General features: G+C 40.4%; 3 protein-coding genes across 6 annotated transcripts; all 3 read right to left on the bottom strand.

Moving 5' to 3' along the window:
- Window positions 1-6,039: 6,039 nt before the first annotated feature.
- Window positions 6,040-11,207, bottom strand: LOC148317050 (uncharacterized). Its single transcript, XM_088285198.1, has 5 exons — window positions 11,174-11,207; window positions 10,982-11,076; window positions 10,216-10,282; window positions 6,467-6,687; window positions 6,040-6,325 (listed from the first exon to the last, which is right to left on the bottom strand). The coding sequence occupies exons 1-5, from the start codon at window positions 11,205-11,207 to the stop codon at window positions 6,131-6,133; spliced, it is 612 nt and encodes a 203-aa protein (XP_088141324.1). The 3' UTR covers window positions 6,040-6,130.
- A 28,517-nt stretch (window positions 11,208-39,724) lies between these two features.
- On the bottom strand, window positions 39,725-42,820 carry cyp26a1 (cytochrome P450, family 26, subfamily A, polypeptide 1). Its single transcript, XM_088284322.1, has 7 exons — window positions 42,476-42,820; window positions 42,149-42,373; window positions 41,240-41,521; window positions 40,991-41,140; window positions 40,770-40,904; window positions 40,538-40,684; window positions 39,725-40,465 (listed from the first exon to the last, which is right to left on the bottom strand). The coding sequence occupies exons 1-7, from the start codon at window positions 42,662-42,664 to the stop codon at window positions 40,127-40,129; spliced, it is 1,467 nt and encodes a 488-aa protein (XP_088140448.1). The 5' UTR covers window positions 42,665-42,820; the 3' UTR covers window positions 39,725-40,126.
- Window positions 42,821-63,582: 20,762 nt separating this feature from the next.
- Window positions 63,583-120,064, bottom strand: exoc6 (exocyst complex component 6). Of its 4 annotated transcripts, XM_088284183.1 has the most exons (24): window positions 119,914-120,064; window positions 114,055-114,226; window positions 111,030-111,077; window positions 108,330-108,420; window positions 107,345-107,390; window positions 102,573-102,626; window positions 100,340-100,490; window positions 100,108-100,263; window positions 99,519-99,587; window positions 99,339-99,422; window positions 96,776-96,822; window positions 96,504-96,624; window positions 94,006-94,077; window positions 93,822-93,919; window positions 92,979-93,084; window positions 92,458-92,567; window positions 92,250-92,361; window positions 92,037-92,171; window positions 91,660-91,839; window positions 90,954-90,983; window positions 81,589-81,730; window positions 80,111-80,184; window positions 69,583-69,695; window positions 63,583-66,790 (listed from the first exon to the last, which is right to left on the bottom strand). In XM_088284183.1, exons 1-24 carry the CDS (start codon window positions 120,009-120,011, stop codon window positions 66,664-66,666), a joined length of 2,436 nt encoding a protein of 811 aa, XP_088140309.1. In that variant the 5' UTR covers window positions 120,012-120,064; the 3' UTR covers window positions 63,583-66,663. The 4 variants fall into 4 exon arrangements, with proteins under 4 accessions (XP_088140309.1, XP_088140310.1, XP_088140311.1 ...); XM_088284184.1 differs by lacking the exon at window positions 90,954-90,983; XM_088284185.1 differs by lacking the exon at window positions 119,914-120,064 and having other exon boundaries at window positions 114,113-114,226.
- Between the last annotated feature and the right edge of the window lie 667 nt (window positions 120,065-120,731).

Below are 120,731 nucleotides of genomic sequence, written 5' to 3'. Positions count from 1 at the left end.
ACGTTTATACTGTGTATATTTGCATGCTTTTTATGAATGTCTGCTGCTAATGTTACACATTAACGGCTACATTACGCCGCCGACTCTGTGTGATCGATATCTTTGCTGTTGTAACACTTCAAATTTCCCCATTGTGGGACTAATAAAGGACATCTTTATCTTTAGTGCCTTGTCCATTAGCCCACTGGGACACAAAATGGCTGTGATGGTTTTGAGACAATTCATCAGTAATAACCCAAGGAAGGGGCAAAGTCATAAACAACAAAGAAATGACTTCATCCCAGATGGGACTTGAACCCATAACCCAAAAAACAGGAGGTCAGTGTCTAGTCCATTCGGCCACATCCATCAGAAATCACCGTGGTTCGGTGCAAAGAGCACAGTAGATGACAACAAGGAAAAGCAGCCTAGCAGAGATTTATACCCACAATCCCAGGTTTAGGAGGCCAGTGCCTTGTACATTAGGCCACTGGGACATAAATTGGCTCAGTATGTTTTCAGAGAATCCATCAGTAATAACCGAGGGAAGGGACTAATGTCCCAGGACGGAAATACAAGGTTTGGCCAACATCCCAGATGGGACTCGAACCCACAATCTGAGGTTTAAGAGGCCAGTGGCTTGTACATTAGGTCATTGGGGTATAACTAAGCTGTGAATGTTTTATGACAATTGATCAGTAATTACGGTGTTAAGGCGCAAACGCCAAATTACTCAACAACAAAGAAACACCAACATCCCAGATGGCGCTTGAACCCACAATGCCTAACTTCGGAGGGCAGTGCCTTGTCCATTAATACACTGGGACACACGATGTCTGCGAATGTTTTAAGACAACCCATCAGTAATTACTCAAGGAAGGAGTATATGGCACAGTCATGAACAGCAAGGAAACGACCAAGACCCAGATGGGACTTGAATCCACGATGACTGGGTTCGGAGGCCAGTGCCTTGGTCCATAAGGCCACTGGGACACAACATGCAGCCAATGTTTTAAGACAATGCATCAGTAATAACCTAAGTAAGGTGCAAAAGAGAAGAGTCATGAACAACAAGGAAATGACGGCATCCCAGATGTGACTTGAACCCACAATGCCTGGTTTAGGAGGCCAGTGCCTTGAACATTGGGCCACTGGGACATAAATTGTCTCAGTATGTTTTAAGACAATCCATCAGTTACAAACGAGGGAAGGAGCAAAGGTTAGTATGAACAACAAGAGAACACCAACATCTCCGATGGGACTTGAACCCACAATCTCTGGTTTAGGAGGCCAGTGCCTTATCCATAAGGCCACCAGGACACATTATGTCGGGGAATGTATTGAGACAATCCATCAGGATTAACCTAAGGAACGCTCAAGGTACCGTCATGAACAACAAGGAAACTATGACAACCCAGACGGGAATTTGGACCAACAGTATCTGCCTTTGGTGGGCAATGGCTTGTCCACCAGGCCACTGCGACATGAATGACCATGGATCATTTTAAGACAATGCATCAGAATTAACCGGGGGAAGAAGCAAAAGCCACAATGAACGATCAGGAAAAGCCAACATGCCACAACCCCTGGCTTAGGAGGCCAGTGCCTCGTCCATTACGCCAGTGGGACAGTAAGGGGCAGCATATATTCTAAGATGATCCATCAGTAATAACTGAGGTTAGGTGCAAATATTACAGCACCGAACAACAAGGAAAAGCCAACATCCGAGGAAAGATTTGTACCAACTATTCTTGATTTCAAAGGAATATAAGAGTTTGAGCTTAACGTAGTTCATTAGATGTTGCTGCATCCTGTGTATGAAAGTGTGAGACTGTAAAGTGCTGAGCGTGTGACTGGTGGAGCGGAACAGGGTATGTGGTGCAAGAATGTGCAAGAATGTAATGTTTTAGAACAGACGGTGCTAACCGCAAGGAGGGGGCGGAGACGAGATGACTCAAGTGGCAGTTGGTGGAAAAACAACTGTCAGGAAACCACAACCAGGAGGAGCCACCACATGATTCTGCAGGGGAAGAAAGACCAATAAGATCAAGCTAAAGTTAACTGCAGTATACACATAGCCAATAGAATCATGCCAGGATGCCTTTGTTGCTGTGCCATTTGCATATTGTGTAGTATGAATCATTACTGGGCAACTCGGATGTAGAGTACGTCTGCTGGTGGCAACAGAGGCGGACAGAGCTGTATTGAGAGAGACCCGAGACCCAGGTGCTTGTATTCTGTGTGTTAGGAATAAATCCACTCGTGTGTGAAAATGCCGGCTTCCTGATACCTTTCTATTGCAGAACGAGCGCGCGTATTGTTGGATGAGTGGCAGTTGGGTAAGGTCACAAATTGGAGTCAGATTACTAACTTGAGTTTATGTTGATTTAGAAATAATTCCAACAATTTCAAAGCCCAGTGACTTGTCCATTAGGTCACTGGTATATAAACTGTCTCAGTATGTTTTAAGACAATCCATCAGTAACGACCGAGGTAAGGTACTAAGGTCACAGTACCAAACTACAAGGACGGGCTAACATCCCAGATGGGACTTGAACCCACAATGCTTGTCTTTGGAGGCCAGCCTTTTGTCCATTAGGCAACTGGGACATTTATGGGGTTCATATATTCTCAGACAATCCATCAGTCATAACCGCGGTTAGGTGCAAATATCCAAGTACCGGACAACAAGGAAAAGCCAAGACCCTAGCAGGGATTTATACCCACAATCCCTGGTTTAAGAGGCCAGTGACTTGTACATGAGGCCACGAGGAGACAACATGCAACAAATGTTTTAAGACACTCCATCAGTAATAACCTAAGGAAGGAACAAAAGGGCAAAGTCATGAACAACAAGGAAATGACTGTATCCCAAATGGGACTTAAACGCACAATACCTGGCTTAGGAGGCCAGTCCATTGTCCATTAGGCACCTGGGACATTAACGACCTACATATATTATCAGACAATCTATCAGTAATAAACGCGGTTAGGGACAAACCGTGTCTGTGAATGTTTTAAGACAATCCATCAGTCATAACCGCGGTTAGGTGCAAATTGCCAAGTACCGGACAACAAGGAAAAGCCAAGACCCTAGCAGGGATTTATAACCACAATCCCTGGTTTAAGAGGCCAGTGACTTGTACATGAGGCCACGAGGAGACAACATGCAACAAATGTTTTAAGACACTCCATCAGTAATAACCTAAGGAAGGCACAAAAGGGCAAAGTCATGAACAACAAGGAAATGACTGTATCCCAAATGGGACTTAAACGCACAATACCTGGCTTAGGAGGCCAGTCCCTTGTCCATTAGGCACCTGGGACATTAACGTCCTACATATATTATCAGACAATCTATCAGTAATAAACGCGGTTAGGGACAAACCGTGTCTGTGAATGTTTTAAGACAATCCATCAGTAATAACCTAAGAAATGGCGCAAAGACCACAGTCATGAACAACAAGGCAAAGACTTCAGTCCAGAAGGGACATTAACCCACAATCCCTGTCTTAGGAGGCCAGTGCCTTGAACATTAGACCACTGGGACATAAATTGGCCGTGTCCAAATTAACAGGCTGCGACCTCCGAAGGCCAGTTCGCAGGCTGGGTCCTCGAAGCCTAAGAAGGCTCCTCCTCAAGTAGCCTTATATGGACCGCATAACCCGTGGTGAATTTGGACAGGCTCGATAGCTACGTACAAATAATTAGGCTGCGTCCTTCGATGTCCAATATGGCGGACAGAAGACGTCACTTCCGGTGCGACAAGAACGCTTACGCCGGTGTCCAAATTCACGCGGCCTCCGAGTACTAGCCTTATAATCTGTCCTCGTTTCCATGGAAACTCCATGGAAACGGGCCCTGAGTGAAGGCTACGAGCATGCAACCTTCGCAGCCTTAAAAGCCTCGCTCTTCTTCTACGCCGTTCTACACTCGCAAGATGCAAACTACCGAAGCCACGTGTTCCGCCTCATCGGAGTGCACTTTCAGATGTAAGTATAAGTTATTTATATGCAATATTAAAACATCACTCATGAGAAATATTGGGCAGCAATGTTTGGATATTTAGCTCCAGATTAAGATAATGTTATTAGTTGCGATATCGGCCAAATATAACTAAGGTAGCTCTAAGAACTATTGCATAGGAGGTACGGCTGAAACATTTGAATTGTCTTATTTCTGCATGTTAGCATTATTTTATTTAATCTTTCCCTTATGTTTTAGGGAGCAAGGAGATGACCGCGCGGCTGATCAAGCTGCGCGGGGAGTACGACAGCCTCTTTACGGGGGCCAAGTTCTCCGCAGCCACAGCATGGAGGTAAAAATAAATTACTATCGGGAAAAATATTTGACGGGTTATTGTCTTATTTCCATCCATTTAAACTCAAAATATCAAAAGGAAAACGCAAAAGAATGGCGAGACCCACTATAGCAATTTTAGTTTCCATTCATCAGCCATTTGTGTTTGAATTAGATTTGCGCTAACACGCAGCTGTTTATCCTAGCACAGAATGTGCCCTGTATAAATTCCATGTACCTCCTGCAATGTGCTCCCCAATTACTGATATTAATGAATAATATACGAATCACCCAACACATTAACATGATAAAACGCACTGAAACGGTCATGAACTAATGTACTGAAGTACATAAATCTGCATGTTACCCATAACACCAGGATTTCTGACTAATATTTGCATCTTTTTTACCCATTTTTTCTTCCTTTATTTTTGCATGCATTTTTATTTATTTAATACAGGACCATCGTGGAAAAGCTCGAGCTGCAGGGCAAAGTGACGCCCCTGCAGGCAAAAAAAAAATGGGATAATTTAAAAATGAAGTATAAAGTATGGAAGTCCACATTTCTTTTTCTTGTGTGTGAAAATGAAGATATAATTGTTTTATCTTTTTGCTTCTTTACATATAAAGGATTGCAAAAACCCAGGCACTGGCGAAGGGGTGGCAGGGAGGGCTACTGCCGATACTTGGCCCTGGTTCGAACTTATGGATGGAGTGCTCGGACAGAGACCGTCCATCACCCCCCCTGTCCTAATTGCCTCCATCCCTGAGGAAAGACCAGGGCCAAGTCAGGCCAGCCCGGAAGAACTCCCAGGGCCAAGTCGGGCCAGGGTGACGCAAGAGGAGGAGGAGGAGGAGGAAGAAGTCGTGGTCGTAGAAGAGGAAGAAGAGCGAGGCCAACAGCCGGAGCAACGACTGAGAGGGAGAAAGCGAAGGAGAGAGGATGAATTGATTGAACTATACAGACGTGATTTAGCAATGCGGAGACAGGAATTGGAGAGACAGAGGTTGGCAGAGGAGGGAAGGGCAATTGAGAGGAGGGAGACTTTTGAAAGGTTTTTTACTTTGATGGAAAAGATGATAGATCAAAATAAAAAATGAGTGAAATATGCTTGGTGTTCAAGACTGAAATTTAGATAACATTCATTAAAAAGTAAACAAAAACCGGGGTACTTTCAAAACAGATGAACTAGTTCGTATCCCACTCACATCTTGAGATCAGCTTCTTCAGACAAAAGTGAAAAAGCCCAGGTTTGTGAAAGACCAAAACATTTACAATAATATGAAGACTCCACCATGTCTGTTTTGCTTACAAACTTAATTTATTGAAAAACTGGTGGACAAACAAGGCATAAATTAAGTACATTATAATTCACAGTAACTATTCACAGAAAATAAAAAAGCATTTCCCAGTTCAGAACTGTTGCAGGATAAACCTGAGTGTGTCAGTGCTGTTTTGCCAATTTTCGCCTGAGCAGGGACTCATTTGGAGCATGGATGGAACCCTTGTTCCAGGACCCATGACATGGATGGGGCTCGAGCAAGAGTCCTGATCTTCCTCTCGTGACTTGAAGTGGGGCATCATACCGGTTGCAGTGTCCACTACATCATCCATTACGTGGGGGTTTGCAGGGATGGTTGGGGCAGTAGATGGCTGCCATGTCACTACAAAAGATGGGATAGATTTATTAACCATTCATTACATTGTATTTGAATCTATTTTTCCATCTTCTGATATTTTGCCATGTTTGTGTGGCTGTGCTGTTTGATGATTCAGTTAAAGATTATTTTGTGGCATATTTGATGGGATGATTGCTCAAATACCATTGTGCAGTTAAAAGTATTTAAATACCTAAATATACTCGTGGTCCTCTGGTACCTCCTCCAGGGCAGACACCTGAGCAGACAGGTGGTCCCTCCACTGCACTCCAGCGACTGTGTCAGCCACCTCTTCCACAGCAGCCTCCTCTTCCCCTTCGTCCTCCGAGGCCATGAGGTCTCCCACCCCAAGGCAGATGTTGTGGAGGACGGCACAGGCAGCGATGACCTAAAAGAAATAAAAAGGAAATGCTGTATATTGGCTATATTTGATAGTTATTGCACTGAACAGGACATAATTTGATCCTGAATAAAGAGCAACATATTGAAAGTATAAGTATCAATTATACATTTTTTTTTATTTACTTACATGTGGTGCAAAGGTGTGGTGCACCTCCAGGGCGTGGAAAAAGATGGCCCGGAATCTCACCTTCATCATTCCAAAGGCACGCTCAATAATTGAGCGTGCCTTGGAATGATGAACGTTGAAGCGCCGGGCCCCCACGCCCTGCACCGGCCGCTTGTAAGGAGTGATGAGGGGGAGTGGTCGCTGGAGGCACGGATACCCTCCATCTGCCAAGATGAAGTGCCCTGGAGGAGGATACAGCCCTCTTTGGTAAAGAGGGCTGTGCCGGAGGACCCTGGAGTCGTGGACTGATCCAGGCCAACCCACGTATATGTCTAGAAAGCGACCCTGATGGTCACACACAGCTTGCATTATTATGCTGCTGAAAAGCTTGCGGTTCTTGTAGTCATGACCATCAGGGCCACTTGGAGGCTTGATTCGGACATGACAACCATCTATTGCTCCAGCAGCTCTTGCAAATGCATGGTGCTTCGCCAGCCCTGCAAATCCCTGGGTCACTGCCTGAAGGTCTCCTGCAGTGTTGGGGAAGTGGATGACTCTGTGGCGAAGAGCCACCACTTCTCCAGTGACCCGGTGGATGATGTAGTGGACAGTGGACCGCGGCATCCCAAATGCTCGTGCCACCACCCGATATGATGCCCCACTCGCCAGCCAGAAGAGAAAGACAAGGACCTCTATCTCGACACCCCATCCATGTCGTCGGTCTTGGTCCAGGAGGTTCAGCAACACTCTGAATGAGTCCCTGCTCAGGCGAAAGTCAGTTTGGAGATCCTCTCCATTGAAAAAACGATCCAACACTGGCACACCCAGGTTTATCCTGCAGTATGGACTTCTTGGCTGTTAATGTTTTGAATAAAAAAAAAAAAAACATGAACGCATTAATTATTGTACTTGTTTCGTTTGCTTGCATCATTCCTACAGTATCACCAACTTAATTTTAATAACTCTGGCCCTAAACTCTCTAGTGGTATTCTGGTGTTTTGCCATATGTACAAACTAATCACGGGGACAATAAAGCCGTCACAAGTATCTAAATTCATAAAAACTCTTTCAGAATGTATATAATTATATCATTTCCATTCGATATTTGTTCTATTATGAAGTTAACACATGTACTACTGAAGTTGTACTACTGATGTTTTTAGTTCATCTGTAACAATCACGTTATAACCCTATTGACCTGTCAATGTTGGTAATAGTGTGAAAATGCTGATAGATGGATTTAGAACTTACTTCATTCCTTCGATAAAGGACAACTCTGCGATGGGAAAGCGTGATCCTCCTCTCCTCAAGAACAAAATGGAAATAAACTAAAAAGTGAAATAAAATGAAGAAAAGTTCGGGTTCCATCGTTTAAAATGAAATAATACAAATGTTTCGCTAAGCCGATGCCTTCGGTCTGGCGCTCGTCGCTGATTATCCATTGATTATCCAAGCCGTTTATAAATCCACCGCAAATACTTATCACCTGCGTCGAACAGAGGAGCAAAGTATATGGGGGCGTAACGTAAATGTTGCGTCAAGCGGCCTTGGCTCCATGGAAACGAAGACCAATTCCAAGGCTGGATTCGAAGGTCGCACGTGACAGCCGTGAATTTGGACACCACGCGCGGTCGTGTCGCGCCGAAAGTGACGTCATGCGGCCGAAAAAGCAGCCTTCGGAGGTCGCAGCCTGTTAATTTGGACACGGCCATTGTCTCAGTATGTTTTAAGACAATCCATCAGTTCCAAACGAGGGTAGGAGCAAAGGTCAGCGTATGAAGAACAAGAGAACGCCAACATCCCAGATGGGACTTGAACCTAGAATCTCTCGCTTAGGCGGCCAGTGCCTTATCCATTAGGCCACCAGGACATCAGATATGGGAATGTATTAAGAAAATCCATCATTATTTACCTAAGGCACCGTCATGAACAACAAGGAAACTATTCCAACCCAGAAGGGAATTTGGACCAACAGTATCCTTTGATGGGCAATCCCTTGAATGACCATGGAAGGTTTTCAGACAATGCATCAGAAATAACCGAGCGAAGAAGCAAAAGCAACAATGAACGATCAGGAAAAGCCAATATTCCAGATGGGACTTGAAGCCATAAACCTTGGTTTAGGAGGCCAGTGCCTGGTCCATTAGGCCACGGGGACAGTCATAGGCTGCGGAGATTCTTACACAATCCATCAGTAATAACCTCGATTCGGCGTAAATTCCACAGTAATGAACAACAAGGAAGAGCCAAAATCCTTGCACGAATTCCACACATCATTCTTGGTTTCGGATTACAGTGCCTTGTACATTAGGCCACTGGGACATTAATTCGGTCAGTATGTTGTAAGACAATCCATCAGTTCCAACCGAGGGAAGGCGCAAAGGCCACAGTACCGAACAACAAGGAAAAGCCAACATCCCAGGTGGGACTGGAACCCACAATTCCTGGCTTAAGAGGGTAGTGCCTTGTCCATTAGCCCACTGGGACACAAAATGGCTGTGATGGTTTTGAGACAATTCATCAGTAATAACCCAAGGAAGGGGCAAAGTCATTAACAACAAAGAAATGACTACATCCAGATGGGACTTGAACCCATAACCCAAAAGTCAGGAGGTCAGTGTCTTGTCCATTCGGCCGCATCCATCAGAAGTCACCGTGGTTCGGTGCAAAGAGCACAGTAGATGACAACAAGGAAAAGCAGCCTAGCAGAGATTTATACACACAATCCCAGGTTTAGGAGGCCAGTTCCTTGTACATTAGGCCACTGGGACATAAATTGGCTCAGTATGTTTTCAGAGAATCCATCAGTCATAACCGAGGGAAGGTGGAAAGGTCAGAGTACTGAACAACAAGAGAAAGCCAACATAACAGATGGGACTTGAAGCCACAATCCCTGTCTTAGGAGGACAGTGCCTTATCCATTAGGCCACCGGCACAGATGATGTCTAGGAGCGTTTTGAGACAATCCATCAGTATTAACCGCGGTGAGGTGCAAATTGCGACGTACCAGACAACAAGGAAAAGCCAACACCCTAGCAGGGATTTATACCCAGAATTCCTGGTTTAGGAGGCCAGTGCCTTGTCCATTAGGCCAATGGGGCACAACATGTGTGCAAATATTTTAAGACAATCCATCAGCAATAACCTAAGGAAGGCGCAAAAGGGCAAAGTAATGAACAACAACAAGGAAATGACTACATCCCAGTTGGGACTATATCGCATAGTCAGGTATACAAATACTTAAATGTATGGTTTTAAAGTAGAATTAAAGTAAATAAAGTAGAATAATAAGCTAATTTTACATAGAAACCTAAAAATAACTATCGTTTTCTTTATATACATGTTTTGAAGCTAGATAAGTAGACGTGCATACGATTGAATATTAAGGTCTCATAAAAATCATAAAATGAATTTGACCATTGCACATTAGTGTATTTAAGTACAGTGACTGCTGTAAATCAGCCACAATACCACAGTGGACTTTGTATAATGGGTGATGCAAAAACAAGCCACGCACCCTTCTCGGCGGTTTAAAATTTTTATGCGCATCTGTGCCATGTGAGCGCATTTTTCTCAAAACGTGAAGTTGTCAGTCAAAAAAACCCAAAAAACATCTAAATCCAAAGACTGTGGAAAAGTAATATTTTTAAATAAACATTTTTGAAATACATACACTTTCCGCGGTCACTGATGGTGTAGTGGTACACTCGCCCGAGTTGTGTCCAGGCAGCGTGGGTTCAGTTCCCACTTAGTAACGTGTCTATGTCTACCCTGTGACTGGCTGCCGACCATTCCCCCGGAGTCAGCTGCGCTAGGCTCTAGCACCCTCCCGCAAATCTGTACAAGATAAGCGGTGTGGATAATGACATGACATGACATATACTTCTTCTGTGCCATAGTTTTTGTTAATTTATGTATGGAGAAATCAATATCCTTTAGTGTGTGAACATATGAGTCGTGGTTTCATAGCATAACTTTGTTTCACACTTTTGTTTAGTTAAGACGTCGGGAAAAAATAATGAAATGACATTAACATTACTTAGCTGGACATTAAACAAGGTATGGGGATTTTTTATTGACTCAATAACAGCCACAATACACAAAAACATATTCCTTAGTATAGAGAACTAGGTATCCAATTATTGTTTCCGTGTGTGTATAGAGACTAAGGTTTTACTGCCTAAAAGCCTCTTTAGTATATGACTGCAGTTCTAGATTTTCTCCACCAGATGTCATTATCACTAAAGCTTTGAAGCTTTAAACCATTTTGAACCGATTGCTTCAAATGGTTCAGCGCTTTATAAAAGCTTCATTTGCCCATCACTACGGTTAGGTGCAAATGGCACAGTACCGGACAACAAGGAATAGCCAAGACCCTAGCAGGGATTTATACCCACAATCCCTGGTTTAGGAGGCCTGTGACTTGTTCATTAGGCCACTGGGACACAACATGTCTGCCAATGTTTTAAGACCATCCATCAGTAATAAACTAAGGATGGTGCAAATGGGCAAAGTCATGAAGAACAAGGAATTGACTCCATCCCAGATGGGACTTGATCCCTCAATCTGTGGCTTAGGAAGCCCGCGCCTTATCCATAAGGCCACTGGGACAGCAATGGACTGCATAGATTCTAAGACAAGCCATCAGTAATAACCGTGGTTAGGTACAAATGCCACAGTAACGAACAACAAGGAAAAGCCAATATTTTAGCAGAGATATGTACCCACCATTCTTGATTTCAGAGGCCAGTGCCTTGTACATTAGGCCACTGAGACATAAATTGGCTCCGTATGTTTTAAGACAATCCATCAGTAATAATGAGGGCGGGTACTAAGGTCACAGTACCAAACAACAAGGAAAGGCCAAGATCCCAGATTTAACCCACAATCCATGGATTAGGAGGCTAGTGCCTTGTCCATTAGGCCAACTGGACGATAATGGTCTTAATGTATTTTCAGACAATGCATCAGTAATAACCTAAGGAAGGCGCAAAGGCCACAGTAATGAACAACAAGGAAACAACTCCACCCCAGATGGGACTTCAGCCCATTACCCCTGGCTTAGATTGTCAGTGCCTTGTCCAGTACGCCACTGGGACATCAACAGCCTGTCTATATTTCAAGACAATCCAGCAGTAATAACATGGTTACCACAGTGCAGAACAAGTAGAAGCCAATACCTTAGCAGCGATTTGTAACCACCATTCTTGGTTTCAGAGGGCAGTGCCTTGTCCATTAGGCCACAGGGACATAAATTGGCTTTGTACGTTTTAAGAGTAATAACCGAGGAAAGGCACTCAGGCCACTGTACCGAACAATAAGGTAAGGCGAAGATCCCAGGTCGGACTTGAACATACAATCCCTGGTTTAGAAGGCCAGTGCCTTGTCCATTAGGCCTCCGGGACAATAATGGGTTCTATATATTTTAAGACAATGCATCAGTATTAACCGCCCTTAGGCGCAAATTTCACAGTTCCCACCAACAAGGAAAAGCCAACAACCTAACATGGATTTGTACCCACAATCCATGGATTAGGAGGCCAGAACCTTGTCAACCAGGGTACTGGGAAATTAATTGACTATGCATGTTGTAGGACAATCCATCAGTAATAACCTAAGGAAGGTGTAAATGCCACAATCTTGAACAACAAGGAAAGGACGACATCCCATATGGGACTTGAAGCCACATTCCTGGACTTTGGTGGGCAGTGCCTGGTCCATTAGGCCACTGCGACATATATTATCATGGAACCCTTTTAAGACAATAATCAGTAATACCCGAGAGAAGGCGCGAAACCCACAATACTGAACAACACGGAAAAGCCAAAATCCCAGATGGGACTTGAATCCACAGTTCCTGGCATAGGCGGCCAGTGCCTTGTCCATTAGACCACTGGGACATAAATTGGCTGCATATGTTTTAAGGCAATCCATCAGTAATAACCTAGTGAAGGTGCAAAGGCCACAGTTGCGAACAACAAGGAACAACCAACATCCCTGATGGGACTTGAACCCACAATTTGAAGCATTGTTGGCCAGTGCCTTGTACATTAGGCCACAGCTGCCTTGCCATCTTTTCCAAATTCGCATTTAGATTTGTTCATTCAACTTCCATGCATGTCTGGAATGTGGGAGGAAACCGGAGTACCCAGAGCAAACCCACGCAGCTATGGTGAGAACATGCAAACTCCACACTGAAAGGATGGAGCCGGAATCAAACCCTGCACCTCTGCACTGTGAGGCGATTGTGCTAACCAGTTGTCCACTTTTCTCAAAATGCGCAAACACAGATTTTAAATTTAATATATGTTTGACATTGAGCTTTTCATCAGATCATCCATTTATGTGTTCTGGCCTGTGAGTGTCTGCTAAAATCATAATGTAGCCATTGTATTATTTTATGACTACATACATATTGACTGAAATACAAAAATTTCTGTCCATGGCTTCTGGCTCTCTACCCTAACCCAGATCTTGTCAAACATCTTTCAAAAGTCAAGTGAACATTGAAGCACTTGTTTTGGGTCTTTCATGACTGTGCATTTCGCTTTAGCAATTAGCACGCTTTGTGCCTCCTCGTTCCCCTCTGCATCACGTAACTTGTTGCTGCTGCTGTGCACAAACTCACAAATTTTTAAATAAAGTCCATGCTGCTAAGGCGGGAGTTATCTTCAGCTGGGCATTCAAGTAGTCGCAAATACTTCTGGGAGTACATATGACTTGAACCACCAACTTCATCCATCAATCCATTTTCAAAACCACTTGTCCTCATTCAATTAAGGTCAAAGGTGAGCTATCCCAGCTGACTAGCTAAGAGTTGGTTCCTCCCAGAAGTGGTCATCAGCCTTTTGAAGGTCACATATAGACAACACATTCATTCGCACTCACATTCACAATCATGAAAGTGCTTGTTTTTCAAGTGTGGGAGGAAACCGAAGTGACTTCATAAAAGTATGGAGTGATTTGAGGCTAAATAAAATCCCAGAACCTCTCCACTGTGTGGTAGACTATGAAAGTGAGAGGAAACTGGAGTACGCAGAAAAAACACACACAGGAAGGCCGGAGCCAGGAATCGAACCCACAACCTCTGCACTGTGAGGTCGTCATGTCACCACCATTTTACGTACATTCGTCAAATACAATTTATTTATTTATTTTTATTATCTGTAGCCCGCCGCTGCCTGGTTCAAAGTGGCCTGCGGTCCAGAAGGTTGGAGAACACTGTCCTCTGGTAAAAAAAAAAAAAAAAAGCTGTTTTGAAATCCGTGTCAAACGTTCACCATTGTCAACAGATTGCGTTTGACCTAAGAGTTGCCACTCTACTTATAACTTGTGATCTACTAAATTAAAACACAAGTTGCAGGCCATATGCAATTCCCAAGTGAGGCGGTGTGTGTGTACGTGCAGGGGCGTGGGGGTTTGTGTGTGTGTGTATGTGCGTGTGAGAGAGAGAGAGAGAGAGAGAGAGAGCGAGAGAAGAGAAAGAGGTGTCATTATTTTAGGGATGTGCAATTAGCCAGGAGTCGCGGTGTCTAGTTGCCTTTGTTTCCTCATTTACAGTCATCACTGACCACATGTGATGAATACTTTATCTGCAGAAGAAACTGTTTCACGTAACACTAATAATAGACTCACAAGCCTAGGAAATATCAACTCTATTCTCTGGGTATAATGCATATAAGCAACTGCCAAAGATTTTGAAAATACAGTAAAACAAATATCCTGTGTAAAATATCATTCAAAACAATTGGTGGACTACCAAATATGAATAAAAAACAGTTTTTAAGGAATGTGCTCTGTTGCAAATATTGTAACATTGTGTTGTGATGGGTAATGTTGTTTAAGTTTAAGTCCGTATTTTGCAGTGGTGGGCGGTCAAGGACTTCTAAGATAGATATATATATATATATATATATATACACATGTATTAAAGAAATTCAGTGCCAGTGGCTATTTATGATCATTTCTGTGTGTCAGGGTTCGCCAGTAGGCAAGGTGGGGAAGGACCCAAGGTGCGAGGAAGCCGGGAAAAGGGCAACTTAAAGGGAATTTATTAAATGAATCAAACAAGGACAAACAACGTGGCAGGGTGCAAAGTAACAAGGGCAAACAAAACGTGACTAATAGAACTAAACTTGACGGGGAAAGAAAGACAGCGACAAACTAACATGAACGAGAACGAGCAATCGGGACAAGCGCATATGGGGGGGTGTAGCGGGAGCGAGAGCGAGAGCGAGAGCGAGAGCGAGAGCGAGAACCAGAACCAGAACCAGAACCAGAACCAGAACCAGAACGAGAACGAGAACGAGAACGAGAACGAGAACGAGAACGAGAACGAGATCAGGGAGCGGCCGTGACAGTCCCAGATTAGAGCAGTGCACCGACACTGAGTTGTCGGCACGGGGTGTTTAAATAGTCCAGTCATTAGGGGAGCAGATGGGAATCAGGTGTGTGACGGTTAACGGGGAACAGGTGCGTGGCTGGTGGGGCCGAGTGCTGAGGGGAACGCCCCACTCAGCTGACCCAACAAACAAAACAAGGACATGGCATGGAAGGTGACAAAATAACAAAAACCTGACATGACCGACACGGGTCATGACACTATGTGTCTTTTGAACTACAAACAATCCCAGACAACCACTGTATCTATAAAAAAATATATATATTTCAACAAGAACACAAGAAATATGTTTTTGAAAATCATGGCTGTGTCACCAACTGTGAATGAACAGTTGAATAACTTCTGGATCAATTCACCTGGAACATCTCAAAAATCCTGAGTGCTTGTTGCTCCAATTAAAACTTAGAAAAAATACCCTTAAAACCTAAAAAATATGCGCATTCTATTTGCTGTGTTTGACAAACTCGCAAATAACCAAATCAAATTGTGCCAGAACAACTCTCAACAGATACATGCAATGAATTTGTCTGCTACTTTAAGGTAAAAGTACAATCCATCATGTCAAACACCGTCACAGACCAGAAAAATTACATACAGCACTTAAAATCCCTCAGGAATAAATAAATTACGACGACAGAGTTGATAGACACTTAAACAGATTTGGTTCATTGGTTGAAAGCATCAATTAGCAGTCCTGACTCAATACCATCTGATTTTTTTCAAGATTATTGTGATATCTGTTCAAACCGAGTTACAGCAAATAATCAACTGCTCACTTCAGTCAGGCAAGCTCCCTCAACCCCTGAAAGTAGCCTCTGTCAAGCCTCTTCTAACAAAGTGAATGCTGGATGTGTTAGACCGATCTCAAACTCAGCTACTTTTTTTTTACCTAAGCAAAATTTTTTATGAATTCCAATCAGGTTTTCGACTTTATCACAGCAGAGAAGAACCTCTTATTAAAATACTAAATGATAGAAGATTGAACACTGACACAAGATGTTGGTGATAAGTGTTTCTTTCTTTGATACATCCATCCATTATCTGTACCGCTTCTGTTCTCAAGGGTCGCGGGGCGTGCTGGAGCCTATCCCAGTAATTTTCGGGCAGTTGGCAGGGGATACCCTGAAGTGGTTGCCAACCAATCGCAGATTTGATACAATTGGTCCGTTGCACCGGTTGGAAACTTTGGTTGGATTAAATGGAACAGTCCTACAATGGTTCAGGTCCTACTTGGAGGAAAGGAGGTACGTTGCGGTCGTTGGAAGTTCTGAATTGGATTGAATGGTCATGGCATGAGTGGTCCCTCAAGGGTCAGACCTTGAACCATTTTGTTCCCTCCATATTTCTTACCTTTGAGTCAAATGCTTTTGAACGTCAATGTTGGGAATCATGGTTTGGCAGATGACACGCATATTTATCAATGAGCCCAAATGACAGCAGTTCAATTAACGTATTGTGTTACTCTCTAGAGCAGGCGTGGGCAAACTACGGCCCGGGGGCCACATCCGGCCCGGCCCGTTAAATGCTTTAATCCGGCCCGCTGAACTTGAAAAAAAAAAAATGAATAAACCTTGTTCATGTTTTATTTTCTAAATACTATGGTTTTTCAAAGAGATGTATATTGTAATGCTTTTGTTCACTTTCATTTGAAATTAAATGCATTTTTTTTATCCGATGAGGTGAGGTTACCAAAACATTCCATCCATCTGCTCCTGGTCCGGCCCCTCTGTCAAATTTTAGAACCTATTGTGGCCCGCCAATCAAAATGTTTGCCCACCCCTGCTCTAGAGCAAATTGACAAGTGGATGAACCAAAATTAACTTCAGCTAAATCACAAAAAAATGGAGATAATTGTTTTCCACTATAAATAAAAGAAGGATTGCTGTTAGAAAAGACCTGGAGTCACAGTCTTTAGGAACCAAAGACCAAGTCCGGAATCTTGGGTTGCTGATAGACTCAGACCTAACTTGAAGAAATCATATTAAATCAAATAAAACAGCCTTTTTCCAGCTGAAAAACATATCCACGCTGACGGGTTGCATGCTCCAAGCATACCAGGAGAAACCTATTCATGCTTTTGTGTGCAGTGGACTTTTTTATTGTAACGATTTCTGACTGGACTCCCTCATAAGAGCATCAAACAGTTGCAGTTTATTCAAAATGCTATATCTTGGACTCTGACCTGAGCAAAGAGATAAGAACATATTACTCTAGTCCTAAATGGTTTACACCGGCTCACAATCAGCTGTAGAATATATTTTAAAATTCTGCTAATGGTCTATAAGTCACTGAATGGTTTGGGTCCATAACAGAAATTCTGAATGAACATAAAACCAGTAGGGCTCTGAGATCTACATACTTGTTTCAATTAGAGGAGCCCATTTTTGTCTGATGTCTTTATTTTCATCAGCACCAATTATTTGTTCAGCACAAATGTCAGCCACATTACAAATTTCCTGTTATATTAAGTGGCTCTTTTTTTTTGGATTCAGTGCAAAATTTCACTCGCCCTTTACAGAGCCCTCAACGGTCAAGCTCCTCCCTACTTGTTGGATCTGATGTCATTTTATTGTCCTGTTAGGTCACTGCGGCCTGCTGATTGCCTTTGACTTACAGTCCCTCACACAAGATTTATGAACAAAAGGCATAGAGTCTAGCAGTCAGTTTGCTGTCAAGTTAAAATGCACTTCCATTTGAGCTGACTTTTGCTTCCGTGGACATTTTTAAAAAGTAGTTAAAAAACACATTTGTCAATTTCGCACATGATTTTATAACTTAAGGTATCAAGACTAGCAGCTCATTTGCCCTCAAACTCATCCAGCCATTCATGCATCCGTTTTCTGAGCTGCTTCTCCTCACAAGTCTCGTGGGGGTGTTGGAGCCTATCCCAGCTAACTTTGGGTAGTAGACGGGTACACCCTGAACTGGGTGCCAGCCAATCGCAGGCCTCACATAGATTAACAACCATCTGCACTCACACTCACACCTAGGGGCAATTCAGAGCGTCAAATCAACCTACCACGCATGTTTTTGGAATCTGGGAGGAAACCGGAGTACCCGGAGAAAACCCATGCCAAACCCTGCACCTCTTTACTGTGAGATGGACTAACCAGTCGTGCACTGTGCCGCCCTGCCCTCAGATTGTGGAATGCAATTCTATTTGAGCTAAGATCTTCAGCGGTAAATATTTTTGAAAAGCAGTTAAAATCTTTTGGGGAGACATTCCAGTAGGATACACACAATCACATGCACACACAAACATGCACATGCATGGACACACACTCACCTACACACAGGTGGAATGGTGCCCAACTGCATGGTTAGGATCTGCTTCACAGTTCTGTTGTCATCGGTTCAAATATAGGCTCAGTTCTTGTGTGGGGTTTGTCAATGTGCTGTGAAAAAGAATTATGCCCATTTTTAATTTTCATTTTGACTTTAATGGGGATTCTGCGTTACAGACATACCATTCTCATGAATTCTTTTTAACAAATGACACAAATGGACATATGTGGTTTTCACAGGACAGCGACAATATTCTCCTTGTGACTGGGTGGATTTTCTCCAGGTATTCCGGTTTAATACCACATTTTAAAAATATGTAGGGTAGGAAAACGCCAACATCCGACAGACCCCGGTGCAGAATTTTTGCATTCTTGAGTCCATTACTGGGGAACTGGGTCCTGGACTTGTTGATGAACTGACCACTGTCAGAATTTACAACACCGTCTCCTCCACTTTCAGGGCTGTCTGTTGAGGCCCCCCTATGTTCACACTACTAATCTACAAAATTCACAAGCTGTCATCTGGTGAAGTTTGAGGACAACACAGCAGTGGAAGTGGCCTGTGGTTACGACTTGACGTCCACCTTTCCGAGAACTTCACCTGGAGATGAGACATTTTCTGTCTTCCGTCCGCTTAAGAAGGCTCATAAATGTCTGTACTTCCTTCGGCGACTGTGTCACTCAAGATTTGACTGATATGTGTGTCAGCAGCCTTCATACAGCCATTGACATCTTCACGAGCAGAGGCAGAAAAGGGATATCTGCATTCTCAAGGACCCAACCCACCCACCACACATCCTCTTCCATCCTCTAACCCTAGGCAGGATGCTGCAGAGCATCCAGAGCAGCACGACCTGTCAGTTTCCTGTGTTCTGGGGGTGACTGTGGTATTTTTCCAGTCCCGAGCCTGGTGGGTTGGCGAAGCCTCGTGGCTCTTTGCTTGTTTCTGCTAATTCGATTGAGTCCCTGTTCCTATACCAACCTGGCTAAGATTCAGTTTGTCCTCTCATGTGTAGTCAGTACTTATTTCGGTTTATTTTACTCACTCGTCTTTCTCCCAAATGGGCTGACTTATTTTGTTAGTTTCTTATTGCACTTCACTTCCGTTACATTGTTTGGTAATTGTGTTCCTTATTCTGGCATCAAGCTTCCATTGTGCTCCGCCCATACACTAGTGTTGATCCTGTTTTCACGTCTGGCTTATGCTGATGTAATTGTTTGTTTGTTTTTTTGTGTTTATCATTGTTCATGTTCTCTTGTATAAGTTTTGTGTTTTGCTCTGCTTTGGGGTTTGAAGTTTTGGACATGCTATAGAGACATCACCAGACTGAGGAAAAGATTCTTGTACATTTTAATAACATGTTTAAAAACTTCAATGTGTGATGAGTACATTTTTTAATCATTTAAAGTACTTGGCCTTTTGTATAGTTCAAGACAATATCAGTGGCAATCAAATCTAAATGAGAGTTGAAGTAAAAATCAAATGACTGGGAAAATGTGGTTGCAAAAGTGTGCACACCCACTTGTAACTGGTGAAGTGACTGTGTTTAGAATTAACCATCACATTCAAACTCATGTTGAATGGGAATCTGCACACACCTGCCAAAATTTACTGTGCCTGTGTGTCAAGTAGCCTTTTCCTGACATGCATTCCAACAGATAAATGTTTTTTTTTTCATCCCAACTTTATTAGTTTATTAGTGGGTAAACTCCTTAGCTAATGTCAGCTAGTAAAGTGCTGTAAACATTTGCTTGGTGGAACTGGGACAACTGCTTTTCTTATTTAAAGGTTGGACATTCTCACTTTCCTCGAATTTATTTTTTTCTTCACCCTGTTTGATAACTCAATTTTGTTGCACTGTGGATGCGCAGTAATTCCAACAAGCCTCTTAGAAGGTGGCCCCCTTAGGGGGTTCTTAGAATCTCATTTGTCAGCTTTAAGCTAAATAAGACATGTCCAACTTTAATTTTTAGGTACTGCTTCACATCAGAGTTTTTGAGAGGTCTCATTGCCTCACTGTCTGGATTGACAGAATACAGAAAGTGACTAAAAATGCAACTGTACTTAGGTTGAGTACTGATGCCACTGATTACTACATCTGTCACTCCCTTTACGGACTGTCACGGCCACTCTCATTCTCGCCCTCGCCCTCGCCCATGCCCACGATCCCCAGTGTTTGTCACGGTCCTCGTTACTTGTCATTTTCGTTCTGTTTAGTCACGTTTAGTTTGTCTTTGTCATTTCGCACCCTGCCACGTTTGTTTGTCCACGCCACGTTGTTTGTCCTCGTTTGATTAATTTAATAAATTCCCTTTAGCTTACCCTTTTCCCTGCTTCCTCGCATTCTGGGTCCACCTCCTCCTCGCCCACCAGCAATCGATCCTGACAGAATGTCCCGACCAACTACGGATCCAGCGGGAAGCTCTCGGCGACGTCATCAATTTTTCGTTCCCCGTCTGTTTCCTCCCCCGCGTCTCACGGCATTGAAATCGACGGCCTACCCGTCATACCCCCTCACCTGATTATAGATTCCGATTCTGACGACGATTTTGAGCACCAAGCCTTTTCACCCCCTCACGATTCAAGTAAGTCCGGTTACGAGTATGATTTTGAGCACCTTGCCCCTCACATTTTTGTCGAATCGGATCACGAATATGATTTCGAATATATTTCCGCTCTCCTAGACGCTCAGCGCAACACAGTCTTGTTAAGGACCAGTCACTTTCCTCCCCCCGAACAATTTCCGTTACCATTTTCTTTTGACCGTTTTGAGACCACCTCCCACGTTACCTCGTGTCGTTCACCTCGCCCCAAATCACGAAAGTCACGGTCACGTCGCACACCTCGTCCCCCATTGGTTTCAGCACCTGGTCACGTCCCCCTTGCGTCTCATAGCTCACGTTCACCAGCACCCCTAGTCTCGGCCCCTCGTGTCTCTCGTTCCCCTGAATCCCTATGGCGGCAGGCTGATTGGGATCAGGTTCCCCGTCTCGGCTGCGCCCGGCCCGCCGCAGCTTCCACGTCAGCTGCACCAACCCATGCCGCCTCCACGTCAGCGGCACAGACCATGCCGCCTCCACGTCAGCTGCAGCAATCCTCGTCGCCTCCACGTCAGCTGCTGCAACCCACGCCGCCTCCACGTCAGCTGCTGCAGACCATGCCGCCTCCACGGCAGCTGCTGCAGACCATGCCGCCTCCACGGCAGCTGCTACAGACCATGCCGCCTCCACGGCATCTGCTACAGACCATGCCGCCTCCACGTCAACTGCAGCAACCCACGCCGCCTCCACGTCAGCTGCAGCAACCCACGCCGCCTCCACGTTAGCTGCAGCAACCCACGCCGCCTCCACGTCAGCTGCAGCAACCCACGCCGCCTCCACGTCAGCTGCAGCAACCCACGCCGCCTCCACGTCAGCTGCAGCAACCCACGCCGCCTCCATGTCAGCTGCAGCAACCCACGCCGCCTCCACGTCAGCTGCAGCAACCCACGCCGCCTCCACGTCAGCTGCAGCAACCCACGCCGGCCCCTCGTCGGCTGCAGCCTCCAGTGCCGGCCCCTCGTCGGCTGCAGCCTCCAGTGCCGGCGCCTCGTTGGCTGCAGCCTCCAGTGCCGGCCCCTCGTCGGCTGCAGCCTCCAGTGCCGGCCCCTCGTCGGCTGCAGCCTCCAGTGCCGGCCCCTCGTCGGCTGCAGCCTCCAGTGCCGGCCCCTCGACGGCTGCAGCCTCCAGAGTCCCACTCCGGCTCCCCGCCAGCTGCTGAGCCCCGTCCCGGCTCCCCGCCAGCTGCTGAGCCCCGTCCCGGCTCCCCGCCAGCTGCTGAGCCCTGTCCCGGCTCCCCGTCCCGGCTCCCCGCCACCTGCTGAGCCCCGTCCCGGCTCCCCGCCACCTGCTGAGCCCCGTCCCGGCTCCCCGCCAGCTGCGGAGCCCCGTCCCGGCTCCCCGCCAACTGCTGAGCCCCGTCCCAGCTCCCCGCCAGCTGCTGAGCCCCGTCCCGGCTCCCCGCCAGCTGCTGAGCCCCGTCCCGGCTCCCCGCCAGCTGCTGAGGCCCGTTCCGGCGCCTCGCCAGCGCCTCAAGTCCATGTTCCGGCGGAGCACGCCCTGCGTCCGCCCCAAGTTTACGTTCCGGCGGAGCACGCCTTGCGTCCGTCCCAAGTTCACGTCCCGGCGGAGCACGTCCCGCGTCCGCCTCAAGCTCACGTCCCGGCGGAGCACATCCCGCGTCCGCCCCAAGTCCATGTTGCGGCGGAGCACTTCCCGCGTCCACCCCAAGTCCATGTTGCTGCGGTGCACGTCTTGCGCCCGCCACAAGTTCACGTTCCGGCGGAGCACGCCTTGCGTCCGTCCCAAGTTCACGTCCCGGCGGAGCACGTCCCGCGTCCGCCCCAAGTGCATGTTCCGGCGGTGCATGTCCCGCGTCCGCCTCAAACTCATGTCCCGGCGGAGCACGTCCCGCGTCCGCCCCAAGTCCATGTTCCGGCGGTGCACGTCATGCGTCCGCCCCAAGTCCATGTTGCTGCGGTGCACGTCATGCGTCCGCCCCAAGTCCATGTTGCTGCGGTGCACGTCTTGCTTCCGCCCCAAGTCCATGTTCCGGCGGAGCAATTCCCGCGTCCGCCTCAAGCTCATGTCCCGGCGGAGCACGTCCCGCGTCCGCCCCAAGTCCATGTTCCGGTGGTGCACGTCTTGCGTCCGCCCCTAGTCCACGTTCCGGCGGAGCACGCCTTGCGTCCGCCCCAAGCTCACGTTCCGGCGGAGCACGCCTTGCGTCCGCCCCAAGCTCACGTTCCGGCGGAGCCCGTCCCGCGTCCGCCTCCGGTCCAGGATCCGACGGCGCCTGTCCTGCGCCCGTCGCAAGTTCCTGCCTCGACGGCGGATGACAATTCCCCGCCGTCCCAAGCCACGTTCGCGACGGCGTGCGACGAAGCGCCGCCGCCCCCGGTTCCGGTGCCCGCGATGGACGACGGTCCGCCGCCGCGTCACGCCTCAGCCTCGGCGACGCACGACAACCCACCATCGCGCCCCGCTCTTGCCTCGGCAGCACCTGACGACCCGTCGCCACTGCTCGCCTTGGTCCCGGCAGTGCTCGACGACCCACGGTCGCTCCTGGTTCCTGCCTCGGCAGTGGACGACGACCAGTCGCCGCTCCACGTTCCGGTCTCGGCTGCATCTGGTTCGTCACCGCTCCACGTTCCCGTCTCGGCGGGGTTCGACAACCAGCCGCCGCTCCACGTCCCTGACTCGGCGACGCTCGATGACCAGCCGCCGCTCCACGTTCCTGTCTCGGTGGGGTACGACGACCAGCCGCCGCTCCACATTCCTGTCTCGGTGGGGTTCGACGACCAGCCGCCGCTCCACGTTCCTGTCTCTGCTCACTTAATGACTGGACTATTTGAACACCTCATCCCGACAGCTCAGCGTCGGGACATTACTCCCTTTACGGACTGTCACGGCCACTCTCATTCTCGCTCTCATTCTTGCCCTCGCCCTCGCCCCCGCTCATGCCCATGCTCATGCCCACGATCCCCAGTGTTTGTCACGGTCCTCGTTACTTGTCATTTTTGTTCTGTTTAGTCAAGTTTAGTTTGTCTTTGTCATTTCGCACCCTGCCACGTTTGTTTGTCCACGCCACGTTGTTTGTCCTCGTTTGATTAATTTAATAAATTCCCTTTAGCTTACCCTTTTCCCTGCTTCCTCGCATTCTGGGTCCACCTCCTCCTCGCCCACCGGCACTCGATCCTGACAACATCAGGAGAAAAACACACCGTCACTTTACTTATCTTTTGCTTCAGCATTCAAGCACCACCAATGAACTGAGGTAGAAAAAAAACCCACTATCAATGAATTAAACACAGTTAAAACAACAAGTATGTAAACATTGTGGACATTCTAACATAAAGATAAAGATGTCCTTTAATAGTCCCACAGTGGGGAAATTTGCAGTGTTACAGCAGCAAAGGTATAGATCACACAGAGGCGGCGGCATAATGTAGACGTTTTGTATAACATTAGCAGCAGACATTCATAAAAAGCATGCAAACATACACAGTATATACGTATATACACAACAGACAACATGGATCAATATCAGCAACTGCTGATAATGCGTTGGTTCCTGACAGTGATATGTGTTCTTTACAGTGACCTTGAAGTGCTTTATGACTGATGTGCACAAATGTCAGCTGTTTGCCATTGTCCCCTTCATCTTGGTGCACTAGGGACTTGCTTGGCTTGCCTGCTCTGTTGCGGCGCACACATACGCACACCCACACACTTGCAACCACCTTAAAGGTAAGATGAACTAAGTTCAAGTGCAGGCCAACTAATCGAAGCAATAGAGTGAGGTGACAGTGTCTGCTTCGTGTTCATGTCAGAATTAACATTTCCGCACAAATTTCAATGATCGGCCAGTGGGACAGCTCACCAATGACTCTGAAAAGGATAAGCAGTTTCAAATGAATAAATGGACAAACATGCTCCTTGCTGGAAGCTCGTACTCCACTGTGTGTCATTTAGTTTTAACTATAATTTCTATATTATCACAATACGACACACAATCCTGAGCTTGAGTCGGAAGCAGTGAAGTCAGCGGCAACAAGCATGAAGGCAGATATATTTGTTGTTTTGATCAGGTCAGGTTTAATAACATGTACATGATTAATGTAACTGCATTGTAAATATTAATATTTTTACTAATGGCCGTGGTTATTGCAAGCAGTTTGTACTAGTTGCAGCAATGGTTCTTCGGAGAATGCATTCCATATGAAAGTAAAATTGGGATTGGCTGAAATCCTTGATTGAATCGAAAATCAATCAAAATGAATTGTGAATGGAAATTCTAATTGAATCGGGCCCTTGTGTATCGAATCGCATCGATTGATTCCCACCCATAGTTCTGAGTTCTGTTCAGCTCTGCCCTCTTATGGGGTTCCACAGGGTTGAATTTTAGGGCTGCTGCTGTTTTCTTTGTATTTACTGCCTCTGGGTTCCTTCTTGAGAAAGCATGGCAATTCTTTTCATTGCTAAAATGATGCTCGTCAGATTTATGTTCACTAAAGTAGAAAGATGTCTTTTCCTTAAATCCCACCCTCTTCTACAGCCACGAGCGCTGGGTTGTGTCCAAAAGAACAGGATCCCTGATACAAATGGGCAAAATGAGTGTGCTCCGCAGGGTGTCCAGGTTCTCCCTGAGAGATAGGTGAGAAGCTCGGTCATCCGGGAGGCGCTAAGAGTAGCACACTGAGAAGAAGCCAGAGGTTGCCTCCAGGTTAGGTATCCCACTTGGCTTGTCCCAGTGGGAGAAGGCCCCGTTTAAAAGCCAGGACACACTGGAAAAACTATATCTTCCAGCTGGCCTGGGAACACCTCACCAACAGCTGGACCAAGTGGCCTTTCTACACAGCATGAAACTTTGGCCCTTATGTTTTTTGTCAAATTCGTCTTTTAACTTTGTTGCTGTTTTATTTGATTAAATTATCAAATATTTAAATTGTCTTTTTTTTCACTTTGTTTCAGCTGTGGTTGTTTTTAAAGTGCTCTTTCAATAAAATTGAGCTAAATTGAGCTGAGCTGCGATATCATGAGAAGTAATTTGTATCCAAAGTGTCCTGAGTTCTTATCAAACATTAAATTATGAAATTAACGAACCAAAAGTAAATATTTTTTTTCAAACTTTTAATGAAAATGTGTGAGCAATCTATTCTGAATTTCTGTTGAGCTGTTAGATAATTTTTTTAAAATAACATTCTCCGAAATGCTTTCTTCACTCATGACCCTAAAGGTCACTTAGCTTGTTGAAGATCTGGCTCATTCAAGTCACACTGTCTGACACGCAGTCAGGGTAAGCACAGATGTGCTACTTTTGATAAGCAACACATAGATGTTTTCTGTGTGCTGTTATCGACGCCGTGGCGATGTTGTCTGCAAGCACAACATATACAGATCCACATGCTAATTGACAAATGTAATTCAACGCCTTGGTGATAAAGTGCTGACTCACATGCGCTCCATTGTTCGTAGTCACTTTTTTGGATTCAAGTGGACCTGCAGCATGCAGCCACCGAGCATCTCCTGTTGCCATCACAAAAATTACAGCTATACTTTATTATCGACCTAATTTTAACTTTAATGGTCCAAATCTCTGGAATTCCTTGACTCACATGTCATTGTAGCCAAGTTATCAATCAACAGGCTGTCAGTGCTAACCTTAAATAAATCTCACTTATCTCATTCCGCAAAGATCTGGGTTAGTGTGTGTGTGCGTGTGTTTGGGGGTGTTGCAATTTGAGAGTTGATCAGGTCATCTCAATGTTAGACTTAAACTTTATGAAGACAAGCAGAAAATGCAAACTGAGATACTGGCCACAAAGACTGGATCATGACACGTGACTTTGATGATGACAGTGACAAGCACAATTTTGTAAATATGATTAATCATGGGAATACACTAAGTCAACAGATGAAAAATGTGTTTACACAAATGGGAATTTTTCTAAGTGGGTGGGTGGTTTTGCATGCACATGTGACTTTGTGCGAGTGCACATGTGTGTGCGTGTGTGTGTGTGTGTATGCGTGTGGAACTATGACTAAGCCAGTCACACCTGTAACCAGAATGTGTCTCCACCGAATGCTAGTGGTTGGGGTTCACTTCCTCCGCTGTTGGAGAGTGTGAGGGGGCGGTCCCACCATGGGTAATATTTTGGCGGGTGCAAAGGAAGAAAACATTTTGTGCCAGCACTGGAAATGTCCAATGTCTGGACCACAAATTTGTATTTTTCCCTTTCAGTCTGACATTTGTATGAAAGTGTATTGCTGAGTCACCAGGAAAAAAAAAACAGTATCACACTGAAACGAGTTCACCCTTTTACGTGATGCATTCCACATTATAATGTAATAAATTCAGGATCAATTTCACTTTAGCTTTCTCTTTAAAATCTATTATATATATATATATATATATATATATATATTAGGGCTGTCAAAATTAAAGCGTTAACTCAGGTGATTAATCCCAAAATTTTTATCTCAGTTAAATATTTTAACTCAATTAATTCCGTTTGATTTACTTAAAAAAATAATTTCCATACTTAGCAAATATTGTGCCATATTAGCTGTCTTTAGCACGTCTCAGAACAAAACTCTGTGTTCAAGTTACTATTGGGCCTTGCAAACCAACACTGCTGGAGTGTGGCGCTTGTGGGCAGTTTTGAGAAATGTTTCGAAGAAAAATGCCTGTCAAGATATATATATATATATATATATATGTCATGTCATGTCATGATCCGGTGTACACCGCTTATCCTGTACAGGGTCGCGGAAGGGTGCTGGAGCCTATCTCAGTTGACTATGGGCGAAAGGCGCACTACACCCTGAACTGGTCACCAGCCAGTCACAGTGCAGACATAGACACTGAGTGGGAACTGAACCCACGCTGCCCGCACACAACTCGGGCGAGTGCACCACTACACCATCAGTGACTTCCTCTATATCTATCTATATATATATATATATATATATATATATATATATATATATATATATATATTATATATATATATATATATATATATATTATTATTCACAAAAAATTCCATGATTAATCACGATTAATCACATTCTTTTCAACAACTATTTTTTGCAAAGCATAATTATCGTTATTATATATGCAACGCAAAAATACGGTTGAAAAAATAAGGCCAAGTGTTTAAAAAGAATTAAGATTTAAAAAAAAAAAAGGCATGCATACCTACATGGACTTTGACTTTGTTTTGTTTTGCCAAATGCAGGAGTCCAACTTATCATGTTTTAACATGTCCTGTTAAAATATGACATTTATCACATAAGCCATGACATTTTTCACATTATAACATGATACTGAACTTTTTTTGTGGTGTGACGCTGCACATTTGTGTTATGTTTGTGTGTTATTTGTTATATGTTGTTCTTATATCTTGTTACATTTGCTGCGACAACCTAAACCTTGTGTTTCGCACAGTTATGCATTGCCAAAAACAAACAAGAACCGCTGTGGCCCAAAAAGGTCAAAAGGCTCAATATTGGACTGATGGATCCAGAGAGCATTCTTGTCCATTGGTCAGAAGGACTCAAAACTGCATCTCACTTGCTCCCTCATTACTGTTTTTATTATGATGTATTTGCAAATACTACTTACAACACCATGCAGTAAAAGACAGCAATTTGACAGACTGTCAGGGGCAGACAGTTGCAGTGCACTGCGTCCTTCATTTCGCTGCACCTTTTCTGAACTGTAAACTTACACCAGAAATGTTTTCCAGCTTCGTGTTTGTAACCAGCCTGCCCTTCCATCTTGAGCAGTGAGTTTTAGTCGTGGGTAACCTCAAAATGCATTCCAGGCCTTGGCATTCTTTCACGCCTACTCTGTGTTTTCTCACATACTTTGTGCTTTCAACCTTTGGTTCATTATTGGTTCATCCTCCATCTTCTTACTGGTTTGCTGTCCTATGTGTGAGGTACTAATGGGGAGAAGAGAGAGATTGAAGTCAAACCACAAACTTTCAGCCATACAAGGTACTATCAAAGGCAAAAGAAAAGCCCAAATCGGCCAGTGGGTAACGAACAATTTGAAAGTTTAGCACCAGAGACTAATCTCATCGTGTTTATTTTTTAACAATAGCTACCTTTCTTCACGCTGCCGCATCCATCCATCCATCCATCCAAGGTAGCAGCCTAAACCAGAGCTTCTAAATTATTTTTTGTTACGCAACACCCCCTAGCAAGAAGAAAACAATTTGCGCCCCCACACCACCACCCACGCTTCGCCGCAAATATAAATAGTAACATTTTCGTTGCAAAACAAACCTACACCGTAGAGTTAATACTCGCTGCGCACAATGGGCGCAATGCAGCACTGCCAGCTACTGGAGTGAATGTGCAAATACACTTTATTGTAGTACGGCGGAAGAAAAGCATTGTACTCCAGGGTCACACGCGCCTTCCTCAGCATCACACAACGCCCCCCACCAGGGGGCCCGCCCCACTATTTGAGAAGCACTGGCCTAAACACAGAAGCACCAATTTCCCTCTCCCCAGCCACTTCATCCAGCTATTTGAGGGGAGACCAATGTGGCCTGGATTGTCCCCAGGGCCTCTTCTTGGCAGAACATGCTTGGAACACCTTACCAGGGATAAGGCACCTCATCCCCACCTCATTGTTTCACCCTACCTCTAAGCAAAGGCCAAGACACCTAGTGGAGGAAAATCATTTCAGGTGCTTGTGTCTATGATCTTGTTCTTTGAGTCACAACCCACAGCTTGTAACCATATGTGAACATAGAAACACAGATCGTCCGGTAAATGGAGAGCTTTGTGCTTGAGTGTCCCACTTAAGGTTAAGCCAGGATACTGAATGAATGAAGAACGAGCGTGCATTATTTTTATATTTCTATTTTTAAACATCCAACCACTAATAACGTTTAAATTCTCAATGAAATTAAATGTTTTTACTGATTGTAATGTACAAAAAAAAAATGTTTTTTTAAAATGTGTTGTCTAAATTTGGTATCTGTTAAAAGCTGAGATAAAAACGCGACTCATGGCTTGCCTTACTCTATGCTTCACTTTCAAAGGTGCATGTTTGTATTGTATGCTGTAATAATGTAGTGGAACACAGGCCGTTCTTGGAAGTATTTCAAGATCCGTCTAACACTGTAACCACTGTCCCATGGAAAAAAAAACACACTTATTGCATGTACAGTTCACTACCTGCAAGATTTCCACCAAAGTGGACTTAATGGAGGAGGACGAAGGAGGACACCATAGTTGTCATGATCCGTGTCGGTCATGGCAGGGCTTTGTTGTCATTTTTCACGTCCCATGCCTTGTCCTTGTTTTTGTTTCCCCCTGTCAGCTGAGTAGGGGCGTTTCCCCTCAGCACTCCGTCCCCACCAGCCACGCACCTGTTCCCCGTTAGCCCCGCACACCTGACTCCCATCTGCTCCCCTAATCAATGGACTTAACCACCCCGTGCCGACAGCTCAGGGTCGGTGCATTGCCCCATTTGCGGACAGCACTGCCATTGCTTTGCCCTTCCCTCCCGACATCACTGCCCTCGCTGTTTGCGAGCCTTCATTCCACTGCTACTCTCGCTCCCGTTCATGTCCCCAGCTCATGTTCTCGTTTACTATCCCGTCTCATAGCCTCGTTAAGTTTATCCCTAGTGTTTGTCACGGTCCTCTTTGCTTATCATTTTTGTTCGGTTTGGTCACGTTTAGTTTGTCATTGTTATTTTGCACCCTGCCACGTTTGTTTGTCCACGCCATGTTGTTTGTCCTCGTCTGAGTAATTTAATAAATTCCCTTTATGTTACACCATTCCCTGCTTCCTCGCCTTTTGGGTCCACCTCCTTCTCGCCGTCCGGCGCACCCTGACAATAGTTAAAACAAATAATACCACACAAATAAATTTTCCAAGCTTCATGTTGACAAGCCACAAAGCGTTTGGGTTTATGCCCTACAGCGAGATGAGACCAAATTGGAACTTTCTGTCAAGACACATCAGCAGACGGAAAAATGAGTCATACCAAGAAAAGAACACTAACGTTACTGGGAAACATTCTTGAGCTGCTTTTCTGCATCTGGCATAGGATGCCTTGAATATGTGCAAGCTATAATGAAATGTTAAGACTACCAAGGTATTCTAGAGAGAAATGTGCTGCCCGATGTCAGAAAGATTGTTCTTCGTTAAAGGTCATGGGTCTTGCAACAGGATAATAACCTAAGATACACAGCTAAAAACAACTAAGAATGGCAAAGCTCAAACATTGGACTACACCTGAAGTCGCTTTCCATGAGTCATGATCATGAATGATTTTGATTCGGTATCGCAACTTCTTTGTGTTAGGCTCTTAAGGGATGAAGCAAAACTTTTTTAGTTGTCGCTTAAATGATGTCGGTGACAAAATCCAGTGTGATTTGGATGCAGTTTGTCAGCACCTCATCAACAAGCAGCTGTAAATAAAGACTGACAAATGCTTTGCTGTGCGTTATGGTTACACTAATACAAGATGGGACTTTCAGGTAGTGGGCATAAAAGTCACATAATAATGTAGTTCATGACTTGGGGCTAGACTTGACCAAAATGTAAATTTTTCTCAACATTGTTTGACTACACCAGTGCTTCTCAATTATTTTTTGTTACACCCCCCCAGCGAGAAGAAAACAATTTGCGCCCCCACCCCACCACCTACTCTCCATCGTAACTATGAATAATATAATTTTAATTGCAAAACAAACCTACACCGTAGAGTTAATACTCGCTGTGCACAATGGGCAATGAGAGCGGCACTGCCAACTACTGGAGTGGATGAGCAATTGCACGATACTGTCGTACAGTGGAAAAAAAGCATGTTCCCCAGGGTCACGCGCGCTCCCTCAGCATCGCACCGCGACCAACCCGTGGGGCCCCGCCCCACTAATTGAGAAGCACTGGACTACAGGAAAGAGAGGCTTCTTGAGCGTTTATATTTGTCATGGCAATTTGAATGAAAAAGAAATGCAAGACTGCTTCTTGGGATTATATCGACCAAACCAGACCTTCTGAATCAGGTGGCCCAACCAGTGACAGCCGACACGACCCAACCAGACTGTTACAAATCGTAGCCATTGCTCACTCGCTCGTGTGTTGAGTAAGAATGCACATATCTCCGTGAACTCATTCTAGGCCACATTGATCATCAAGCCTTCAAACGCACCTTGTGTCCCGGGGGAATCCAAGAGTGAGAATAGGTATTTGAAAAATAGCAAGTTATCATTATCGTACGGCAGGTAGTAAATTGCACCACAATATGCAACATCATAAAGCCAGTCACCGTCATCTATACATCTATTTTCTATGCTATTTATCCTCAATAGGGTCTCAGGTTAGCTGGAATCTATCCCTGCTGACTTTGGGCCAGAGGTGAGGACACCCTGGACTGGTCGCCGTCCAATCGGTCAGTTATATCGCTCAGCTGTACCTTGCAATGTGGTTTAACTCATTCGAAACCTCAGCGAATGGCTATAAGACTGAAAGCGTGTATTGATTATTTTTCTTTTGTCAGTCGCTCAGGCTGATGGACTGTTAAATTGGGGTGAGCTCTGAGACAAAGGCCTTTTTTCCCTTTCTTTTGCCAGCATCAAAGCATTGAAATGTGACGTGGACATGTTAGATCCTCTGTCCTCTCAGTGGCCTCGCAGCACACCATTAGGTAATATACAGTTAGAATAAGTTGATGAATGTGTACAAACTGTTACACAAAAAAACGTAACAAGTTGGACAAGGAAATAATAGCGCATGATAATAGACTCTTGGTTGACCGTTATGGGCATGAGCTTTTAAGTGGTGCTGAGTTGACTTAATAAGACATCAGAGTGTCGATACTGACCTATCAGTGTTTATGAGGCAGAGGATGGCATTTGGATGTAAATGACGTCGAGGAGACGTTAACAGCAGCAATTGTTGTCTGTGTCTTTTTCGTTTTATTGTCTTTTAGATGATTGACGGTGCCTGCCAAGGCACAATAATTTGGGGAAACCTTGTCAACGTTCAGTGACATGACCTCTATGACCTTATCACCTGCTAAGACAAGTCTTTTATTAGCCAAGATTACATTTTGAATACGGTTGGTTTGTGAAACACTGACTTCATATTTGTTTGGTTGGGACTTATGTTGCTCTGTATAATTCTCTTTGTGAACTCATGAGAGGAAATACATTCTGAAACCAGCAGTGTAACTAATTTAAAATTACATTAAAAAACAGCGACTAATGAAAGATATTTGGAAGATTGTTTCATCCGAGACAAAAAGCAGTTGATGTGATTGTACGTGAACTTTCCTAACGGAGTGCCATCCATTGCCCACTACTGGCCTGGCATGCATTAACTACATTTTCAGTGATTTCCATACATCCTTGTGAACGTAGATCATTTTGACACATTGGCAGCGTCCAAATTCATCGACTGACGACGGGCGCATTTTCAGCCAGATGACGTCCATTCCTGCGCGACTTGACCGCATGCGGAGTCCAAATTCATATTAATCCTGTACAACAACCACTGTGTATTTGGAGGCTAGCTGATGAGGTGAAGCCGTTGAAGGCATTGAAAAACTCAGCCTGCAAATTGTCGTTCTAGAATTCGGAAACCAGCAGTAGAAAAATGCGGCCGAAAATTAAGCTTTTGGAGGATGTGGCCTAAGAATTTGGACACAGCTGTTGTCATCGACTTTCCAAATAGCATGAGAGAAACTTTATTTAATTTATAATCAGTTGTTGCTGATGTGATGTCTAGTATGGTAAACATGACCTAATTCTGCGAGAATGTTTTTAGGATTGACCCCTCACATTTTGTTAAACATTTGGATTAAGGTGCCAATCAAGTTTAACCCAAAACATATTTTTAATTTGGTAGAAAGAGTGTTGATGATTTTTTTTTTAGTCTTTACTTTCTCTGAGTGCATAAAACCCAGACACAATTTAAACACTCTGGTCAATATTTGTGTTCTGAAAACACATTGATTGTACTAAAATTGTATTTTATTTTATTTTTTTACATTGGCTTTACTTTCTCAGAGAACAGTGCATAAAATCCAAAGACACAATTAAAACACTGTCTACAGTATTTTATTTGTGTTCCGAGAACACAAGAGAAATGTGTCATGCACTTTGCACGTGTGTTTGCGGAGTATGACCCTCGTTTATTGCACTTGTTCAGCGTGCGTGAGTGTTTTTCATTGCCTCCCTGATGACCTCTTTATCAGCTCATTTATATTACCCTCACCATGATCTCAGTCTGAACTACTGCTATTTTCCAAGAATAGTCTATAGGCCTACAGAGCTTGCTTCAAGTCACACTGACACGAGTTCAGGTTTGTTCTGAACTTTTGAACTTGGCAGAGTATGTTTGAGGGCAATAGTCAGGCAGTCAGGAAAAGCTGCACCCTGTAATCCCTGTTGACTCTGACAGCAGTGACCAAGAGGATTTCACCAGTCGGGACCAAGACAACTGCCATTGTTACATCAAGCCCCCGGTACAATATGGTGTAAATGTGTGAATGCTGCCTGCTCAAACTATGTGACCAACTTTGGGAAAGAAAAAATGTTTACAGTGAGATCAAAATGTATTAGGGCAATAAAATAATTAAGATGTGCCTCAATGGTGGACTTTTGGACATTTTTAGTTATTTATTTTTTATTATGTATTTTGTTGCAAAATACGGCATTCACAATTTCAAGAATTACAGCAAGTTCAACAAGGTGGCATGATTGTGCTAAAATATGATATTAAATGATAAATAATAAATTTATACCATATATATTTTTCAGTATTTGGTTCTCATGTGCGAACTTGATTACAATGATGACAAAAGGCCTATGTTTAAAAAAAGTGAGAAAATCTAAAGATCTGAGCACTATGCCAAATGCTAACAAAGATAAATTCAAAATCAACGTTACAATACCACTATAAATTTCAAGTTGAAAAGTAGAGGCCAGTGTCAAAAAAGTGGAGGCTTGCCTTCAGCGCAGTCAGATGTGGGACAGGTTAATTATCTAATTGGTAATACAGTAATGAGCTTGAAAAAAGAAGTGCCAGAAAGAAGTGTAAAGTTGTGGAACGACTACTGAGGAGATGCAAATAAGGGTCATGGGTGTTCCGCAGAGCTGACAAAAGTACTCACACTCAATAAAGTCGAAGTCTAAAAGTTAAAAAAAAAAAGAAAAGAAAAAGAAGGTAAAAGTAGATGTAGTGATTCAACTTCTGTACTTAAAAAAGTAAAAACTAAAAAAAAATACAAACCCAAATGTACTTGAGTACCAAATTAAAATTAAAATTTTAAATTACGATGAAATTAAATCCATGCAATTTGATAACGAAGCACAATGAAAAAAAATCAACTTTGCACATGAAATAGTCTAATAATAATAATAATAATAACTTTACATCATGCTCAAAGAAAAAAACATTAAATGTTGTATTAGAGGTGACCACCCCCCTTTTGAAAATAAATCATAAAAAAGCTAGACTGGAATTTGTGAGACCGCATGCTGACAAGCCACAATGCTTCTGAGAGAATGTCCTACGGACAGATAAAACATAACTAGAACTATTTGGCAAGGCACGTCACCTCTGTGTTCACAGTCGCATGCCAATGACAATGAAGCATACCAGGAAAAGAACACTGTCCCTACTGTGAAACATGGACGAGGCTCTGTTATGTTCTGGGGCTGCTTTGCTGCATCGGACACAGGATGTGTAGAAACTGTGCACGGTACAATGAAATTTCAAGCCCATCAATGTATTGGAGAAGGAAATGCACTGCGCAATGTCAGAAAATCGCAGGACATGGGTCTTGCATGATCTAAATTATACGCTGGACTATTCAAAATTGGTCTTCTATGGGTATATGTTCTGACTAATCAATATGTTACTCATTATTAGAATGCAGAAGAGCAGATCATAGACTTTCACCAAGGATGGACAATCCTTATCTGGATGAGCTGAAATTGATTTATACATTTCCTCACCATGCACATGTCTGACTCATTTAAAATGTGGAAAATGCAGAAATTAAGCAAAACGTTTATTATTAATGTAGGATGATTTGCTTGAGTACCAAATTGACCTGTTTCAGTCACCCCCTACTCAAAGCATTGAGTCTTTAAATGTAGACAATGTACTGTGGATGGTTAGAATCTGGCATCTTGATTAAAAGCAATCGTATGATATGAATATAATATTCACTGTATGATAATTTCGTGAAAGATATGATAAAGAAGTGTTGTTTTAAGTCCCCCCTCCAGGGTGCTGTCCTCCAGCTGACCCAGTGAACTTGTCAACAGACAACTATCAACTCTTTAATTATGAATAATCACAGCGAGACACTAACAACCATGCTAACGACTCCATTAGCATCTCTTATCGAGCACTCATATTAGTCCACAGCAGGGACCAGTGAGCCAGCAAACACCATGTTAATGTGGTTTTCGGAATTGACACTCCAATTGAATTACAATGGCTTCCCCATTACAGAATGCTATAAGTCGATTGTCTCTCAGTGTCCTTGCTCATGTGATCAGATACTGTACCTTTTACATTCACTTAGGTTGATCATCGTTGAGACAGATGAAGTGGCATCACCATTGAGACAGAAAACATTTACTTCAGGAGATTTTTCCCAATGTTCTACTGACTGATTATTATTGCAAACAGATATGCTTTGTAAAATATGACCATTAAAACAGTTCAACCCAAAAATATTAATTGCCTGGCCAACTATAGATGTTTGTGTTAATTTATTTGGTTTATTGGTAATTCAATTTTCAAAACAAAGAAGAAAGTCGCATTAGAATACGAGTGAAAAATATTTTACCTTCATAGCGTTATTCATATTCCAAATCTTAATGGACACTTTGATGGAATCATATACAGTAATCCCTTGTTTATCGCGGGGGATATGTTCCAAAAATAACCCGCAATAGATGAAATCCGCGAAGTAGTCAGCTTCATTTTTTTACTGTTATTTTACAATGGGACGCTGTACTGCAGAATGAAACACAAAACAAAAAAACATTTTTCAGGCCCAAAATGTGTTTAAGAAATAGAAATATTAACGTTTTCCTACAAATAACTAATTTTTTTTACTTCGAGACAACATAACGCCAATAAGGATTTACTAAAAAAAAAAGCACTGTAAAAAAATCCGTGCAGCAGCGTAGCCGCGATAGGTGAAGCGCGATATAGCGAGGGATTACTGTATTTTAACTAAAAGATCCTGATAAAGTCAACCCTAATCATGAGAATTCTGCCGTCTATTAAAAGAGCACAGGATATGAGAATTTTGGAAGAGGATTTTTTGGGGAGGGGGTAATGGTTAAAAAAAAATCTGTCTCCCCCTCTCAAATTTTTAGGAATATAATTTGAAACATCACAGAGTCTTTTGATGCTTTCTTGCCTCATTTCCATCAACTACATCAAAACTGGCCACAGGATGAGTATTTTTAAACATTAATTCTTAAGTGTACCTACTACCTATTCGAACTAGATTAAACTTAAAAGGTTTTGTTTTTTTTGCACCCTAAATGATTAGAATAAATCCAATAGTTGGAGACGTTGTGCTCCAAATAAACATGTCTCAGCGTATACATTTTGTTAGTTAGTCTTTAAACAATGCCATTGAAAAACATGTAAACAAGTATGTATCAATCTGAGAACGTTTTTATGTTACTTTTTTTTGCATTGCTTTCTCCTGTTGTTGTTCTCCTGCTGTCCATAGTAACTGAGTGGTTCTCCATAAAAATGCATGGTGTATAGTAAGAATAAAAAAAACTCCTTTACCTGCACTATATTTACAATGATTTACTGTGGACCATGTCCACGCCTTATGACCTAATTCAAAGAGAGATACTCTTAATGGTCTTTCACACTATGTTGTAAATTCATGACAAAAGTCACAAATTTTGGCAAAAATGGTCAAGCCTTGCAAATTTTTGTCTTCACCGAGTGATAGGGAACAATGGAAGGAAAGTGATGTGCTTTAGAGTGAAAATTAGAGGCAAAGTTCAGAAAAGTTCACTCACATCGTTCAAGGGCCGGACCTCCGGGGATAGGTTAGCAGGACATAAAGGTGTCAGCTGCAATTTACTGTCACAATTTTGGCATTAAGCTGAAACTCGGATCCAGAATGACTTGCAAAAGTACAAGAGTTCAACACTGGTGGATCCAATAATTGCAAGAAGCACAGTAATAAACATGGCCATGGACAAGGGTACAATGCTAGGTAGTCGTCATGGAGTGGAAGGAGGCTGGTGGTAAATTTAGAATGGCACCAGAAAGAAAAAACAACTTGAGAATAAGGCCAAAGCACATCTTCAAGTGAGGATGCCTTTGGTGTGCTGGGTTATATTGCCAACAAAAAGAGAAAATGGAGAAAATAATTTATACTTTTGAAATGAAATGTAATAAAATATTCATAATTTGAAGATTTACATCCAGGAGACATCTCTAAGTCATGAAAGTGTCTGCTGAAATTGTATATGGCTTCCCAGGTCAAATATTTCAGTCCAGTAATATATTTTTTTTCTTTTTTTTCTCATTTGGGGCTGGAAAACACTCATTTTAGTGATGGACAGCTATGAGTTTGGGCTTTCTTATTTCAACTTTCTGGGAAACAAAAACAGCAACAAGAAGTAGAAACAGCGTCTCTGTAGTTTGCAGTTTGGATCTTATCGTGACTTTAAGTAAACATTGCAACATTTTGTCTGATCAAATCACTGTATGACACCGCTGTATTGAATTTGTTGTCCTTGAAGTGATACAGTTTTATGCCTAACCTTGCAGGACACAGAGAGTGCTGTACATCCATGCTGCTGTTCCACTGGAGGTCTGTATTGGTTCAGTGGCCTGAAACTGAACTGATCAGTCTGAACTCTGTTTCACCCTCGGTCTGATCATCTGCCAGGGTCATCAGCCCCTCTGCTTTTCTTTGTCTTCTTCTATGGATTCCAGAATTCTCCCCTATTTTCTTTCTCCTCTCAATGTATTAATAATGGAATATATGGTGTGTGGGATGTGCACACAGGTTAAATAAATATAGTGTGCCCTATTTTGGTAGACGGGCGGGTGGCATTAAAAATGGGCGTAACTTCCTTTTCGTGCTTGCGCAAGTCTAGTTTATCATGTTTGAGGCCGCGCTACGCCTCTTTGGGGTTTCAGTGCATGGAGTTGCCTCACTCCTTAGTCATCCGATAATTTACTAACAGAAAGTAGTCTATGTTTGATGTGAAAATGGTCGCAGCATTTTTGTGCCGGGCACTAAGCACGGCGTACTCTGGCTCAGAACATCCTGATTTTGACGCAAATGAGATATGCTACAAGGACTGGCCGGATAACGACTACTTCCATACCACAAGATCGCACAGAGGCGCAAATGTTACGCCAAATTCTACCTTTGCAAACTTTGGCAAAATACCAAAACAAAGAAAACTCCACCCATGTGCACAGTTAGTCTGTGCTTTGCGCTAGACTTGTGCTCAGCACAAAAAATAAGGCCCTTTATGTCGAAAGTTGAGTTTATCAAATCTCTGAACTAGATGTTGAAAATCGGACTTAAACGATGCCTACTTCTGATATACTATACATGTACTTTGATTTTGTCAGATTTGATTAAAAAAAAAGCTTCTTATTCACTTCGTTTTTCACATTCTGCATTAAATCTGGAGTTTGTATGATTTATCAAAACATGAATAATTATGTTTACTTTTCTTCTCAGATTGGCTTTATTAGTGTGGTGTGTGGTTCGCATTTTGGATTTTGAGACTACCAAATACACTCACGGTACTTGCTTTATGTATAAACCATAGAGACAGTGCTGAGAATCTCCTAGACGAAGGAAACATTTTGTGTTTACAATACTCTCACAATATAAAATATATATAGTAAATGGGCCTTTTACTTATATAGCATTTTTCCACCAGCACAAAGATCACGGACTGAACCCACAACCTCTGGATTGGGATATGATCACTCCACCAATGAGTCAGGCCACCTCATATTGTGTTGACGTTTGATTTGGAACATCACAAATTATCCACAAGGTTTTTATTAAATAAAAAGCCAATACAATATATCATCACATAAATAAACTGACGTTAAGATACAAAAGTTATATAACAAACTCTACAGTATGTACATAATCCTAAAGATACACCACTGAGTTGATTAAAGTGTTTCAATGTGTAAATAGTGCCTCGTTTAGTTTTATCTCATCTTAAAAATATACACACACACACACACGCACAAATCCACACCATCAGAATATAAAATGTTTTCCGAATATTTACAGTATTTACAGGCCACTGAAAAAAATAATCATAGGGATGACTTCAAAAACTCATTCCTTGAAAAAAAAAAAAATAATTTGTTTTCCAGTAAAAATGATTGGTGACTACTGAGAATATTTGAAACTACACTCTTTTAAAAACATGATTAATTTTGAACATAGTGTGTAAACTTGGTTGGCAGATTGTCCACAGGATAAACAGTAGGTCCCGTTTTCATCATGGGTGGCCCATTTAATAGAGTACAGTGACACTTTGTGACCACTTCCACCAGAAAGATCTTCAACAGGACCTTGGCGAACTCCTTTCCAACACACATCCTCGAGCCCCCACCAAAAGGAATGTACTGGAACCTCGTGGAGTCTGTCAAAGGTTTTGTCATGAAGCGCTCTGGCTGGAAATCTTCTTTGTTGGGGAAAATATCTGCCACATCATGGGTGTCGCAGATACTGTAGATGACATTCCAACCTTTGGGAATTTGATATCCCTGAAAAGGGAAGGTGGACTTGTGAGCGAAAGACAGAATAGAGATAGTGAGCGTGGATGATCTTGAACTTACATTGAGTTCAAATGTCTTCAGTGCCACTCGAAAGCCTCCAGGGACAGGAGGGTTAATCCTCAGTGTCTCTTTAATCACACAACCAGTATACTTCAAGTGCTCCAAAGATTCAATGTTCAAACTCTGCAGTTGCATTCCTTGCTCCTCCTGAACACAAAGGAGATGGGAGCAGTGAGTTATTAGGAATTGGACATGACAGGAATTTAATTAGTTTAAAATAACACAATGTTACCTTGTCAATCAGTTCCTGCCTCAGTTTTTCCACCACTTCAGGGTTGAGGCCCAAGAACATAATCAGAGAGGTGGCTGTGCTGGCAGTGGTTTCATGCCCCCCAAAGAGTAGTTCTGTAGCTGACTCCTTAATAGCCTGTAAGAAGAAAGTTTTTTTTTTGTTGTTTTTTTTAAACGCCAAACATGACATAACGACAGGTCGCAAGTGTTGCGTTGTGTTACCTGCATGCTAAATGTCTCCCCATTCTTACTGCTGCTGTCTATGAGTTGCTGCAGAGCATCTCCATGTTTGGACTCTTTCTGTGACTCTTGTATCTTCTTCTTGATGTTCTCCTCTATCTTGGAATGGATGAAATTCCGAGCTTTAAGACCCTGAATAATAAGACACAGGACAGAATAAGAGTCTAAAATAGTACAACTGCATGCGTACATTAAGGGCTGAGGGCAAGAAGCAAAACTCAGTTATCTTACCCTGTACAATCCACTGAATGGAACGTCAATGGGCAGAGAAAAGAGATTCTTGATCATCTCCTCAAATGCCTCCACCAGCTGCCGCTCGTCGGTCCTAATCTGCTCCGGCTCGAAGCCCAGAAGGATTCTCATGGCGATGCGGAACATCAGATGCTTCATTTCCGGGTACACCAGCACACAAGAATCTCTCTCCAGCCACTCTTTCACCGCAGCTCGAATCTCCTCCTGGATGACTGGGATGTAAAGCTCCAATGCCTCCCTGGAGAACGCCCGCATTATGGCCTGGAGAGGAGATAGGATTTTTGGAGTTTCCTTTAAATTTGTGATTGATTTTATTGTAAACTGTACAAATGAAATAAGCCTTTTCCTTACTTCTATTTTTATTTGTCCTTTTATTCAGTACATTTCTGATTGTCAACAGAATATTTTATGTCCCATTTATTCAGATAACAATCCAAAGCCATTAGACACTGAAATATTTCGATAAAATATGAATTCAGTTCACTTAAATCAGATTCATTTACTCATTTTTTCTTACCCCCAAACTCTTGGGCATTACCCAACTTCATAGACTTAAACTATTTTGTTCTCCTGGCATTTGGTTTATCTTGACTTTACTTCAAATAAATCAAATCTTGGTAGAAAACATAGCGTATGTCTCATTAATCCATATTTGTAATTACATTACTGTAATGTTGGAATTGTTGACAATATGACATGTTTAACAGAAAAATTACAGGCTTTTAGTTATTCATAAGGTTTGCACAGAATATAGCTTTTATTTTTATTATATATATATGTTTTGCTTACCAATGTGTTTCTGAAGTAAAACGCAACTCCGGGTGTAAAGTATTTTAATAGTTTATCAAGCTACTGAAAATGTGTTTGTCAAATGAGCTCAAGTCTTACCTTTTTCTTGGTTTTGTGCTGGGTTCCATGCACGTTTGACAGCGTGTCCGAGCCCAAGATAGTGCGCACGGACGCGGGCCACTGGACGGACACAAGCTTGTGTTCCCCCAGAAGAATCTGCCTCACGTTATCGCCCCCAGTCACGCGCACCGTGGGATTCCCGAATAGGTGAGTCCGGTAGATGTAGCCGTATTTCTGCCGCTTCATGCGCAGAAACTTTCTTCTCTGGAGAACACCACGAATAATAATTTTCAAAAAATGTGCGCAATTAATCAGCACCATGGCGAACGTTTCGTTTTGACGCAAACAGCATGGGAGGTTGCTTACCTGCAGGATGAGCTGCAGCGTCTCCCCAAAGAAAGGCAAACCCATTGAGCCAGGAGGCAGGGGGCTGCTGCAGCTCGGATCTCTGCCTCGGGTCATGTAAACTTCCCACAGCTTGACAGCCACTAGAAAAAGCAGAATGGGAAGCACGATGGTGCACAGGAAGGTAGCCAGCAGTGTGCTCAGAGCCATGTCGGTCGAGGTAGCGCTCCGCTCCGCTCCGCTCAGGTGAATGTCGGTCGACCAAGTGAGGCTCCCGTCTGCTCCTTCGGCGCCTTTTATAGGCTAACCGGGAAGTCCGCGCAGCCTGTCACCTTCTCCTCCCGCAGATAAATTAGTTCACTCAAAGTTCATCTTTAATTGTGGGTGTCGCTTGGCCCCGCCCCCTGGCCCGTCCTGGCTGGCTTGCTTGCCTCACCATTTGTTCCGAGGGCCAGCACACATCTTTTAATCCTTACCTCCTGTTGCACGCAGACAATCCTTGGCAGATTTCACTGAGAAAAGGTGATGATTCCCCGCGAGACAAAAGAAGCGCGTCCCCAAGACGCCTTTGTTGGCAATAAGGCAACTAGTTTACACACTCATTAGGTTGGGTTTAAGCCGTGCTTGTGGGATCAGCAATCACGCCTGCGGGGCGAGCTACATTCAAGAGTAAAGTACATTTTCAGCTGCTTCACAAAATAGAAAAGCGGCTAGGTTGAAGAATGTTTTAATCCTCCTCCTTGGGTGTCAGTCATAGCCAAGAACTTTTTTTGGGGCCTTCCTTTATGTTAATATTTTGTCCATAATTAATTCGACAATTTCATTTTTTTTCATGCACATTTAATAACTAAAAAAGACTAACAAAAATGACATAGCTGGACATTGAAGACCTCGAAAATCTTTAAGGTTGAAAGAATGAAGCCATATGGTTCTCAGTAATCCAAGTGAGATTCCACTTTTTGGTGTGAAAAAATGCAGTGCTGCATGGTCCCTTGATGGCCCAAACTATACTTAGGAGAACGAGTGGACCAGAAAGCGCAGACATGCATGGTGCTTGCTGCAAGCAACACAAGCATAGACGATGGTGGAAATAATATTGCCTCCTAGCTTCAGAATCAGTATCAGAATGCCCTTTATTGTCTCGTGAAGCTCATTGAGTGACTTAATAGGTGGAATACCACTACATAAATGAAAGACCAAAGACCATTTACTTATGCATTGAAGATATTGCCACAAAAGTGAAATATATCAATATTGAGGTGTGTTTTTCAGCTCTTATGTGTTTTTCCAGGCTAAACTAATTATTACCTATCAAGCCACTCATGTAGAATTAATTAAGCTTTCCTTTAAACATTCTGCACTCTCATTTATCCACTTGTTTTATTTCCCTCTTCATCATGTGAACTACAACTAGAAGGCACCATTTGATTGGCTGAGATTGAGTGACGGGAGCTATAATGGTAAATATGGACATTTCTAAAAGGTTACCCCCAATTAGTCATATATAAAGTTAAGTCAAACTTGGTTCAGCAATAAAACCAATAATAAGTGTTATTAATGTGTGAATTGGAATGTGAATGGTTGTTCGTGTATATCTGTCCTGTAATTTGCTGGCAAGCATTCCAGCAGAGATGGGCATCCTGTCCTAGGGACGGAGGGACGGGAACAGTCTGACTGTCCTGGACGGATGATCATTTAGGGGATGGGGGATGAGAATTCTTTGAAAAAGGACGGACTATGCAAGGACTGAAGTGGACTTTTATCCCTCCCTGTAATCGTCCCTAACCGGGTCAACTAGGTATAGAAATAAATATACATATACATTTAATAGCCTAACATGAGGATGACGAAATGGTGGCAATATTAATATTGCAATATCATAATCCAACTGCTCTTCTTAAATTCCTTCTCCGCCTCCAACATCATCATCCCAGAGACCCTGATGCGAGCTGGGTCAATCACTGTCCAACTGGTTGCTGGACTTCCTGACTGACAGGATCCCGAACACCGTCTCCTCCTCCTTTACTCTAAGCACTGGTGCCCCCACGGCTGTGTGCTGTGCACCCTCCTGTTCACACAACTGACCTATGACTGCTCTGTGAAATTCCTGAGCTGTCATATAGTGAAATTTGCGAACCGCTCAGCGCTAGTGGAAACCACCATGAACAACAATGAGTCCGAGTACAGAGACGAGGTAGAACTGGTGGACTGGTGCAAAGGTAACAATCTTTGCCTTAATGTGTGGATGGTCAAGTAGATGGTGGGGGTCCTCAGGAAAGACAGACACCGCCTCACTCGAATTCCATGCTGAACTCTCACACACACACACACACAACCACCCTCACCTTGCAGAGCAGCGACGTAATGTGTTTTTATTTATCCAATTTTGTATAATTTTCTTTTTCATTATTTATTCTTAAATTAATCTAATTTATATATTAAATTAAATTATTGTTGTATTGCTCTGGAGAGGGGAGGTAATCTCGTTGCACACTGTACAATGACAATAAAGGGATTTCTGATTCTGATTCTAAATGCAGATGAGAGGAGCAGCGGTGGGCGTGGTCTCCAGCTACAAGTATCGTGTGGTCCACCTTTTTGAGGCCTTTACATTGATCTAAAACACTTCCTGCCTGCTGAGGAGGGATCACCATCATCGCTCCTTCCTCCAGAAGCTGTGACATGCTGGACTGGGGATCTGTGTCTTGGTGAGCTTCTACACAGTAAATTTTGTAGAGTACATTTTATTCTAAAAAGATTATCTTTGGTCACAGTCTAAATAGAAAGTGAAATATTCACATTAAATTTTTCTCAAGGTAGTAAAATGAACTTTTATTTGATGTGAATACTGTTACTCACCCACACTCATGAGAACCTCGTGATTCATTCTGAAGATTTACTCCTGCTCTCATGCATTGAAAAAAATATTGAGTGATATTTACTTTAAAAAAACTAGAGATTTTTTTTTCATTCAGAAATTTGAAGTGAATTTTACTCACAGAATATTTAAGTAATTTGTACTTGCATAGTATTATCCATCCATCATCCAAGCCGCTTCGCATCACGAGGGTCATGGAGGTGCTGGAGCCTATCCTAGTTGTCATTGGGAAGTAGGCGGGGTACACCCTGAACTGGTTGCCAGTCAATCGCAGGGCACACAAAGATGAACGACCATGCGCACAAACGCTCAAAATTTTGAGTTTCCAATCAACCTGCATTGTATGTTTTTGGAATGTGGGAGGAAACCAGAGTACCCGGGGAAAACCCAGGCAGGCACGGGGAGAACATGCAAACTCCAACAGGAAGGCCTGGGCCAAAATCGATCACAACCTTCGCACTGTGAGGCTATCGTGCTAACCAATCGTCCACCGTGCCGCCCTGCAGAGTATTAGTTTATTTAAAAAAAAAACAACCCCTGAACCTTCAGGTTGGGAGAGGGCCATGCTATCACCTGAGCCATGTCGCTCCAACTGTAAGTAAGCAACTTGCTGATGTCAGGCGGAATACTGGTAACTCCAAAAGAAGACCCAAGTACTACTCGGACTGGTGCTGAAGCGGGTGACAATGACACAGGACGACAAACAGTAACATTAGCGCATCTAAATCACTGGTTGCGATTCAACCACAATGGCACAGAACAAGATTGGCCAGACTGCTGGTCAAACGACCAAATAACGTATTAGGTTTTTATATATTTATATATTGCCCGGGCGGCACAGTGGCCCGACTGGTTAGCACGATGGGCTCACAGTGAGAGCCAGCAGCGCTCGTGGGTTCGGCCATCCTGTGTGGAGTTTGCATGTTCTCCCTGTGCCTGCGTGGGTTTCCAACGGGTACTCCGGTTTCCTCCCACATTCCAAAAACATGCATGGCAGGTCCATTGGACACTCTAAATTGCCCCTAGCAATGAGTGTGAGCGTGCATGGTTGTTCGTCTCTGTGTGCCCTGCGATTTGTTGGCAACCAATTCAGTCCCTTGCCTACTGCCTGAAGACAGCTGGGATAGGCTCCAGCACCCCCCCCCCCCCCCCCCGTGACCCTCGTGAGGAGAAGCGGCAAAGATAATGGATATATATATATACATATATATATATATATATGGGCGACATATATTCTTTTTTTAATTGAGTTGTGCAACTTCCATACAAATCACATTATTGATTACCTTGCGCAATATATTTATATACGTGTGTGGGGGGGGGGGGGGAGGTGCGTGTGTGTGTGTGTGTGTGTGAAAGATACGAGTGTATCGACTTGAACCGAATTAAATAGAAAATTAATTGAATATCTTTCATAATTCCAAATTACATAAAGTTTAACACTTCCCGGAAAACTGTGTTGCCCTTAGCTTGACTCCCACTTTTTATTAGTCTACTATCAACAGTGAACTTCTTCCTAATCTCCAAGAAGAGTTTAACCTGCTCTCACTCTTAACCATCACCACCTCTCTTCCTTTTCGTTCTCCCTCGCGTGTTCACGTTATAAAAATGATAACCGCGTGTGTGCGAGGGTTCAACTTTAGGTCAGCGGCTACAGACGGATGCACCAGCGCACGGGTGCACAGTCATGCACGCAGGGTGCCCCAGGGCTACAGCGCCACTTGGAAGTAAACAAGGGTGCGCTCACTCTGCATTTGGAGTCAATATTTGTGTCCTGCAATAGCTTCATGTCCGTCAAGTGTGTCAGTAAAGTTAAGCGTGCGGCAGTGCGTGTGTTGGGGTGGAGTGGTGGGCGGTCCGGGTGCGTTCGCGCGTGTTTACGTGTGCGCGCCAGGGCCAATCTGTCAGTGGTGAGACAGTCTGGCTGCTGCTTTTACAATGACTCATTACACGCATGGATCTGTCTATTCTGGCACACTGCGTGTTTTCATTTAAGAGGTCAACCCGGTGTGAAGGAGCTGCAGCAACTGAAACAGTCATTCAGCTGGAGTGGATTGATTGTATATTTGGGCTACACAGTAGAGCTTGAAAAATTCAAAACTACCCATCGTAGAATGCTGGGAGCATTTTTCTTTTGCTATGCAGTAATATGAAAAGTGAAAAATAATAAAATAGCCATCTTCTAAAGCAGTGGTTCTCAAATGGGGGTACGCATACCCCTGGGGGCACTTGAAGGAACTTCAGGGGGTACGTGAAATTTGAAATAAAATAAATAAACATGCAAAAATTCTTTCAAAATAATTATTGAATTAATTAAATCTTTCAGGAAAATATTTTCAGTAGCGTATTCAATTTCATTATTAAAAAAAAAAACAGATTCTCCCCCAAATGAGAATGATTCGACCCAAATTGTCACATGCCACCTCTGTTACCTGTCAATCGCTTGAATACGCAAACAAGTCGTGGAGTCGTGGTTGAAGCGCAAGTCTTACGAACAAAACGGAGGCACAAGTGTAAAAGAAGGCCAAACCAGAGTCAGATAAATTCCGATTGTATGTTGAAGATTACATTTTATTTGGATTTAAACCCACAAGTTGCAACAAACCCACTGTGGCATTGTTTTTTTTTCTGTGGGGAGAAACTTGTTAACAGTTGCATGAAGCCAGCGCATCTACAGTGCCATCTTAAGACAAAAAATTTATGTCACGTTGGTAACAAGAGGAAACTCTGAATTCAGATCATCTCAAGATGTGGAAGCTTCTTATGTGGTGTCTTAGCGCAAGGCTAGAGCCAAGAAGTTATTCACTATCCAAAGGAGGACACTTTGTTTCTAAAGTTTAATAAATCAGACACTAGATGTTTAAAGACTATTTTATTTATATATTTTTAACCCAAAAATGTTTTGCGGTGATTCAGGGGTACTTGCCTGAAAAAAATATTTCACAGGGGGTACATCACTGAAAAAAGGTTGAGAACCACTATTCTAAAGCACTTAACCTTATGATTTTCACAGATGATTTTGAGCCTCTGCCCGCCAAATTTGCGTGAGGGGTGCAGCAAACTCTGGACTAGTCAGCAGCCAATCACAGGGCACATATAGACGACTCACATTCACACGTTTAGAGCAGAATGGGATATTTATTTTACAAATGGCCATGTGAAAAACTCGAATGCTTGCCGAGGGCCAAGCCAACATGCTAATCTGAACTTTATCTATATATCTATATTATTTTTAATGGAACCTTAAGTTACGAGTGACCCTTTTTATGAACTATTAAAGTCACGCACAAAATCTCTGTAGAAAATCTGCCGCTAGTGTTTTGATATGTGAACCGCCTCTGTAGGGATGAGCTGACGGAACAATGCTGTGCTTTTCGCGCTTTAACCATCATTGGGCTTAAGCAAAACTCTTTGTGAGTGTTGTGGTTTTTTTTAACTCTTAATTAGACCAGTATGACTTCCAGGTTACCAGGTTACTGTTGGATGTAAACGGACCAAAAATTTCCGCATAAAACTGGGGCGGCATGGCACAATGGTAGCATGGTTGTCTCACCACCTAGAGGTTGCGGATTCAAACCCCAGCCATGCCGAAGTGTCCTTGAGGCAAGATAATGAAACCTCAGTCGCTCCCAATGCCGCATCATCAGTGTGAACGACAAGTCCGTGTCAAAAGAGTTTGCTTGCTTTTTACCATTGTGGTAGGTCTTGCATTAAGCAAGCTAAGCATCTTCACTTCTTTGGAATAATTGTCCTAAATTAAACAGTAGAAAGTCATGTAGCTGAAGTGAAGTCTGGAGTGAACTTTAAATGTAAAGGTGTTCCATTTGTTGAAGCTAGAGTCATAAGAAAGCCATAAAAAATGATGCAGAATCTACACTTTGAGTTAAATACCTAAAAAACATATATATATATAGATATATATATATATCTATATATATATATAAAATATATATTTTCTATGTCATTCCTCACAAAGCTGGCACGCTTCTGATGTGCTGGTTTGAACGCAGGGGTCAATGTGCGTTCATGGCCTAGATTTCCTGGTTGAAGAGTTCAGCTCAGGGAAATTTGATGTACTCACTTAGAGGAAGAATCTTGGCTCATTAGCTCTGCACCTGTACTACCCAACATTCTTCTTGTCTCAAAGTTGGCTTCTCTTTAGATGGGAGTGTAACACACCCTACAAAAATCATCCCTCGAGGGTGATATCTGTCATTTTGCTGTCCCTCATAATAGTTTCTTGAATGGCAAGTTGCTGTATTTTTTTTCAAACAACACGCATCAGCAAATCTGTTATGCTCTCACTGATGGCAATTATTTTTAACCAGTCTGTACATTTTAATAACCGATGGACTAAAAACAACCATAAACAAAATCCTTCATGACATTCCTGTGCTGCATGTGCTTGTTCAAGCAACGTGCACCAATGTTCATGTTGGAATTATTGAGGGCCAAAGGTCCATGAGGTGGAGTGGGTTTCCACCTGCTTGTGTTGTATGCCCAGATTTTCTCAACACAATGCGAACGTGTGAAACAGGATTCTGCAGTTAAGGTGCGATACAGAAGGAGAGCAAAGGAGGGGTGAAGGGAAGTTCAAGTTGGGAAAGAGAATAAATTATGTTGTGTTTACAGCTTCACATTTCAACATGCCACTTTGCAAACTAACGCTGATATATAGAGCTGACCCACACCTGAAGAAACCTCGGAAAGTAACAAAACGATCACCCAAATATTATGGACACTAAGCCGTTTCTCTATCGTGAGTCATGTTATGTCATGTTAAAAAATAATGCCAATTTCATTTTGATGAGCGAAAAATACACAATGTGTTTGTGAAAAATGGACCATCTTAAAATCACACACATGCTACATTCCAAAAACCGTAACTTAATTACTACTACTGTTACTGTCATCACAAGTACTTTATATTAATATATAGTTAATAGTTTGCACAATAGAGTGGTGAGGTTTCATTTTTAACATTTGAGATCTGCACAATACATGTTCCCCAAATCACATTATATCTTATTATACTATTTTTAAAACTCAATTCAGCTTTTTTTTTTTTTTTTTTTAATAAAAACAACAACATACAAAAAAAAACTACTTGTAATGCAAGGGTGCCCAATTCCCGTCCTCGAGAGCCCTTATCCAGCCTGTTTTATACGTTCTCCCCCTTTCCATCACGCCTGATTGAAATGATCAGGATCGTTATCAGGCATCTTAGAGCTTACGAATGAGCTGATCAATGGAATTAGGTGTGTTGGAAGAGGGAGACGTCAAGAATAGGCAGGATAGGGGCCCCCGAGGATAGGTTTGGGTTAAAGAAAGAAAAAGAAAAATATGCAGAAAATATTCATGTTGTTTGGAGTCTTTTGATGGTGCATGCTTATGATTCAAGCTGAAATTCAAATGTTCCTGATAAGATCAACATGATCCTGAAAAAAATATACAGAATGTTATTGAGAGGTGTCACCTTTGGTAACAGTTGGCACCTTTGGTTATGTTACACAGAAATGTTATGTCTGTTTTAACCACAAAACCAAATTATTATTATCTTTTTAAATAATTAGTTTGGAAATTAAAAAGCTGATTTTATTGGGAGCATAATGATGACCACATCTGCAACTACAGTATAATGAATTATTGGTTCACACTGTTCAGTCTTGTTAATAATAAAGTTACCGCATTAGTTCAACACATTGATACTGTGGTAATAACGTGATTATCCAAACGCTATCGCACAGTGCAAACATGCAGGGAATTGATAGTCCACCTATTTCATGCCAAGTAATGTGGAACGCATTTATCTCACGTATTAGTTTGTAGTGGCTGAGATTCAAACAACAGTTAACATGCCCGGGTGGCGGAAAACTGTCCTGAACTGAAACGATGACATAAATGTGTTGTATTTGTACAACCTACACACACCTACTACAATATACCAAAAAAGTACTGGCAGAGGGACTGTAGATTTTGTGTGATTGGTGGCTTATCTACAATAGCCAACCACGTCCAGTAAGTAAAGATGTCAACAAATCTGGGGAAGAACAAAGGTTCGTTTCTTACATCACACGTTTAGTCCCTGCCACAATCACTCTATGGCAAGCGAGGATAGACATATGACGAGCGTCAAAGAGCCATTTTAACCTGTTTCAAAAAAGGAACAAGGTGAGCAACAAACCCTTTGGGTATTTAAAATAAAAATTTATTTTCCTTTTCTTATTTGCTTTTGCATAGAAGGGCTTTCTCAGGACACTGAATTGATCACATTAACTGCTCTTATTGTCCTAGAAGACATTTCGCCTCTTATCTAAGCAGGCTTCACAAGTACATGCACAAAGGTGAGATAAAAACAACTCTATCATGGGTGTTTATATAGAAAGCCAAGTATTTATCCTCTAAATTAGTGGCACTCCCCAAACAGGAATAGTTTCATCCTCTTGTAATGCAGAGCAACAGTCAATAATATAAACTGCAAAGACATTTCCCATCTTACGAGTGAACAGACAATCGCATAGGTCGAGGGAGGCCCCAAAAAACAGGCATTACCGCAGCTGGTCATTTGTAAAAAGTACATCTTGTTCGAAAAGGAACAATAGCAAGGATGAATGAAGAAAAGAGTAATTGATATAACAACACTGTCATTTCATATGCATCAGGGCTACTGTATTTGAGAAACTCACACAGAAGGATAAACATCAAACCTGGAATCACCCTGAGACAAAGGCCAGTACACCACAAAGACCGGACACACCATACTCAGAAAATCAATCAGGTGGATGCTGTCCAGTGCAGTGAGGAATGCATTTCTGTATATATGAGGGAAACCAAGAGGCTGCAGAACAGGCGTGTGTCACAGAATTGACAGGATAACTCTTCATGTCAAGACTCAGCTGCCTACCTGCACCTGAAAGAGAATAAGCACTCTTTTGGAAACAGTAACGGGAACGCATTAATGAAAGAAAGATTAAATAACGAGACAATTAACAGAAGTCATTCTTAAGATACAATTAAATTGCTACAGGTGTTTGGCATGTAACAAACCTGCTCTGCCTTACAAAGTAATTGGTGACAGGTTTGCGAAAGAGATAACCAAGCCATTAGAACAGCTTTGGCACGTGAAGAACAAACAACCAACATTAAAAGACAAAGCTTTTGGAATTTATAAAGTGGGGGAAAAAACGGAACAAGAACTACAGAAGCAATTACTGATGCCCATCAAATCAACAAATACCAGTGCACGGAGCGCATCATACTTGGTGGCTCACCACATTGTCAAGGCTTGTTCAAAAGAAACAAGTGGACTGCTGATATACTGCTCATCTAACACACTACATCAGGCAGGATCGGCCCTAGCCAATGTGGCTCCTTAGGCGAGATTTTTGGGTGCCCCCCTCCATCGACAATTTACATACGGTACACTTACAAGAGACGTTTACTTACGTTAATAAGATAACATAACATGATTTCAAATATTAAACATTTTCTTCATTTCATGGCAGTTTTGTGACTTGCGAGTGACTTGCTGCTGTGACTTGTAACTGCACAAACCAAAAGGAGCAACAACCTCAATTTTCTTTCTTCCAATTTTCCTGCTCTCTTTTCCTTCCCTGTGCTCTGAATAGCTTTGGTAATTTTGACATGTTCAAAAAGTTCTCTGGGGTCAAGTTGATAAATTTGCTCGGTTTACCATTGAGGACAATGAATAAATCATCCAGGCTAAATATGCCATGCTGAAATGTCACTGTACTTAAAATATATAATAATATTAGTTATTCCTTCAAATACCACAGCCGTAACACCTCTTCTCATTTTATTTGCCAGTGGGTTGGCATAGCAGCTAGGCGGCAGCATTGAATTTTGAGCAAAGCTGCGGGTCACCATGGTCTAAAAAGAATTGTATACAGTTGATGAGGCAATAGATTCAATACGTTCAATATATTGATGAGCGTGTGTCTGAGGATGATTGATCTGACGGCGAAGAGGATCCATGTAATCTGTATGTAAACAGATGACTTAAATGTAAAATTGGGAGACTAGTTATTGGGAAGCATGTGGGAGATAGGGTTGAAATTCATGAGTCTCCTATGAAGATTGGAAAAGTTGGCAAGTATGACAATTTTTTTTTTTTTATATATGTATAAAGCCTTTTGGCGCCCTCGCCAGCATGGTTTGCCTCTGCTCAGGGCCATCCCTGACGACAGGCATGTTCTACTTCAGTCCTCGAGGGCCCCTATCCAGCACGTTTTAGATGTCTCCCTTTTCAAAAATGTTTTCATAGTACATGAAAAATAATGAATTTATCAAATTCTGGACAAAATATCAACTTTTTACTGCTGCAAATGGCAAACATATGTGATGCATCTCTTAACCATTTTCAGAATTTCATTTGTAGCAAAGGATGAACGAGGGAAGTTTGTGGTAAAAGCTTTCTTGAGTTCCATGCTCGTTGCTGGGTCTACTCAAATTAATAAGAGCTCTCATTCACTCAGCCGTCGCACTGAGTTACTGCCACCGACGGCTCATAATAATCACTCTCTGGCATCTGAAGCTCTCCAGCGGCTGCCCCAAGCCACCACCCCCGAGGCAATGGTCACGACCGCTTTTTTACAGGGTTGAGAGGGGTAGCAGCTGCCATCTTTACCAAATGCCTTTACACCACATGTGCTACCCCTGTTGGCAATGAATCTAAATTCAAAATCCTTAAATTGTATAACACTCCCACTCCGAACACCATCTTCTTCCAAGAAGAAATGGTTGAGTCCTACCAGAAACCACAAATTAAGGAAAAAAATCAAATGCATTTTAACTAGACCATTGCTGGCAGACCACAAACAGTCAGGTAAGCAATATTTTAAAGTTGTGGTTGCTCTAGTCTACAGGTGTCAAGCGGTTGGTCGCCAAGGGCTACCATTCTCTGTTTTATATGTTTCCCTTCTCCAACACTGATTCGAACTATCAGCCCCCCAGCAAGCTCTGCAGGAGCCTGATAACAATCATGATCATGGACATTGAATATAAAAAGTCCATACACCCCTTGTCAAATGCCAGGTTTATGTAAAATAAAAAAGGAGACCAAGATAAATAATTAAAAAAAAATCCCATCATGAATGTGACCTACTCGCTGTAACAACTCAATTAAGGGATCAGTATGAGGGTGTGCACACTTGTGCCACCACATCATCAAAGTATCGTATGCATTTCCCATCTGTCAAATAAATATACGAATATATAAATATATACATCTATAATTTTTATTTATTAATTTTCAATTGAGTTATGCAACTTCCATATAAGTCACATTGGTGGAAAAAGTTTTGAAATGATATACCTTGCTCAAAATATCACAAAAACCTGGCGATTTCAAAAGAGGTGTTGAATTTTTGTATTAACTGCAGCAGTTTTGCAGAATGACTAAAATATATAATTGCATAATTAATTGGGTTGGATGTATTAATCCATCCATCCATTTTGATGAAATCAGCACTTGGAGGAAAAGGTTTAGAAAACAGAAATAAATACCATAAAGATTTATTTTGTGGAGATTTTTATATCACACTATGACATATCCACATTTTACACAGCTCTATCAAACACCAGAAGAGTGGAAATTTGTGGTGACAGAGGAGCCTGGTTTTAGTTACTTCTTTAGATTATTAACTAAGTGATGAACAGCAGGATCATGTTGTTGATCTTTTTATTGACTTGCATGTCGACTGTCGCGACTTGGGGTGGTCCACAGTCACATAACTCTGACACTGAATTTGATAATATTCACCCATTGTCCCACAAAACATTGAAGTGTTAAGATCAAGTGAGGACTCCATCTGACAGATGACACAAGATCCTTTCACATTGTTTTACTGTCAAATTGGTGCATCAGCGGCGCAACGATAGAGCCCGCATTAATTCGCTTGTGCGTTTCCGACAACACTCTCTGAAGTGGAAAATTCACAGGTCGACTCAACCGGTAATCCTTTACCACCGCTAGCGGACCAACCATGCATTAAAGCACACACAGGCAGTAACAATCACACCAATCGACTGCAGTGTAAGCAGGCATGTTTGTAGCTTGTATCAACAACCCCCTCCCACTCCCAGCTTCTGTGCTGCTGACCTGCTAGTGACCCTGACACTTCAGTGAACTCTCAACCAAGTTCATCCTCTCTCCCTCTGAGCAGCACAAACTCCTCAGACCAGTGATACAGCTGCATGGTCTGCTCACTGTTCTCGGATTGTATGGAGAATTCCGCCCTCTGCATCAGTGTGTACAAAATTGTGGTAATGAAATAAAAATCTGATGAACAAACTATCTTATACTACTTCTACAATATTCAATTTAGATGGATGTTAAAGCTAAAATTCTATTCACCCTGATTAGTGCATCAGATCATTTATACAATCTTTCAATTGTGATTGCTTTTGAAAAAGCACGCAGGCCAACTGAAATTCAAGATAGCTCTCCACTTCTTAGAACCTGACATCGTAGGACATGTATGTGGGATTTTTAAAAACAGAAGCTCACCACATTAATCAATTTAAATCATCTTGATGTCTCAATGAGGGCTTTGACTATCGGAAAGCTACATTTCAACAACAATAAACGATTTCCAATAGTTTCTTTCCACCATTGTTCGCAAAAGATGATGAAAAATATACTGCAGATAGACCAAGACAAAAAGTTCGAAATGTAGATTTTTTTTTTTTGAATGAAGAGTTCAAAGAGTCAAACACAATGCTCACTAATGCATTGTTCCAGCTTGAGTCATCACTGGCAGCAACAGTGAGTTGGTTCCATTTGTCGTTTAATTCAATAGCTCCATGACAACGTTGGCCTTCTTGTCGTTTTGATTAATTTTAGATTGCCCTAAACCTCACAAAATTTCAGTGGCAGATTTTGTTGCAGGTAAGACTGAACTGTTAGTATTTGCACCTGCCATGCCATTACGACTTGGTGACAATGTGCTGCAATAGGTGGAAGTGTTGCCAGAAGACTTTCACTGGGTTCTATTTTCATGCCCAGTGCAAATCTAGTGCGAAGCTCTGATATTTTTGTCGTTAGAAAGGGGCGATTGCAACGTTTTGGGAGTGAACACGGCTGACTTACTTACCGCATAATGGAAGCTGCTCCTCTCATTCCCTTTAAAGTATAGAGGAGTACAGTCTTCGATATTACGGAACCAGAAATAGACTCACTGAGTCCATGCATAAGATCGAAGTGCACCAAGTACGTTTATAAGGAACTGCAAGCAGAACACCACGGGTGGATGATGTGAAGTTGGCCAGGGCGATCACAGATCACTGCTGTGGAGTGGGCACGTAAAGAGCATCTTATAACCTAATCGGCCGTGTCTGTATGTGACAACATCCCCAATGCTAAGTCCATGTTCATGAATTATTTTCACTAGTGACTACTTGCTCATCTTGATGAAGGCTGTAATGACAATCCCATGAAGATGGAGGAAGGGGTTTCCCAATCTTTGGAATGTCAATGAGTTCATGCTCCACTCTTGGGTTTTATGATTTGATGTTAGTCCCATGTTCAATCATGCCCACGAATTGAGGAAGGCTGGGTGGAATGGTCTTTTCAAAACATCTCTCACGGAAGGTTCACGCAAAGGAAATGAGTCTCTCAAGATCTTTGCTGCTTTGTCAAGAATCACAGCATCACTGTACAGAGGCGCAGCTTACACCAGCTGTGTGTGATGTACAAGTTTATAGCTTGAGGTGCAAATCAGAGGTACATTCCCAAGATGAGGTCAAGGGGAGTGTGAAGCTGCTGGTTCAACATGAGGTCGCGTCCTGTTTTTCTACTAAACATTTATACTGAGAAGTTTACCGTAAAATAGATCCAACCACAACGATGGCCAATTTGTTTGAAAAAGAAATATCCGTCATAGCAAGATCAACTTAAAAATGTTCCACAAGAACTATAGCCTCTTCCAGATGAAACGGGATGAGAAAATTAATAAAACTAAGACAAATGTTTTTTTTTTTTTTTTGTATTTCTTAAAATTAGTTATTGTTTTGTCTTTTGTCTTTGTCTGACAGGAATCAAAGGCTGAGCATTAGATGGTCCAGGACCAGGTCAGGGATGGGCAACTGGTGATGCAGCCCATGCCCATGCTCATTGTAGCTGTCAATGAAAATTAAAATAAAATTATAAAAAAAAAATAAAGTTTACTATAGCAGAGCAGTTTTAAGTTGTAGTAACAGTGTTCACCACCAGATGGCAGAAATTGCTTAAGGATGCACCCAATCCCAAGACTGTACTTTTCCACCAGTGAAGAAGAGAGAGCGGGTCTGGCAAGAAGCCGGACCAAATTAGGTCAAGAAAATTATGTCTTTAAATTAAAATAGGAAGAAGTTTTTATGTTCACCAAATTGAAACACAAACCCATCTGCCGCGCTCGTATAAGGACATTATCAGCCTCGAAAGATTTCAAAGTCGACACTACAACACTGTTGTAAAACTTACACAAACCTTTTTTTTTCTTACACAAGTACTGTTGACAGTTCATCTGAAGTGCATGAGGAGTTACGGAATTTGAGTTCTTCAAATCAATGACATGCTCAATGCTTAATGGCGTTTCAAATGAGTATGCCGGCTAAATTTGCACGCGGCTGTTGTGACGATGACTGGCGCACTTGCAATTCAGAGACAAACGTTACTGTCCCTATACTGCAGTGTGTTACACTGGTGAGTTAGTCAGCCTATTAATTTGCACATTTTGATTGATACACAAGACAAATATACAGTAGTGTAATTAAAAACTTTGGGTGAGTTGATTCTGTCAAAACGTGCACAAAAAGTATTCTTGTACTATTAATTATAATGAAAGTTATTTTTGTTTTCTGCAAACCAACCAGCAAAATAAAGAGGTCATAACTTCCCTCTCCCCTCATTTACTTTAAGATCTCAAATAGCGTGCGCCAGATTGCATGTTCAATCTAACAGATTGCAAAAGACTGTTAGTGGGCATTTTGCCTGTAATTCATTGAGATTGCAGTCTTTTTCCAAGATCTCAAATAGCGGCCGCTAAATAGCAGGTTCACTCACTCTAACAGATTGACGCACTGTTGACAACAGGTGTGAAAGAAGTGGAGTCCGCCGTTGTGGAAAGGTTTTGTGATTTAGGTGACTCCGAAGGTTTTCTGCATGGAAAATTAGGGAGGGAACCGCAAGAGTAAAATGAAGTTTTAAGTAAGCAAACTCCACGTGGAGGAAGACAATTACAGAATCGAAAACTATTCCTCTGACAATTATGGAGATGCCAGAAACCACATAAAAACTGTTTTCCCCCAATCTGTGTAACATTGCTGTTAAAACTCCAGACAGCACAACAAAAAAAAAACTGTTCTGGGAGAAGGCTGCACCAACATATGGTGTAATATAAATTAGCAGTAAATTAGAATACAAATTAAAACACATAAATAATAAATACCAACAATGATTTAACAACGTATGAAACAGGCAAATATCAATGTGCAATAATTTATTTCAATAACTCTCTCAATAACTGTTTCCATTTTGAAATGATACTTCTACAACATCCGGAGAAGTATTCAGAATAACCCATCAGTGATGAGCTTTTTTTTGTTGTTTTTTTTTTTTTTTTTTTAGAACTGTCACATGGGCTACTCTCGTGGTCTTTTCTTGGATCATTTAGTTGTTCAGACGATATATCGCCTCTTCCCAGAGCCCTCACCTTATTGCGGTGTAGGGGTTAATTGTCAGAAGAATTATGGAACTGAAATGATTGGACTTCATTTTCTTTCACCTGCCACAGTTCACAGGGTTCCCCCCTCATGGATGAATGAATGAATGAATAAATGTGAAAATGTAAACGCAAAATTTCTCCCCGTTGCCACTCATTTTACCAGCACTGCTGTGTGTCGATTTGCACTTGCTTTTCAGATGGAGTATATAAAGACAGAATCAGCCAATTTGTCAGATTTCATAAATGCTTTCATACAAATTCGTGTATTTACATAAACTCCTCCCAAAAAGTGCAAAATGAACTGCACAGCAATTTTGCCCAGCTGTTGATCAGTTTCTCCATCCATTTGGTTGAGCAATAAATATTGTGCTGTTTTTTTTTTTTTTGCATGTACAAATGTTGAGTAAATAAAGTCCACAGTCTCTCAATTAAGTTGTGTCTTCCAAGGGGTCTCCACCAGATGAGACATAGGAGGCATACCAACCGGATGGCCAAGACACCTCGTGTGGCTCTTCTTAATGTGGAAGAAAAGCTTCTCTACTCTGAGCACATTGTTGGATGACAAAACCTCTGACGTCGCTCTATTTCACAACATTTTTTTGTTTAGTCTGTTTTTAGCATACTATCAAATAGACAGAAATTAATTGCTTTAGTGTGACAAAGGCAAAGGTCTCACATGATGTCATGCATGATGATAGTAGTTTTGTGCAACTTCAGAAACATGTCACTGTTGGATTACCACACAATTTGTTTTCAAATCCAAATAATGTATGTTAACATTCTTAATCAACTATAACATATTTACTAAGAAGTTACTTAAGATTGGACTCCTGACTGGATATAAATATGAGGTATCAGTGTTCCAATTTTGAATCTGGATGACATACAATGTGGTTCAGCCAGAAAAGGAAGCAATTTTGGAGCCAAGACCGTCCTCAAGACCCGTCTGTCTATTGTATTGGAGTGACTGTGCAACCTTTTACTGCCTTGTTAAAGTGTTTGATCCCTCCACTAAAACATTTGTCACCCTTGTTAACACTCAGGAAGGAGTCATTGGCCAACTACTCTCCCTGCATTTGACACAGGAAGATAACTTTTGTGAGGTGATGTCTGGGGTTGATGTTTTGTATATCAGTAAATCAGCTCATAAATTTGTTTTAACGTGGTTGAATTTCAAACAAGAGGTGGGGCACAACATGGACTGGTTGCGAGTCAATCACAGAGTACATATAAATAACCATTCCTCACATTCACACATCCGGACAATTTAGAGTCTTCAATTAAACAACGAAGAAAGTTTTCAATGAAAGTAGGAGGAAACCAGAGTCCCCAGAGAAAATCAAGAACCACAGGGTGAACATGCCAATGGAGATCCAAACCCAGATCTCCTGTGAGACAGACATGCGTCCACTGTGCTATCCTTTTTATAACTAAACTATTTGCCTACTAAACCTGCACCAAACAAACATTTGTATTAAAATGAGCAGTGGTTGCTGGTGAGGTGCCAGTTTTCTTACTAAAAACCGTCCTTGAACAAGGCACACAACCCCTAACTATAGCCTCCTCACTGAATGTGACTGATCTGTGCACCCAACAACACTACAGCTTGCTTATCTTTGACTTTGAGAAAATCATATGATCTGACATAACATTATCTGTTCCAAGCTGCCGTTGGTTGTACACCCTTGAGGGCTGGGCAGGCACAAATGTGTATCCTGTAAAGATTACATCAGTTTATTTAAATTTATGTCTGAGGGGTAAGCAACTCAACATTAATATTTCATAACACAAAAGTAGCTACTATAATGAACTTAAATAATGATTAAAAAAAGGTTTATTTTTAGAAATCCGCACCTCAAGCATCTTGGTGTTTGTGTCCTGTCCCCTATGACCGTTGCATCGTGATGTATCACAATTGGTCTGAAGTAGTTTATTGGTGGATTACACATGCAAGAGAGGCTGGACGTGTGTCTGTCAGTGAAATGAGCGTCCGTGGATGCTTATTAAAGTGACGGACGAAAAAACACGTCCGTCCTTGCTTAGTCCATCCTTTTAACTAAACTTCTTGTCCTCCGGCCTGTGTCCACGTGCATGCTCAACTGTAAGGAATATCAGTCTTAGTAGTGCAGTGCTTATATGCACGGTGTTAGGCGCGCAACCCACCGGTAATACACAAGTAGTGAGAAATAAAACATGGCAAAAGATAGAGCAAGCATGACACAACAGGAGGAACAAAGGAAGGAAGCAGATGAACAAGCAAATGTATAATTGCGTCATGACATTGTCCGTTTGTTGCCGTTTCAATCGGGTGATTTAAATGTGTGTGGTAACTCTTGCCGCTCATGCCATGTAAACAGTTATTCCGAATGACTCAGAAATTGACAACATGTAAACGTAGTCACTGTGGACCTATTGGATGGCAATGTGCATTTAAGGTTGTATCTGATTGGTCAAGGTCAGATAAGAGCATACAATTCCACTACTCTTTGCGATATGCATATTGCCGGGTCCGTATTGAGTTGACAATATTGTTCCATGTATTGAGCATCCTGTAACATACAAGCAAAAAAAACACCTATGCAGTAACACTAGTTACCCACACAGACCAATTATAACTACACAATGGGAATAAATCTATTCAATAATCACATCAGTCAAACTTTAAAATCTATTAAGAAAAAAAAAAATCTGAACAAAAACATTCTCACACTCCTTTTCATAAACTAGCACTTGTTGGGTGTATTTCATCTGGCAATACACTTTGGAATGGTTGCCAGTCAATCAAAGGGCACAGATACAGTACTGTAGCAACAAGCAGCCAATCCCATTCAAACCTTCACTGAATGGTAAACAAACATACGTTGCCTGCACGCAATTCAGGCAAGTGAACCTCACCACCATCAGTGACTACTGTACAATGAAGGAGGGGAAAAATGTGGTATTAAGGCAGATCACCCTGACCGGAGATGGACTGGTATATTACTATTATTAAAACATAAAAACAGTTGAATTGACATGGTAGCAGCATGATAACCCTCAGAGGAAAACAAACATGTTTCTTTGTGTGTGAGTGCTGGCAGGGTGGCTGCTGGACACTCATAATGGAACACTCCAAATGTTTCTCGCCTCATTACATCTGCGGCGACAGGGATCCTCACATTCAGACATTGACCCGGGCTAAAGTTCACTTGCTGTTTCCCAGTGTTTGTGGAGGCTTGGTGGGGGTGTTGATATGCCAGGCACAAGCACAAAACCGAAAAATGACAGGAAACAGCCGCAGTTTTTCATAGCTGTGGGAGTTTGAAAAATTAAACTTGTAATTGCTAAGGGTTGATGAGGAGGAGTTTCTCCAGTTGCCACGTAATACAGCGAGCCGTTATCAATGGTGCAATGAAATTTTGCAGTTTTAGGGCTTAACAGTAGTATTTCAACAAAGGCATACTAATGGATTTTGATGTTAGCAAATAGTTTATTTGAATACTAAATTCCAGTGGAGTAGCAAGAAAATAGATGAATCGGGGAAAAGTATGCAGTTATACAATTAGTTCACACAACAAATGTCCATAACCAAGAATGGCTCGATACGCTACCATAGCACACAAAAAAGAGTAGTTACACATCTTAAATTTATATGTTTTTTTTTTTTTTCTATTAAGATTATAAGGAGCGATAGTGGACAGAAAAGCAAGGATGTGCCAATAAATTGGCATTCCGGTCATATTTTTATACAATCACTCTGCAAACATCCTCTTTAGCGTATGGAGATGCCATTTGGACCGGCTAACAGTTTTGGTGCATCCCAAAGAAAGTGGTCAACATGTGGAACAAGGATCCAAAAAAAAACAAAAAAAAAAACAAAAAAAAAACTAAAAAACTGAGATGGGAGAAAAAATCCTTTCACAAAAAGGTAAATGAAAACAACTAAACAAGGAACGTTTGAAAGAAAGTAGTATTCATTAAAGGCCAATGTTTACGGTTAACAAAAGTAATCTGGAATGCTGGCATATCACACCTACCCATGCTGCTGTAGAGGTATTTTGTATTCAGAATCATTTATTTATTTTTAGCAGTTGGAGTGTCCAAGGGTTATATAAACATAAGAGAAATAAAAAGTCTACATAATTCAGAAAAAACAATGCATTGATAAGTACCTTTGTGTAACTGTTTTCAAAACTTTTCTAACCATCATGAAAAGCTGATACAGTAGATTTGCGGCTAGACGAATGTACATGTGAAGACTGGCAAAACATGAAAACAATTCAATGAGTGGTACTTAACTTAGCATCTGGCTCGCAGCTCTGATGTTTAGGTTTTGAACCTTTGGTCAAGCCTTTCTGTGCATTTTTCATGTTTTTGTGGGTTTCTCTGTATACTCTGTGGCTTCCACCCACATTGCAAAAACATATTCTGTGAGAAATAAAAGAAACCTTTGGAAGAAATGACAAAGCTTTGGTAGTTTTGTTGCTGCCATTTCATCCTAGAAATCTTTTAGACATGAAGCAAATTAATAATGACACATTGACCAGTTTAGTTTTCCTGTAAATTTCACTTTTATTTCACTGAACTTTTAAATGTCCTTATCGACACACCAGCATTTGTATTGAACAAAAATGAAAATTTACCAAGGAATTAAAATTTTGTACATCACACGAAATATATAAAAAAAATCTTTTTGAGGGCGTCTAAAAGAGCAGAATGAGACTTGTCAGGAATTGTACATTAACTTCTATAGAATGTATATCCCATCATAGCATTCCCAGTTAAACCATGCAAATGAGTTGAGGGTGAATTCATAATTTTACTCCTCGCTTTGTTCTCAATTCCTTCACATAACAAAAATCAAACAAAGAAAAAACAGTTGAGGTCAGCATTAGGCTCCAAATGTTTAAAAAGTTGTAAAACTGCTTTCCAAATGTATAGTACGCACTACAGAATCAGTCACACTCACCTCAAAAGGTATTGGAACAATGTAGCCAATATTTTTGCTGTTGACTAAAACATATTTCGCACCAATGTGAAAAAAGACCACAATCTTAAATTTTATTTACATACATTTACACATCTTGAGCAGACAAATAATTGATATTACATTATAGATTATTTATAAAAGACGCTAATTCATAGATTAGCACAAGTATCAATGAAAAGAACATAAGTTACTCACATGTTCCAATACTTTAAATCACCTAAAAGATAGTTCTGTTCAAACAAAAAAAAATCTGAAAGATTACCTGCAAATAAGATCTGAAATTTTGATTATATTGATCTTTTGACCCAAAGGTTTTCAGGCAAAGTGAAATATTTGGCCACACTGCTCCATTCATTTTAGGGGGAGTGCACAGTACAAAGAACCATAGAATATGCAAAACAAAATTCTAAAAAAAAAAGCCAAATGCTACTGTAAAAATATTCTGAGAGCACAGAATAACGGTAGATACATGGCATTACAAAAATGGTAATCATCAGCAGGCAGGATTCAGCATTAAACCTGCCAGCAAGGCTGTAAAGAAGCCAAGTCATTATTGCTGTGCTTTATGAAAAAAGCCTCATTTCACCCTGAGGAACAAAAATAGAGAATTCAAAATGTAAAATTTTAAAGTACTTGAACTGTTAAATATACAAGTATACATCATTTATCATAACATTACAGGACCCAAAACACACCTTGGAACTTCATTCTTGTACATTAGGTCATTTGAAAGGACTACTTATATTGGACAAAAACGATATGTAACTTCATGTGGATAATATTCTTATTTTTTAAATTTATACCTCTCGTTGAGCATTATGGGCCAGGTTTGTTCCGCAGCAGTTAACTGAATCAAAACGAGCAATATGAGGTGTCACCTTCACGGGGCGCTAGACTTAGTACAGAATGAAGAAAAGGCAAAGTGCTTCAGTCTACAATTACAAACTTTTCTTCAAGTCTGTGATTTTCATTGATTTTATTGACTTGTTAGGTCTCATATGTATTTAGCATATCTGCTATTTTATTAAAGCCATAATTCTAAATCTGCAGCCTTCATCACATTTCCCGACTCATTATAAGTAGCCACCTTGTTGAGTTCTTTGGATTCCTGGCAGCCTTTTTGGGAAAACCCCGTTTTGTTTTCCTCCCTATCAATAAATATGCAGTTGACAATAAAAATAAAAACAAAACTGAATATGCAATAAAGTAAAAATCCCTTTTAATACATCGGTCATCCATTTCAACAAGCTCACAGGAGGGGGTGTACTGGTTGATAAAGCCCCATTTACGATCAAACTTAAAAAAAATAATTTGGCAGTGAACTTAAAATATGAGCAGAAATATATATATAAATAATTAAGAAGAGAGGCAAATTTTCTTTTTTGAATGAACATCAGTCCCTCAAGACATCATCGCCCATTTTTTGTACATAATGGACATATAAGACCGAACATTCTTCTAATCACCTTCTGCAGCAGTGTGTCAGGAGAAAAAAACACGTTTATGAGCTTTGGAGCAACGAGTCAACATGTAATTTTTTGATTCAGTTGTCTCAAATGAAAATACAATACAGTTCCTTCTATCGAACAAAGACTGAGATACACTTCCCCATAGATTTCAAAGATCTGAATTATAAATTCACATTTCCATGGATCTGTGATGATTCGCCTCGCAATGTCAATATCCCAGTACTTTTTTATTTAACTTTTTCTGCAGTTCAAATAATTGCACCCTTGAAAATCTTAAAAATAAACTTGTTCATTATTATTATAGCAATAAAAAATTACTGCTGATCCCAGTAATCTGTCATGGTTATGTATTCTGTTTTAGGTGGCCTATTAAGTCATGTCGTATTATTTTTACAGTATCAGGAGTCACAGCACATTTTGTACGGTGCCTATTGCTCTGTTTCTTGTGTGTACAGTCGCATGTGTCAAATCACTCTAAGGGCCAGATTGACAAAGAGCCGTAATAGTGGACACCAAATTGCATGATCACTCACCTCAAACAGATTGCGCGCAATATAGGCAACAGGTGTAAAAGTGGTTGGGAGCAATACACTTTAAAAAAAGGGTTTTGCACATTTCAGTTCAGGGTTGATAAATCACAGGCGCATGCTAAATTAATCTATTTGCCTATCCAAGGCGAAGGGCTGAACCCCTGTACTTCCAAAATCATTACTTTTTTAGGAGACTCCAAAAACGGGATGCTTGTTTAACCATTAACATTGCATCATCAAAGACAGCAAGTCATTTTCAACACTTCACTTTGGTCAAAAAATTACAAAAATAACACCCACACATGACGACTGATTTACCAAATTGTAACATAAGAGGCTTCGTCCCAATGCCAGTCATATGCTCCTCCCAGAACACGCAAAATTAACTGTGTTGAAGTTTTGTTTGTTTAGCAGACACAATGTGGGTGCGCTTGGTTCGTAGATGAACTTGCACTTCTGTTTGTGCGAGCAATCAAGTGTGTGGCGATTCATGGGCTCGCAAATCTTTCGTAAATCAGACCCTGTGTGTTCAAGTTATAAGCTTTGATATTCCTGCAAGTGGGTCACTTCATTCACTGGTTGAAAACGTTGGCCTGACAGGGTGTGTACTTGTATGTTGAGTGAGTGACACACATGACCTTAGGAGGACATGCCATTGACCAGGCTCCTTAGCTGTTTGACCACAGTCTCTATCAGCTTCTGTTTGTCTCTGTCGTTCTTCCTGAACTGAGAAAAGATATTGTTCTTCTTACTGGTGTCCTTCATCCTTGGGAAAAAAGGAGAAATAGAAGGAAATGCAATTACTTCACAGTGACTTTTTCATTTATTACTGTGTGATGCAACAAACTGAGAAAAAATTTAATCTTTTTTGCCAGGTTCTTGGGTTAACTTTAAATTCAAGTACAAATACCCATGACAGAACATGTGAACATTTTTTAACTACATTCTAAATAAATATATATGTATTGAAATCAAAAGAAAATCTGCACCTACCCTCTGTAAACTCTGACGGCACAACAGCAAGAGAGAAGAGATTTAGATCATTTCAAACACACAATACTTGGGATTATACTAATCTTGTTACACACACACACACACACGCACCCCCCCCACACACACACTGACATATATAGGGATAAGAAAATGTAAAAAAAAAATGTATTGAAGCTTGATAAAATGCCAATATGCGTTTGGAATATTAACAAAAACCAATAAAGCAACCTGAGTAGATCAAGTCGTAAGGATTGGTTAAGAATTTACATCCTCTTGGGCACGCGCAATTTACAAGAGGCGAACTTACACATTTTTCGATGTACTTTTCTTTTTTGCATTGATTCATGAGCAATAACTGAGATAGGATTGAGCTTCAGGCTGTCCACCATGCCACTAAAGTGAAAGGAAAATTGAGCAATTAAGGTAAAAACGCTTAGTGGAATTTCAGTTCACGAACTACCGTATTTTCGCAGCCATAAGGCGCACTTTAAAGTCCTGAAACTCGTCCAAAAAAGCCAGGGCGCCTTTTGAGGCAGAGCGCCCATTATGTGGACCAAGTGCACCAAGTGCACCGCTGGGCTGACTGCGAACATTAACTGCCTGCACACTGCTTATATAGAGAGAAGGCGGGCGCGGCTAACGACAGTAGGCGGACGTGAGAGGGGAGATGGTCGTGAATGAAAACGCAAAGGCACGCCCCCAGTGCAAAGCAGCCCCCAATACCCCTATATGGGCAAACGTGTCTGCTAGCTCTGTTGTTAGGGCTTTCGTAAAAGCCGGCATCATGAGGAGCCGCACGCAGCAGCGACACGGGGAATCTGACAATGACGAGAGGGAACCTGGCGTGTTTGTGGGAGAACTTGCCCAGCTATTTATTTCTGATACAGAAGACGATTTTGATGGATTTGTGGAGGATGACTGATTAATAATAATAATGTGAGTACATTGTTAAATAGTTCAATAAAATACAACCAAACTCAGTTTTGCTCCTGTTGCCTTTTTAAAAGCAGATAGCCACGCTAGCCATGCTATCTTCTGTTTTAGTGTGCATGCATTTGAACTAAGGTATTGTATGGTAGGCTGAATTTTGCTGGGCCTACACTCTTATGCTATTCAGTTGATTTGGTGTGATATTTTTAGTTTTGATGTAACACCGTGACCGCACATCGTTTGTTGATTAGTGACTTGCTCACACCGGCATTGTGTTGGCATCCCATCTGAGGGGCTGCGCGGCAACGAGACGGCGAGGCAGACTGATAATGACTCTCGTGTTTGGTGGAGAACGTGTCCAGCTGTTTATCTTGGATACAGAAGACAAGGTCTTGGTGCATTTCTGGATGAGGACAACTTCAGCACGTTGTTAAAAGCTCAAATAAAGTACCACAGAACTCCCGCTGCCAGTTTAAAAACACGCTACGTGCGTTCTATCTATGTATCAAATACAGAAATAGCACCCTCAACTGGTACTGCGCCCTTTGATACGGCGCGTCTTTTGGCCGTAAAAATACGGTAATCAGTTTACAGGCAAATTATTTGGATAAATATTGCTTGGGTTCACAATTGCTTCACGACACCTCAGGCTCGCTTGGGAATTTCTGCAAAAACCATCTCTCACACTTTTTGATCTGTGCATCATGTCTATTATGTAACTTGTTTTTTGTTTAAATTAGTAAATGAGTTTGCTGATCTCGCTATAGCTGAGCTAGGTGCATGTCGTCATGTACTGTCCAGCCATTGTTTCTCTATACCAATTATCCTAACCTAGGTCACATGTGTGCTGGAGCCTAGCCCCACTGACTTTGGGCGAGAGGCTGGGTGAGGTAGTCAGCCAATCACATTCATACCTACAGACAAGTCATAATCTTTAATTAATAATAATAATAATGCCTTTATTAGTCCCACAATGGGGAAATTCGAGATTCAAACCCAGGCCTCCTGGGGAGACTGGGTCCTGAACGCGGCGCCTTAGACCACTCGGCCATCCTGGCAGCCACGAGATTCGAACCCAGGCCTCCTGGGGAGACTGGGTCCGGAACGCGGCGCCTTAGACCACTCGGCCAACCTATCATGCATGTTTTTGGAATATGGGAGGATGCCAGTCATGGGTTCAAATCTGTGTTCCGACACATACTGGATTTATTCAATTGTTTCTTATAAAGAGATGTAAACTGCTTTGCAAGAAGGAAGGAGTACAGTAGCAAAGACTGTTTGAGGTGTTCGGGCTGAAACAGATAAATGGCATTTCTATTCGTATCAACGACCACCCGTACCTTGCAGAACAGCAACGTGATGTGTTTTTATATACCCTATTCAGTATTGTTTTCCATTGCACTAACTATTCTCTTATTTATCTAATTTATATATTTTATTATTGTTGTATTGCACTGGAGAGGGGAGCTCTCTAATCTCGTTGCACACTTGAGTACAATGACAATAAAGGGATTTCTGATTCTGAATGTTGATTTGGGTATTAATGCTTTGAGTTATGAGCATGGTGCTGGCATGAATTAAACTCCAAAATCAAGGCACCACTAAGTGAGTGAAAATTCAGTTGGATGCACTCACTTCTCCAGTAAAGTCAGGGCTGCGGCTGGGTTTACTCGAAGGTACTTGGAGGTCGGCTGGCCATAGTCTGCGAGGTAAGTTGACCAGTCCCACACCATGAACAAGTCGAGGAGCTGTAAACCACAAATGAACGCACACAGATAAACAAAAACAAGAATAGAACTTGAAATCACAAACTCCTCCTGAAAGGACTAACAGAACACAAAACACTGGAAGATTGCTTGAGATGAGCTAGGGTAAAGGTTGAGAAGAAACCATAATGGCTTTTCAAAGGAGAATTAAAAACAAAACAAAACAAGACAATGTTAAGCCGTAAAACCCTTGGATATACAATTTCCATCCATCCATCCAATAGAAGAGACAATTTGTTTAGGATAAAATTCAACCAAAGGGGCTAATGTTCAATTCTGTAGTTATGCTTAAGGATGCATGTGTGGGCCATAAAAAGAACTACCGCACATTCCATCACTAATATTGGTTTGACACTAAAACTGGAGTGGCTGTGTGATTAGGATCAATGCCACTCTTCAGAGGAATCCTGGTTCAAGTCACCAAGCAATCAACCACAGCAATATTGTTCTTTAGTCTTACTGCATACAAAACTACCAATGTCAGGGTCATAAATAAAGCTTTCTGTAGTGTTAGCGCTTGAGCACATGTCAAAATCTTTATTATTCATCAATTTAGTACATGTAAATCAGTTTCTGAAGACACTGTCTTCGTCCAGGTAAATTGTGTAATGTGGAGACGCCAAGAAAAGATTTTGAGAGAAAAGTGGGAACCGAGAAGGAGTTCTTATTATATATGTTGAGATTTTACACCATTCAAAATGATCCCTCAAATGACCCCTAGTTAACCTGCTGGACTTCACCCCCTCCCCTTCTGCACCCACACACAGTGTATGCTAATGTCATAGGGTGAAGCAGTTGGGTGTTTAGCTCATGCTGAAAGAGCAGTGAAAGAGCAGCTTAGGGATAACATGATTATTCAGCTGACTAAGTGAAGCTCTACAACAATGGTATTATTCTCACCTGAAGCTTAATGATGAGCCACAAGCCAATTCGCAGAGGAGGCCGCATATTACACTAAAGCTCTCGATATGCTCATTCCTAACAGTAGCCTATGAGTAATTTATGTGATACGTGACTGATGGGTTATTGCAACTGTGGATGCCGGAGGAGCCGAGGACCTGTTGTCAAAAGCTGGTGTTCAGCTCCTTTTGAGAGTGTGGACTAGTTCAGGTCCTGCAGGGATGATGTGGCTGGCTTTTCTAAAACTCGAAAAATCTTTCACTAGCTATGAGCTGGGGCCTGGCAGACTCATCTTGCTAGCCGTTACCAGCGCTCGCAGTGTGATTCAAATGCACTCTAGATATGCGACAGGCCCGTATTGACCATCATGACTCTAAAACAAGTTCAGAAGGAGATAGAGGGTTTGAAAATGTTAGTGGACACAATGAACACTGGAATGGTGACTCAGCAGGCTACCATAACTGGTCTGTTTGCAAACGGCTGTAAGATAAGCTGAAGATCATAATAACCTCAAGTAACCTTATATAATCAGTTTGTGTATTTCTAATCATGTTTTTATACACTACTTGTATTAATAAATGCACACGCACACACACCTACATTTTTGCTCTCGAGTTAAGTTTTGTTTTGAGTCTGTCTAATCTAACCTTCGTTGTGAGTTAAGTTTCTGTTTCCTTAAGTTTCGTTATGAGTCTGCTTCAAGCTCTAATAAAAGCAGAGGCGGCAGGGCGGGAAGATAGGGAGTCCTACAGAGCTGTGAGCAGGTCAACTGCTCGCTCTCTGTCCCTCCCTCCCTGCCGGCCGGTAAAAATGAACAACCTAGCCTGGTTCATTCTGGTCTTGGTCATTTCAGTAAACTCTCCCAAATGGCGTCAGGGCATTTAAACCTGACAACGGCTCAGGACCAAGCATGTGAACGCATGTGAAAATAAAATGATCTTTCTGAAAAAGGAGTCTGACTTGTAACAACAGTACTTGCAGATAAAAGAAGTGATTGCCTCCGGAATGAAAAGGAGTAGGGATTGAGAACAGTGATGGACATGAACAAACAATGGAGGAACAGGTTCTTAACTTTGAAATAAAAATGGTGACATAAAAAAAGCATGGAAGCCTGTCATACAGTTCCAGTTGAGAAGATGACTTATGATGGGTTTTCTACAACTCCTGTCCTTCAAATTCCTTTTGCAAATAGGAAGCAAAAAGTCTACGCAAGGGAGGCGAGCTGAGAGCTGAGAATGAGTATATAATTAAGCACCTCACCAAGAGAAATGATGATGCTGCTTGGAAAAAAAGGTTGCTCAATCCGCAAATTCAGTCCAATTTGATACTCCTCTGTGAGGGTGCATCTTTTATGTGGCCTGCTTATCCAACGAATAAAGCAATTTAATGAGTATGATTACAGCCGGCCAGAGATTTTCCAAATAAAATCTAGAGTGGTTCGCTTGAAGGGATTACTTAAGACAAAGGTATGGACCTCCAAATGTTTTGATTTGAGTGGCTGACCTGTCAAAGTACATGAAAACGACAAATTTACTTTTTGTATTTATTTGTGCTTTTGTGAAAACATTTTGTTAAAAAAAACAAAACAAGACAATCTCTCTGTACCATAAAAGTTACCATTTTAATTCCACAAGCACAACAACAATTAACATAAATAAATTCATTGCCCAAACCGCAATATATAAAAAGTGCTTTTTACACACGCATCGAAACCCCTAAAACAATGAACATTTGACAATTATTCAACGATTCAGCAAACTGGCACAAACCCCGTCAGGCCTACATTTCACTATCAATTGTATTTAATGCCTGCACCGTCAAAAAATAAGGACACCCTTGTAAATTGAGACTATGCAGGAGTGGAAGAGCTGCCGATTTTCTATGGCACACCTGTGCACCTAAACATTCACACATGCTCAGAACATTTCTGGGTTTTAAGGGGGCAAAACTCAGCCGACCGTATAGAGTACATATAAAGCGGCATACGTTTGACATTATGGAGGAGCTTCACGAGTGGACTAAGGCTGGAGTTGGTGCATTGAGAGCCCTCTTTTCAAATGAAAGTAAATTTTGCATTTTATTTGGAAATCAAGGTCCCAGCGCGTGGATGATGAATAGAGAAGCACAGAATCCACGATGTTTGAAGTCCAGTGTGACTTTTCCACTCTCAGTGCCATGTCATCTGCTGGTGTTGTCCCACTGTATTTTATCAAGTCCACATTGAATACCAGGAAATTCAAGAGCACTTTATACTTCCATCTGCCGACAAGCTGTATAGAGATGCTGATTTTATTGCACAGCAGGACTTGGTGCCTGCCCACACTGCCAAAGGAAGCTTCTAAAACACAACAGAAGTATAGACCTGCATTTGTATTCGCGCAGGTCGTCTGTGAGACATAACTGCCTTGATTATCTGAAATATTTAAGTTTGATAAATGGGTAAAATTCAGGAAACGGAAAGGGGGCAAATACTTTACTGTACACATATTGCTGAAAGCGTGTTGTTGTTTATTTCAAGTTTGGTGAATTATTAATGGTGAAGTAAAGGTAAAAAAAACAAATACAAATTTACAGTGATTTAATTTAGCTCAATACCGGAAATAATTGCAGTAAAAAGGATTATAATAGAATAAATACTGCACAACAGGGTGTTTAAAAAGTCACTTTGAACTTATATACCTTGTATTTATTATCATACATGTTTCAATATAGAATAAATGAGGTACATTATGTATTTTATTTTCAGACATTTCTGCCAAACTTATATCAGTCGGCCAACAGATCTCCATAATGCTGAGCGTTATCAAACATAACTTACAGAATATATAATTGATTCTTTCCTTACAGTCTTACGTGTGTCATACTAAGAACCATTTCTCAACAGATACCCTGACCCCAAGTTATCTGTTAGACAGCCCCAAAAGCAATGAATTCAGAGTAATTTTGAGGGATTTTGTCGGGCGAGCTGAGTCATGAAGTCATAAACACTTGTGCTTTTGAGTGAGAGAGAGAAGTTTTGTTTGTGTAGTCACCAGCTGTCACTGGAGGGCATTGGATTTGTATACATTCTGCTACTGCGGTCATCAACACTTTGTATAGCTACCTCTCTTGGACTTGAGAGCCAAGATTGGGTAAAACTTGACTACGGACTGAATTCACCATTGATTTACAGCTTAGTTTAGTTTACATTGCTGTGGTAGGGTTAGGAATAGTGAAACATTTTCTGGCTTTGCTTCACAAAATGGTGTCTGTAATGAGTGAGGTGACAGCGACATTAAAAGAATTACACAATAAACTCACCAATATGAACGGGATTAATATGGCGCAGTAAATAAAGGGTAAAAATGGAGACCATTTCTTTTTTAGTTTTTCCTTCTTAACATCGTGCCAGACAGCTCCATGTCAAGCGCCAGCCTCTACGACTACGTTCTGTTCCGTTGAAGCTGGTATAAAGGTTGCTAAAAAGTGGTCCAGATGAGTTTAGTATGGTAAATGCAAAAAACACTGCTACTAAACTATACTATAAAAGAATAGTAAAACCAGATTGCGAACACAGAGGTAAAATGCCACTGGAGTAAAAAAAAAAATTTATAATAAATTGGCGTAAACCAAAATCTTGCAGTGCAAAGCAAAACTATCACAATATTTCATATTTCCACGCACAAGCAACTTCAGCATATTTCATGAAACACAACTTAGTGAGATTCACTAAAAGGTGAGTTTGCCGTTCAGGAACACTTTTTGTGTTAATGTATTTTAAAACTATATGATCAGAGAGTAGAAATGATCCATTGAAAAATCATCCCTCTCTGGACCCATATTTTTCTCTAATTTTATTTTAATTATTTAAAACTGACCAGGTCCACGGAGAACTGACATATCAGAGACAGGAGATACAGAAGGCATGATTGAGGGGCGTATCAATCATTTGCTATGAACAAGAGCAAACGACAACCAGCAGCCTCGGGTTCCCATTGTACAGTTGGAAAAAAAAAACATTAAACCTTTAGTGTTTTGCATGTTAGTGAGGGGCTTCATGAGAGATGTGAGGGGGGAGTTAAGTTAAGTTAGTATTAAAACTTGGGTGCGGTTTCAAAACTGCAAACTCCACAAATTGTTCAAATTTATAAAAAGGCTGGATCTGAATGGAATTTCATTCAGATTCACAGGGGTGGTATATTTCTTGTGTTAATCCGATCAGACATTGTGTATATGGTACAGTCGTAATAGTCAGGCGGTGTCCGGTCTGCACTTCCTGTCTTGACGTACTGACATGCGCTGTGATGTCTATGTTTCTGCAATTAGAAATGTCTTCTTTCAAACACAGCTGGTCTGCAAAAGTAGAGCTCGTTTTAAACTACTTCTAACTTGTTTTTAATCAAGGTTTTGCTTTCATTAAAGTTTAAGAACAATTGCAACTACTGCGCTTAATAGTTGACTGACCATCTTGATAAATCCTTTGGCTTACATCAACCTACATAGGTCATATAGCTGTAAAACGGCTATTCTGATTAAATATAGCGGCACATGTAAACGCTAGATCAGAATAGATCACGTCCAATGTAAACAGTTGACCAAGGATCTTCAATCAGAATGACAAAACAGGACTCCATGACCAGCTAGTGATATCAAAGATGAGCAAAGTGTAATGATGACCACTGATCCAGAAATGGAACATGGTGCATCTTGCAAAAATGGTACTCGTCTCTATGGCCTGTCTGTTTAGTAAATAAATTGTCTTAAGATACAATATTTTGACAACAGCAAAAGACTGGAATACTCATCTCCCAGGTGCATACAGTAAGTCTCTCTGCATATTTGCCACAATATCACACATGGAACTTGGAATTTGAAGAATGTTAAAGGGCAGGATATTTAGGAGACAATCTGGAATATCCATCCATCCATCATCTGTACCGCTTCTCCTCACTAGGGTCGCGGGGGGTGCTGGAGCCTATCCCAGCTATCTTCGGGCAGTAGGCGGGGGACACCCTGAACTGGTTGCCAGCCAATTGCAGGGCACAACAATCTGGAATAAGCGCTGAGATATGTAAAGCTTCAAAAAGTGAAATATGCCCAAGGACTTATCTTAAAGGAAAGAATTGTGAAACACAGGCCTGTTTGTGGGCCATTCAAGATAATGATCTTGATAATGTTTTTCAATCATAGTGCACATTTCAAGTAAAGGGAAATCATTTAGCCAATGTAGATGTCTCTGAAACTTTTCGAAAGTGCAATTTCATTACTTACCAAAGAAAAGCTTCATAAAACTTTTGACAATTACAAATGAGAAGCAGGTCTCACCCAAAGCAAGTACTTCAAATTTTACCTTAGTACAATTTCAAATATTATAGTCAGCACTAAAAAGAAAAACATTTCATCAGAATATCAACAGAAGTAAGATAAAGGGAAAGCAAATGGATGGCCTTAGTGTAACCTCAGTCTAAGGATGGCTCCAAAATCCCTGCACCTAAGGCAAGGATTAACATGTCAAGCAAGCAGATGTATAAAAGGGTGCGCACGAACTCATCCATCAATCCATCAATTTTCTTCCGCTTATCCGGGTCAGGTTGCAGGGGCAGCAGCCTGAGCAAAGAAGCCCAGACTTCCTTCTCCCAAGTGACTTTGTCTAGGTTTGTGGGGTCATAATGAGATGTTCCCAGGGAGAGGGTTTTCGCCGACTTGACCTGGGAGGTCTCTAGTTCCTCCTCCTCGTGGGACATGCCCGAAACATATCACCAAGCAGATGTCCAGGAGGCATGCTAACCTATGTGCCCAAGACACCTCATCTGGCTCCTCTCGATGGGGAGATAATGTGGGCCTACTTCGAACTGCCAGCTGACAGACCCTTACCTTATCACTAAGGAATTTTGGATGCTTATAACTGGTCAACCCATAGCTCATATGAGAGTGGGAATAGCTAGGCCAGTAAATTGAAAGCTACGCCAGAAGGTGCAGCTCCCGCTTCACTGTGAAATATCGATGCAGAGACTGCATCACTGGATATGTTGCACAGATCAGGCTGCCGATTTCCAGCCCCATTCTTCTCCCGCTGTTGAACAAGAGCATAAAATACTACAACTCCTCCATTTGGGGTTTTAATCGCCACCCTTTTAGCACCCTTTTCTGACTGAGGTCAACGGTCTCAGACTTCGGTGTGCTGATTCTCATCCCAAACGCTAAACACTCATCTATAAATCATTGAAGATAAAGGCTTGATGAAGCCAACAGAACACTCTCTGGAAAAAGCAAAAACCCAATCCTGTGGTCACCAAACCATATCTCTTCAATGGCTTGGCCACACCTGGAAATTCGGTCCTTTCAAGGTTAGGAACAGAATTGATAAAGGGCAGTCATGGGAGAGTCCATGTCTTCCGCTGCGTTTCCACTGCAGACCAAGCACACTACCGACTACCTTGCAATTTGATTGAGGGTGTTCATTTGTTCATTCCCGCCACTCGTGTCCCTGATGAGGCAAAGCATTACCTGTTGGCGGAAGGAATCATGTAACCAGAACGACTTTCTTAATTTTGCAAGCATCCACTAATGACATGGCAACAGCCGCTGCTGTTGTTGTGGAAGGCCCACAATATACGGGACTATCAGGAGCACACAGCCTGATGAATTTTGCCGCATTCTCCAGGAGCTACATCTGGATCACTGCGACCTCTAGCGCTACATTAGATCAGTTCTTGTATTTCCAGAATTGGACACCAACTATAGGTATTTCACCGCAGGTTCAGATGACCCATCCCTTTGTCTCAGGTAAATGACTTTCAATTTGTTAATTGGTTCATCATAATTAATAAATGTTAACTGCATCTACAGTCACACATTGGCAGGACATGCGAAATATCAGCACATTTTAATGTGCTGTAGTACCAAAATAAATGTCAAAATATTGTTGTGTCACTGCACAGTGCATACTCTTATGCAGTGTCTGCCATGACATTTCACGAGTGGACGTTGGCCATTGGTTTTGCGGCGATTCAAAATATGAATTACCGTTTCATGATGTGGTGATGACCCAGCTCATCAAATGCAGAGCTTTCATTTTGAGATGAAAAATTGCTGGGTTTCAAAGAACCATAACATAATAAATGATGCAAAATACAACCACTGAACTTTACTATTAAAACACATTCTTACACAAATAAAGTTGAATTGTATAGAAATATAGTGTATAATTTATTTTGAGATAAAATATATGTTTGCAAAATAATTTGATACACAGCAAACGCCCTATTTTTGCGTGCACAATGTCTTCTGGAATGACGACTTTATATGGTTGCGGCCCCATTGCTAACCTCTGCCACTACTATTAGCAATGGAAAAAAGATATTAATATATCAAACTGCACAGCTTTTGGATGCAATTCTTTTCAAACAAATGTCAATAATGAAAGTGAGGTAAGCTTCTGTAGCTTTCCTAATGAAAGTTTAGGAAACAGTGGAAGGATGCGGTTGAAGCGTCCACCTGCCCAAAGACCGATCATTTCAGCCCAGTCGCATTTGAGGCCTTTCAGCTTCCTCAGCTCGTGAGAGAGCTCACTGGTGTGTCTGGCTATAAGCAATGGTTGAAACCAAATTCATTGTCTACCATATTTGAACACAAAGAGTCGAAACGCCTACGAGTGACAAATGAATACAGTGTTAAAAGAAGAAAAAGACAGGCGTTGGACACATACCTGGACCATGACTCTAATTCAGTAGTTGCAGCTACGGACAACCCCGGACTACCAAATTCGCAACGGAGAAAATGAACAATGCTATATTAACTATGACTAACTAACTATGAATTAATAAATGCTTGTCTTATAAGTATTAATAAAAACAGTTACAGAGAAATGAACCCAAAAGTAACGTTTTAATTATGGCATCTTGATCTTGATCACTTATACATAATTAATTGACAAGAGGGCCGAAAAGAAACAAGTTCACTCAGAGTTACATAATCACTGTATCAGCTGTGAGAAGTTACTTATCTACTCTAATTCAGTGATTATTAGAAAAAAAATACATCAACTGCAGTTTATGCAGCACACTATGTCTCAGAAAGGTTGTGACCTGAACTGAATGAACAGCCAAGCCTGCACCTCAGGCCCAGATTAACAGGTCAACTTAGACCGAAGTTAATGAGACCCAGCAACACTTTACATACCACTGCTGTTTACAAAAAAAATCAAGTTGGAGAGATCAAGTCTGGAAAATGGAGAGTAGTTGTTTTCTTGAGCAGGTGAAAAAAAGGCCAGAGAAAAGTTTAAAAGGTTATACAAAGCACACCATTGGAATAGAAATAATATAGGACAACTAAAATAAGAACAGAGCACAATTTAATTTACATTATGATTTGTAACTAAAGACACGTAAACCATAATGTCAATGAAAATAACGTTTTATGTTAAAAGTTGGACATTTTCAAGATTAACTATGAGCATCATGAGCAATAGTTGCGCTGTTAAATTTACTATAGTAACTTTTTACATTAACATTAAAGAGAAATTTGAAGACAAGGGTCGTCCTGGACCTTTAGGCAATAATTATATTTTTGTGGTAAATTGTACGGGTAAGACATAATTCAGTTCCATATTATTGAAAGACATCTTGTCGCTCAGGACAGAGGCAAACCTTTGCTTTTCATCATCAATTGTCAGAAAAGTTGACAAAGTTGACATTTGCTACCTGCGCAACCTTTCGCCGCTCATTGAGATTCCACCTTAAGGAATAATGTAGTTAAGAAAATAAATCACAGTGGAAAATGAGTCAAATTTGCAGTGTAAGAATTGCAAGAAAAAAATCTTATGTAGCGGCTCCATAAACAACTTGTGCAGACATCCATTCCATACATTTGGATGAATAAAGACAAACATTTGAAACTGACATTAATGCAGGTGCCAATGTGTATAATGTAATAATTGCTGTTGACAGTGAATGGAGACTTTACATGGTGGCAACTTCTGTCCCTCCTGAGAGAAGCTTCACTGAAACAGGAAAGACAATTTCCAGACAGACAGACAAAGTTGAGGCCCTTGGTGATTCTCAATACCAATCTTCACAAGTGAGCCAGATTCAGTTTTTTGTTTTGTTTTTGTTTTACATATATTATGTTGTGTGTTTTTGGAATGACTCTGTGAATGACTTGTTTACCTTTAAATGTGTTTAGTAGAAAAAAAGTTAAACGTTTCAAGTGTTAAAATTATATTGTAGATTGTTCAGTTTGAGTTTGTAAATTTCTTTTCAGCACTTAAGGAAAGAAAAGAAAAATATGTTAGTAATAAATGTTACAATAATAATTGATTCCCAGGCATCTGCACATGTGAAAGGTCCCATCGCTAGTAACAACACAACGCCACAGGGCAGAGAACAAATCCTAACGTACATAAGCATGGTTAACCTTGACACATACTGTACATTTAATACAGTTCAGTGAGACACCATACCAGTCCAACCATTTACCCATTTATTTATTTATTTTTTTGATCGTTATGCACACCTTACCTGTCTTAAGTCGATAAAAGCCAGTTGCAGAGTATCTCCTTGGAAGCCTGGAACTGGCTCGGAGCTGGCAAACACTGAGAACAGCAAAGTCACACTTAAACATACCATACCAAAATATCTGTAACAACATATTGCAAACATAAACTCTTGTCTCAAAATAGAGATAGAGTGTTGTGACCACATATGGCTCAAATGTTAACAACAGACTAAAACTCATTGTCATTGTTAAAATAAACCTCGCACTGGAGGTGTGATTATCTGCAGCTTGAAATGATAATCTGACAAACTCTTCATTGAGTTAAAGGAATTCACTTGCATCTCCGAATGGTGTCTGACCCAAACTAAGCTCACTTTCACATACTTTTACAGTCATTGTCAAAAGGCCAATGAGGAACATGTCAACACGATAAGAAAAATAACAATGGTGACTAAACACGTCAACAATGTCCTCTTTCCGTCATTTTTATGTTGCTGCCTGCGCTAGTAATGTTTGTGCGCGAGTAACGAACGGGTGAGTACGTAAATACAGAGGAAATCCCATGTCTCATGCTTGTGCACGACACAAACTCGTCACACAAGCTTAACATTTCAGACTCAAATGGGCTTCACTGCACAGATCGCCTATTGTGAGTGCACACCCAGAAGCGCACCTACCACCTTGCACAATTTAATCAGATTGCTTACATACAGTACTTTGCTTTTGGCTGTCGTTAATTTATTTCTGATTTCCGGTTCTGTTTAAAGAGTGGACTTTCTCTTCAGAGTCCAGACATGTTGCTGTTGTATGTTGTCCGCTTTAATGCAGTTCCAGCCAGACATCCATGGAAAGCACTTTGTTTCAGCTCCAGCAGTTGTGAAATGAGTTATATAAATAAAATTGAATTGTACTGTATCAATGAAAAGTGTACTCGATCACCCAATGATGTCAATATTTATTTCCGGTGACTCATGATTACGTCAATCTAAGTTTAGCGGAGTATTTAGAATTGCTTCCTCATGCTTCCTTGTCATCCCTTCTTGAGAACGATTCTTGTTAGACGTGTTGCCACATGCTAAGTAGCGATGAAACTACTTTGGACTCGTTTAGTGGTTGTGATTCAACAAAAGAAAAGACTTGTTTTTATTTAGTATTTGACAAACGATGTTCATTATGTCAAATTGTTGTGTAGGTACATTCTTAGTTGGCTAATTACATTTTGATTAAACAGATGTACAACTGTACTTCTTCAGACTTACTTATTATACAGTAGAACTAAAACTGATTGTAGGACAACTTTAATTCGGCATGGCAGGGATACAAAGCAGTTAGTTACAGTGCGATGCTTTAAGGCAATCTCCATTATTTGTTTCAGGATATATCATGAGAAAATCCAGGGTCCTTAAGTACATTGTAGTGTAATTCTCTCTCATTGTCTCACAAAAAACATGCAATCCAATGGTAAGAAAATCAGTATTGCAATACATTTTCTTGTACTCACATTCACACTGAATGACATCTAAGTTGAATTGCTGAATGGCTCCCATGCTGATCTGTTTCAGTTCTGTGTCCAGCAGCATCTGCATCAGTGACGTGGACAGATGCTTGCAGGCTGACATACAAGCTGTCTGGGCCACTTTACCCTACAGAGAAAACAACAGTGGAAGGGAGAGAGAAGATGAAGCAATGACAAAGAAAAAAGAGGATTGTGTATACAAGAAGTGTTCGGGGGGACAGTAAATAAGGAAAAAGTGGAGGATGAAAGGTAGTATGATAATTTATGAAGACAAGAGGCAAGACACAAATGCAATAATCGATAAGGCATACAACTATTAATACGGGAGAATTATGTCCAAAGATCATTCAGGATTTGTTTAAAATTGTATCATGCCAATGGTGTGTGTGAGCTGCTAAAATGTTTACTTTCACTCAATTGTTATAAGAAGTTTTAAGATCTCTGGTACAAATCAATTGATGAGTTTGTATCGTAATGCCCGTGTACATGGTAATGCTGCTCTGTTCTCTGATTGGTACCTAATATAAACCGGAAGACGGTATGTTGCATTAACGAGGCAGTAGACAAGCAGCAAAAATTGAGAGAAAATGGGACAACATTTTGTAGGACACTGAATAAAATAATATTTCAAGTTAATCGTTATTCAACTAACTCTTTTGGTTAGCAGACTGAAGACCTATTCCTTGGCTAATTATATACGCAACAATCCAGAATATGCAGAAAAAAATTAAACCATAAGAAAATGTGAACCTGAAAAACACCATTTGTATAGCAGTTGTATTAAGCGTAGGTTGATTGGTCATGCCTGCACGCCACACTGTAGCAGTGATGACGATGACGAAAATATTTCGTTAACGTCTCTTTTTTTCATGACGACAACGAGACGATGACGAGCTAAGCGAGGTTATTTGATGACGAAAACATGACGTGATGTATATGAAATTTTCGTTGACTAGATGAGACTGGATGAAATTGTTAGCGTGTGGTTCGTCAGACGCTCAAAATTTATGACATCCCTTCCCTTCTGGCTTTCAAAACATTGCTATGAAGTGCAACCTATCTTTCGTTTAGGCACGCCCACCACCGGGACAGCAAGCAGGGTGCATGCGCCGCGCATGCACCGTCACACTTACTGGTGTCGCACGAACACGTCTGCGGTCATTTGTCTCGGCTCGCAACACTGACACGCATTTCTTTGACGGACCATGGCGACTGTGACACTCGCAAAGCTACTTCGCTCTGATAACCGCAAGCTGGTGCAAGTAAACAAGACATATGTTTGATAGAGTTTGTATTGTGCTCCTGTACTAGAGGACACATTTACTACAAGTCTATGTTTTTATTTTATGTTGCTTTAAGTGAAATAAAGCCAGTTACCAAATACAACGTTTTGGTTCCCGGCTTATTTTGGAGCAATGAACATTGATTCCACTGTTACGTTATCTGTTTGTAAAGCATAATCCTTAATAGTCCAACAAAAAGTCTTTGCTATTGGGTGGAAACCTTGTATGGCTATTTTTAACAAAAACGGACTAAAACCTTTTTGAGTTTTGGTCTAATAAGTTTGCAAAAACTAGACAAACTTTTTCTTTTGCGTTTCCGTCGACTAAAATCAACTAAAACCTTTTTGAGTTTTGGTCGACTAGAACCGACTAAAACCATTTTGAGTTTTCGTCGACTAAAACTAGACTAAAACTATCACGAATAGGAATGATTAAATCTGATGAAAACTAATAAGCATTTTCGTCCAAATGGCTAAGACTAAATCTAAAATGCCTGCCAAAAATAACACTGCACTGTAGGCATTCAATGCATGCTTAATTCAACTGTTATAATTGCTTTGCCACTCAAATGTGCATGACAAGGCACAATGTAACAGTGTCGTAATTAAGTGACCAAACCACACATCATTGCCAACAGAACATGCTGAAAATCTTTAGCAAAACATGATCCCACTGCACAGGTTGTGGGTGTGTGCATGCGTGTTTTATCTTAAGTGGCATGGTAGGCATGTCCAAAATCCATTCTTGACACTTGTTGTTTCACTGGTGATATCATTTTGAGTCGGTTGACTGTTGCGTGTCCAGCAGGTGTTTTATTACAATATGAACACTGGAGAAGCTTGGGGTTTTTTTTGTGAAAACTTGCACAAAATTGAGTTGTTGCATTTAGCCCTTTGCGCAGGAAAAAGAAGAGTAGTAAGCCTATGGTTATTTCTTTGTTACCGTCAAAGGCTTTGTAGTTGAGGAAAGAACCTTTAAATGTACATTGGTATGTTGCATTTTTTTCATAGATCTGGTTAGGAAGTGTGCAGTCCTATTTGCCCCCACACCCATCAACATCAAACATCGAAGATGCCCATTCCTGCTGCATAGTCATGCTGACACAAGCCAAGACGGACTGCACTTTGTCTTCAGTTTGACAGTAAGTGAACTCATGTTATGAGATGTGCTCGTTTGTCAGCTGTGAGAATAATAGGCATGAAATGGAATTGACCAGTGCAGACCATGGTTCAAAACAGGATTTGGAGGTGAAGCGAAATAATTCAGCTGAGGAGTAATCTTTATTTTCTTATATATATAGGTTGGGTGTTGTGCATTATGTCTTGTATAGTAACAAAACTTTACATTAGCGCAAAGCCAATGTTAATAACAATAAGATAATCCTTTAAAAAGTTACTGAATTTTAACATCACTAAAGGTGAGTTTCTCCAAATTTCCTCCAATACATTGATTCGGTGGTTTTGATCCACATTGGCTGGATGAATTTAAAAAGAAAGGCACACACACTGTGAAAAATATTGGACTGTGAGAGCAAAAAAAATTATATATATGGAATAAGCTTCCATTAAATGTTAGTCAAGCCCTCTCTCTGTCCACTTTTAAAACTCATTTGAAGAAATTTTTATTCTTTAGCTTTCGACTCAACATAAGACTTTTGCTGTTCTGCTGTTCTACTGGTTTCTGCTGTTCTACTGGTATCTATTGTTTATGTTATTCAATCTGTGTGCTAATTTCCCGCTAATAAATTTTACACCATTTGGAAAGTGCTTTGCTACAGCTGCAGCTGTCGTGAAATGCACAATATAAATAAAGTTGTATTGCATTGTATTGTATTTTTAAAAAGTGAACAAAATAAAAAAGCTCCATCATCTAAGGTGCATATCCTTACAAGGGTCGCGGGCGTGCTGGAGCCAATCAAAACCGTCTTAGGGCAGTAGGTTCACTCTAAACTGGTTGCCAGCCAATTGCAGGGCACACATGACAATTAACAATTCACACTCACAAATACAATTAAATAAAAATAGAAATACTGTCTTAATTACATTTGTAAATTTTCATAAAAGACAAATACTTGTATTATTTTGCAAGTGCACCACAAGAGGCCATACAAGAAGGCACTGTAATATAAGAAAAAAACTTTTGCCTCTGGATGAAAATTGTATAAATGAAATGCACTAAAAAAATTACACTTGTTTTTGTTGTGTATTATTTAATTTAATATTGAACAAGGTACCTGCATTTTTATTTGACTAAAACACAATTTAAGAAAAAACATTTTAGAGCAATAAAATATATATAAACAGAAGAAGTGTTTGTTTGGGCTGTGGGGCTGGCATACACTCCAGTGCACCCCAAAAACGTTAAAAGCCCATGCGAAGCCAAGAACCAAACAGGAGGGAAAATGTACATTTTCTGAGAAGAAAAGTGAAGATGAAGCTCAGACGTGTGTGAACAAATTAAGGGGCCAAACATGTTTGTTGTTTACAGTATGCCAATGACACATCTAAAGACATGATCCCCTTCTCAAGGGCTCCGCATTCTTTAAAAAACAGGCCGATGATAAGTATTACGAAAATAGGCTGTTTTGGTTAGCAAAGTTAGAGGTCATGCCTTGCTCAGCAAGCATACCCATAGAGATCTTAATATGTGAACTATATGAAAGAAATTGGCTTAGCAGCATGTCTTCTTAGAAAAAAAATATGAAGCATGCAACATAGGACTTTTAATACAAAATTACTAATACATTGGGACCTTGATTTCCGAGTAGGGGTGAACGATTTCTCATTTTGGGATTGAAATAGTTATGTGATCTCAGACAACACGATCTCGTGGTCAGCAAAGCTGTTTTTTTTTCTTGTTTTTTTTTTTTAATTAATCCTATTATGAATTGTAAAGTAACCAAATGGACCACTGATTGTAACTGAGTACAATAGCAAAGTGGTTTCATGATCATTATTCTTCTTGATACACTATATTTGAGCTTTTATTTATTGGCAGAAATCTCCACATTGTTTAGATATTTGTAGTTATTAACATTTAACACATTGATGGAGTTTTTTTTTCTGTGTGAGTTTGAATAGACCTACTGCATTTGAATGCACCTCGCCGCTAGGGCTGGGGAGTGATGTCAATGTTTACTCGAGTTATGATCCTCTCTGTTTTATATATGAACCAAAACGTTGAGTACATTACATACAATGGGACAAATATTTAGGTGCAAGCATAAATCCCTTTGCTTTAAGAAAACAGCTAAAACATCTGGCGATTGTTTTGCAAACATTCGCAACCTTGAACGAACACTGACGAGAATACTACATTCGCTGCCTTCGAAAACACTGCGGGATAAGGGGCTTTAAGTGTACACTTTTCACAGAAGCTCAGCTAGAACTGCGTAAGAGTCTGGCACAACTAGGTATGAACAGCAAATTAGTTAATTATTTTATTTAAGTAACTAGAGATAAAAGAGAACAACAGCTACTTAGTAAGTATATGCTTGAAAACAGGAACTGAATCGGTTATTGATTGAATGTCAACAATGACAAGGGCTTATAAGGTCAAAAGTATATTAAATATTTCTAATATCAGCAGTGTTATTTGCACTATTTTACAGCACATAGTAGTGTGTTTACGTATATAAAAAAGGTAACATCTACTGTATGTACAACGAACTTGTAGATTATCACAACATTAAAAAAACATTTTTGATTTAACAGAAAACTTGAAAAAGGAGTGCCTCCTTCACACAGCCTCCCTCGTCTTCAAATCTCTAAATGGCCTCGCTCCGGCGTACCTCTCTGAGCTCCTCCACCCCTACGCACCTGCCCGCTGCCTCAGGTCTGCGGACCAAATGCTGCTGGAGGCGCCGAGGACTAAGCGCTGCCTCGGGGGGGATTACGCCTTTTCTGTTGCCGGTCCTTCCCTATGGGAAGCCTACTCTCTGTCCACTATTAAAACTCGTTTGAAGACACATTTTGATTCTTTAGCCTTCAACTCAACATGAGACTGTTGCTGTTCTACTTCTGGTATCAATTGTTTATATATTCGGTGTTCTAATTTCCCGCTAATTTATATTACACCAAATGAAAAGACCTTTGTTACAGCTCCAGCTTTTGTGAAATGGGCTATAAAAATAAAGTTGTATTGTATTGTATAGTGTCCATGCATTATTAGTTATAGCTTGTAATATTGTGGCGGAATGGTTTTCTGTCCTGTTTGTAAAGGTTACTGTACATAGTGAATATTGCACTAAAGCTTGATTTGAAGAAAATTATGACTTGAATCGAAATCCCAATATCTGTCGAAAAAAAAAATCATAATTAAATTTTTCCCTAAAATGATTCAGCCCTAATTTCGAGCAACTTAAAGTTTTTCATGTTCTTAGCTGTTGCTTGGTTAAATTTTTGCTTTTGTGTTACAAGCGAGCTTCAAACAAACCGCTGCTCGGTTAAGGTACTGGAGTGCCCTCGCATGTGGGCAAGGAGTACAACAGTGGCCGATGCATGTTTAGTGAATGGTTCCAATCAAACAAAAGGAGAACACTCACAAAAAGCAGCTGTAGGCTGCCAACTCATGCCCAGACGCTTACAAGCCGACTAACCGACTCCAGCTCTTAATGGCACTCACTAGGCCAAGCCCCTTCAAGGCAAACACCCACCACACAAACAATACAGTACATACAGTAATTACACTTTAAAAATATAAATATATATTTCTTCTCATTCTCAATTTTTTTTTATACAGCACAATGCTATTTTTCTTTATTAAAAAAATATTTTTTCCACTTGTCATTTGGGTCACAAATTTGAGCATCGGCCGAATTAAACATGTAAATTAAGGTACCACAAACTGCATTAATTACAAAATATTCCAGTTAAAAATAACATAATGGAGATTAATATTGGAATAAATACTACTGGAAAATATACCAAATGTCAGTATTTGGGGTGGTTTATCCATGCCTACCTCACATTTCTCTTCAAACAAAAATACTGATGACATGAAAAAACTTATGTAGTTACGTTTGGGAATGTCAGATGACATCTCACTGATACCATTTTTTCTATTATTGCCGTAAAAGGGAACAAAGTGCTTAGCAGTAATTAAAACTAATTTTACAATATCCCTTTCCCACATTCCGTGCACTCATAGACCAAGAAGAAAAGACAACAATCATTCTAACGAATCCTAAATTAGTAAGGCATGCAAGAGAATGCACGGCGACCATGAGTGCGATGTAATGAAACATGAGTTTGGTAAGGTAACTGGAAAATTATTCATGGTAGTACATAACTTGGGACTATATTGCCAAAAGTATTTGCTCACCTGGAGTCACATATGAATTTAAATGACCGCCCATTTGTAATCCATTAGTTTCAATACGACATTGTTCCACCCTTTGCAGTAAAAACAACTTCTTTCTGGGAACGTTGACCACAAGGTTTAAGAGTGTGTTTATAAATGTATGTGAAATTGACCATTCTTCCAGAAGAGCAATTTTGAAGTCACAGATTCTCTGCTGTAATTCATCCCAAAGGTGTTCTTTCGGGATGAGGTCTGGACTCTGTGGAGGTCAGTCAAGTTCATCCACACGAGACTCTGTCAACGATGCCTTTCTGGTCCTTGTTTTGTGCATTGGTGCATGTTGGAAGAGGAAGGGGCCAGCTTCCCACAAAGTTGGGAGCATGAAATTGTCCAAAATCTCTTGGTATGCTGAAGCATTCAGAGTTCCTTTCACTAGAACTAAGTGGTACTGCTCTTGAGCTAATCTGAAGGTCACACAATTTTTCAAAGGTTTGTAGTGATTGACTCACACCACTGTATGCGCCTCAGCATCTGCTGACTCAATTTACGTGGTCTACCACTTTGCGACTGAGTTGCTGTCGTTCACGTTTAGGAGCATACCCCTGTGGCCATGGAAGTGATTGGAACACCTGATTAGGGATGGGCGATATATTACGCCAGCAATATTATCGTGAACGTATTAATACCATGTCATAAGAACACAAATAGCTCTCTTGAATTGCTAAAAGTAAGCCAAGTAATGCAAATAAAACAAAGGAGGAGGAAGTAATAAGTCTTCATTTTGCAACATAACCGGCAGGATTCAGTCATGTGACTTTGTGGCTTGGCTGGCGAAAAACAGCATCGTTTCAAATTTAGGAAATGGAGGCGTCTCCTGTCAGCCTGGAAATGATTTGTGGGCGACAAGACTGATGCAGTTCAAAATAATGTAAGATGTGCCCAAAATGTTCGTTGTGAGCCCAATTCCCAGACAAACCTGTTCCACCATGAACCACATGAAGGATTACGAGAAAAACTTTGACTCCACAACCACGGCTACCACTTCAGAAAAGGTTTTTCGAAAGATTAGTAACACTGAAAATCACACACATGACACCCTCGCCAAGATGAGCAAACACACTGTAGTAATGACAAAGCAAGTAAACGTTACACGAGACATAACACGACCATCACATCCATTACTTTATGCGAGTGGGTAAAAGTTTCCCGGATGTTCGATATTCACTTCACATTCGGTTCTTACAAGCAGGGCAGGCCAAAGCCAATGTGGCGCCAGAGGCGAGATTTTATTTGCCGCCCCGCTCCATCAATGATTAATACACAAGAGAAGTTGAATTTTTAACATTGCCGTTAATAACATATCACAGAAGAACCACAACAACAAAAATTATTGCACAACTCAAAAGGAGCAACAACTTCACCTCTCTTTCTTCCATTTTCCCTAAACTCTTTTTTTCCCCCTGCCCTTTTAACAGAGTTCTCTGGGGTCTCTGGGCATCGCGTTAAATTTTAATCAATGTAAGCTTTTTCATGCTCACTATTGGTTAAGTTATTGTAAATAGGTTCAGCTTCTCCACTTGAAAGAGATTGATTAACCCAAATGTTTTTTTTCTAGATTTTACTCAATGATCAAGCAATGTTTTTCTTTTGTCTTGTCACATTGGCATTGCATTACATTTAGGACTAGGAGAAAAACCTACAAAAATAACATGACAAAATGAAGTAAAAACATAATACATTAATTTTTAATTTCCGTAAGCGCATTAGTTGTACTCATGTTTCACTTTTCTCCATAACAGTTTTTTTTTTTTTTTTTTTAGTTTAACATTAAATGTTCTTAATGCTGTTTTTTAGAAAATATTTGTTGACCAAAAATGTGATTATTTAAAATGTCATAACTCAATCACGGAATCATTTTCATTTTCAAATACTGTACAACTTAAAGTGCAACTACAGGAATAATACATTTAGAAATGTACAGAAACACACCCGGTCAGTCAAGAGTTAATTCAAAGCAGGTAACGCACAGTGTGTAAACCTTCGCTCAACCTGGGCAGGAAGGCTTATTTCAAAATAATTCACCTTGCTCCTCTTCACTTATTTAATTATTTATATTTATTTTAATTTACTCAGCCTTCTTTTTTACTTGAAATTAAGAGTTAATAGTAATAATTTCATTGAATATAATTACACAGTATATTGAGGGTGAATTTTCTCGAGAGTTTTTAAGTGCGATATCACCTAATTGATGAGCCTTACATTTTGGCTACCTTACATTCTCATACGCCAAACCATAGCTACATTTGCAACTACGTCATGCGCAATAAGTTTAGGAACATTTCAGAAATTATCTGTCACAAGATCATGGCTGGATTTGTTCTTGAATAGGTGAGCAAATACTTTGGGCAATATTGTATAACTGGAGCATGCTATGTATGAAAACATCAAAGCCTGAGAATAAATTTCCATTTGAGTAAAAGAAAAAAGAGGAACTCTGATCAAGATTACAATTCGTATTGTGCTTCGCATATTGGCAAACACCCGAGTCATTTGATGCCATATTTTGTTTTTATATTGAGCACGACACATCTGAAAGCAAAAGTCTTCAGGGAAAGACACATCTTGAAACAGTTTGAAACAAGTGCCAATAGAACCCAAACATATCTGAAGCAGTGGCACTTCAAAGTGAAAATGCAAGCATGCGTTTCATCACTCCCCCACAAGTGAAACAGCAGTACAGTGCAACAACCAGATAGCAATACTCACCGACATCGATGCATGGTCATTGTTGTTATTCTGAGCAGACCCCAAACCAACCAAAAATGGACAAAGGGTGGGGAAAAAGGGAAAGGACAGGAAAAGAAATGCGGCAAGAATAAATGGACAGGAGGAAAATATCAAGTAACGCGATATTGCGTGCTTCACAAAAGGCAGATTATTCAAGGAATAAAACAGGTGGGGAAATATTAGAAAAAGCACATTTGAGGGGACATGGATATGGCGACAGTACATAGTCTAAATAAATAAAAATAAAACAACTGGAACAAGGCAGAAAATTAGATGGGGGTTTGGAGGAAAGGGCTTAGTAAAAGGGAGCAAAACAGGATGTAATTATACAAAGCAATTCTTGACCAATACCTTGGCACTATGCTAACATAAGCAAACTATGCTAAAATGGCATAGTAAGGGAGGTATTGCCATGCATACATCAAATCAGCAAATCAACATAACGCAGTTCAAATGCTCCCATTACATCCAGACATTCATGCAGAAAAAAAATACTTCGACGATAAGATATGTGAAGAACTTGTTGAATAACTTGATGTATAAACATTAAGAAGAGTCTGCTATCAACATAAAGGCAATCTCCTTTGAAACACAATATTTTAAACGAGTCATAACATTTTCTTAAGGGAATGGCTGTGCAGTCAAAACAAATATGTTCACAGGTTAAAAAGTGGGGTCAACTCACCGGGAGGTGTGTGAAGACTTGAAATGTGGATCGTAGGAAATTTATCAAGTCCATGAGATAACCTGAGGCCCGGCCGTCAGACTCAGACATATTCCATTCATAATCTGCCAGCTGGATAAACTCATCAATTTTCTGGTTCAGTTTGGTATAGATTTCTCCTTCTGCAGCATGACGGGCATCCTGGAAATGTAATTTTTTTAATAAATAAAAAATGTGCGTGTATGAAGAAGGAAGGGTTGCGATAGCATTTATTACAAAAATTATATTTCTACCATGTCAACACAAAGTGCAATTAAAATGTTGCAAAATATGTACAGTGCGTTTAAAGCACGCAAACACAAAATTTTACCGACTGGGAAATGATGACCAGGACTTACCTTGAAAGTAGACAGGCCATAAAGTCTTGTAGTATGCACTGTTTCTGGGGACACGTTGGTGATATTTGTTATAAATTCCTCAAGATACCTGCAGGCCTGCTCTAGGTGGGTGGTATTGATGATGATCTGCACTAACTTTAGACAGAAAACATATTCACATTCACTCAACATGAAGTTAAGAAATGACATTTAGTGGCAGTGTATTGTTTGTACCTCAGTCAGTCCAATATGCGGCTTTTTGATGAGGTTTTGCAGACAACTGCTGAGTGTTCTTGTCAGCAACAGGTTAGTTGATTTCCGCAACATATCATCAATCTCTGTTGAACTGGATAAAAAAAAGTATTATATTGTTATCTTAAAGAAGAAAAATGCATGGTAAAAGTATCCTAGGTTTTTTTTATCAGAGTTTATTGAAATGTACCTGCGGTGAAGTGATTCAGAGAACTTGAGGCTGGCATAAATGAACTCCTTTACTTGCATATATATCTGTGGCACAGACTGGGACATTGGCAGCTTCTTGGGAAAATCCTGCTACTCACAGAAAAAAATAACACAAAAAGACATTTTTAACAATAGAATCATCTTCATCTGTTCGGTGCAAATGTTTTCTTTCATATTTGCATAAAATGTTTCAGGGATAACAATGTTTTGTCTTTCTTCAAATGTGGTCAAATAAAAAATGAATAAATCGATAAACTTCTATTGCAGATGTCAAGTTCCAACATCTATCTAACATCTTCCTGATTTTAATTTTCTGCCTTGTGAGGAGCAGCTGCTTGGAGGGGGTGTTTTGTAATTATTAGGAAACGTACATATTTAATTACCATTATAGTGCACACTTTTGTAAAGGTTTCTGAGCATTTTATGTTTTGATCAACTTTCTGCCACTTGTTTGAATGTAGCAGTAAGTCAGCTCAATTATTACATGGAATTCATATTTACCTTCTCTATCTCTGCATCGTGAAATGGGAAGCGACTGACAACCAGTTTATACTCTTCATCTGTTTCCACTGGTATGGGACTGTAGTTGTCTAATTCGAAGATCTCCCTGCAGAAAAAATACAGTTAATCAATTCTACAGTATAATGCAAGTCAATCATTTGAAAAAAAAAAAAGTACACCTATTTCAGATAGTTAATGGCTACAACTTGTGCAATCCTTATGCTGACTTGCAGTTATACTCACTCTCCAGACATATTTAGCAACACAATGGTTGGACTGGTGATATAGTGAAACCATTATCTCAGATATTCTTTTATTATAATTATTACTATTCAATTTTTTTTTAAATTGTTGCTGAATTGCTACTTTTATGGCGACAGACATCTCACGGTTCACTCCAGATACCCACCAGACAACTTTTACAATTTACACAATTACTGTACTGTACTGTAATGTAATTTGAAAATTTCCAGCGCGTCATAATGTGTCCAAGCTGTAAGAGTTTTTTAGATTTTGTTCATCCCCTTTAGGGGGAATCCGCAGACGAAAACAACAGAAAATGATTACCAAAAGTTGAACAACACAAGCTCTAGTGCCGCACAACATGGACAGCTTGTAGAATGGATGGCAAATTTAATTAAAATTTGCCACTCCTTCTAAACACATTAATATGAGAAATAAAACACCAGAGACTAAATTTGGGAAACTAAATTTAAATTATATATTTAAAAAAAACACACACAAACAATAGTGCATAAAATTTCATATTTGGTGTACCTGCCTTACATCAACAATACAAGGATAAAAACAAGTGCCTGAAACAGAAACACTGTTAACACCCACCTGAATACTAGCGCCCACTTCTTCAGTAGAGTCTCATTGTACTGGTCTCGAACCTCAAACAGCAGGTCAAACAGTCGATTCACAGAGAAACCAAAACCCTTTTCGTGTGCGTGCAAACAAAAAAAAAAAAATCAATCATATAATGAAGTTATGCACTCGAATGAGGTGGACACAAAATAATTACCTGTAGTGTGTCAGCAAATATGACAATAAGGTTCTTGAGCTCCAAGACCAGGTCTGGGTCCTCACAATATGACTGGGAGGAAAAAGACAGGATTGTTACCGGTATATTATATAGATAGTCTGAATGATGGAAGGATTTTTATAAATATATGAATATAGCGTCAATTAAAAACTAACATTTTATGAGGATTCCGTTTAGTGAGTCAAATTTTAATGGTAATTTCTGGATATTTATTCATTTATTCAACGTTTATTTACTTCACTTTACACGTATTTTGTCATTGTAATAACGATCCAACATAGTTAACATCAACCAATGACTGCCAAATTTCAATACAATGAAACTTGCAAATCAAATTTAAAAAATATAAACCCGACTCAATATAGTAAACCAAGTCAACCAACTAATGAAAGCTACACATATTAAAATTTGCAAAAGCGTCAACCAGAAGCATATATTCCACTATTCTCGTTAAAAAATGACGCTTTAGTATACTAAAATTTAAAAAGTAGCATAAGAAATATATTGCATGGAAGATTTAGAAAAGGATAGAATCCCTCCATTTTTCTACAGTTCAGAGTGATTTACAAGCGTTAAAGTAGCACCACTGAGTTACTTAATCCTGATACAAGGAACCTGTCGAACGGGAGTTTGTAAATCAAAGAGTCGAATGAACAAAGCCTGAGATTTGACATGAAGCACCACTTGAATGACATTTGTTCACTCAGACAAACATGGACACCAAAACGTTCGAGTACGGTAGTTTATTTGCTAAGACCCACAATAGTTTTCTCAGCCAGTAGTTCACCAGTACATTGTGATAGCTAAAAGGCGACAGAAAATGTATTTCCTGAGTCTTGCGTCACATAGATGTGACAGTCAAACTCCATCTAGAGATTAGGGAAATACTTCTGGGTTTACCATGTAATAATTGCAAATGTGAAGCTGCCTGTGTCTCTCCAGAAAAAGGGCAGCCAGTAGGGGAGTGACCCCGGCTTTTGTCAAACTCACCTCACGCTGTGTGGCCTATTCTCTAGCCTGTTAGCATAATCCTCCTGGTAATTTACAAGTGACTGGAGCTCAGTGGTCAGGAATATACCATCTTGAACTGCTGTTATTGTTGTAATCTGTCTCTCATTAAGGCTTCAATGACCTACTCTTTAGGTACTTTTGCCATTAGCCCCGCTCCACACCGTGACAGCCTAGCTTGGCCCCAGATGTTCGCTTTCCCATTAGACTTTTTTCGGTTGCTAGGCAGCAACAATGGAACCGCTTTTCAGAACCATTTCGTGGGTGGTTCTAAAACGTCAGCCACCGTTGGCTGTGTCATCACTATTATCTGATTGGCTGACAGTGATGCAGCAAGGAACTCCGCTGCACATGCCCATTTTCTGCTTTTACACGAGCGACACAGACCTGCCCACCAGCCATTGGAAGAATCCTAAAAGTACAGTATATGAAATAAACATAGTGTTTTATAACAACGGTGAACCATATTGACTGTCGTATGTCATATGTACTAATGGATGAAGCTTGGGTAAAAATTTACACGATCGTGCAAACTGCTCCCCAGGTCCCATTCAATTAAAAGAGAGGTCACCAGCCGAAGGAAGAGCATCACCGCCCCCCTAGCCCGACAGTCGTGACCTTCGCCTTGGGGATAGCGTCTTGGAGCGATCGCCGGAAAGCTTCAAAACCTGGGAAGTGAGGGTGACAAGCTGCTGATTCTGAGAGGCGTCCAAATGAATGAGACTGAGCTCGCCATCGAACGAATGAGCGCTAATGGCGAGCGCTGGTGGGGGGCTTTGATTGCGAAATCATTAGCGCACCATTTCATCCATGGTACATGGATGCAATTGTATACTTGCTTCAATGTTGATATAAAACACAAAATATGTGTAAAAGTATACACTGAATTTTTGTGCTGATGGTGGGTGGGCAGCGGGCAGTTGTGTTAAACGCAGAAATAGATTTCTCATTTGTAAAAGCTTCTGCGCACTTGATGGGCTACTTTGCGAAGTCACTGCATAATGCAACACCAATTCATATTTTGAATCGACACAAAATCGGTGGCCAAGACTGGCCACATGTAAAATGTTACGCCAGAATCCCACTCACTTCGAGAGGCTGGCACAATTCAGTTTATGTTGCCCCAACCTGTCCAGCGACTGATGAAATGGAAAAGCAAAGGCGGTGGTATGGTGCCCGGCCAAGTGGAGTGGTGTGGTGTGGAGCTTTTTGGGGCTAATGAAGAGTTTGTCTTTTATTCCTTTTCTCAAAAGTGACAGTGTGTTTGTGGGTGTGCCTCTGCAGTGTTCTTTTTTATTTTGTCAGTGTACAAGAAAAAGGCTTGTGGAAAAAAAAAGCTTCTTCAGGATTAATGGGATCCACAGCAAACTGTTATCTGTATTAACATGAAATCAGTTCTGTGTTTGTGCGTGAGTGCATGCGCGCATACATGCAAGTCCGTGTTCATGCAAGTGTGTGTGAAAGCCTACCGAGTGCGTGCGGAGCACAGCGATGATCTTGGACAGGGCCATATTCCATAGTTCATCAGTGAAAGCTTTGGTCACCAACCCTTGAGTGGCATGGAGGATATGGTCCTCAACAACAAAAAACCTGTTGATGTATACACATAAAGGTCCTCAAAGGTCATGCTAATTACTTTTAAAATTATCAATATGGCATCTGGTTGTTCATATAGAGCTCTTACAGACCATCAAATGTCGAAAATATGTAATTTTTAAGGGGGAAAAAAAATTCAATTTACCCTACAATCTGATTGAAGTATCTTCTGTAGCCCTCCACCGTTCCATGCTAGACACACAGAAACAAAGTTAGGTCAATGAACAATTATTAGTTCCAAAAAATTATATACATCCATACACCAGTGCTTCTCAATTATTTTCTGTTATGCCCCCCCTAACAAGAAGAAAACAATTCGCGCCCCCACCTAGGGCTGGGCGATAAACCGAAAATTTACCGTGACCGAAATGTATTACAGTGACCAACATAATTTTGCCCTTGTCGGTAAATTCGGTGTCTAAAAAAAAAAAGAAAAAGAAAAGTCTTTTCTGTCTGCGGCGATGTTCATGCCTCTTTAAGACGGCTACAGCGCATCTAGTCACGTGACTCATGCGCTGGAGAAGAATGTAAACAGAAGACGCATTCGTTGCTGGCGATTCAAATCCTGAAGCGGCTGACACGGCTGCAGACGAAGTAACGTTAGTTGAAATTGTTCCTGTCGCGCTTGTCCCGAAAAGAAATTCGACATCTGTCGTTTGGAAATGTTTTGGGTTCCATAAAGACGATGTTTGAGCAAAAGAACATGAACTACAAAGTGCGTCGTAAGCACCTGAAACAGCGCGTCCAACCATTTCTTTTTCACCACCCACAACACAACCATGCTGTTGACTTGGAGCAAGTGCTAAAAGTTCAAAGTGAGAAGCAAGGTTCGACAAGTGACAACAGCCCATAACGGAGGTGACACCATACGAGAGAGGGTCTCAGAGGTGGACGCGATAGCCTAGCACATAGCTGAAGATATAGCTCCTCTAGTTACAGTGGAGCGCACAGGATTTAAACGCCTCATGAACGTAGCCGACAAGAGGTACGAAAATATTTGTCGCAAACAGCACTTCCCGATATCGACAACATCGGGACGGGAGCGGAGACATGCCAAGCATTTTGCATCCACATCAGACTTTTGGTCGAGTCGCAACATGGATCCCTGTTTGAGCCCGAATGTGCAGTACATAGACGACAAGTGGCGACCGCGCACCAGAGTACTCGAGACTGCACATTTTCCTGATGAAGCACACTTCTTTATTTGGCATTGGCATTCCATTGACATTTTTTTCATTTTATTTAGCATTTTGTTTACAGGCGACTAGCTCCTTTGCACATGGCATTATTTATATTGTTTACAAGATACCTTTACACAAATCTCGGCCTTTGCAAATGGCATTACAGCATCTCAGCACAATATATTTGCCGAAAAAGATTTTGTCAGAGGTACCCTTTTTCTCCTGTTCTTTGTGACATTGTTCAAGTCATGCAAAGCAAGCTATTTTGAATGTTTATTCAAATGATTGTTGTACTTTTATTTTTCATTGAAAGTAATGTGTACCAGTTGGTCAATAAAAAAAAACAGTTAATATGCATTTCCTGCATTTATTTTGATTTTGGTCCGCAGGGGGAATTTATCGCGCATTTATCGTTATCGAGGTAAAAGTGCCCAATTTATCGCGATATTGATTTTATGTCATATCGCCCAACCCTAACCCCACCCCACCACTCACTCTCCACCACAACTATAAATAATAGCATTTGTCTATCAAATAATTATAGCTACACCTCTGCATTACATTGTATACTTGTTCATAAAGAAAACAAAAATAATGCTTTTAGCTGACTTTCTTTTGACTCACTATCTCAGTTTCTCTCCGCCTTTATTTTCATTTACGTTAAAAATTTCTTAATGTTGTCTAAGGGTTTGTTTACCGCTCTTCACACCGCCAGTTCATTGCACAACAAACTTACACCGTAGAGTAAATATTCGCTACACACGATGGGCAATGAGATCGCCACAGCCAACTACAAGAGTGGATGTGCAATTACACTTTATTGAAGTATGGTGGGGGAAAAAAAGCATGTTCCCCAGGGTCACACGCGCCTTTCTCAGCATCAGAACCCCCCCACAAGGGGGGCCCACCACACTTTTTGAGAAGCACTTGGATATACACATGTACATACATATACACACAGGTATGACCCATGATTGGTTGTTACCGGATGTCATTTTCAATTGACATCAAGGGGTAAAATGGCTGCCCCGAGATGGACAGAAACGGGTGAATTTTGCTGCTTAATTCAGATTCTACGAAGGCAATATTAATCAGAATGCCGTCTTTGGACTAGGGAAGCAGTAAAGAAAAATATCATAAAAAACTTTTTGGGGTTGAATTCATTAAAGGAGGATTGGCAATAGCTGGATAGTGCTGGGGTTTTTGGTATGGGTTTTGATCGCAATTTTAACAGCTGTGTTCGTTAGGGTGGGTACGTTACAGCTACAGCTGTTGGGCAAGCGCTATGTAAATATAGATGTATCATAATGGTATTGTATAAATTTGTGACGATGCATCCTAGAAGTGCATGTACAATATAATTCAGGTGAGTATTCATTAAATTATGTTAAGTAGTTTGATGATGCATCCACTTTAATTATTAAAAACTATTGGTTGTGGTGATATATGGCTCTGTATTTACTTGGCAAAGGTTGAAAGCAAATCTTGCATTATCGAACACAATTAACTTTTACATGTGTTACTCACCATGTTAGCCTGTGGCTGCAGAACTAGCCTGGCTTGCTTTTTCCTCTGTTTCCTGTAGTAATTCTCAAACGTTTCTCTGTCTCCCTGCAGAAATATAAATGTCAAGGATTATATCATATCAAAACTTAATTTGGCACTCTAAAATAAAAGTGAATTGTAATTTGCTGTTGGGTAACATACCAGTACAGTGTAAATGTGTAAACACCTGTAAACAGGTGAGAAGTCCACAAGATCCTGAGCAGTAAGAATCTGTTAAGATAAAACACAAATCAGTTTTAATATTAACTATACAAATGTTTTCACCCCTCCCCCCACAAAGCAGTGTTTGCTTTAAATATGAAAGCTGATAATTTTTGGTGTTTTGGAGTGATTCGGTTTTGTTTCACTTTAAATGTAGTTTAGCAGAAAAAACATTTGTATTGAAAATAGTACCTTTTCTTGTACTTTAAACTTTTTGTAGCTCTACATAGAGCAAATAAATAAGGGAATTAGTTTTAAATAAATTTTTATACATTTTCCTTTATAATATTACATTACACCAGAGTTTTCTAATCAATTTATCTTCACGTCTAGACAAGGAAATAGCGTTTACTGCTATACACAATGTGAATTAAAGAAACAAAAACTACAAAAAAGAAAACCGATTGTTCATTCATTATTTTGTCATGTTTATTGTATAATAAAACTCAAGCTTCAGTTTCCTACGATCAACCGGAAAAAAATGGCTACAGAAGGTTAGAAAGTTGCATAAAAAGTGCAGTTTCATTACCTCCTCATCAGCATCATCCGCCTCTTCTGCGTCATCGTCCATCATGAGACTGTTGTTCGTGTGTGTTTGACCATTGAAAGAATACAAAGGCTTAGTGTAGTGGCCCACACTGGCCTGCTTTGCAACTGCACTGTTAAAGGTTCTGTGTTGTTGTGCCTGGAGGGACAAACATATATCATATTAGTGACAAAGACAAATTTTGCGGCATGATTGAGAGTACAAATGCAAAAACCTGTCTCATGGCAGTCTCTCCAACTTTGTCTGAGTGTTTTCTGATGCTCTCCAGGAAGTCCTTTAGGTCAGACATAGAGATCTCCTTTATCTCCTCCCTCAGTCTGGGCAGGTTTTCAGCCATGATCTGACAGAACCTATATTGGCTAACTCTGCATGAGACACAGGACAACTACTGCTTAAAAAAGGCATATTCGTAGTGCAATTGAGACTCTCTAATCGAAGAGAACTGAACACTTACAGATCAAGGCCATGTCAATAATAATATAAGACACATTACACGGAAGTCTGACAGCACTGACGAAGGCTTAAGTGACGGCCGAAACTGTCAGCAAGAGTTTTTTGTCTCCACCAGAATTTTTTTTATGGCTGAAAAAAAGAAAACTTGAAACCTATTGTAAAAACCACAATATGAACGCTAACAATAAGCTATGCAGAAAAACCATGACCAACATACTTAGTGCAAGTTTCAGAATAAATGCCAGGCATTTAACAGATCATCATACAATAGTTGTATGTTTTACAAGTGGAGCAATCATTCATTTCTAAGGGGTGGCAGGAGCATAACTTGGTGTAAATGATCAAAGAACCTGTAGCATTAATAATAAAAACTTTGGGAAACGATTTGTAGCTTCTGCATACTTCATCAATGATTGCAATTTGAAAAGATGAGGCTCCAGATGCACGCAAGACCAATAAAGGCATTGTTTTAAAAAAGTACATTGATGTTTGCGCTTGTATGAGGAGTCTATGTTTTGGAGTGAAAATATTTATTATAAATGGTAAAATGAAGCTTAAAATTTGCTTCATGAACCAGTTTTGTGTATTTTTTTACTCCTCTATATGGCATTCTCTATTCATTGTTGGGCTGAAAGTACACTGACTTACTATTTTTTAAACCCCTTTAATTAGACCAACACTGACAACAAGAGAATTAAAAAAAAAAAATTGGTTCATGAAACATATTTTAAGCTTCATTTTCCTTTCACAATCATTTACTAATTGCTTGTCAACATTTCACTCCAAAAGTAGTGGTACATCCAATTCACTTAGATTGAACCTCAGCTATTTATGGAGGAATGCCAAAGTGCCCCACCACAAATGGCAACAACGTGCAAATAATTAATGCGCCCATTAAAAGGGGTTTGTTACTTGGTATTACACAGGACGGTGACAAAGCACTTACTTACAAATAGCATCATAAAGCACAAACAACAAGCATTAAAACAAGCACACACACGTGAACCCATATTACACAAATGACTGTATTCAGTAGTCAAATGATTCCAAACAAATAAACCACCATAACAGCAAGAATACTAGACTAAATAGAACGCTAGCGCAAACCGATGTGGCATCACATATAGAAAAAACATTAGCACTTAACACAAACGTATTAAGCAATTAAACACATATTTTGTGATTTAAATGCAATTGTAAATTGTAGCATAGTGGAGGACTACACCGACTATTTGTAGCTGCATCAGAAGAGAAGCAGAAAAATATTTTCTGTTTCATTTGCAATTGTCCAACATTACTTTCAGGCAAAACCAAAATGAAAGAATGTGAATTACAAATCACAAGACTGACAGTAAAGATATATTATTCCGTCAAGATGCGCTAAAGGGCAACTAAAAGGGAATGACCTTTATGCAAATGAAGACCACGATATGTATTGCATATAATTAATTTCTGTCCTGTCAATTGTAATGTCATCACATGAGAAACATTGCCGATAAAAAAAAAAAAAAGGAACTGTGTTATGAAGACAAGGACTAGAAAAGGGTTTGAGAATTCATGTAAAGAAAAAAAAAGTTATATAAATGATTTATAAAGTTAAGGGCAAACAATGTTGAAATAAAGTACAGAACATGTAAAAATACATTTTAAGATTAATTAAGAACCACCATTTTGCACATTACAGGAGCACAAAATAAAATTTGGAAAGAACGGCTGAAAAAAATGGAATATCCAAAGTACTTCACAAAAGATAAAGATGTTATTGAAAAGAAATTTTTATATAGCTAATGGATGTAATTATTTATTTGTCCATATTGCTTATATGAGCAGGTGGGTTTTGAGGGGAGATTTGAATTCATAAAGTTAGTGTTTTAAATCCACCTTATGGGCTGAAAAATACAATATTTCAAAGCAACCTATTCAGCATCATTGTTTGCAGACAGTTTTACTGGAGATTTCTTGCCAGCGCCATGGATATATCGTGAATTTCTCACCGAGGGATGTAGACCTTCTCCAGTTGTTCCATAGTCTTCAGTGCAGCGTAGTATCTAAGCAGATAAATTGTAAATAGTAAGGAGTAAAATTACTGTTAAATCGTCTTCCACAATTTACGTGGAAAACACATATAAAATCAATAAAAACAACGTTTAGAAAAATATTAACCAGTTTAAGGACCCAAGATCCCATCGCATACAGTGGTCTATAGCATGTATTAGTGGTGTAGTACATGAGACTTACCCAAACAGCATATGAATTTCGTGTGAGGATAGTGATATAAATTAGATTAGTTCCCCTGATTCTCATCAAGGACCCGTTTTCCATGGGTGACCTTGCTAGGGGCATAAAGCCCATGGTACAGTGGATGACTGGCTAGCACGTCGGCCTAACAGTTCAGAGGTGCGGGATTTGATTCAAGGCTCCAGCCTTCCTGTGTGAAATTTCCATGTTCTCCCCGTGCCTGTGTGAGTTTCTCCGGGTACCCCAGTTTCCTCCCACGTTCCAAAAACACGCACGGTACTTTGATTGAAAACTCTATATAGTCCCTGTGTGAGCCAATGCGATTGGCTGTAGCGTTTTAAATGAGGAGGCGAACGAGGTGTCGCAAAGCGAGCTAATTGCTTAAGTAAAATACAGCATCGGGAAGGACCCAAAATAATTGCTTAGGCGTACAGTAAACTTAACAGAAGTCTAGCTCGATCCACGTTGGGGCGGAGAGCTAGCAGTTGTGACTAGAAATGTTGTATTTCAATCAATGTGTATCTCGACAAAAAATTAAACGACTGCTACATTAGCAATTAAGCAGACGCTCTCAGACTGGAACACGTAAACGGCTGACGTCATTGTGACGAAGGGGTTCAATGTCAAACGTATATTAAATATTTATCTTCGCATCAATAATATTTCCATTATTTTGCGCCACAGAGTAATGTGTTTTGAGAGCAACACAATAATAGGTCTCAAAATGTTATATTTTAATCAATTTAGCTTTGCTAAGGGACAATCATTTTATTGACATATAATCTGACATTTATGTACAATGAAAATGTACATTAGTAGGAAATGTAAAACATTTTGCAGTTTAAAAAAATGCATTTTTATATACACAGTTACACATAAATACAAATTAGACCTGACAGAAAGTAGTTTTTAAAAACTTGAGAAAGAACTGCCCCCCCTCACAAAACCTCTTTAGTGTCTCTGCATTACAACAGCTTTTATTGTTTTTAATGGTATGATGGCATCTTCTGTCATGTCGGTAAAGGTCACTGCTCAATGCGAAGAAAATTGCAAATTAAATCAAAATCGCAATATCTGTCAGAAAAATCGCAATATGATGGATCGATGGATGGATGGATGGATGGATGGATTTATCATCACTCCAATGAATGTTCGGACTGAGCAAATTTCTATGACTAGGTTAATGACTTATCTGAAACAATAATTTCACTCAACTTGCTTGAAATTTAGTGGGGACATCGCTCAACTCTTGTTTAATTTTTCCCATAGTAACTTTGAACTTGCTGCAAACTTAGTGTCATGGTCCGTTTCCGTCATGTCTTGTTTACGTTTGCTCAACTGGCGTGGGGGCGTTTTCTTCCAGCGCGTGTCCTGTCGTGTCGTTTTGGCTGGAGAGACGCGGCCACCAGCCACGCACCTGTTACTCGTTGACTCCTTGAGTACCTCGCTGCTGGAGAGATGCGCCCACCAGCCACGCACCTGTTACTCGTTGACTCCTTGATTACGTCGCTACTTAAACACCAGGCGCTGACTACTCGGCGTTGGTGCATTGCCCTTTATTGGATGTCACTGTTGCCCTTGTTCATCGTCCATGCTCATTGTTCTTTTTTCATTGTCACGGTCGCTTATCCCTGGTTCCTGTCCCTGTGTCCTAGTCCAGTTTAGTTCTGCCCAGCCGCGTTTTGTTAGTCATAGTTGTTTTGCACTTTGTTACGTTTGTTTGTTCCTAGTACCTTGTTTGCCTATTATTTCGTTAATTAAATTCCCTTTAAGTTACCCTTGCCTGCAATGTTCCCTCTAATTTTTCATGTGTCTGAGCAGACACACAAGCTCCCTGAGCAACATCAGATGTGCATGCTGTGGCCACACACCAGTATCACGCCTGCAAATGAATTACATGTAGTGGAAACCCTGCCCATAAATTATCTAATAGTAACAGCATTTAATGATTAATATATGTCACTAGAATATGCACAAATCTGATTTAAATTTTACCTTATTGTCCCCGTCTGTCCTTCTTGCTTTTGCTACTTTGGCTTCGCAACATGTTTTGCAGAGTAAACCTTTCTCACTCGAAAAGGAAAAAAATCTCACTCAGTTTCACCGCTTGTTCTTCTATTTTCACATACTCTGACAGCCATTCCATCTTAAAAGAACCACATTTCTTTTTTACTTTGGCTTGATGAGTGGATGCGTCACTGACCGTTCGTTTCGCCATGATAAGGGGTTAGCATCTGCGTCTCTTAACTCCGCTGCACTGTTGTTAGCTAGCTAACCTGCACGGCGCATATGGGCAGGGCACATTCGCGACGTTCTGCTCCGATTGGCTGCGTAGCCGTACACGAACTGTACGGCATTATTGGCTGGACACCTGTCACTCATTAAGTTACATTGCAAAATGGTACAATATATATATATATATAACTGGTCTAATTAACTAGAATATATCAGTTCTAAAATTAGATATTAAGTAATGCGTTTCTGTTTTATTTTATTTTGTGCGCTGCATAGACGTTCTTGTGCGCTGAGTGTGTGCAAGCAGTGCGCGATTGCGCACGCGCGCAGTTTAGAGGGAACATTGCTTGCCTGGCGTCCCTGCATTTTGGGTCCTCCTCTACCCCCACCCGTCGACCTTAACACTTAGTTGTGACTTGTTTGACGTACCCCCAACTCTGCTAATTAGTGTATCCCGCTTGACTGATGTATTTAATGTGGTTTCAAACTAGTGACTCCAGAGCAGTTTCCTGCAATGACTATGGGAGTCGTCTTTTGTGGCAGATAAATGAACCCCCACAAACTGAAGCGGGTCGAGCCAATTACATCCGTGGAAAACTGAGGTACAGTGTAGTGGAAAAGGGGGATTTAAAGACATTGCCGTCTTTGGAAGTGAGCACAAATCAAAGGGGGTTCACCATCAGTTCAGTGTGCTGAACTCCCATCATTAGGCTGATAGGCAGGCTGCGAGAGATCTAATTGGTCGGTCAGTGAGTGTAAAATGTGTTGTACACACATGAACAGAAGACAGCCTCATAAACTGTACAGTGAAAAGGTCTGTCAGAGTGCAGCACACCAGGAACGACAGCACAAAGGCAAGAAGTGGCAGGACTGTGACCTGCCCAGCAAATTCATTCAGTACAGATAATGATAAGTATTTGAGAGATACATGCTCTTCTTAAAGAAACAACAGAAAAGCCATGTCATTAGTGCTGAAAGTAGAACTCCCTCCCCAAACACATACATATAGCCCACACAGTGGTCAACATGGTCTAATTGCCTAAGATTGGCAGTGGGCCTTGACAGGACTGCAACGAGGGGGCCTTTTCGCAAACAAGGGCACACTGAGGGTCAATTGTCTTGCCAGTGAATGGCCTGTTCGTTTGGTACACGGTAATGAACAAAAAAAGGGTCATTATTTTTCTGTCAGCAAAGTTCATGGGGTAAAAATGAAGTTCAAGCAAACCCATAAAGTGGAGCTTACTTAGTGAATTTTATTATTGAACAGAAATGTAAATTGAGAATATAATGAACGTCCTCATTCTCAATCATTTATATTTTCAACAAGTCAATAATAATCATTGACAGTACAAAAAGAAAAACATTGAGTTAAGTGTTTGCTTTCCTACTGCGTTTAAATGTCGTGGTTTCTTTATTACACACTGCTGCAAGATTAAAAGAAGATTAAAAACGTCAAATTTAGGACCTTCAGTTTAGCGGCAGATAATCAGTGTTGTTTTGCATGGTTGTAAATGATGATGTGTCAAGCAACTTGTGAATTTTCTCCTGCAATCAAATATACAAGTTGATTCAAGCACGAACCGTTGTGTAGTCGTTCCTCCTGTTGGGAAATTGATACATTACAGTTCAGGACAGGCTACGATAATTTGTGTGTCAAAGAGAGGAAATTACAGCAGTACATGGTAGAGGATCAATCCATCCTTCCATCCATCCATCCAGTGAATGGCTGTAGGTATGCTGGAGCCTAGCCCAACAGATTTCAGACAAGAGGAAGGGTACACCCTGACTCAAATGGACTACAGCCAAATCGTATGTGAAAATTCAAAGTCTTCAATGAACCTATCATACATATTTTTGTAATGTGAGAGGAAAACGTACCAGGACAAAACCAAAAACAAGCACGGGGAGAACATGGAAAGTCCACAAAGGAAGGCCGGAGCCTGGATTCGACCTCTGAACTTTGAGGCGGTTATGCTAACCAGTCTTGTGCTTCCACGTGATAAAACACAGATAAATGTTATCGTTGAAATTTTTTTAAAAATCTAGAAAATAATTTAATAAAGAATGTGATACACGAATATTATCTGCAAGATAAAGTGACAGTGTGTTTGAAATTGTATTGAGTCTTTGAATAACATGTTTCTTGAATGACGTTGATGCTCAGAATGGTTTTATCCTTGACAGAGTAGGCCTTAATTTTGTAAAAAGCTCTATTAAAGGTATCAAATAAAAGTTGAACCACCACTTTAAAAAAATCCCACAAAACTTTTACTTCGATCTGCAAAATTGATACCTTTTGGACTCCAGCTGCTCCTTAAGTTTGCTGTACATTTCGAGCACTGCGAGAGAGAATGAAAGCAGAAGAAAAAATTAATCAACATATTTTTAGGTTCTCACAAAACAAACCATTACAAATTCAAAACCCAAATGTAATGTAAACCAGTACTGGTCGAGCAGATTTGTCATTGGTACAATCTTACAAGAACCCTTTTTTCAAAAAATCTACAAGAGTTGTCCCAGCTGTATTTCAGCTAACAATGAAAACAAGCCATTGGATTCTGTCATAATTGTATCCTGAGGACTGAGATATGTTTACCTTGTTTATTAATCATGGCTCAGCTTCAGAAAACAGGTGAGCCGTGATTGATTGTTAACTGAGCCCAGTGTCACTGCAATATGATTTTCAGTCGACATAAAGTGACAAAATGGCTGCCCCCTTGAAATGGCTAAAAACTAGTGGATTTTTCTGCTTAACTCATATTCCAGAAAAGCAATATTAATCATCATGCCAAGTATAGACTAGTGAAGGCACATAGAACATTTTATTGCAGATAATTTTTCGAGGTTGACTTCCGACATTGACAAGGTCATGAATGGATTGGAGCCTACAGCCTAACACCTTCACTTTAGCAGCGTTACACCTCTGAAATAACCAATACACACAAACAACCTTTAATTATTTGTGGTCATGTGCGATATGACTAATAGTCAATTATATTGATCTTTGTGAAGACTCTGATCATGTTCATGTTTTCTCACAACCACCAACAAAAAAATAAGGTAGGAAACAAATAAATATCGGCATGTGACAAGTTTTCTGAATACATATGCAAGTATTTATATTTTCAAATGATCATGTCCACAGCATTACAACAAAATCATGACGTCACATCACTGGGGAGCTATTTTTAGAACAGCCTTGCAACTCATGTGGTCTCTGGGTGCTACCTGGTGCCTGCGTTCACCATGTTAGTGATTCCTGTGTGATAATGTGCTACCTGGTATACAGAGCTGGAGTTTCTCCACAGTTGTGGCCATGTTCCTCTGCTGGATCCGACAGCGAATCACCTCCCCAGTTTGAGCCGTCACCTGAGTTGAAGAAAAGAGCACTAAAATATAACTTGGAAGATGGCATTTTCAGGAAATATAGGGAAAGAATCAACATGCAAACAGCTCAAAAAACAGTAGTGAAATTAAAAACTGAACACACACACACGCACACGCACACACACACGCACACACCCACACGCACACACACAGAAAGCTTTTCTTTAAAATAAATGAATGATAAAAAATGGGAAATGGGGGGGAATAAAAATAAAGAGGAAAGATCATTTTAAAAAATAAAAAAACCTCCCTCCCCAAAAAATCTGTGTCGAACTGCCAAAATACAGGCATCCATTGTATTCTCCTTAGTTGCTAGTTCAGATAAATGAGGCTGTTCCACGTCTGGGTGTTGACCAGAAGACTAATTGAAGCCAGACTCGCCGAGAATATGGTAATAAATTCACTGAGACATATTTAAGATTGTCTCCTTTACTGCATTTCTTAGAATAAAATTGCATGTGCATGTGTGTGTTTATCAGAAAAAGAATGACCAAGTACAGATTGAGTAAAACCAAATGTTGGATAAATAACAATATCAAATGAGCACACTTCTTTTTTTTTTTAATGAGGCATAAACTTTTTGACTTCTATATCCGTCAATGGCAGTGAATGAGTTAATTTCTATGATAATGATTTTGGTTCTTAAATCGGAAAATGCAAAAATTTGTTTGTTTGTCCGATGGGGGTGCCGTAGCTTGACGTCATTGGCCACTTTCGGCTTGGAGGCTGACCATTTGCATTTTGATCATGAACAGGTAATCAAAATAACCACTATTTTCCATACTGCAATTGATGAAACAAAATTCATTAAATTCACATCCAAAAAGCATAATTATTCAATTCTTCGCAATTTATTCCCTGCTTTTTCCTTGGGTTTATTACTGCTAGTATTTTGAGTATGTTTTGCATTTTACTTCACGAAACCATGACTGTAATTGGTGTGACAAACGATTACTTCACAGCCATTAAGGAGGCTGATGATTGTGTAAATGCAAACAAAACTCAAGAAAGAGCTCAAACAGACATGTTTCTCTCATTACAATCGGAGGGAGCCAAGGGAGTCCAAGTATGACCATTGCTTCACTTTGTAGCTAATCTAGGAAGAGAGGTGGTAAGCTGCACTACTTTGACTAAAAACCGTTAGGGTACCGAAATATGTAATGCATTACTAGACTCAGTAACTGTAATAATATTACAAAAAAATGAGAATAACTCGTTATATTACTTGGTCACCGAAAATATAATATTATTGTAACGCCTTAGCTTTGTAGCGCATTACCCCCAAAATTGCATTTCAGACAGTACTTCCTGGATATGGTCTTCTTCTGAGAGACAAAGTGCACTATTTCCAATGGCAGGTTGCCACTGACTTGGTGATAGATACAAATTAACAGGCCTGAAGTACTCACGAGGACTCAACATGTTTTTTTTTTTTTGGGGGGGGGGGGTTGTCTTCTTGGATTTGACTCTGAATCCATGGCATTTGATTTTGACTTGTCTCAAACTTGGCCGTTGGACTGACAATATATTTTTTATTTCTGAAAAACAACGTCCTCTTTCATAAGAAAGTTGAAATCAAGTTTTTCAGAATACCAAAATAGCCATCTGATTGGTTAACCTGATCGTGACTGTCAAAGCACACATTTTTTTTTTTAAATTATGTCTGCCAAAAGCGGGATAATAAAATTAGTTTTTCACCAAAACTCATTCACTACCCTCTGAGTAAAAAAATGGATCAATGACATCTTTAGCCGTCAATGGCAGTAAATGAGTTAAAAACTGGCATTTGGCCTAACGTCTTAACATAAAAATAAATAAATAAAAACAACATCAAGCATCCTGCAAGTGCTGTAAGAAGACAACTTTGGAGACATACGGCACCACGATGAACTTAGATCGACACTTGCAGAGGGATCACATATAGAGGACATTGTTTTTGTTGTTTATCTGCACAAACTATTAATGAAGCAAAGGTTGATATGCCATCTAAAAGAGTGCTGAGCATAATTGAATGTATCTTATGTATTCAAGAAAATATAATTTTTTTCGGTCTTGAGTTTTACACTTGAGCTCATCTGGACTTGGACCAGGTATTGCGATTTCGATTTAATTTGCGATTTTCTTCGCAATGAGCAGGTATCAAGTTCTGCCCCAAATAGAACAGACACTCAGCAAAACATATATATCCAAACTAAAATAATCAGGAAATGACACAAACATAGATTAGAACTATTTCATTTGAAATCCTGCGTCATTGATGTTCCTGCTGGTGCACACCTGTTTTAATACATCACCATTAAGGAGCGACAGGAGTTCATTTTCTTCTGCTAAAATGAGTTCTTAGTGTTTATTTTCTATCAGCGTGTTATATAAATTTCACCAGCAGAGTGCTTACAACCATACATACGAGAGCAGAGGCTGACCACCATCGAAGAAGAAGAGTTAGTTTGTGATGTGCACCGACGACGCTGTGTAACTGGTATTATTATGCGTTGATGTGCATAAAGGTGCTGAAGAATATGTTGCACGGCAGAGGAGTTGGCTCATCATTTTTGTCAGTGTAAGACAGACATAAAGCACAATGGCCTTACCTCTCTCCCAGCTTCTTGTAGTCTCTGATTAGTGTCTGTCACTTGGCCCTGGAAAACACACGTTAAACTTCAGTCAAAATGAACAAATTATTTTGGTAGGCAGCATACATCCCGAAATGATTCACAGTGAATTTTGGTATGCAGCACACATCCTGAAATTATTTATAGTGCATCACTTTTTCCACATTTAAATTGTAAAAATTATTTTTTCCCCTCTGTTTTTTAATTGACACTAAGCAATCAGATGATCAATCAAGGTTTTTCCATTATTCTGTAAATGAACTTAATATGAAGCCACACCTATTCATTTCCTTATATCCTGTTGATTCTGACATTCTGATCTTTTTGAAAGTTGAATAGCACGATCAAGATTCTGACCCTTTGACATATTCAACAAGTTCTTAGGTACACACAATCAATTTGTCTTCTCTGCATCACCACCCCCACCCCTTCATGCCCTCTCTTTTCCCTCTCCAACGCTCTTCCTGCAGCTGCTCAACCTTGTAATCAGCTCATTGTCCATGAAGGGCCAAGGACAAAGGCAGGCAAATTCAGATTAACCAGGCAGCAGGGACCTGAACCCATCATCGGTCCACTGGGCCTTTCATGGAGTTTAATGGCTTGTGACAGGCTCTTTCTCACAGATTCAGTGACAAACTTCTCGATTCTGGATGGGGATTTTTGAACTATCTGCTCCTGCCACACGGCTGAGAGCCATGACCCAATTGACCAGTCGGCTTTTTATGCAATCCTTTCAACAAGGAAGTTTCCTGACTAGCATGGCAAACTATATGAATCACATTTTTTTCAAGGCACTGCAAAAGACTCCACAAATGGTTAGAGAGGTGGTCATGAATGACAATTACGGAAACTGCACATCCGTTACACTTTTATTTCAGTGAGTTTTAGAGATTCCTGGGAAAGCGCAGTAGATATTAAAACTCCTCTCTTCAAAAGCAAGGGCTTTATAATAAAAAAAGTCAAGATCAAAATGAATAATTTCAAAACTCTTTCAGTCTTTAATGTTACCCATAACCAATACAACTAAATTGCAACTAATTGAACAATTTTAAAGGGGAAAAAACAAAACTAAAAACAAACATACAATAACTAAATAAATGCAGTGGTCCCCCACTGTTTGCAGGGGAGAGAGACGGCCCACGAATAGCAAAAAATCACCAATAATGTGGAGCTGCTAATATGGAATAATGCTTTTTGACAGAAAATATGTGCAAATGTACCATATTTTCACGACCACAAGGTGAAATATTATTATACACACACACAAACACATGCCATATTTTCCGGCCTATAAGGCGCGCCTGTATATAAGCTGCAAAAAGCTGAAAAAAAGAAATGATATACAAGCCACACCAGGATATAAACCGCAGTGTTCTATTTTGAAATAAAATTGTTTACTGCATGTACAGAACGATTTTGTACTGTCTTTGCACATAAAGGTATATAAACAGATTGTTAAAATAGTGCCTTTTAACACGACAACAACTTTGCTAATTAAAACAGAACAGACCCCAGAGGAAAAAAAAAAAAAAAATCAAGATTTATTTAGCGTATTGTCTGAACTATAGAGAGCCACTACTGGTGAAAGAAAAATTCACAGAAAAGTTGCACAATTAACTATTAGCCGCATGGTTCAAAATCTAGGAAAAAAGTAGCTGTTTATAGTCCGGAAAATACGCTATATAAATATTATATATATTAAATATTATATGTATGAAAAGGTGCGGTCTCAATTACATATGCCATTTCTGTATTTAACACATAAATAAGGTTCACCGTATTGGACGTAGGCATAGTAAAACATATGCCAACTTAAAACGTACGGAAGTGATTGCATGCTAGCATATGTTATTAAAAAGGCAACAGGAGCAGAACTGAGTTTGGTTGTACTTTTTTAAAGTATTTAACACGACAGGTCCCTTCTCGTCAGTGTCAGTCAGTCAAGTTGCCTTTCAGCTAATCAGGAATTTTTGCGAAAGGTTGAACAGTGAAAGCAGACACTTTAGCAGCTTGTGTTGCTAACGGTTAGCCAAAGCATCCACAGTCTATTTGACAATTTTTTTTCCATAATGCCACAGGGTATTAATTTGAACATCACCGACTTGCTCAACTAATTTTTTTTTCAGGATTTGGCCTACATTATATCAATACAAGTAATTAAACAATTTATTTAGAATTTAGATGTTTTTCATTTTCATGCATTTTTCCGTTTGTTTCCCATAATGTCTTCCACATGCGCATAATATGTGACATTCGAAAAAATACAGAATGTAAAATAAATACCAATATGACAGTATAACTTCATTATTTGTCAACATTCTCTACCAAAGCTTACGTTTATGAAATTGGTCATGCTGAACTCGAGTTTGAATTTACAGCTTACAACGATGATCTTTTAAAGCAGAGGTCTCCAACCACCAGTTTGCGAACTGGTATTTGGTTCCGGACAGCGCAGATAGAAATTATTTGATTTTATCTATTTATTTCCACTAAGAGGGAAGCCACTTATCCCATTGAAATAAAAACAACATTATCTCAAATACCATGCAGGGTTGCATAGACTTTTGATATCCACTGTAAATGAGTTGAGTGTCCTACATACATATGTTTTCTCTTATAATCAATTTTGTTTACTTTCCGGGTGATACAAAAAAAAACAACAACATTTGAATCAGAAATTGGTTTTAATTTGACAATTTGAATCGTTACATTTTAAAAATTGCTGCCTCCTTGGATCTTATCGACTCGTCTTTCTTGAGAGACGTACAGCAGATATAAATTGATTTGACTTTTCTGATGATTTGTTGTTTCACTGAATTTAGTCAACATGGATAGTTTGAGCTTTGGAGAGATTGTGATTGCATATTAAAAAATATGACAATACAGCCGTACCATATCGAATTGAATAGTTATATTTTAAATGAATTTAATCGCGTCGTACCCCATTTATTGAGAATCATACTGAAACGTTTTTAAAGGAGCGATGCACACCCTTATTAATTACCATAAGTTTTTCTGCATCTGTCCGGACTTTGAGAAGCTCTGTGATAGCATCCACAAACCCTTGGTGGTGGAAATTGCACATCTTCTCAATCTCACGGTCATGATTCCTTATCCTGGCATCCAGCTTCTCCATGAAGCGCATGTGGGCGTTTGGCTGGTCATCGTAGATTGATCTGGCACAAAAAATCACAGTGAGAAGGGAGCAAGTTAGGTGAAACAGAATTTGCAAATATTTCAAAAGGGTTCATGATAACTATCAGACTGATAATTACTGGACCGATATTGGGGGGAAAAAAATTACATCACATTCATCGGTCCGATGAATGAGCAAAATGAGACTGAGATTAAAAGATGCCTCAAAAACAGTAAAGCTGGTCTGGTTGCTGTTAATTGAAAGGAGGACAAGATCCAAGATGGCCCAAACTGACATGCTCATATTCCTTACAAGGGTCGCAGGGGGTGCTGGAATCTATCCCGGCTATCTTCGGGCAGTAGGCTGGGTACACCCTGAACTGGTCGCCAGCCAATCGCAGGGCACACGTAGACAAACAACCATCTGCCCTCACACTTATACCTAGGGGCAATTTAGAGTGTCCAATCAACCTGTCATGCATATGTTTGGAATGTGGGAGGAAACTCACGCAGGCACAGGGAGAACATGCAAACTCCACACAGGAAGGCCGGAGCCGGAGTCGAACCCACAGCCTCTGCACTGTGAGGCCATCATGCAAACCAGATGTACACCGTGCCGCCCATATATATATAATCAGCAAACTGAAATTGGTTATCATTTTCTTTTTTTTTTTTATTTAATTATTTTGGGAGAAATTAGGAAATAAGTGACGACTTAAAAAATGGCTACTTTTAATGAGGAAGATGGCCGCGCCGCCCTCCACTCTCTCCAAGGTACTACAAGAGTCAGTAAGGGGACCGATTACAAACCCTCCACTGGAAATCATTGTAATTTCATTGCTTATAACGTCCAAAAAGGGAAATCAATTGGCACCAAAATTCATTTGGATATCCCTACCTATGACCACTTCAACATATAAAAAGGATTAACCCCTCTGTGACTGATGTCTATGAGATTGATGAACAGTGGAAGTGAGCAGAGGTACACAGATTATGCTGTATGGACGCGGAACACTGCTTCTTTGTTGATCATGGTGAGGATGCACACTTTACTTTGGAGTCAGCCAGGCCTCCCTCAAGCACCTCCAACAAGAAGGTGTAAAATACGGCTACTCGTCTTTTAACTGGATCACATAACCCCAATCTTGGCCTCTCTTCAGTGAATCCCAGTGCACTTTAGAGTTTTAAGATACTTCTGTTTGTTTTAAATTTTTATATGGCCTTGCCTCAGTCTACCTCTCCCGAGTTCCTCCACACTACGCACCTGGCCGCTGCCTCAGGTCTGCAGACCAAATGCTGCTGGAGGTACAGAGGACTAAGCGCAGGCTCAGGGGGGATCGTGCCTTTTCTGCACTACTGACCTCTAGGGGTAGTAGCAAAAATATTACATATCGATACACTAACAAAATGACAAATAATAGAATCACTGACGCAAAAAAAAAAAAAAACAGTCCGTACACCTTCTCATTGGCACATCAGTAATGCTTCCCTTTATTGCATTTAGTAAAAACATTTTCATTTTTTTGTAAACAATATATGAAACTAGACTCCATTGGGTCTTCTGTCTGCTGCAGCTGTAGAATACTAGCGTCCCCTTGTGGTCTGAACTTGTGTGTTCAGAGCCACACACAGGTCTCACGGATTTGCAATTTGAGAGACGTCCATGGTTTGACTGCAGCAAAAGTCACACGCAAGAACGCAGCCAATCAAGAGTCCGAGATGGGAGATATGGGGGCGAGAGCAAGAGAGAGAGAGAGAGAGAGCGAGAGAGAGGGGGGGGGGGTTGCTTGGCAATTTAACACGTTAATTTGGCATTAAATCACTAGTTTATTAATGCCGACAATCACTTTATCACGCATTAATGTCATTCGTACTATTCCTTTTATAGTGAGCGTTTGTTGCTTCCAGCTGTGGCGCTTACTGGAATAGGCCAAAAAATAAAAAATAAAGTTCTGAAATTCCTGATCGAAGGAGAGCGCACAATGAGTGAAGGCGAGACGGGTGGAAAGCTATCGACATTTCGGCATTTGCATTTGTTATATAAACAAAGTTTTACAATTAAATTGTTTTTAATGACGTGACCATAGTGAATTTCAAGTCATCAAACACGACATGAAAGGAAGAGGATTGAGGACGTGGGATGTTTCCAGTGGAAACAAATTTATGTGGCAATGTACAGATGGGGGTCTCCTATTAGAGAACACGTACTGATTACGTTTTTGTTTTTCTTTGTAACGGTCGATGGCTGCGTCGACAGAAGCAAAAGAAAAAATAAATGTCACTGCGTTCTGCATTGAATTTGAGATGCGTTCAAAGACAACTCACACAGTTGGACATCTGATTAACTCATGTGCATTCAATGAATCAAAAAACAATAAACTACACATCGCTAAACAATGTGGGCTTTCTAACACCATTTCTAATACTGACTGTTTCATCCAAAGAAACAAAGAATATGCACGTTTGTGTTTGATTTGCATTTTTATGAACTAAGTTTGGCAAAAGAAAAATGCTTGCACTTGTCAGCACTGTATTTCAGTCAGCGAATTATTGATTCGCTCCAATTTAAAGAATTAGGAATGCACATTTGCACTTGTGTAAAAAAAAAAGGTTTTGCAAAGAAATCATTATTGATAACACTAGAGAATGTTAAGTGTGGTGAATTACAGCATTTATCCTCTTTTGCAGGCAAACGAAGAGGATGCACATTCTGGCGGGCAGTAATTTATCTCATAGATGACCCAAACAGGTGAACCCTAACCATCATGTGACTTACTGTGTATTCCTGAGATATTTTTTAGAAACTGTATAAAATATGTACAAGATCCCTTTTTCCTATGTAAAGTTACGAGGGGATACAGATTCTGGCAGGTACCTGCCAGAATTTGTAGCACCCCCAGTCATAGAACGATCAGCTGATTTTCTCTGCATATTACTGGGATCATTTTGAGTAACTGTAGCAAAATTGAACAGCATACCTTTTTTTCCAAGGGTAAAATTACTAGGGGATACCAAAGTGTTATCCAAATAAATGTTTTGGAACTACCTCAAAATTCGGGGGATTTTGTCTATAACGATGCGATTAACTGTGATTAATCTCAAAGTCCTCACATTGATCGCAATTAAAAAAATGTAATCATTGCCTCACCCTTTAAATATGAGCATTGGTAATTTAATTAGTAATTGAGTATGAAACATGGAATGACACGTTTCATTAATTAATTTATTTGATTTATTTAATTCCATATTTATTCCATATAATCCGTATTTATTAATGTTGTAGCACTTACAATCCTCCATATTTGTTTGTGATTCAGATATGTAAAGATGTGACACTGCAAGGATTCTTTTACTGATTTTGGCTCACTTTTGTTGTCCATTGCATTTTTACAATGATGAGTAACAACTATTGGCAAACGTTACACTGAAATCAAATGTATACACAGTATTTTCCCTTTTTTTGAAGAAAATGTAATAAAAGTAAATTAAGATGAAATTCATTTTGGACCAATCGCAACTGTTTTACAAGTAATAATAATAATAATAATAATACTCCCTTTATTAGTCCCACAATGGGGAAATTCGAGATTCGAACCCAGGCCTCCTGGGGAGACTGGGTCCTGAACGCGGCGCCTTAGACCACTCGGCCATCCTGTAGTAGGTAGTAGTTAGTAGGTAACACTGTTAGAAAAACGTATGGAAAGAATAAGTGCATCAATTCAAGATACACCGATAATTGGTAATTGATTTGAATTCTAGTGCCCTGAGTCATCATTGCATCTTTAGGTGGTTAAAGTTTCATTGTCATGTTCATTTCAGTGAGTGAGTTCAGTGTGACAAAAACAAAAATACAACAAACAGCTTACGACCACATTGCACCCAAATCATGTCTGATCACAGAAACTGTGTTTAAAATTGATTGTTGCTTGAACAAGAGACCAAATCGGAGCAGGACATTTTTTTAAAACCCACTCCTAAAGGAATATAAGAAATTTACCACTTCTTATGGTGGGCTCCATAGCAAGCACTTAAAACTTTAAAACCACGATAAATGGTGGATGTAAAATGACAGACAGGATAGGTTGATGGGTTAAAATGTAGGAAGGTTTAAAAAATATATATATATGTATAAAATGTGAAATAAAAAAACGGATGACCGAGTTGAAGCGGTACAGATAATGGATGGATAGCTGGATAGGCTATACTTCAAGTTTGAGACAAGAGGACTAAGATTGTTTTCTACAGTTACAGCTCCATCTATTGGCGAGGAAACGAAATGCTACATTTGTGGAAATGGAGGTGTTCCTGTAATATATTTATCTTTCTGCAGCATCCTCTCCATCAAATCATGTCACACCACATTAAATGGGGAAGTAAAAGTGTGCAGCTACCAAAAGGTGTAAACACATTGTGCAAATTCTCCAGGCCACATCCTAACACTATCAACTGGGCAGCTGCAGTAAGTAAACACATAGCAACCCAAACCACGTAGATAAATATTGGATTTATTGGATGTTTACATTAAAGACGTGGACTATAAAATTTAACTATATCAGTCATCTAGAGAAGTGGTTCCTGAGTATCCCAAACTCATACATTTTGATGATCCTCCAAAAATAGGACGGAATATAACTGATTATTAAATGAAAATCATTTTACTTCAGAAACTTAATTTGAACATTTAAAATTGGGCATTGTACGGTGGTTTGACCTGAACCTGAATATTAACGGTATATAAACAGTCACTTAATCTTTTATGAGTTGCATGTCAACATTCTTAATTATGTAGTAATGATTTTTTAATGGTATCGGGAGTCAGATTACTTCACTTAGAGAAGAAACACATTAGATAAGTTATTATTTTAAACTATAAACGTGAAAAAAATATATTAGAGTAGCCAATAACTATTGTGCAGTTACATGACTGAAAATTAGACTTGCCCCTTACTTTAAATTCACGAGTCTTATTATCAGAACAATAAAGCCTTTATTTTAAAGAATTATCATTGGAGAAACTTACTTTAAAACTACTGTATATGTTCCACACTCTTGTTCTGCTGTAGCCTATTGTTGTACAAAAACGAATTTCTGCAACTGTACCAATACAATAAAGCTTAAAATCTCATTGGCTCCTAATCTTGTTTTGTGAGTGACTTATGTATGATGGAGGTATTCAATTTAAGACAAAATGTTTCTCAACACCTTAAATACAAATGGAAAGCGAGCAGCAGCTAGTAAATAGCAATCTCAAAAGACGAATTGTATTATCCAGCAATTTGACTTGCAACCATTAACACCGAGTAAAAGAATCCTAAAGTAAACCGTTTGTCAGTAATCAAGAATGTAATTAGTGGGTAATTGTTCAAACCGTTAGACGACAACAGTAACGTGACTTAAAGACCGATAGCCACACCCACAATTCGTGTTTACATTTTGACAGGTCACCTGGCAATTATCAAATTCGGCAAATGTCAACGTAGGCGGTACACTTAAATGCGAAGCTATTAAACCAAACGCTGGTTGACGTTACCCTGCTCACTAATGCACCGGCAATTGTTAATTTACAACAATATACAGGCAGTTAGCTAAAACTGCTAAAATAGCCTACTGGTTGCTAAGATAGCTAACGATATACGCGCTTACGAACAAAAGGTACAAAAGCTAAAAGAAAAGACATTCAGTGGCACTGCGAATTGAATTGGCTTGATAAGAAAATAGATGTTCTCACCGAAGCGTGGGACCCACGCAAGCCGTATCCGTACTCTCTATTTCCTGTAGAATTCGCTCGTGCTCCGTTATACACTCCAGCGTTTCATTCTCCGCCATGATTACGTGTGCATTATTATGGCTGTCTACGGCTGCAGCTCAAGTGGAGTTCATGGAAGCACTGGCCTCCAGAGGGCGCGCGAGGTCCATATTTAATTCAGAAACAACTGAGTCCACCCGGAAATAAAACATTAGCGACACCAGGGAGACAAATGATGCAACATTGTGATTTCCTAGGAATAGTTTAAAATGTAAACACTCTCAAAGATGTGCCGAAATATGGTGTTGCATCTTGATACATATCTCTCCTGTGCCTTTTTAAAGTATTGTTAATTACTGCGAGATGATCAGTGTCTTCGACTCAATCATCCATCTGATTTCTGTAGGTATAATTAAAAATAATTTTAGCATATTTGTTACTTAAAAAAATTCTATCAAATTGGTAGCTCTCAGGATTAATCAGTACAGATCATATTTCACCATTATTGTACCACACCATGATTTTTCTGTTTGTGTTGTACATTTAGATTTATTTTGCATATGATTATGTGCTCACTTAATCAATGACTAGTCAATAAACTCAAAAGCCACAAAAATCTATCAATTTATTGCTTCAGATTCCTATTAATCCCAGAGTTATCATTCTCATGTATGTATTTTTAATGTGCTTAACAAATTATTTAAAGGAATTTATATAAAATTCTCTAATCTCTCATTGATTACAATGACAATAAAGGGCATTCTGATTCTGGATATTGACTGTCACTTGTTTAATTGATG

The sequence above is a fragment of the Idiotropiscis lumnitzeri genome, chromosome 20 (assembly GCF_059441095.1).
Source record: "Idiotropiscis lumnitzeri isolate Australia: NSW breed Sydney's pygmy pipehorse chromosome 20, RoL_Ilum_1.0, whole genome shotgun sequence".
Lineage (NCBI taxonomy): Eukaryota > Metazoa > Chordata > Actinopteri > Syngnathiformes > Syngnathidae > Idiotropiscis > Idiotropiscis lumnitzeri.
The sequence above is the reverse complement of the archived record's forward strand: the minus strand, read 5'-3'. Positions and strand labels throughout refer to the sequence as shown.

Coding starts and splice junctions, on each gene's coding strand:
- LOC148317050 (XM_088285198.1), bottom strand. CDS start 11,207: ATGTACAAGGCACTGGCCTCTGAAATCAAGAATG. Junction 11,077..11,173: donor GGCCTCTGAAATCAAGAATG/GTGGGTACATAT, acceptor GGCTTGTCTTAG/AATCTATGCAGTCCATTGCT. Junction 6,688..10,215: donor GGTCGGCAGCCAGTCACAGG/GTAGACATAGAC, acceptor ATCCTCCTCCAG/GGCACTTCATCTTGGCAGAT.
- cyp26a1 (XM_088284322.1), bottom strand. CDS start 42,664: ATGGCTCTGAGCACACTGCTGGCTACCTTCCTGTGCACCATCGTGCTT. Junction 41,522..42,148: donor AGCACAAAACCAAGAAAAAG/GTAAGACTTGAG, acceptor TCTCCTCTCCAG/GCCATAATGCGGGCGTTCTC. Junction 40,466..40,537: donor TGAAGACATTTGAACTCAAT/GTAAGTTCAAGA, acceptor TTCCCTTTTCAG/GGATATCAAATTCCCAAAGG.
- exoc6 (XM_088284183.1), bottom strand. CDS start 120,011: ATGGCGGAGAATGAAACGCTGGAGTGTATAACGGAGCACGAGCGAATT. Junction 100,491..102,572: donor GAGAAGGTCTACATCCCTCG/GTGAGAAATTCA, acceptor TGTCTCATGCAG/AGTTAGCCAATATAGGTTCT. Junction 99,423..99,518: donor TACACATTTACACTGTACTG/GTATGTTACCCA, acceptor ATATTTCTGCAG/GGAGACAGAGAAACGTTTGA.